The sequence below is a fragment of the Mercenaria mercenaria genome, chromosome 5 (genome assembly GCF_021730395.1).
Source record: "Mercenaria mercenaria strain notata chromosome 5, MADL_Memer_1, whole genome shotgun sequence".
Classification (NCBI taxonomy): domain Eukaryota; kingdom Metazoa; phylum Mollusca; class Bivalvia; order Venerida; family Veneridae; genus Mercenaria; species Mercenaria mercenaria.
In genome coordinates, this window is record NC_069365.1 from 57,463,606 (window position 1) to 57,607,784 (window position 144,179).

General features: G+C 33.1%; 2 protein-coding genes across 3 annotated transcripts; one reads left to right on the top strand and one right to left on the bottom strand.

The window, feature by feature from the left end:
* Positions 1-16,898: 16,898 nt before the first annotated feature.
* LOC123557320 (cholecystokinin receptor type A-like) lies at positions 16,899-81,107 on the bottom strand. Of its 2 annotated transcripts, XM_053543675.1 has the most exons (4): positions 56,954-57,540; positions 56,079-56,670; positions 23,128-23,493; positions 16,899-19,517 (listed from the first exon to the last, which is right to left on the bottom strand). In XM_053543675.1, the coding sequence occupies exons 2-4, from the start codon at positions 56,485-56,487 to the stop codon at positions 18,955-18,957; spliced, it is 1,338 nt and encodes a 445-aa protein (XP_053399650.1). In that variant the 5' UTR covers positions 56,488-56,670; positions 56,954-57,540; the 3' UTR covers positions 16,899-18,954. The 2 variants fall into 2 exon arrangements, with proteins under 2 accessions (XP_053399650.1, XP_053399652.1); XM_053543677.1 differs by lacking the exons at positions 56,079-56,670; positions 56,954-57,540 and adding an exon at positions 80,457-81,107.
* Positions 81,108-111,236: 30,129 nt separating this feature from the next.
* LOC123530925 (uncharacterized) lies at positions 111,237-114,554 on the top strand. Its single transcript, XM_053544618.1, has one exon. The coding sequence runs from the start codon at positions 111,237-111,239 to the stop codon at positions 114,552-114,554; it is 3,318 nt and encodes a 1,105-aa protein (XP_053400593.1).
* Positions 114,555-144,179: the final 29,625 nt, after the last annotated feature.

Sequence of the window (144,179 nt, forward strand, 5' to 3'; positions counted from 1 at the left end):
AACATGTACTTATTGAAGTTTAATACGAGGAGTGATTTATAAGTAATGCAACTCAGACTGCAACTTTTTATTTGCCGCATTTTATACAATTTAAATCGATGCAATTCTTCGAAGTACTCTCCTTTAGCATTCACACAAAGTTTCAGTCATTTAATCCAATTCTGAAAGCACTCTTTATAGTCATCAATAGGTATATCTTCAAGGCACTGACTTATTGCTGTGCCCAATTCATTATGTGAGCTATAACGCTCTCCTAAAAGTACCAATTTAAGCCGCGGAAATAGAAGATAATCACAGGGTGTCAAATCTGGAGAATAGGCTGGGTGATACAAGACTCGGACTTTATGTTTGTCCAAATATTCAGTCGTAATGTGAACCTTATGAGAAGAAGCATTATCATGGAGAAGAGATACGTGCTTTATGCCGCTTTTAGGTCGACGTTTCTTAAAATAATTATCCACTTTCTTCAAATCTACACTGGTATAGTACTTGGTAGTCACACACACTTTTTCCTTTAGAGACAGCAACTTGGATGGTGAGTCCCTGAATGGAAAAGAAAATACAGTACAAAACTTTCCTCACAGTTGCTGTTCTCTTGAAAATTACAGGTCTCCTGGAATGCTTCAATGTCCATACACGGTTGGAACAATTTCGTTTAGGTTAAGTAAAGTGCACCCACTTTTCATCACCAATTAATAAGTTAGAAAATGTTTTACTTTCAAGTTTCGGGTACAACTTAAGTAAACATTTAGCCTTTTTAACACGGTCTCGTTTTTGTCCAGCTGTTAACAAATAGGGTACCCAACGTGCACATATTTTTATTTACTTTCAATATTTCCGCAGAATAAAGTGAACCCGTGCAGCTGATATCCGTAATCTATGGACTAATTCGCGCAAAGTCAATAGAGAATCTTCCTCAATTAATTCCTCAATTTTCATAACATTTAGCCTAGTCGTAACTGATTTCGGTGGTCCACACTTTGGGAGGTCTTGTAACTGTTCGTTTCCAGATTTGAAACGATACCTCTACCTCGTAACTGTGCTATACGATACTTCATTATGTCTATGTATATCACAAATCTCACTGAAAATGTTTCGGCCACTTATTCCTAATTTTTACCTAGCTTTGATACACCCTCGAATTTCATGCCACTTTTCAGAACGTGATCCCACCATTTTACATGCAAGGTTATGACTACACCTAATTCGAAAAGATTGTGTTAAACATTCGCTCAATATTTTTGTGTCAAATTTCATGAATCGCTAAACGAAGGATACACCTTTCAGTGAAACCTGATTTAGCGACAGTTCGAGATTTAACCACAGTTGCATCACATATAAATCACCCATTGTAGTTACAGCAATTGATGTCTAAAAGACAAAAATAGCATTTTTAAAGTCATACTTTTCGTATTTGGACAAATCATACGCACAATGTTGCCGTCTGTGATAAAGGGCTCTTCAGTCATTGAAATTCTGCCATATTAGAAAAGTAGATAAAATAATATTTCAATATTTATTTAGAGTTTGTAATTCCTAATTTCTAATTGTCATTACTTTATAAATGAACTGTTCTCTTAGCGGGACACACTTCCTCTTAAATTTTACTAAAATACTTAAATGTGTATGTTTTCTTTAGATACAGTCCAACAAAATATTTAAATATGAGTGTAATCAGCTGCTTTTACACGCTGATCTGATTTCCTTTCATGACTAAATGAACAAAAAAGAAAATAAGAGTTTAGTTTTTTAGTATCTTAGATTTTAAATGATATATATTAGATATGTATGCAGTCTTGTAAGCTGAGTAGATAATTTTCTTGAATCTTTTATAACCCTAAATTTACGGTTGATAGAACACACATATAAAGAAAATTGCATGTGTAATATATCATTTTATTCTTACCGATTCAACAACGAAAATAACAATTACAGAATAAATAATTTCTGTATTTACGCATCTTATCGCCTGAGTATGACACTGTATTGGCCATAACTGTTCTCGTTTTAGATGTTTACAATTACCAATCTGATGACAATTATTTCCGCTGGATTACGAATACTGATTTATTTGCATTTCAGACGCAATATATTTTGACGCATTTTACAAACATATCCAATGAACGTATTGACATTTCTCTACTATTATTTGCCTATTGTCTCCAATGTAAAGGTTGTTGATTGTGTAAAAACTGGTCGATCTAGACGATTTAAGGCGAACTGATATTCTATTTAAGAAGTGGGTGCTATATTCAGTCATTGAAGAAGTGGTCAATAAACTATTTTCTTTCCGAAATGTGCATCATTCGCGGCATGTAACTTATGATTTGTTTTGTATCAGACGGACATTATTTTGTCCGATTTTGGATTTTAGCCAATCTTTAACATTAAAAAGACTAACATTCATTTTAAGAATAATAACGCTATAATTATCAATGGTATTACAAACTAACGCTTTACTTGTTGGTGTCTTTCCAACTTAGAGATGGAAACCGAAAAAGTTGTAGAAATATTATAATTAATAGTTTTAAAATACATATCAGTTTACATATCTGCTTGTTTTATGTCAGAATCGATCAGTACCACCTCAAATCAGATTACTCAAGTTTTGTTACCGTTTATGTGGTCGACTTCGCAAGTATTTCAAATGTTATAAACCTGTTTTGTCTTTGCGAAAAGTATTGGCATTTAACTAAATGCACGTTTCCTGTATTCCCAGCTTTATTCAATAGTCATTATAGAACAAAATGTAGGATTAAGTCTCAATATTTGCCTCATTTATCCACATTTGTTGCTAGAGACATTTTCAAGGACGGCCATTTCCGTTTAATTACAAAATTTGCTTAATTTGCCTCTCAGATATAATGTTAATAGACATTCAGTGATCCCTGAATGTCTTTAGGGCAAAATGTCTGAGAGGCAAATTAATAATACCGATTATTTCCATTTGCCCTTTTGAAAACAGTATGTGGTTTTATGGAAAGGCTTTGGACGACTTAAAGACAGCTACAATACTGTCACTGCGGCAAATAGAAACATTCACTCTGTCTTTTTTATGAGTTGTGTTTCTTGTCTAGATAGCGGGGAAAGACTAAAATGTCTGGGTAGAATACTGAGTCAGACGTCTTAAATTTACGTCATATTATGAAGCATTAATTTACAATATCTTAATGATATTTACAGTAGGCGAGAAAACTGATGTAACATATCTCTATGAGTAACAAGTGACGTTAGTCTCCAGGTGTTGAATTTGCCAAATATTCTCATATTTACTTCTTGATTATTACGTATGTCTATAAAATACGCGAACTTAAAAGACATAACTCCATGTTAAAATTTGACATTGAACGAGTTCCAAGAAGTTCATTATCAATTTGGTAAATAGCTTTATGTTAAGTTCATCATTTGCGTGTTGCCTGCTTATTTTCGAGTTTGTAATTGTTTTTAATGTACATGTATATATGTATGTTGTAATTCAACTTGAAATAGTCTTGATGCAGTTGTATTAATGATGTTTGATAAAAGTTTGTGTTTGTTTATAAAGGGATAACGTATGTATTTTTTAAATATTATAACATCTGCAGATTCCCGAGGGATTAGTTGGTGCCCGAGCCCGGTAGGACGAGGGTACCATCGTTTCCAGAGGGAGTCTGAAGATGTTACAACACGAAATGATCATGCGTTAACGCTATTCTAGCACAAAACTATTAAGACACTAATAAACGAATGTCTACATTGTTTTTCCACGACGTCATTTCACTTTAAATTATTCGATTTGGGGCCGTAATGCGTTTACGCTTTGCTGCGGAACGCGCATATATAACAAGGTGTTTTAACAGCAGATGAGCGCGAGAATCTCTTTGTTAACACGAGTTTTCTCTCCTGTTTAAACAACCCCGAAAAGTGACAAAAACTGTAGTTTTATGCTAGAATGTGTGTTGATAGTTTTGCACAAACTTCAATTGTCAGTGCGTCAGAATGTCACTTTTCGGGGGTGTTTTAACAGGAGAGAAAATGTGTGTTCCGTGATGAAGCCTAAACATATTACGGCCCCAAAACGGATAATTCGAAAGGAAATGGCGTTAGCATGAAAAATCAACTCGGACATTCAAAATTTAAATGCATTGAGGGACAATGTATTCATTTATTACTTTTTACTCGTTTTCTGCTAGAATAGCATTCTACCGGGCTCGGGCACCAACCTATCACTCCGGATTCTGCAGATGTTATAGTACGAAATAACTTTCGTTATCCCTACATTGATGTTTATATATGTGGAGACTTAATTTCATATTATACAGGTATAAAACATACACGTTTTATAAATTTAAAAAGGCTATACATTTTGTAATCATTCACGGGAAATAATGTTTCCTCCTAAAACCCGATCATGTGGAGAAGGAAAAACAATGCATCAAATTCATCTAACCTATCAGACGATAAAGAGACCGCAAAATCATTAACATGACCAGTTTGATATATTCCGACTTTCTGTGTTATTTTTTTTTTGTACCAGCATACTTTATTATAAGATACGAACAAAGTACCTAATCATATTGCAAGCACTTCTATACATACGATAGAGAAAAACACAGTTTAAACTGTTAAAAAGTTTTGCTAACTTAAATCTGCTTCCGGAATAAAAGAGGTCTTCCGGTCTGTCCCTCTTTTTTGCCGCTATATGGAGTTTTTACTGGTGAAAATCACAGCAAAAATTGAAGAAATCGTAGACCACAGCAACAGAAAATCAAAATTTGTTCGTACGTACGAACAAAATTCCAAATAAAATTTACAAATTCTTGTTCATTTCTCACATTTTCAAATGCAATTTGGAATTTTGTTCGTACGTACGAACAAATCCTGGCTGTTCGTACGTATGAACAATAATCCATATCCCGTATTATTTTTTAGTTCTGACATGCTGTTCAAACAGCTCAAATTTGTTCGTACGTCCGAACAAAATTCCAAAATAGCTTTAAAATTTATTTTTCATTTCTCACAATCATTTGTTCGTACGCATGAACAGCCTGGATTTGTTCGTACGTACGAACAAATGAGAGAACTTAAAAAGAATTTATTCTTAAAAAAAATGCAATTTGGAATTTTGTTCGTACGTACGAACAAATCCTGTCCATATTATTTTTCAATTCTGACATTCTGCTCAAACCGCCCAGATTTGTTCGGACGTACGAACAAAATTCCAAACAGCTTTAATTTTTTTTTTCATTTCTCACTATCATTTGTTCGTACGTACGAACAAATGAGAGAACTGAAAAAGAATTTTTTCTTAAAAAAATGCAATTTGGAATTTTGTTCGTACGTACGAACAAATCCTGTTCATATTATTTTTCAATTCTGATATTCTGTTCGACAAGATTTTTTTCTTTAAAAAATGCAATTTGGAATTTTGTTCGTACGTACGAACAAATCCTGTCCATATTATTTTTCAATTCTGATACTCTGTTCGAACAGCCCAGATTTGTTCGGACGTACGAACAAAATTCCAAACTGCTTTAAAAATTCTTTTTCATTTCTCAATATCATTTGTTCATATGTACGAACAGTCTGGATTTGTTCGTACGTACGAACAAATGAGAGAACTGAAAAAGAATTTATTCTTAAAATAATGCAACTTGGAATTTTGTTCGTACGTACGAACAAATCTTGTCCATATTTTTTTTCAATTCTGATATTCTGTTCAAACAGCCCAGATTTGTTCGGACGTACGAACAAAGTTCCAAGCTGCTTTAAAAATTCTTTTTCATTTCTTACTATCATTTGTTTGTATGTACGAACAGCCTGGATTTGTTCGTACATACGAACAAATGAGAGAACTGAAAAAGAATTTATTCTAAAAAAAAATGCAATTTGGAATTTTGTTCGGACGTACGAACAAATCCTGTCCATATTGTTTTTCAATTTGGATATTCTGTTCGAACAAATCCTGTCCATATTATTTTTTAATTCTGATATTCTGTTTGAACAGCCCAGATTTGTTCGGACGTACGAACAAAATTCCAAACTGCCTTAAAAATTCTTTTTCATTTCTCACTATCATTTGTTCGTACGTACGAACAAATGAGAGAACAGAAAAAAAAAATTATTCTTAAAAAAATGCAATTTGGAATTTTGTTCGTACGTACGAACAAATCCTGTCCATATTATTTTTCAATTCTGATATTCTGTTCGAACAGCCCAGATTTGTTCGGACGTACGAACAAAATTCCAAACTGCTTTAAAAATTCTTTTTCATTCACAATCATTTGTTCGTAATGAGCAGGCTGCATTTGTTCGTACGTACGAACAAATGAGAGAACTGAAAAAGAATTAACTTTAAAAAAAAATCAATTTGGAACTTTGTTCATATGTACGAACAAATTTCCAAATTGTAATAAATTCTTTTTCATTTCTCATAATCATTTGTCGTACGAACAAATGAGAGAAAAGAAAGAAATTTAATTTAAAACAAAAATACAATTTGGAATTTTTCTGTTTGTCTGGATTTGTTTGTACGCATTTGAAAAATATCCAAATATGAACAAATGTGAGAACTGAATAAGAATCTGTATACATTTGGAATATTGTTCATATTTATGTAGCGTAATTAATTGACCTGCGGCGCATAGGTGCGACACTGAATATTATATAATTAACTGGATAATACTTGTATGCTATTTAAATGTTAATCCGTCCATCTAAATCCTGAAATATCTTACAAATAATTTATAAATATATGTATATGATTAATGTCAAAATCCATTATAATTGTATGCATGTCATCTGTATTTTCATGCCATGCAAATATGCTTGTAAATGTATTTATCACGAGGAACTTTTAGTTCAAGTGAAATAAAATTCTGTTCTGTTCTGTTCGTATTTATGGACAAATGCCACTTAATATCATTTTGCAAAAAATACAAATATAACTGAAAATTTCAACACATATTTTAATCTATTTATTTAAAAAAAATACCAAAACAAATACTTATGAACATAATAAATATAACACAAAAGTCTAACATAAATAAACAAGAGTGCCAGAATGTCACAATATACGCCCGTCACAGCAAATTTCTTTACACTAGCACCTGTATTTGCAAATGGAATTTTAATTTTGTGGTAGAGATTATTGTAATTCTTTTGTTTTTCTAAATCAACATAAAAACGTCTTACCAGGTAGAGATACCTTAAAATACACCTAAAATTTGAAAGTAGCATCTATGTTGTACCACAGAAAAGTGGTCTTGGCTTTTCCCTACGGTCAATTATAAACAAGAGTGCCAGAATGTCACAATATACGCCCGTCACAGCAAATTTCTTTACTCTAGCACCTGTATTTGCAAATGGATTTTAATTTTGTGTTTGTTTAGTAATCATTGTAAGTCATTTGTTTTTCTAAGTCCAAAAAAAAAAACTCCTTACCAGGTAGAGATACCTTAAAATACACCTAAAATTTGAAAGTAACATCTATGTTGTACCACAGAAAAGTGGTCTTGTTTTTTGATAAAAGGTGAGCGATATAGGGCCATCATGGACTTATATCGCTCACCTTTGGACTTATTTTATATCAAATTACCTCCCTTTATTTCAAATTAAAATGGGTGTATCTCCGTAACTAATGAAGATACTGATTTCATTTATGTCAACAGATTTATTTGGCAGATCCTTCTTTTGTTCACTTACAATATTTTTTTTCGTAATTACTTCCCTTTTACGTTACTATAAATAGCTTAATTTTAGTAACTTTTTTATTACTGGCCGTAGAGAAAAACCGAGACCACTTTTCTGTGGTACAACATGAATGGTACCTCCAATTTTTAGGTGTATTTTGACATATCTGTACCTTGTAAGAATTTTTTTTCTTTTTGGTTAAATTTCTTCATTTTGTTGTTCCTGTCCTTTGGACTTAGATATTTTTTCTGAGGACCTTCTTGTCCTCAAGTGCAATGATAACAGGTGAGCGATATAGGGCCACCATGGCCCTCTTGTTTTCTTTTTTTTTGTTCATACGACTATAGCATACTTGTGGGGGGAGGGTGTGCATTTGTCACCAACAGCTCTTGTCAATGACAGCTCTTGTTTTACTTATGTTAGACTTTTGTGTTATATTTATTATGTTCATAAGTATTTGTTTTGGTATTTTTTTAAATAAATAGATTAAAATATGTGTTGAAATTTTCAGTGATTGTTGTATTGTTTTCAAAATGGTATTAAGTGGCATTTGTACGAACAAATGATTATGAGAAATGAAAAAGAATTTTTAAATGCAATTTGGAAATTTGTTTGTACGTACGAACAAATCTGGACTGTTCAAACAAAATGTCAGAACTGAAAGTATCTTTTGCATACAGACCCTGGATTTGTTCGTATGTACGAACAAATTCCGAATTGCATTTTTCTTTTTAAAAGTTAATTCTTTTTCAGTTCTCTCATTTGTTCGTATGTACGAACAAATGCAGGCTGCTCATTACGAACAAATGATTGTGAATGAAAAAGAATTTTTAAAGCAGTTCGGAATTTTGTTCGTACGTACAAACAAATCTGGGCTGTTCGAACACAATATCGGAATTGAAAAATAATATGGACAGGATTTGTTCGTACGTACGAACAAAATTCCAAACTGCAGTTTTTTAAGAATAAATTCTTTTTCAGTTCTCTACTTTGTTCGTACGTACGAACAAATGACAGTGAGAAATGAAAAAGAATTTTTAAAGCAGTTTGGAGTTTTGTTCGTACGTCCGAACAAATCTGGGCTGTTTTAACAGAATATCAGAGTTGAAAAAAAATATGGACAGGACTTGTTGGAACAGAATATCAGAATTGAAAAATAATATGGACAGGAATTGTTCGTACGTACGAACAAAATTCCAAATTGCATTTTTTTAAGAATTAATTCTTTTTTGGTTCTCTCATTTGTTCGTACGTACGAACAAATCCAGGCTGTTCATACGTATGAACAAATGATAGTGAGAAATGAAAAAGAAATTTTAAAGCTATTTTGGAATTTTGTTCGGACGTACGAACAAATCTGAGCTGTTTGAACACCATGTCAGAACTGAAAAATAATACGGAATATGGATTATTGTTCATACGTACGAACAGCCAGGATTTGTTCGTACGTACAAACAAAATTCCAAATTGCATTTAAAAATGTGAGAAATGAACAAGAATTTGTAAATTTTATTTGGAATTTTGTTCGTACGTACGAACAAATTTTGATTTTCTGTTGCTGTGGTCTGCGATTTCTTCAATTTTTGCTGTGATTTTCACCAGTAAAAACTCCGTATAGCGGCAAAGAAGAGGGACAGACCGGAAGATCCTCTTTTATTCCGGAAGCAGATTTAAGTAAAGTATTTAAAAAACGAATTTATTTTAAGCATCGGAATAAAATGATAAACTATGGAAAAGGGTAAGACATGCTCATTTGTTTATATTTTACTAAATGTCACACATTTGATTGTTTTTCAAAACCAAATACTTGCTATTGCTATGAATTACAGTTGTGCAAAAATAATTCTACTAAAGACATATTTTAAACAGAACATTTGAAATATAAAGGAAATCATAAATATTGTTACATGGTCTTGCCTTTTTGGTTATTGATGCAGACATTTCCAATTACGATCAGAAGACAGCTATTTCCGCTTAATTGCAAATTCATTTTTTACCCCCTAGACATGATATACTTTGACACTTTCATACAGATATTCAATATCTGAATTTTTGTTTTATAACCATAAGCTGTCATGTTCTTTTGCAAATTGATTACTAAGTCTTATAGTTTTATGGTTCTGCTCCATAGGAGCAGAATAGGAGCAGAAAAGAGAACCTTTGTAAGCGTCACAATTGTAATATGGAAGAAGCTGTTAGTTGATGACATATCATGATCGCCTAGAGGTAAAGTGCATGTCTTGTGATAAGGCTTTACATGTGTAAAATACTTATATCGAGCTATATGCTTAATTTACTGTAAATGTGATTTCCTCGTTTCATTTTGTAAATAACTATGTTCTAATCTTATTGATGGAGTTATACCTATATACTTCGCATTATTATTTGCTTTGTTAAATTGTTTTTTTTTTAAACAAACAAACTCAGATCTGTTAAAACGGAAAGGCAGAGAAGACAGCAGCCATTCATTATATCACTCAACATGTGTACCCAGCGGCTGAACACATGTACAAATTAACACAAAGAATACAATAATAGAACTAACAGACAGATTCAAACTGACGTGAAGAAGAAATACAGCAGTGGATGTCATATAATTGTCTTTGTAAATTTTGTAAGCTAAAAAAACGAACGCATCCAAATAATAAGAAGCTACATACTTATTAGAACCGGAATAAAACCGCAATAGCTCGTATGTATTTTTTACCACAAGGATTGTCTTCCGGACTGTTACGATCTTTCAAGATCTGTTACGATCTTTTCAGAACTGTTACAGATTTATTACGGATTCCTTGCGGATATATATTCCGTGGCAAAATTTTGAGCATGTTCATAACGTCACACCTTTGTCACCGGATGCCCCCGATTTCTGAACGGATACACCGGATGATTTACGAATGAGTTAGGAGTTCTACGGATGCGTTACGAATGCTATCCGCAATTCATCCACAAGCGTGATTCTAGCTAATAAATGCTTTAGAAATAAAGAACACATCCAGGCAAAGTTATATACGACGAAGTTAAACTGAGTTTGTTTATGAGAGGTAATGAAACCCCCTCAAACCCACTAGCACCGACTGGAGTGGGATCCTGTAAAAACTATTGTATGTATAACAGTGTACTAACTTTTTTACTTTCCTTAATTATGAATACCTCTCAGCCAGTAATCCCTTTGTGAGATTCATTGTCATAGTATAAGCTGAGAGGAGACAGCTACGTGCGTTGATTAAATGGCATGATCCGCATACGTCTGCATTTTAATCGTTTAATGCAGATATTTAAAACTCAGTCTGGCATATAAAACTCAGTCTGGCATAATGCAAATAAAATGAATAAATTGACTTAATGTCTCTTAAAAATGATAATTCCATCACATTTAGTGGTTTGCAAGACGTCAATTTGTTTCGTATAGGACAAGAAATTATTAAAAAATATTAAAAATGGTACGTTTGTCTTCTAGATTTAAAATTCAAAAACAATGCACTTTCCATCTACTTCTCTCATTTTAGATGATGTACCAGCTGCACATTGTGTTATAATACAGTACAATTATACTGCTATTACTCGTGTTAAAGTTTGTCAAAGTCAGATATTTCTTTTAACACGGTTCATTTATTCAACTAAAAAATTTCTATTATTTTCATATAATATATGTATAATGCAAATTATGTAAAATATACTGACTTCCTCTCTCTGCTACTCTTCGTCTCTCTCTGCTACTCTTCGTCTATTCTGTGTTTCTCAGATGATGTTCTGACGCAAGTCTCAGAAATGATTATGATACGGAAATTACAGACTATATTATGTTTTTGATAGTGGACTGACACAAGCGGACGTTCGAGCCATTACATAATTTCAATACATACAAATGTCATATAGGAAGTTGTAAATGAAAGCAGAAAAAAGGTGAATGACCTGTAAACTTATTTTGGTTATCTAATAATACATGACGATGAATAAAAGACCAGTTAAGTCATTTTTAGACATTGGTCTTATTTTTTAAAAAAAAAGCTTCAAAAATCACAGGATTAATGACGGTTTAGATAGGCACTAAACTCATAATAAGGAATTTGTCACAAAATTTCAACTTTTGTAAATATTCTTTTATGTTATGTAGTAGTGACAAATGCCAGTCTATTTTAGAGATTTTCTTAGAAAACTGATTGTAATATTAACATTATCATATGATATTGGACGTAGGGTACATGTATAGACTGGCTATATTCACAATTTTAAAAATAAAAAAAAAAAAAAACAAAAAAAAAAAAAAACAACATAGTCTAGGAGCTAGTCTATGGACGATTAAGCTTGTATACAAACGTGGTACATTTGTAAACATGAGATGACGAATTAGATAATCAGTAATGAAGTACATTTTAAAATGTATAATGATACACCTATGATAAAGATGTTAATCACCAAATGCAAAACTGCAAGTCGACGTGCAAGATAAAAAAAAACTTTTATCACAAGCATATTATTTAAAACGCATAATTCCAATCACAACTTTCTCAAAATTTTATCCGTTCCTGTCCACCCAGATAAATAGACCACTATTCCATCTCTGTCTAAAACTATCAGCGATTTACTTTCATATATTCTCGAGATATTTTTAGAAACTGATATTATTACCATTTATACTAAAATCACTGCTGTGAAAAAGTTTGTACATTGGAAATATAAACTGATTTTAAAATTTGACATTATTTTCAGAATATTTCTTAGATAAAACAACCGGTGTATACATATGTATTGTTGTCTAGCAACTTGAGGAGCGATTGGAATAATCAAATCACGACATATCTTTCATAACATTTCCATATCAAGATGAAAAGGCTATAGTCTGTTCATCATCTGAAAAATACATGTTTTCCTTTAAAATGCTTTCATTATAGCAAACTCGGTTTTATTGAGCCTGTACATTTGGCGCTTTCCAAATATTTGTAAAGTATTTATAGTACTGTCCGCCGTCTGTTGACAATATTCTACAATTCTTTACAATAACATCTTGCGTGTTAAACGTAAATGTACTTTATCAAAAAATTCACGATGGTTAAAATTATATATATATCGTCGCACCACGTAATTTTACGCACACCTATTTCGACGCCATTTTTGTTTTGATCTAGTTTTCGATTTACTTGGGGTTTCCGATGACGTAGTTACTCGGTGTAATGATGAAAAACATCATGGTTAATTTTACCGGTAAAAAAGGTGGAAAGTTCGGGATTTGAAAATATTTATCAACTAACATTTACAGTGTACATGTACATGACTTTTAATGTTTTTCTTAATGCAAATTTTCATCCATTATAAAAACATCCTTGTGGAAGCTTACATTTAAAAAAATATTGGAAATTTCGTTGTACGTCTGCAGTCGACTTTGGTGCTATCAAGGTCACATCACTGCCATGTGACATATGTATTCGTACTATTTTATGCACTCTTTTGGAAGTTGTATGCATTATATATCAGTGCAATCATTACTACACACTTCATTTTTTTTCTCTTGTCAAGTAGGCTGCGAACACTGGATCCATCTAAAGTTTTGTATAAAACAAAATGTGCCAAATTCCTCTGTAAACACTGCTGCCAGAAGAATGAAAGAAAAAACATCCAACAGTGTGTATATAAAAAGCAGAGTGACTATTTATGTTCTTGGCCCCTTATGTTCATGAATGTTTAAATGTTTTCAGATTTATTTATATCATTTGTCCTAAATATTGATTAACTACTTGCATCTGCTTTTGTGTCACGTTTTGTTGCAGCATCCCTGACAGTTACGGTGTAGCACATTACCTACAGTAATTGCATAAATATTTAAGCCAATCAAAAGCTTCGTAACAAGTATTATGTGTTTAATGCACATGCAACATCTAATAGAGTCACGTATATTACTGAATGAAAAAGCGCGGCCAAGTTGCCTATTATGTGCGTCGAAACTGGTGAGTCTGGGATACTGGATGTTTGAATACTGTTATCAAAAAGGAGTCAAAACATACCCTACTATAGTGAAAAAGAACGTTTAACTTACAACTATTTACGTTTACGGCGATGCACATTTATGTATACGTTGGCATAAAAACTAATTTGTCAAGATTGAAAGGTTTATCGTGCGTTGTGATCTCTGGCATATTCCACATTGGTATTATCAGACCAGCTTATAGAGATTATCTTGGGAAACGCATTTGGACAGTAAATATTGTCGTATTATAATGAAGCCCGCAACGTGACTTTAAATAGACATTGATTGTGCATTGATCAGACAATAAATAAGACTTATTAGATCTACAGAAAAAGGACAGTGATCATAAAAGACCAAGAACAAATCATTTGAAACAGACATCTTGGTATTCTATTAAAGTAATTGTGAGTTTCATTTCCTTAAGAAATAAGAAGTTTCAATACTTTCTTAAATCACATTTCAAAATGCAATTAATAAAAAAACAATGGTACCTATTTTCCACCGAATTTGTAGTAGTTGTTTAACCGTAAACATAGCCTTAGGTTCCATTTTATAAGGTATGTAAAGTGATTTCAGACCTCAAAACTAGCTTACTGGTGTTCTTACAAATGTTTTATCAGATTCGCTTAGAAAAATTCATTTGCAGGACTGGAACACGTATGGTTGTAAAATATCAGTTTTCTTTAACTATTGTTGTGCGCTGTATCTTCCACTTGTTTAAAAAAGTTAAAATAGACATAGAAAATATTTTACTAGTATGCTAAGTTAACTCTAGGACATAAGGTAATGTATTGTTCGAACTTGTTTCCAAAATGTGGAAGACTTTAATGGAGCTTACAATCTTAATTTCAAGCAATCTGACTAAGTACATCTCCTATTACGCTACGCTTAGGATCTGACAACGAGCTATTGGTGGCCTCGTTCTGACGACCCTTCCGCTGGCCAATCAAAAGCTAACTTACAACATTCTGCAAGATTTAAAAAACCTTGGTTTTTGATATCTACAATTTTTATGTCGAAAGATGTCAGATAGCCGGTTAGCTCAGTCGGTAGGGCACTTGCTCTGTAAGCAAGAGGTCCCGGCTTCGAGCACTGGATTGACTGCAATTTTTTCTTACTCTTTGACATTCGAACAAGTTGTCTGATTGGTTCAAATAAAAATAGATTTGCGAAAATAAAAATAGCAATATTGGAAATCCAAAATATACAGAAGACGAATGTGAATGGGTCGTTCTCAGATCTTCGTTTAGAAGATCAAGTACTTTAGTCGGATTGAATTTCAAGGACACTAATAGATAGCTGTGTCTAAGATGAATATATGTTATATACCTTAATATTTCCAAAGATGGCACTTAGTGCACAACACATGTATAAGAGTAAGGCGGCGATATAAGTCTTCGTATCCATCACTCGAAGAAATGAATTTCTATGAAAAATAATAGACGTGTTAGTACTATTGATAGCCCGCAAACCACTCTGCGAGTACAGTTGTAACTGTATGTAGTTAACCAAAACTGTATTTATTTGTTAAAGGTCATTGTTAGTCATAAAACGTGTCAGTGTCAGAAAAAAATGACATTATTTATGTTGACCAATATTGTATAGAATGTATAAGTTATCTTGATTCTAAATATGTATTTCACAGGATGATCGGAAACCTATTACAACTTAGCTCTCAGATAGAACACGAGGTGTTGATGTCAGTATATCAGCCATTATACGAAGGGGAACACGAAAAATAGCAATTTAATTGCACAAATTCAATATCATTGCTGTTGTTACTTGTTTCTGAATAACTTTAATTACTTAATTAATGGATAATCAATAATTTCTTTATCATAGCGAATTCGAAAATAATAAGGACAGGACAGGGAATTTAGAGAGATTACTGACCTGAGTAATTTTTATTGAGAAATTGTTCCTCATATATATATATTATCATTTTTATGACATAAAATTGGCGTAAAACATTTCGAACATAAAACTAATTAGTTTCAAATTCCGATGCCGAAGTCAGGTAATCAAATGGTTTCATGTTATCCACCTTGATGGGGAAAATGCCTTAATTGCCAAGATTTCCAATATATTAGCATTGGATTGAACATGTGTAATGTAAACTTGGTTCGGAAAGTAAATCGTCTGAGAAGTCGAAAACTATTCACATCTAAGAAATCGAAAGATAAAATCATGTAGCAATATAGTTTTAATCGTAAAACTTTCTTCACAGTTTCCAAAATGTATTCGGATATATATCTACAACAATTTTATAACTTTGATGCCGATTCAATTCCGAGAAGGAACAAAAACAGAAGTATTGATAGACACGCATATGATATGACTAAAACTAAAATGAAATACGACTGACGAGTACAAACCTAACGACCAACCTGTCTGACTTTGAGTAGTAAAATATAAAAAAAACACAGTTTTCTCACAATATTGATATATGGTTCCTTGTATATATTGAATTCAAATATCAACTTAATCCTATAAGTAAACAAAGTATGTGTTCTTCATCTGGCTTACTTTCACATTTTTAAAATTTAATTAATATGTATATTCAACACGGATTGAGGTTATCCTTATAAATGTAAGATTAATATTGTTAAACGGTCTTAGCCTTGATTTTTCATTCAGAAGTTCATATATGTACGACACATAAGGTATGTCACACAAGCTTACTGACTTACTAATCAAAGGTTACCTAAACAATAAACACAACACTCAATTGACTTTCTTAATGCAAATGTTTCGTGTGTGCAATTAAGGTCATACGTCAAATTTCGAGTAGTTTTATAAGATAGATTAGGATCAAAGATGCCCGACTTGAAATCATGAAAGACTGTGAACATCTAATTACCTTTTGCAAGTCAGTTGGATGGTTTTCTCCGATGACAATCCGAACAAAACTGTAGTCCAAAGTGGTAGAGACAGGTGATCAGCCAATATACTAAACCGACCATCAACGGGTGTATGCAATTGAAGAAAGGCGACCATTGAAGTTAGGTTAGATAATTAAAGAGTACGTACGCTTTTGCATGTCATCACTTCAGATTACTTGATAGTGGAACTAATGACTTTTTTTAAGATACCGTAAGTACCTCCGTGGTTTAGCTGGCACGAATGCTAAACATGGTAACATCTTAAAAATAGATGATGCTATTTTAACTGACATAAAGACTTTGGAACGAAATGTATCTTTTATGTATGATATATTTTTATAATATAAAGACATTCATGACTGACAAGAAAAAGTCAAAAGTAGAGATTTCACTTTAATATAAATTCAAGCCTTTAGTTTTACTTAAAGCACAAATATATAATAACTTTGCTTTACACAAATAACTTGCTGCATTTTATAAAATAAAGAAGTGCTCTAATGACGAAATATATAAATTCATTTCCCTAATTTAAAATTAACGTAAATTATTCTTTACCTAATCAGAATTCGATTTGTTACAGTATTTGGGCATTTTATTGTAACTTTTATGTATGAAATACACAATTTTGATAATTAAATCTGTAAAAAGACTATACACATTACATGTAAAACTATCTTCTTTTCGCTATTTATTCATTTTACATATCGTCCGTCTGCAAGTACAAGTACATTAAAATCATGCAACTGCCGACTTTCAATAAAATATTTTATCTTTGAAATTCGATATTAACGCAAAATGTATAAGATCCTCATCAAATGTATTTAAGTGTACTAAATATTTAAAGTAAGTTTGCATAAAGAGCTACACTCAGAACTAAATGTCATGCAGTAACAGATGATTGTTATAAAAACAGCCAGTGTTTTAATGGTAGTACAAAATACTATGTTTATCTATACAGGTATGCAATGCAGTGTGTACTATTTTAAACCAAATTCATAGTACTGTTAATGCACATAAACCTATTAATTTTATGTTTACATAAACTATATGACGGAATTGTTCATGTTTGTATATCTTTAAGCTTATAAATGAATTAAATTCCAAAATGAATACTTTTTCAGACGTTTTGTCGTGTTAAACATTTGCTGATTTACAAAGCTAAGCAATACTTATCTTAATCAATTATTTGCGATTATGTACATTACAATTACATTATAAATAGATCACACACTTGTCAATTATTTTTTTCGAACGCATCTCAACTACGCAACCTGTTTTGTCATATTCGCTGAAGTTCTTAAAAGTTTTTAACTTGTCACCGGGTTTATGGACTGTAAACATACATATTTCCAACACATTCACAAGAGACAATCAGTATCAAGAAATATCTTTTGAAATTAGATTTCATTGTAGTGCATTGACCATAGAGACTGCGCTAAAACATTCGTTCTAAATATCGTCTCATAAACGCATAACAAATTTAGGCTAAGCTAGTTACAGAGCCATTAAAACAGTACGCAATATCGTGCGAGCATCATAAATTGTCCATTGGACCTTTTATCTTCCATACACCATTGTTTTGAACTAACAGTGCTGACAGATATGCTCTTTAAGTCGTTTAATATACCTAACAAAAAGTTATACAAATTTCGGATAATCTGGCAAGATATACTAGACAACTTGTACAATCTTTGCCGTAACCAGTTTGCTTGTTGGTTTCTTATTTAAAAAATCATTTAAGGAATTAAAACGATATGGAATTCTCAATGAATACTTTCTTTTGCCACTTGATTTCTCTAAACAATCTAAAGCTTGAACCTTTGACGTTCGTGTTTTCAGTATTTGTCTAGAATGGCGTTTGCGCATTATAAACGTAACATGCCTCAACTTAATGCAAAAGGCTTTTCAAATAATTTGAAACTGTTTAAAGGAGGTCGCAAATTTTATTTCTTCCAAAAGAATTTTGTTTAGATTGTATAATAACTTTTAAAAAAGACAATTCGATATGCGTCATGGCATTTTATATGAAGCAGATACTGAGTTTCTAAGCTCTATTGTTATATTTGGTGCCAACTCTGTTTTCATCACCACCTGAATTTCAGCATTTGTATTTGTTAAAAGACTTATATTGCGTAACATTTTTCAGCCTTGCTAAATATGTATAATGTAAATATCTGTGCATGTTTGAAAGCTAGCAACATATTTCGTTCCGCTGAAAGAAAATCCAATTAAAGACAAATTTGGTATTTATCATGTGTTGCATAATAAAATTGTTTCATCACGATAAACTTCCTGGAATAACAATTCCATTATTTCACTAAACGGAGAAATTTTAGTTTGACCTTGTTGGAAACACATTTAATTTTTGTCAACGTTTTTACATGATTCAAATTAATTGAGACTTTGGAAAAGAATGCCGAAAAAAAAAACATCTCTTCATAATTCATCCGATTCGTCTTTAGTGTTCACCTTATCGTACGTTAACACATTACTTACTCCAGTATGTTGGATATACGAAGGCATTTCATTTCTTGCCCGTACTCCGTCTCTAAAGTGACAACAACGGAAGGCCGACTTAAATCCATTTCGAAAATTCTTATTCATGAAACAGTACGTAATTGGATTGCAACAAGACGAAATGTATCCTAAGAGAAATGTTGCTGTTAAAATAAACTGTGATAAATTTTCCAACGCATGACCTATGTCTATAGTAATCCAAGTTTGTAAAATGAATAAAGGCGTCCAGCACACAAAAAATTCTAAAACTACAGCAAATAGCATTTTTATAACTCTCTTCTTTGCTGCCCTGCTCCTCTCGTTGTTGATCTGTCTGATGCCAGTACGAGTGGCAAAGCGCGCCTTGTTTGATGCCTTCATAGGTTTACGTACATCTTCCAAGTCGCTCGGACCTATTGTACGGCCGAATCCGTCTTTAACGGTTATATCGTTTTTACGCACGCTATCCAGTTTAAAGATTGCACTGTTGCCATTCTGGGATTCTGAAAGAATAAGAATATAAAAAATAAAAACTATAAGAATAAAGTTGAGCAATAGATAAGGAGCAACATTTAATATAATGCTTTAAATTGCCTGTCACTATTTGCCGTTGTTATATCTAAACAGATGGCTAACACATTTTAAAATGGGTTTTTGAGTGTCTGTTGTAATACTCTGAAAAGATAAACATTTATTTTTACATTTTCATTTGGGACAGTTGTTTTGCCATTTACTGCATTGAACTTATAATAGAATCTGTAAAAGATCCTTTGGAAGCATAGAATGCAACCAAACAGAACTAGACCTGTCAGGCTATCACTGAAGGTGATGAATGTACCCACCGCACGCACTGACACAGTACTTTGCAATTTGACGCACACAAGACTGCATAATTATGTGGACTGTAAGTATTAAGACTCTATGTATATAGTATTGTAACAAAAAACAAAGTCCCATAACTCTGCATAATATTTATCTAAAAGAACGTTACATGCACCAAGCACAAGAAGGGTTAGTACTGATCACTTGTGTGAAGTTTCATTAAATTGTGTGCAAGGGTTCGGGTGATTAGGCGCGCACAAGATTGCATAATTATGCAGACTGTATGTATATAGTATATTAACAAAAAACAAAGTCCCGTAACTGTGCAGAATTACAGAACAACTACAGTTGTTACTGATCACTTTTGTGAAGTTTCAATAATTGTGTCAAGGGGATGAGGAGAGTTGGTGCGCACAAGATTGTGTCTATGTATATAGTATAGTAACAAAAAACAAAGTCCCATAACTCTGCAAATTTTTTTCTGAAATAACCTAACATGCATCATGCACAACTACTGTTGTTACTGATCACTTTTGTGAAGTTTCATTAAATTGTGTCAAGGGGATGAGGAGAGTTGGTGCGCACAAGATTGCATATGCAGACTGTATGTATATAGTATAGTAACAAAAATCAAAGTCCCGTAACTCTGCAATTTTCCCCCCGAAAGAACCTAACATGCACCATGCACAACTACAGTTGTTACTGAACACTTGTGTGAAGTTTCATTAAATTGTGTCAAGGGGATGAGGAGAGTTGGTGCGCACAAGATTGTGTCTACGGACAGACGGACGGACGGACGGACAGACAGACAACCTGAAACCAGTATACACCCCCCTTACAACTTTGTTGTCGGTGGGGTTAACAATAATAGCAGAGTCGGTTTGATTGAGTCTGTTCATGAGTTGTAATGAAATGTGCAACACGTCTCACGCCCCCTAGCACAGGCTAAAGCTTTGATATTGCTATATCGAATTATTTCTCTGTGTTCGATATAGTATATACAGCGAAGAGATTTACACACTGCAGATATATAAAGTGTTCGAACATTACACTAGGTAGCTTTGATGTTGCTATATAAAATCTCCATTGATTTCATGTAAAACATTGAATGCAGTAGCGTTTTTATTGCTCCATTACATAAAATAGGTAAGATACTGCAATTTTATAAAAATTTCCTAGATAACATGTTAAATATTAAGTACAACATCTGATGTACATCTCTCATTTAAATAGTTTCTGTTTTAGATATTGTAATAGCACATATTTTCGCTGGGTCAAAATTTCGCGAATTGAAAATTTTGAGTATGTTCGCGAGGTTTAATATTCGTGAAATTGTAAAAATGATAACATACTGGAATTTGAATTATTCTAATGGTGAATATTTACGCGATGATTAATTTTCGCGAGATGTAGGGCCTTGCGAATATAGCGAAAATTTCTGCTTTTACAGTACTATCTTTAGATGAAGATGAATGTAAATAAAACTTGACTAAATATGTAAACTAACTGTGTGTTAGAGCTACATTCACAATTGATAGAAATGTATAACAGTCTTGTCTTAAAATAGCTTTAAATTCTTTAGTGTTGTACAAGTTTAAACTGTGCACTAGTTTTGTATCACTCTATACCTATCTGAAACTGACTAGTTCAAATGCAGCCACACAGGGCGCATAATTCATCCTCTACTAGTACAGACACAGAGCGATCTGACCAGAGGGACAGAGTGAGACAAAGCCCCCACGACAGAGAGATCAGAAATCAGATACAGGCTTATCCGGCTAACTTAGCCTAGCTCGTTTCGAATAGACAGCCTGGTTCTTTAACGTGCCCAGTGTATAGCACTGATACACGCAAGGATTGCCTGGGTTCCTGACCAGTTCACCTCTAGTTGGGTGGGAAACACTGAAAAGCGTTTCTGAAAATTCCCGAGTAGCTGCCAGGGATCGAACCCCGACCTCAGGATTGGAAGGCCAGTGTGCAAACCACTGAGCTATCCGTCCACCCATCACACAGTTTTGTTTATGCACACAAGTACAGTTAAAAACTCAGTATCTCGAATTTCAGTGGTTCAACCGTTTTACTCCGAGATAACCTAAATTCTAGTTTAAATGATATTTTATGTACGTGTTTTTCGGTTCAGGACTTGAACATGTCTTCGAGATACCCGGAAGTTTGAGATAAGCGAGTTCGAGGCAACGAGTTTCAACTCTATATTAATCTAAGTTAACACAGATCTATACGATGAAGTTATTTCTATATTTTTAAATGCTATTCTGGTCTAACATATCTGTATATAGTGCTTTATTGTTGCTTCTTTACATCTCAAAAATGTTCATAAAGTACAGGTAACACTGATAGTTAAGGTAGTGCAGTTCTAAAACTCCTAGGTTACATATACAGCATTCAGCACAGTATGTTAAATATTGTTGCATAACATTTCGATACAGTCCATGTAATATAAAATGTCCATAACGTCTTAAAAAATATAACATATTCCCACACTTGCCATGTAGCACATTGAATGTAGTAGCTCATACAGTGTAGCTTGATATAAGTTTCATAGATTACACTCAGAAGCTTTATAATTACCCTACATAATTTGCAATAGTCCCATTCACAATGTAATGCTTAAATACTGCATAGGTATAACAGAAACTTCGTTATAAACAAAAGTCACTCTTCTGACTTTGATCTTTGACATTGCACATGACAGAGTGTTTTGAATACCGAGACGGAGTCATTCAAAGGTTTGTCTGCTTGCAGGTATGACGGGCCCAAAGTGCAGTCAAGCGGAACCATTTAAAGTTTTGTCCAAAGATGCAACAACATGAGTTTGGTCAATGTCCATTAAACGCTTAATAAGAAGACGTATAATTGCATTTAGTTTTGCTCTGGTGGCCAGAAAGTAAAGTAAAACGGACAAGTCCTAGCAACAAACAGAAAAAGGTCAATTAAGATTTTTGAACACTTAGTTTAGTGAACAACAGTGGAGTTTTTTTCATTGAAGAAGAATTATATTTCATATTAATAATACAACACACTCGGTAAAACGATTCGATTTCAAGCGTTTTCATAGAAACAAAATGAAACTTTACATTTTACAACACAGAAAGTACAGATAAACTTTCAAAGGACATCGAATCTTCAAATAGATTTGCTTTTTTAATCTAATAATTCTACACATAAATTGCAAAGAATATTTTTTATCAAACACAAAATTATTACTAAGCTGTTTTCGGATACCATGCTTTGCACAAAAAAGTAGTACTGCAAAAAGCAGCATCAGCTTACCCATTTCCTGTTTGTCCATTTGCATTCCACTCCATAATGTATAGGATATTTTACCGTAGGACAGTGCCATTATTAGAACTGGCAACACAAGAAGAATAATGTCCAGAAAAATAGTGTATATTTTGTGCCATAGCGGATTTGGCCACACCTCCCGACATATGGCATTTCCCCTAGGTAGCAAGGTGTATTTATTGTATACGGCAGTGGGAATGCCGACGAAAAAGGCCGCAATCCAGCATACGGCTATTGTTCTGTAAGAATGACTCAATGTCTGCCATTTTCTTGAGCTAAAGGGCCGGCATATTGCAAAATAGCGCTCCATAGAGATTGCAACCAAGGTAAAGCAACTGACGGTCACAGATATAGCTGAAAATAGAATAGAATCAAATGAAAATGAATGCTATAAAACGGTTCTATAAATGCTGTACATTTTACCTGCTACCCGGTAGGATACACATTTGATATGTGCGTTACTGAATGTCATCATCCAATCACAAAGCTCGTAACAATGGCCAGTTAAATCTGAAATTAGCTAATATACAAACTTTAAACACAACTTTTGCTTTTAAGTTATATGTTTACATTCAGAAGACATTACCATTGCAGATACGAACACATCATGTTGAAATCTACAAATAATATGGAAATACGTATCTACTGAAGATCAGCACAGTCTATTGGTTTAAACAGATAAATAAACTAATATTTACTACTTTTCATTAATTTGTTTTCCCATATAATATGCAAAAATACGCAAATGTCACGATTGGATTAGACATTTCGTGTATTTTTGACGCAGCTTATTAATAAATATTTTTATTTTATATATAGTGTTTTATGTGAACATACTACTAGCATACTAACATGTATGTCTTATTATACCCTCTGTATCATAATATATCATCTTTTTGCAACACCACACACTACCGCTGTCAATCTTTGATTATATTACGATCTAATCCTTAAACATGATTGTTCCAGTGAAGAAGTATTAAAATGTCAACCCTGTACAATTTAACTCTTGCAGACATTCACAAAAATAATTTGCCGGGTCTGATACATCTGTATAAGTAAGCCATCATATGACGCATACTTGAAGACCTCAACCTAATTTATGACCTCAAATACATTTGGTTTTATTTGAGACCGTTTCATTGAAGAAATAAGTTATAGCAAACCCGTGTTTTAACACTATTTATACACTACGGGCGGTTATACGTCGGGCGTTATAATTTTACAAGGGCGCAGCCCGAGTGAGAGCATTTCGTATGGCGTATAAACGCCGGAGTGTAAAATAGTGTTCAAACACGGCTTTTGCTCTAAGTAATTTCGATTATAATATCTTTTATTGTAAAATTTAGATCAAATATGATAGAACTGTTTCTTCGCGCATGTATGGTGCCAAATGGTAGGTTGTCACGCTCCTTGGTTTATACACATCAGAACCGGAAATCGTATTACATCCTGCGGAAGAGTTTCATTAGGACGACGCAAATGATTGCGAATTATTCTGCAAAGCGAATAACAAACTCAGTGTGTGTGCAAATTAATCAAGACAGTTTTGCTATGTGTCAGATCAAATTTGAAAGCGCTATTTCTGTATTCATATATGGCGCTAAATATCACGTCGACGTGACGTGAACATAATATCGTTGTGATGATTAAAGCTTTGTTAGTCATATTGGAATTAAAATTTAAATGCACAGACGTCACATAGTGTAAATGTATTGATACTGGTACCTAATACTGCTTAATTAGACGAATGCTCTATGTATACCTTACTGAAATGGACTTGAAGCAAAGTTTGTTTTAAATTTAAAAAAGACTTAATAAATGTTTACAAATTAATTATATAAATTGAGGTGTCTTCATTTTATTCTGCCATTGTTGGATTCAAGTAGCCATAAAATATGTATAGATTTAAGAAGAGAAAACCTTTGTACGGTATTCTTAACTGACATGATTCAAGGTGGTAGCAAATATTTTAAATGTGAATCATTACTACATACAAAATGTAACAGATACCCACAGAATCAACAAAGATTATACAGCTGAAAGCAAGTCATATGACAGTTGTTAAGATTAAAGTGCTACAGTTCTAAGACTATAGCCGCTCAATAAAAAGCCCAAGATTGGGGTTTGACTCTACATTGCTTTGGAGCTTATTCAACAGTCGAATTGTTAAGGAAAAAAAATTGAATAAACTTGTGTGCGTGTATTCAAATTTGTCTTTTCTTGTAAGAAAATGAAATCAAAACTATTCTTTTCTCAAAGAAAAGAAGCCATTTTATTGTTGTGATGTAGGTACTCAAGGGTATACCTATTAATGTGTAATATTGTAATGCAGGTGTTGAAATTTTATTCATATTAAACAAAATACTATTTTGTCAACACTCTCAATTAAACACGACAGTACGCTCCAGAAAATGATGACAAATCCCGTATTGTAGGTAATATATACTTAAATAAAATTTATCAGAAGTTTCTTTTTATATTTTATCTGAATACTGTGAAAATTTAGAAGATGTCATTTTGAAAAGTTATGAATATCTAGTATGTGCATAATATTCAATGTTTGATGAATAGGTATAAAGATACGCCAATCGTTTATTCTGCTGAAATAATATCTTATTTCGTTTTAACATGTAACAATGTAACAATACCAGTGGCCTTGTTGGTGACTTGATCAATGTCTAGACATGCTACAATGTCAGTACTTAATTAAGCGTGGAAAAATAGGGGTTTTTTATCATTTGACTTTTTTTTATTAAAACAAGAAAACATAAAATTAAATTTAATACAAGTTACAGACAATCATTAATTTAGCAAGAATTGCACGTGGTGTCTTTATCTGCCGCCAGCACGTCGGAAATGCCATCTGGAATGACGTGATAACGTTCTTGGCTAACGAAAAATACATATGTGATGATTAAGGCATTTAATATTGAAACTGTTGAATCTATTTCAATTTTGTCTGGCATTGCCATTCATTGTTCCAGTTGAGCCATGTGGTATATTTCGAATTAATATATATGAATGAAAGTATGTCAGATTGTTGTATGGTTACATGAAGTTCTTTTATGTTTATTGCCAATTTTTTGAAATAGCATCTAATACATGCTTTCAGGATAACTGAACGTTTAGTATGAAGAACAGCAATTAGCAGAAGATATAACATTAGTCGTCATTATTTTTGATAAAAAGAAAGTTTAGTTAAATATTATTATCTAATATCCACTGTTGTTATTATGATGTTACTTCCCAAGTACGCCATTAAAATACTAATATGCACTCTAATTTATTCTATGTACAAATAAATAAGTGTAAAACGTGGACAGCTAAAACGATGTATTGTCAATATGTTTAAAAAAATCAAGGGATTAATGTGTATATTTTGCTTGAAACTTGTACGAGGGTATTAACTCAAAATTCTCCTTTTTCTTAGTTATATTTACTTTGAATGGAGTGAAAGCAGCTACATATTTATATAGAGATATTGGATAAAGAGGATTTGATAGCAGAATAATGTTCGTTATTATGTTTAATGAATTCATCATAACATGTTTAATTCATGGTAGTATTCAGCTCGACTATCCGAAGAATAAGGAGAGTTTTCATACTCAGCACGGCGTCGGAGTCGGTGTCGGTGTCGGCGTCGGCGTCACCCCTTGTTTAAGTGTTTCGTACCAGTCCACATTTTGACAAAATCTTTTGACATATAGCTTTGGAACTTTTTACATTTGTGCACAGTTTCAGACAAGAGTACATCACTCAATCAAGACTTTTGTCTGAATTATGGCCCCTTTTAACACGACAAATCTTAGTTAAGTTTTTCGTACCAGTTCATATTTTATGTAAATTGTTTGACATATGACTTTGAAACTTCTATCGCTTGTTTATTACAACATTCTCTTTCAGTAGGCAAGAGTACATAACTCTGGAAATTTGTTCGGTTTTCGTACAAGTTCACGTTTTGTCAAAAACTATTTGACATGTGACTTTGAATCTTTGAAAACTTGTATGTAACTATGTCAAAGATATTTGGCTGAAGTTTGGCCCATTTTGGAGTCCATATTTTGTCTAAACTGTTTGACATATGGCTTTGAAACTTTGACCACTTGTTTTCCATCAGAGTCTTCATATGTAGGCAAGACTACATAACTAGGACAAGGATGTTGGCTCAATTATGACCCTTTTGACATGTAAATTAGTTAAGTTTCGCGTACCATTACATATTTTGTCTCATGGTTTGATATACATAACGCATGGCTTTGCATTTCCATAATATCATTACACATTGCCATATAATGCAAGACTTACCCACTTCCACAAATACAGGTAAATTGCTTGTCTAATCTTTATTCCTTCTGTTAACTGAAAATCTCTGGTAATATTTTGAGCCCATACTTACATCAATTCTTTGAATAGTCGAGCTCGCTGTCAACAGACAGTTCTTGTTTCTATTGCTCTATTGTTTTGATGCGTATATCAACACCATTTGTGCGTGTATCAACATTATTTGTGAATCCCTCTGGTGTTGCGACAATATATCAAGGTTAATGTGATTGATTTCATCTAAAACCAGGTAATGTTAAACTGTCGATGATAGAAAGTTCAAAATCAGGCAAAACATAAAAGAATTATAGACCCAAACTTGTGATAAAAGTCTACGTACTCATGCTTCTGACGAGGAAAGAAGACCCAAGGTGATCGTCCAGGCATTGTTTCAGGCTTAGAACCACCGACTTTCGATCAGACAGCTAGATGGCCTCTACTTATGTAAGAATTCTATACTAAAAGTGATCCACAGCGGTAGGGTGCTAAGTAATTTTTCTTAGTGAATCTAAGCTTTATAACTTTTTAAATATAAAAAAATATGAATGGAAACAAAAAATGGAAAACCCACATGATTTCATGTCATGTTTTGAATATCCTACAGTGAATATTTTTCTTCCATTCTGTTTTATACCCAAATTTTAAATGATTTTTATGAATGAAATAAATATTTACAATACAAATGCATTTCCTAGTTTCATTTACAACATTGTAGAATCGATAACACTCTCGAAATTCGACTAACAAAATGTTAATTTGCAATTCTTAGGCAAATTAAAAGGAGCATAAATATTTTACGATCTTAACTTTGTTGCTTTTGCGCCTTAACGCTAAGCCTGTTAAATTGAATACTGTGGCCTATCCTGAGTGACGTCATTAGGATCAAAATATGATATTCATAAGAACACAATTTTGGATATTATATAAATCCAGTGCATGATGTTTTACTGGAAAATGCATGAAAAACTAATTTTAGTAGAGATTATGATTAAATCCATGAATTGCGTGCTTTGTAGAGAATAAGTAATCTGTTTAACAATGCTGAGGTTTTCAGTATTTTCTTATGCGGTAGAAACCATCTGTTAATATTAACTAAACTTGTTACATGACACACATACATAAAAACATGATATACCTCATCATTAATAAAAACGTTAAGTTACAGGTAGTGTGGTTATAAGTAACTTTATAATATTGGTTCTAATGGCAGATACTAATGTTCCTTTTTGCTGTTCAATATGGGTATAATGTTGTTGCTTATCTATCGATAACCTATGAGCTCTGTAATATTTGTCCTCGTTAACGTCCCTTTTCTGTGGCGGTTGGGAAAATCTACAAAATTTTACTGGATATTTGTGTTTAGATTTGTATCAGAAATTTCATTTTGTTTTTCAAATTCTCTTCCCGTTTTCCTTCCACCTGACTATAAAAGTAACTAACATCAAAATAAGATTGAATATAAGATTGTAACTTTTATTTAGTTTATACTAATTTATTTTAGGTCGATTGTGAAGCAAGTTCTACAACTTCTATTAATCACTCTCGACACCTCATTCCTGATGGAATCCATCGCCACGAGGGTATGAGAGAAGAGAAGCAAGTTCCCTTTTAATGCTGAACGCCAAGCAAGGGAGCTACTGGTACCATATTTCACGTCTTTGGTATGACGCGGCCGGGGACTGAACCCACAACTTCCCGCTCTCGGAGCGGACGCTCTACCGATAGGCTATCGTGATTGTGTGTGTATGTTTCACAACTATCTTGCACCTGTTTATATTACCTCAATATTTGAATTAACATATCATTAGCTGTTCCTTTACACAGTAATTTGTGTCTAATAAGTTAGTAATTAACATTTTCTATTATCTTACAATTTTGATGAACGTGTGATTAAGCTTTTTTCTAGACACACACAAAAAAGACACAAGAAGCTTATACATTATCCAAATAATTCGAAAATTTAGATGATACAATTTTCAGATTCATCAAAAAAGTTTCACGGCGAAAAATGTTGACTGGCCTGCTGAGCACTTAATTGAATACCTCATTTATTCAATTGATGTTAAGTGTAAATGCCACAGTTGCTTATATGTATATTCAATTTGGCAAAATTTTTCCTACAGACAGAATTTCTTTAAACTTTGTGTACTGACGAGAGTCATGTTTAAAACGGAAATATTTATTAAAATGTATTAAAATCATGGGTACCCAGGCCTGATCTTGAATTATCTGTCCTTGAAAATCAGAAAATATTTTTTAAAAATCCAATATTCAAGGGCAGACAATTCAAGATCTATGCAAGGAAACTGTGCATTTTAATTTATATTTCTCTTTCAGACTTTATTTGCAGTCAGTATACAAGGTTTAAAGAAATTCGGCCATTGGGAAAGTCCAGGACTTTGCTGTATTATTTTGTCGTGTTCATAGTTAAGGACATTTGCCACAGTGTCTATATTGACATGGGGCAAAATTTTCTTACAGACAGAATTTCTTCTGTCAACTATGTTTACTGACAGAGAATCAAATAAAAATCAGAAATATGAAATAAAACAAATCATATGTACCCTGCCTTGGTCATGAATTATCTGCCCTTGGAAGTAAAAAAATACTGAACAAAAAATTAATTTCAAGAGGCAGATAATTCAATATCATGCCTGGGTACCTATGATTTTTAATACATATTTCCCTTTTAAACGTGATTCTCAGCCAGTACACAAAGTTTAAAGAAATTCTTGAACTGTGTAAATTGCATGTGTGAACGAATGTTAAAATCAAAGCAATTCTATTTAAGCATTCTTACAAAGACATGGTTTTTACTTTTTGTCTCCAATTATTAGTATATGCGATATTATGTTTTTGTCACTAAAATGAAAAAAAAAATGTTTATTTTAGATATGACTCTTATAGGAGAGATCGCCGTGACGACACGCATTAATACCTGTTTATCTGGTGGTGGGTATAACAAATGTTTTTACATCGTTTTTAAATTAAAAATTAAATAATAAATTGCTTGTTTTATATCCTTTCCAATGATCAAAATATCATTGATATCATTTGCGTTTTAAGAAAGTTTAAGCCGTTAGAACAACATCACTGTTTACAAAAAAACATAGACGCTCGGCGTCTGCCCACCCGACCATTGTCTTATCAGTTCTTAAAAATAGAAAATACAACGGATTTGTATAGAAACACGATCTCCCCTAATAGGAAACCAATTATAGATTTATATTTGTCAAAATCCATTAATATTGCAAATTTGTAAAATTATTATAACCTTCCTTTGCCTATTTTGTAAGAGCAACCAATACAAATTGGAAATAATTAAATTCGGCAGGTACGTTCAATTTTAAAACATGCCATGAGGTTAAGATTGTTGAAATATCCTAATATTGTCAAATGTAAATGTAAAAATAAACATGATATTAAAACATAAGTTTTAAAAACATGATGAAATAGACATTTAAATGGGGATCTAATCGCAAGATGTTTTTTTTTTCTTATATATCTGTAATACATGAAAAATGTAAATCGGTGATAAATGCGTAAATTTAATTACCTCTCATGAACTGGCTCATTCACAGCAAGTCTGCTATTATCTTTCTTGGTTGCATTCTATGCTTTCAAAGGATCCTTTTACAAATTGTATTGGTATATCCATGATTATGATATTACTCATTTGGTTTATCGATGGTTTTGTATGCTTAGATGTCATTCTGTCAAGCTGCACCTAAAATTGCTTCAATGCCCCGACATGAACTTTTACACACACGACTTCAGTAACGTGTCAAATAAAAAGCACTGCAATAAAGAGTATTGACATTAAGAGACTGCCAGTCATGAAGATAGACAAGTTTACTGCCTTGCAATTGATTGTGTCCATCAAATATTTAAAGAACACCATAGACCGTCACCCAAGTATATTAGGTAAGATGACATTGATTGTCTTACGTTGAGTACTGGGTATATATGCAATAATCACCGTTCGAGAAGAAAAAGAGACAATAGCACTTCTCCACATTATTTAATTTCCAGACTAAAAATGTTATTAATATCTAAGTCCAACTAAAATTAGATTATCAAGCGTGATTATTTTGTACTGAGATAGGCAAAATATTTCGCATAGTATTTTAAATGTAACTCGAATCTTTTGGGCATTTTGAGATATTCTTAGATTACTTCGAACTGTCTTTTTGCGATTAATATCATTGTTTAGTCATCTTATGATAACCGGCTTTAAACTAGATCTCAAGGAAAACAAGAGCTCCGCCAAGCGGGGCAATATACGACCGAAGGGTTACATCAGAGGATGGCAGCAAAATTTAAAGAACTTGACTTTTGAAGCCCAAGGGACAGGAACAACAGTGGGAAGAAATTCCAAAAAAAAATCTAAGTCCACAAAAAAATCATTACAAGGTACAGGTATGTCAAAGTATACCTAAAAATTGGAGGTACCATCCATGTTGTACCACAGAAAAGTGGTGTCGGTTGTTTCTTTTCCTACGGCCAATATTAAAAAAGTTTTAAAATAAGCTATTTATAGTATCATAAAAGAGAAGTAATTAAAAAAATATTGTAAGTGAACAAAAAAGGGATCTGCCAAATAAAATCAAGAGCACTGCAATGCAGAGCAATATACACAAAGCAAAGTCATATATGACCTTTGACCCCCAAGTGTGACATTGACCTTGAAGCGAGTCATCCGAAACATGCGCTCTGCACGTCGTCTCGGTGTGGTGAACATTTGTGTCAAGTTTCTTTGAAATCCTTCAAGGGGTTCAAGAGTTACAGAGCGGACACGAAATTGCTAACGGACGGACGGACGGACACCGGGGGTATAATATAATACTTCCTTTCGGGCGTATAAAAATTCCTTTAGAGATATTCTTCATTTGAAACTAAACATGTCGAAGACACCGAAATTCCAGAATCATGATATCTACAGTAATACAGATAATTTGTCACTGAAAACTTATATTTCGCGCGAATGTAATAGCAATAACGAAAATATTGCACCACATCCTTTTAGTAAACGCATCATTCTCCTAACGCTGTTTACAAATGCTTACAGAAGGTTCGGCAATCTTGTGTTCAATTATTACTGCCTTTCGTTTTGCAAGCGAAACAATTGTTTAACTTGTCAAAGACCTGTATTCAAAATTGTATGTTGAGTTGAATCGCATTAAAAATGTAAATTTGTAAAACCTTTTTGTTTTAGTCACACCAATACAATCGTAAGTCATAGGGTAACGTTCCAGCTTTAGATGGTGGAGGAAAGCCCTGGGTACCCATCCATGTATTATTTCAGGCACAAGTGACATTTTGGTAGGTCCACCGACCTTCCATAAGCGAGCTTGATCGCTTCTTCATATGAAAGAATTCTACACCAAAGAGAGATTTCGATCCCACACCCACGAGGGCTAAGTGATTCAAAGCAAGGGACCACGAAGGAACTCTATTACATACCTCTTTCCTATCAAGTTAGATAGGAAATAAAAGAGTTAGGGGCACGCTACATTAATTTTGAAAATTTGGCTTCTCGTTCATGTTCATGAAATGTTCTAATATCTATCAAAAGGAAATGTAAAACTGAAAATATATCGAAATCAAGAGTTTCATATCAAGCGGGGTAACTGCAAACTTGCATGGAAGTCAATAAATTAAATATAATTTCATTGTAACCCTATTTGATGATTTTTTTTGTTCCTTGAATACATCTCTAAAAGAATATATGAAAAGTAAAAAATGCCACAAAATGATTATGAAATGAGATTGACAGATTTTAAGGTAACGCTACAATAACAATTGTTTGCTCGGCTTTTGCTAAAGATGTATCTAAATGGTATTCGATCTAATCAATCAAGAAGTGACAATACCTAATAACGTTTATATGCTCACTAGATAAAAGACATTACAGGAGCTGGCATATTTTTGTACATTTGAGTCCAAGTTAATCATGTAATGCTTTTGATTTGTTCTGATGAAAAGTAGATATCTGTTTCAAGAACATCCTTTAATAAGATAATATTTGGATCTAATATACTGTATTATGATTTGGCCATTTATTGCATAACTAAAGAAACATTGAGGTTCTTGAACAAAATGATATATATTTCAATAGTTTAAAAACAAAGTGTTTAATCATTAAAAAAGACGCAGTAGAAAAGTTCACTTTGAGACATTATTGATACATTTAAAACACAAACTTCAACCAGTTATCTTGATTTATCCAAGTCTGGTTCGGGATAACCTATCAGCTTGTTACGGATATTGCAAAATCTATGTAACATTATTTTATATTTACAAACCATCTTAATTATAACAGTCATGTGGAACTTAATATGTCATAATCTGGATTTCTAAATAAATAAAAAAGGTAAAATTGAACACAAATCAATGTCGATAAAGTAGATAATATATCAAAATCATTTCTAAATTTAGATCAACTTTTGACACTAACCTTTTTACTTTACTTATTTCGATGAAAGCTGTTCGAAATAATCATACGATTTTAGATACCATGTATATAGCGTGACAGCGTATCGTTATATCTTACAAAATTTCTGCTGTATCATTCATGTACTCATTGAACTGTGGTTGAAGAAATTGTGTTGCACGGGTACCTGCGCGGCATATAAATGTTTTCATAATATTTACTATGTTTATAAGCTTATATAATACACAGAAAATGGTATTGAACAATGCTACATTTTTAAATGTTATTTTAATAAATCTTTTTCACTTATAGCATTGTGTATATTGTATTGTGAATTTCTTTCATTTTTTTTTTTAAATCAACTTTGTACCCCGTTTGGGAATGCAGTTTACCGACTGGTAATTAGTAATTGATTTTGTACCACTTTTGCGCGAGGGCCTCCCAGGCTGAGTGGTTAAAGTCTCTGACATCAAATCACTTGCCCCTCATCGATGTGGGTTCGAGCCTCACTCGGGGCGTTGAATTCTTCATGTGAGGAAGCTATCCAGCTGGCTTACGGAACATCGGTGGGTCTACCCAAGTGCCCGCCCGTGATGAAATAATGTGGGGTTTTCCTCAACCATCAAAGCTAAAAAAGTCGCCATATGACCTTAATTGTGTCGGTGCGACGTTAAACCCAGCAAAAACAAAACTTATGCGCGGATAAATGAAATAAGGCTAAGTAATTTAGTAAAATCTACATTGACTGGCTATTGTATCGTAGCAAAAGACACCAGCAAGCAGGATAATAAAAAGCAGACTCGGTTTGATTGCGTTTGTTTGGATGATGAGACTCTCCTTGAGCCATATTTAACGGTTTATTAGACATTTGAATAACTATATTCACTGTTTAATGTTGTTTTATTTCATGTAGAGAAGTCATGTCTGCTATTACGTTATTCCCTTCATTACATCTTATATATTGTATTCGTATAAGAAAGCTTTTGAAGCTTATATAAATGTCTGCGATAGGCGGCAGAAGATGCAGCCTGTTTTATATCTGTAAATATATATATCTAGGTGCTCATTTGACAGATTCACTATCTGATTATCAGTTAAAACGTTAATGATGATATCTCTACTAAATGCTTGTAATGTCTGGCGATAAGCGCGATTAAATACTTAGCCGGTTCATTCCAATAAATGCAAGAATATAACCAAATGTTATCTAGTCTATTACATTAATGCTGAGCATTAAATAGGATTTAAAATGAATTTTGCTTAACCTTTGTACATGTTACGTAATATATCATTTATAACTGTGAATGTTACACCGTGAGAATTTCCCTGAAGATCATTTAACATGAAGATACAGTAAAATATCTTAACTAACTACGAGGTTGAAACAGTCCACCATACTTTACAGCAACAGTATACAGCCACCCCGATATTAGATAATAATACTATATAATACAGGATTGGGAAATTGACACATTAGAAAAGCAGTAGAGGTAATGTATATATTGTATTTTTAAAAGTATTACATTTATCGATAAGATTAATTGTGAAAAATCACATCAGGTTTATCTATTCCAAAAATATACACTTTTGACATTAACAACTAGATAGCGCAGTCCATTTAGTGCCGATTCTGGTATATTTGAAGTTTTAAATAAAGTCATAAACTAACAATTTTCGATGCAATAAAACTGTCAGGAGGCAGTCTGATTATTTCATCATAAAGTTTTATTTTTCACGGTACATTGGAAATAAGTGCATATCGTAATAAATGAAATAAAATGTTACGGATATAGCATTTTTTATTGACGTAAATTAGTTTATATCATAAAAATTTCAACGCTCGACATCTAAAATATGACAAAAAATGTTTCTGATATTCAATATCTGATAAACTGTTCATGCTTTGAAAAAAAGGAATTTCATCAAGATCAAGGAATATTTCTTAGACCATTTTATGAGTTTAGAGTCACACCGATATGATTTATGTCATATGGCGACTATTTCCAGCTGCTGGTAAAGGAAGGCCAAAGGTATCCTTTAGTAATTGTTTCAGACATGGACTGGTACCTGTGTAGAACCACCTTCCATAAGCCAGTTGGACAGCTTCTTCGCCTGAAGAATTCTACATAGCAAGCTAGGTTTCGGACCCATATTTTCAATGAGGGGCATACCATTCGAAGTTAATAACCCAAATAGGTCACTATTTGTTAGAAACAATTATTTGTACTATATTCTTGCATACATAGTTGAATTATAAATCAAAGTTTGAGGAAAAAGGAAAGATAAATCCTATCATTTTTAACAATTTTCGTTATTGTTACCGGTATATTATCAACGGACTATTACAGATACTAAAATCCGTCAATGAATGCTAGCTGTTAATGACATTGGTAAGAATCGCATCATACACAGGAAGTCGTTAATATTAGGAAGATTGTTTAATTAGTGTAGAACATAAAGAGGTCAATTGTGTTCGTTTCAATGCAAGACTGTAATATTTCTTCATATGTGGACATTAGATGTAACAATTTCAACGAACGAACGATGATTTGACGGAAAATGACTTATATGACACCAAGATTAAGCAATAAAATATGCCTATAAAGTTAACCAAACCAGTGTTCCTGGATTCCGTACCAGTTCTTACTGTTCTTGGCAAGTATAAGTGCCAACTTATCCGCATCAATCAGAGGCGGAGAATGAAATAATAAGTCCAGACACAATGTCTTTCTCAAGTCGTCAAAGAGAACTTATGATTCGCACGGGGATCGGACTCATAGCCCCGTAATCCATTGACTTGCGTGTTCCCTGTTGAGTTAAGGGGAGGTGGGGGGAGGGGTGGGAGGGGGGAGGGGCTTCTAGGAAAAGTGCAAAGACTTGTAATCGTTATAAATTTCAAAGTTTGTATATACAGTCAATCCTGTCTATAAAGACCACCCTTGGGAGAGCCAAAATGTGGTCTTTATTGGGAGGTGGTCTTTATTTACAGGTTAAAATACACTGTAAATGTTAAAATAGGAAACAAAATATGTGGTCTTCAGAGCCAGGTGGTCTCTGTTCAGAGGTGGTCTTTAACACAGGTTTGACTGTACAATGAAATATGCTACACCTTTCACACCCCTTAGCACCAAAAACCTTTTTTTGAAACTGCGTATTTAACATTGCTACTGTTTTAGCATGATAATTAGTAGCGATACATTTAAAAAATGAAATACATTCAATAGATATCAAGATATATCAAGATATATAACTGAATGGGTGATTAACGATTAGTGAGCTGCTGGACATTTAGCCTTTAAGTTTTTTTTTTTAGATTGAATGAAACATACTTAATACTACACATAATTAATGTACAAAAACTTATGACATTCTTTTATTTTTATTCAACGTTTGTCTGAAAAAGCAAAGCTGACAAAGCTATTTGATATTATGTAGTGTCCTTAAAACCTAGAAGCGTTATTCTTTATAGTACTTGCATGCAAAATGTAGCACATTTAACCTCTCAATTAAATAGATGTATTATTAAATGATTCAAAATCATTCACGTAAAAGAATTGCTTTATCATTTAATAGGAGTTCCTTTTTAATAGAATTGACGAAAAAAATTTGTAGAAGCTGCTAATCAAAAATGGATAAAGTAGAATTGAAATCAATGCAAGTGTTGTGAATAGAAAACAAAACCAGAGCAATACAACGCAAAACAAACTATCGGCGAGAATCGGCTCTGTAATGCAAAGATACACAATTCTTAAACTCATCCGATCGAATGTTTTTGTTTTGTTAGTCTACATATTTTTTTTTAAAGATCATATCTTTCATTATCGCAAGCGTTACCACCTAGAATGTCTCGCATGCGTTACCACCTAGAATGTCTATCAAATTATTCGTTAAGGATAAAAAGTGATGATATAATCATTGATTCTTTTTTTGAAATTCCGTATGTTTTTAGGTAGTTAAATAAAAAACGAAAATTGATAAATAAGCAGTCTGAAGGCAGTATAATAATTATCTATAAAAAAACATCAACACATCTAAATAATTTATTTGGAAACAGAAATAGCCGCGACTTTCACGGCGAATAATCTTCGCAAAGAAGAAATGTCTGACGTTTCTCTGGCATTTGTTCTAAAAATTTGTACTTAAATCGTTTGATGTAAACGCACTTGTCAATCGAAATCTTAGAAAAGCAAAATGGTAGCAGTGATTCATAGTCATGTTATTACCAACGTGTGTACTGGTCAGTTTTATTCAAAGTAAAGTTAATGTTCACTGGTGATCGAACGATGAAACTATTAAATGAATATATTTATAATAAGATCCTTTGGAAGCATTCGAATGCAACCAAGCTAAATAAAAAAGAAATAATGTACATTTCGTTTAATAGTTTGATTGTTCAATCACAATCATAATCATATTTACTTTGAAAATAACTGATCAGTGATCACGTCGGTATTGAAATGCAACCATTCAAGCTAAATATCAGCAGACTTTACTGATTCTGATCATGCGAGGTTATGAAATGTTTAACACCCCTAATGTCACTCTTGCACTGATGAAAGCGGAATTTAAAATTACAATAGACATAATGTACAGCGACTTCAATTACTTGTTATATCAATGTAAAAAAGTGATTTATATATAAATTTCATGGCAACACCTTAAAATGTATTTTAATTCGTTATTTTATAAATCCACTTTATACTTGTCTTAAAGACCTGACTTCTCATAGAAAAGATTTTATAGTTCACAAGGTGTATTTATCTACCACGTAAATGTACTTACTATAAAGTACATCATTCTATGTCAAAGATAGGCAGCTCACAATATTATCAATTTTGATAATAATGCTTTCACAATCTTGTTAGGAAACGTGATTAGGAAGTTAACTGAAAATACCAAGAAAGGATTATTGAAATGTTCTGTCGGATTTATAGCAAATAAATATTGGCTTTACGAACGATTTCGAAAGATGGCATTTTAAGTCATATTCTATATAATTATGAAATGCATCTGTACTCATTCTGATTACAGGAGGATGAAAAGACATTTCTGGGAAAATCTCTGATAATGCCCCAGTGACAACACGATAACACAGCAAATCAGACACCTTACTTTCGAAAACAGAGAAAAAAGTATTGTTTCTGCATCAAAGACTACGACAGCTGTCCTTTTGTTGCTTTGCCGGTCCTAGTCTAATTGTTAGCAAAAGCTTACTTAATCACTATGATCAGTTTACCTACCCGCAGTTCAATGACTCCTTACAAGTATTAATAGTTTCTTAGAAATAGTTAAAATAAGATATAACTGACCGCCATTGTTCAGACAAATGATACAGTCAGATGATGCTCCAAAAGGGCTTCATAATATTTGTAAGAAAATAGCGAAATATGCTGAACAAACCACTAATTTTGCATACGAGAAGATACATTTATCATCACTCTCTGAACAAAGTGTACCAACTTTTACCAACAAACAACGAAAGTAGAAAACAAACAACATACCTGTGTAGGTCAATTTTGTTGTCAATAATTGTCAATCGCACAACTCGCTTAATCTCTCCGTATACCTGTCATGGGTGCATGAATACACATTTACAGGTTTGGGCCATTGTATATAACTATGACAAATATATATTTCAATATTTCAGTTACTAGGAAAAAAACAGCAATAGACCTCTGAGCTTTTCAAAAATAACTTTAATTTTCAAATTCCAGCTCATTTCACGTTAAGACATTTCTTTTAGATTAAAACATTGTCGTAACTTCATAACAATGAAATACGAGACGTTGTGACAAAACACGGCATGGACGTTAATAATGATTAGATGGAATACTTTACAGAAAAATCCTTCATGCAGGAAAGTCTGGAAAGTAGACAAAAACAGGTACATTTATACACCGACCATGTTTGTTTCAGGAATTAGAGATTTTAAAAACGCTTGTTGATGTTAAGTGAATTTGAACTCCAACGAAAAGGTTATGCTGCTTAAAAAAGGAAAACATACTTTTATTACTTTAGAAAAAAAAAAAACATGCAGTATACTAGTACATCATTATGTAATATAATGAAATGTTTTCACACTTAAGCTGTGCTATCATAACTATTTAGATTGCAAGTTCTTTTATCGATAAAAAATATTTTATTCAATTAACTCAGTAAAGTGAATCAAATGAAAAAACACTGGAATAATTTCTTTGCCTCAATAATTCACAGTACAATAATCCAATTATATCGATTCAACGAAAAGAAACACATAGATATTTTTAAAAGACTTAATTAGGAACACAGTGAGATTATTGAGACCTTAAAGCAAAGTACTACGTGTTAATTATACTATTTATGTGATATGTATTTGATAAACAGCAGGAGATGAAGTCATTTCTTCGTCCCTAATTATATACGTAGATGTAGATTTGACATGTTGTTCCCTATTTGATTATCAGTTGTATCAACTGTGATGGTATCTCTGACACGTTCTTGCAAGTTCTATAAGGAGGCTTACTGAAAATGCCAATAAAGGTTTGTGGAAAAAGATATATTGGGTTGTTTGAGCTTAAGTACTGGTATTACCACTAGCACCAGACCAGAGAGAAAATGTCACTGTTCACCTTATACCCTACCCTCATTTATACTACAGGGACCATGATAACCAACGGGATAAGTCCGTCTCACATACAATGCGCAGTATTATGCATTATTTAACAGCTTCTAATTTATCTTCTTTCGCTCACTAGTCACATTTTCTGAATGTTAAGTATCGCAGAGACAGTGCATGCATTTCGTCAACATTACAGAAGATGTCTGGTCCAGACCACACGGCTGCATAAGCATGCAGATGAAATGCAGAATTACAGTTTTCAGTTTTACAATAAAACTCGAAATGATTAATAAAGGTCTTTTTTAAGAAATGCTTGAGAATGTTAAATCATACATTAGTACATATCTATTTTGTTTATTCAATCTAAAAAGTTCACACATCATATTTACATTGCATATACAAATTTTAGTGAACACGTTATTTAAAACGAGGCTTGTGGCCCATGTGCACATAAACTAATCAGAATAGCTGTTGGTAGCGGCAACATTCGATTTTCAAAAGAATATCTTTGAATACCCGGAGCATAAGTATTGTATAATGCTACAATATTACAACAATATTAACTGTTATTTCTTTTTTGCCGGTTCATGACGCATCAATCGATCTGATAACAATTTATCAAGTTTGTCAAGTCAATATTCTTGCAGTCAAGCATTTCACGCCGTTTAATTGATTGCGAATTGGTCCTTCAGATTAGAATATAGGACTGATGTCAGCTCCGGATCGAAGTAATTGACATTAGTAATTTTACCGGTAAGTTCCGTAAAATGTATATTGGTGACAAGTTTTTCTAATATTTCCGGCTAAATTCAATCTAGCGTCTTGTTATATTAAATTCAGTCCAATTCGACACAACTGAATGCGACACTCGTCATTCGTTGTATACAATGTGTGCACTGAAACTACTACTGTACGTGAACGAATGGACAAAGGCCATGTGACTTATTCGGCACGATTATTCTTATGATGGAAGAATGGACAGCAAGCCAGCAGAATTATAGCAGTTAGGGTTTGGTCAAGTCTGTTAAGATGTATTGCATGTTCTGTGCCGCATCACTAAAACCTAACAATGTAGTTGACTCTGCAATATTTTCCTTTCACTTTCGTCTTTTTTGTCATGTTTGATAGGCTTTAAGTTTCCGCTGTTCCAGCTGAAATACATTTACTCATATTGGAAAGCCTGGGAAGCTTCGGAACAGCTTGTGTCTGTGATAGGCGGCAGATGACGGCTGCAGTCTACCTTGTAGCATGACTGACTTCTCGTTATCTGATAATCAGTCATATCATCTCATTGATTTGTCTGACACATACTTCAAATGTCAAGAGATAAGTAAGATTGCTTTGTTAAACGCAACATTCCAGTAAATATGACTTTTCAGATTCTATTAAATTAAATCGCGCTTACGTGAAGGATTAAATAGAATTTAAAGGGAAGTCTGTTGAACCGTAGTATTTTCGTAATACATTATTCATAACAGTCAATTCTATGTGACTTGAAGACAAAAGCCATATAAAAATTAACATGCCTACCACAAAGAGATTATCATACTGTACAGAGACAGTGTATAGCCGCCCCGATAGTAGATAAGTAAAAGTGTTTTTTTTTAATAGAAGCGAGGTTGCGATTTTTTACCTGTTCTTAGTGTACAAATGCCCTTTCTTAAAAATTCGCGTCTGATGGATCAAAGTTCAGAACATAGAATACACAAAACAAAATCAGAGTTATAAATCGAGCAACCTAAGAATTGACACTGTAATTGACAGATTTTCTCTTATCGGTTTGAGATTGCTCTGTTAGTATACATTTTTCTTATAAGATGTGTCTGTCAATATCTAACTAATTCAGTCTATGTAGCATCTTCGCCTTTTTTGCAAATTCTTTATAAATGCTTTTTTTATCAATTATATATAAAATGGTAACCGATAGCAGTTTGCAGGCAGGTAATCTACTAATGAACTCGAACTCTCAATGCATCGGAATAGAATACCAATTTAATTGCTACGTAGATCTAGTCCTGATGATAATCTCTTCGCAACGCAAGAATGCAATACATTGCTGCTGTCTCTTTGATAGATGTACTGTTATAATTGAACCCAGGCGCAGACTGCTAATCGGAAGATTTAAGACAGCACGAAATATTTTAGATACTGTACTGGTCAATTTTGTTAATAGCAAACAAGATATGTATCGTACTTCAGATGCGACAGGCACAATGGTAAGCAGCGTGTTCTGAAACGATATTGACCACTTAATTAATTTTACTATATGTTTTTCCTGTCATAATTAAAATACTTGTTTTTCTGTCTTTGTCTTTCTTTTTTTATGTATCATTTGCAGTCCGCATTATTATTTTGCAATCCAAGTACGTTAGCGCAAGTATCTAACGAATATCTTTAATAAGTAGGGTCCGTGTTATTCAGTTTACAAATCCTATTTTGATGCAAAAGGGCACTGACTAAGGCGTGTACGAGTATGATTCTCTGAGTTTCTTTTAGTAAACATTTGTATTGATATTACTTATATTACATAACGCACTGTGGCTATGGTTCGATTCCCGACGCGGTCATCTTTTTTTTTCCATAATGTGTCAAGAAAATAGTGGCTAGCCATTATTCATTTCGAGTCTTATGTTTTATAGTACTAATACGCATGCTTAAGGTCATTAAAACTAAGTTCCGTAGTTAGCTCAGTTTTTCTGCTGATAGCTATTGTTAAGTTTGAAGAAATTATAATAACATAGTGGATAAAAAAACCAACAAGAAATTGCAATCAAATTTACTCTATGTTATGTTTAGCATATCTGATTCTGAATGAATGTTACAACTTCAACTGTGTGTTGTGATTTTTATTTTTTCAAAATCCTTTGAAAGCATTTGGGCTAATTTCAAATTTGGTTCAGCTGAGTCTGTTTCCCAGAAGTAGTGAAATGTACAACAACCCACATGTCCCATTATCACATGTTTAAGCAAGGCAACACTGACATGACACCTTGGTCTCAAATGCTCAGAAATAATACAAATAGTGAGTAAAAGTACTCATTAACATCAAACAAAAGTATCCGCTCTTAATCTTGTACGGCAAAATAGAAACTACCCGAATGCATATATGTACCACTCATTCAAAATGTGGACGTCTTCATTCTTACTATGTTTTTACATATTATTAAACTCTTTGAACGTTATCTCTGCCTGTCTGATAGTGGGTGATATCTGTTAACAAACTAGAACTTTAGGTTAATAAGAGGAAATGCGCGTGGTTTACGTTTTCTGATATTGAATTTCATCGCATGCAGAAACAATTGCTCTCAATATAACTTCGAATAACATTTTGAGCAGACCTACTAGGTTTAATGTCAGAAAAGGTTTTTTAATTTACCAAAATACAAATCCAGTATATTAAGTGTTCACTTCGTTGGCAAATGTTGCACTATCATACAAGTATTAATTCGGACTTGCAATTACAATATTGTTATAAAATGCATCAATTTATTCCAGTATTCCAGGAAGACTGAAAACGCGACAAAATGTTATTAGTTATTGAATAGTACCATCTACAAATATTCCTTTGTTTTGTAATGTACATAGGACACTTTCAACCAAAGGCGATAAATACTAACTATCTAAGAGATAACAAACGCAATTACCGCTTCAACATATTTCATTTATAATAACATAAATAATTTATCAAAAACAAATGTTGCCCAGAAATCTTAGCTTTTTATGACAATGACAAATGTTTGCTGAGACTATCTACAGAAAATAGCTTTCGCCTGGTGTAAATCATGCCTTAGATGATCCAGTGGATTTCATACTGATTTTATTGAATAAATGAAGTTATAACAACGTTATGCGTAGCATCAAATATATGAATCAAATTTGTTCTTTTATCGACAGTATGTTTATATAGAATAAACGTAGTTTCACATCTTTGGAGTTAACATGAGCCGACACAACATAGAAAGACAAAGCCAATTAATAATGCAAATATCATACATTTTCACTGATCATTCAAATCAAAGCTACCTAAAACGAATATATACTAAAGTGTACCTAATGATTTCACTTGTATTTGTTTTACACACCAAAATAAAATGATGACGGCTGTGCTAGACGTACACAGAACAAAACAGAAAATGATAATGGCTGCACTAATGGTACACAAAACAAATCAAAACAGAAAATGACCACGGCTGTGTTTGTTGTACACAAAACAAAACTGGAAATGATCACGGCCGTCCTTGTGGTACACAAAACAAAATAGGATATGTTCACGGCTGTGCTTGTTGTACACAAAAAAAACAACAGAAAATGATATTGGTTGTCCTAGTTGTACACAAAACAAAATATAATATGATAATGACTGTGCTAGTTGTACACAAAACAAAATATAATATGATAATGACTGTGCTAGTTGTACACAACATAAAACAGAAAATTATCACAAAACAGAAAATTATCATTGTTGTGCTTGTTGTACACAAAACAAAACGGGAAATGATCACGGCTGTGCTTGTGGTACACAACGCAAAACAGAATATGTTCACGACTGTGCTTGTTGTACACAAAACAAAAAACAAAATGATAATGGCTGTGCTAGTTGTACACCAAACAAAACAGAACATGATAATGGCTGTGCTAGTTGTACACAACATTAAACAGAAAATTATCACGACTGTGCTAGTTGCACAAATAACACGTTCGTCAAGTTACCTACACAGTTTTATCAGTCATTTACATCATTTGCAATTAAAAACGATCTTTAAACCGAAATATATATATGGAGAAATAAATCTCGTATTTAATTTATTTGAATTGAACATGTGAGCTATTGATATATTGCAATGGTAAATACCCATTAAATCCCGCCGTACCGTACAAATGTAATATTGTAAGATATAAGTTTCATATATTTCTAATTAGTTTTGCTAATGGAAGCTTTGACTTAAAACTTAAATGTCGCCACTGAAAGAACATAATGTGAATACTGAGACGCAATAATCTTGTTTAATGGGGTTATGCATAATTGAGGAACATAAGTTTTATTTCCATATTAATGCTTATGTACACTTGTATAAGTATTTAATCGTGCGTAAAACACGGTTTGTAGTTATATATGAAAGCAACCAAGCAGAATAATAGTAGACTTGGTCTGTTATTGAGGGTAACTTTAACAGCAACAATATTAACAATATGAACACACATATGTATCTATTGATTGTTTTTATATTAACAGGGCATTATATTGATTTGTATAATTCTATCACTTTAATTTTCATACTTAGCTGGATTACTATAAAAGATCAGCGTAACTGCTATTTATTTAATTACTTTCTTTTCTTTTCTTTAATTTTCTATTTCATTTACGGATATTCTCTATTTATTCTTCTTCTGAGAACCTTTTACATAGTTCATTTAGGTACTATCTATTTACATTTTATTTTGAAAATTAACCCATTGAATAAAAGGCAGCGCTTTATCAAAATATATTTTGTGCTTTGTTTATTTTTATTCAATAATATCATTTTAGTCCTCAGTTATATATCACTAAGTCTTACAAATCATCATAATAATTCTGTACACTATATACTTCATTTTCCCAACAGCGCTCACATAAAAATATTTTTCTATATCTTGTGAAAAATAGTTGAAGGAATATTCAAACCATACGTTGACGGACAGAATGAAAATTCCGTCAGATATAAGACGTGCGCATTTAATCAAGCCACTTCAGCATTAGCTCCAAACCTGGTTTAATTATACATGTATGGCTTCCCTAATATTAACTCATTCAAATTAAAATTCCCGTTCAATATATAGATTCAGGTGATTATAATTCCGAAACTGTCAGTTGTTCAATATAAGCTTCAGATTTACGACATTTAATTCTTTTTTTGGATTTAACGTCGCACCGACACTTGATAGGTCATATGGCGACTTTCCAGCTTTAATGGTGGAGGAAAACCCCAGGTGCCCCTCCGTGCATTATTTCATCACGAGCGGGCACCTGGGTAAAACCACCGACCTTCCGTAAGCCAGCTGGATGGCTTCCTCACATGAAGAATTCAACGCCCCGAGTGAGGCTCGAACCCACATCGATGAAGGGCAAGTGATTTGAAGTCAGCGACCTTAACCACTCGGCCACGGAGGCCCCAATTTGAATTTATTATAAAAGATTTAAGTATACTTGATGAAAAACACTAACGATTATTGACATTATTTTGCCATATGACAATGTCGATTTTATTATAACAATTAAAAACGTGTCCCATTAGCGATAATTTATAACATTTGAGTTCGAAACTATTTGCTCTGGTACAACACATCATTCAATCCTTCTTAAAGGCACTGGCGTCCAGATCGTTCGACAACAAAAAGAAAAAAAGATGTTTATAGGTATCTGGAAATTAATGCTATATTTCTTAAGAATGCTTTGGAAGTTAATTACTGACATACTATATCGTCTGTTAAAAACCAGAGAGTGGTATCTAGCAAATTTTCTGAAATTTGGGTTTTCGTATTTTCTGTTTTTTACATCGAAAATACGTATTGTGTGAAAATTTGAGCTCTAGATCTTTATTCGTTTTCGAGTTATTGATCAGAGATCAAATGTCGTATCTCAAAATATCGATCTTTTCTTCTGCCAGAACCAAGCATACATAGATACTATGATTTTTTTCAACTTATGTGGCAAACTATCATGCCAGATTGTATCATTCACCCATACAAGGGTTTGGTTTTCATTAACATATGAGTATATGAAACATACATTTAAACCAGAACATATCATTTGGTAGTAGTATCCTATGGCATTTATCAGAATGAATTATAATTATTTTCTCAATATGCCACAACCTAGCATCTGGAAATGCGAACTGTTTACTAGTCAAATATTGCCATATTTTATCTGCCAGACTGTGATACATACGGCTAATTGTTTTTGGTTTTGGGAGATTAAGGACAGTATCTGCAATTTTCAAATGCCAGATTGTCTCAGTTATCAATGATACATTTTAACAGCTCTCTTTTGAACTCTAAAAGGGCAAATTGGTGTTGATAACCTGGTATATCAGATTTCAGGAGTGTATGTTTTGTTTTCAAGAATGACATTTTTTAGTCATTTTGTGATTAATAAGGGAACACAATTATTCCGAGTTGTCAGATTCAAGCAAAAAACGTTACAAAAAGGAAAAACTGGTGAAGAAATCATGGAATGAAACTGTTCAGAAATTAACTTCAAAGAAAATGCCACACACAACCAGAAAACAGCGCAAGGCAGTATCAAGCATTTATGCTCATTCTGATAGAGAAGCAGATGTAGAGCGCTTGAAGACATTGAGCTATAAGGAAGAAATAATGAGACAAACGTTAATAGCAGCAAACGAAGGGCGTTTAGACCGATTCTTAAATGATGAAGGACTTAAACGGGATAAGGTTCCTGCCGATGGGAACTGTTTTTTCCAAGCAGCATGCTATTCAGACCTTATATCAGAATCACATTCTCAACTAAGAAACTCAATGTGTACCCACTTAGAAGAAAATGCAGTGGAATATATGGGGTTCTTAATAAACAAGTATGGTCCCGAAAAAGAGGAGCAATTTGTTGCTGAATATCTCTCTGAAATAGAAAATATTAAGAATGATGGATATTGGTCAAGCAAAGTAGCAGATCTCTTACCATTGGTACTGGCAAACTATGTTCAGTTACGATATACACTAGCAAACCAGATCAACAAAAGATTATTGTTGAACCAACTTTAAAGGCAAATGACGATCATAATGAAATAAAATTAGCATATATTTCAATCCTAGACATTCTAAAACATTATGATGCCTGCATAAGTCTTGCTCATGGTGACTCTGAACAGTTTGTAGCCACACTCTTACCAAGTGCAAGTACTGACATACCTGATTCTAGCGTTAGCAGTGTGTCTGTGCATCAAACCCCGAAAAAGGCTGCAAAATTTGTATCCCCAATGAAAAAGAAACTGTTCAGAAAGAGAAAATCGACACCGGAGAACTGGAAGAAAAATGTTAGGAAAATACTTAGACTCAGTGGTGAAGAATATATATCCAGTTCTGGTAAGAAAATATCAAGAAAGTTAGTTCAAGAATGTGACTGCACAAAATGCAAATACAAATGTAATGACAAAGTTTCATTTGAGAAAAGGTGTGCCATCAGGAACTTCTATTATGGGCTTGCTTCTTATGAAAGGCTAAAGGATTTTATCTGTTCAAATGTACATGAGAAAAACACAAAAACATATTTAGACGATGATGGGAACAAAGTTGAGAAGAAAAAGCAAGTAATGAGGATATATTCTATGGAAGTAAATAATCACAGAGTTCGTGTGTGCAAAAAGTTCTTTTTGAAAACATTAAGCATAAGTGAAGCAACTGTAGTACATGCTCTTACAAAAAAGATGTCTGGACATTTTTAAAGAAGGGACGAACGTGGAAGACATAGAGCTCCGAATAAAACTTGTGAATCAAAACTGCAAGAGATCAGAAATCACATAGAATCATTTCCAACCATTGAAAGTCATTATGTTAGAAAGTCTACCAACAGGCAGTTTCTTGCACCAAACTTAAATATCAAGAAAATGTATGAAGAATATGTTTCAAAATGTAAAGAAAATCAGTCAGAAGCTGCGAATTAGCCAATATATAGAAAAGTTTTTAATAACGAATACAACCTGTCATTTCATGTTCCAAAAAAAGACCAGTGTACTTTGTGTAACAAGTATGAAAATGCAAAAACAGATGGAACATTGGATGGAAAACTAGAAGAAGAGTCCAAACTGCATCAAGAAAGAAAGAAAGTGGCTAGAGAACAAAATCAGAAAGATAACCATATTGCAAGACAGGATAGCAAAGTTAAAACTTGCACATTTGATTTACGGTCAGTCTTGTATACGCCATGTTCCCTTGTCAGCTGGATGTACTATATGAGAAAACTTTGTTGTTATAATCTCTCCATCTATAGTGCAGGTAACAAAAAAGCAACATGTTACCTATGGTCAGAAACAGATGGAAAACAAGGATCAAATGTGATATCAACATGTTTGAATCTGTACCTTTCGCGTTTGGAGTCACCAGTAGAGCATGTAATACTATACTCAGATGCATGTGCTGGGCAAAATAAAAATCAGATAGTTGCAACCTGCCTCCTTAATTCTGTCACAACAATACCAGGATTGAAAATCACTGACCACAAGTTTTTGGAGAGTGGACATAAGCATATGGAATGTGACTCCATGCACTCGGCAATTGAATTTGCTAAGTCCAAGACAAAAATCTTTGTTCCAAGTCAATGGGAAACAGTTATATCAATGGCCAGGAGGACAAGCCCTTACAATGTTTAAGTTTAAAATTCTATGACTTCAAAGATTTCAAATCAGCAAGATCAAAAGCAAATTCTAAGACTGAAAGTGGCAAAAAGCCGAGATGGAAACAAATGAAATGGATGCGTTTTATAAAGTCTGAGACAGAGTTGTGCTATTTCAAGTACAATTTTGATGAAGCTGAAGAATTCGAGAAAGTAAAGCTTCTTGGAACGAAGCGTCCAAATGAGACCATTCAACCTTTATATAAAGGGAAGCTCCCAATATCAAGTGCAAAGAAAAAGGACTTAATGTCTTCGTGCAAGCAAAGTGTAATTTCTATGGAATTCCATGATAACTACAAAGGATTATCTGCTAGCCAGGGTGTTAAGGAACGTCTGCCTGAACCAGATAGACAGGAAACGGATGATGATATTGACATGGATTAAGAACAGTATATGCTTATACTATGACTGGAACCAAGTACAATATACTTTCACAAGTACCTTTATACACTAAGGTACTTCACAGTACTTCATGTCAGTGCAGTCTTAAAATATTTACAAAACAGCAATACAAATATTTACAAAACAGCTCTTGTGTTGTAGATAATTACCTTGTTCTATTAACGGCTACAAACTCTTTTTATAACAGAAATATTTTATAGCAGAAGTATTTTTGTGGGTGCAGAGCCATCCGTGTTTTAATGAACTATGAAAAGGGAGCATGTATTACTTTTGAGGAGATGTATATGTTACAGTTTTTCTACATGGTTACATTGTTAATAACGGGCGATAGCAACAAGTATGATAAAAGATATTTTTGTGTAATGACTACGATTTGCAAGAAGTATGATATAATATAAATTTATATGACTACTGACTGCATAATGTACGAATGCAATAGTGTCTTTTAAATGACTACTTACTGGGTGAATAATAAGGTATTCAATAGATGCCATTTATTATGTAATGCCATATTACTTACCATTTATTATGTAACTCGTATTACTTTTTGACGAGACCTACATGTTTATTATTACTAGTAATGGCACCAAGTATGATAAAAGATATTTCTGTGTAATGACTACAGAGTGCGAGAAGTATGATATAAATGAAATTTATAATGACTACTGACTGCATCATGTACTAATGCGATACTATCTTTTAAATTACTATTTACTGGGTGAATACCATAAGATTTTCAGTATATACCATAGGCGTAAACTACTCGTGTATGTTACTTTATGTTAGATTTAAATTCTGTGACACGTAATAAACAGTAAAAATGCATATTTACCTAATATGATGATTTCAAGTATAATGGTCTGAAATCAGTCGTGAAATATTTACAGATTTGTTTGAAGGATTAAAATAAAGTATCATCAAAGTCTTTTTTTTTTCAAGTAACTATGTTTTAGATCAAACTTTTTTGAATCAAAATAAATATGTATTACAACCAAAACACCGCACGTCAAGTTACTCTGTTCTGTCCGATAATCTGTGATTTTTTTTAAAACAAACTGCATTGCCATATCAGTGTATACATAAATACTATTATATAGCACAATTGAAATGCGTGTTATGTCATCTTTTTATTAAAACCAAACTATGGCTTTGGTATATGCAATAGACTGGCCCCCAGTTTGCAAACAATATTCGCAAAAAATGTAAAGCTATAGTATGTTATGGCCATATACTAGGTTCTGGCATATTATTCTTTATCAGATTTTTAGAAATCATGAATGCCAAAAACACGCATCTTTAGCTGAAACGTTTTGGCTGGAGAGGCGCAGAAAGAAAGTTATATCTGCTTAAAGCCAAAACATATTATCTGAAAATGAGGTGTTTTGCCTGTAAGAAAATGCTGATAAAACTCCAAAGTTATAATGCCAAAACAAAATTGTCCAAATTTGTCCTAAGTTTAAGAGCAAATGAGTAGAAACATTTCCTAATTTCTAAAGAATGTGATTTGTCACTAAAGTACTAATAATGGTACAAAAATAAACATTTTTATACGTTTGAGGAAGTTTTTTCAAGTTCCTGAAAAATTTCCAAAAAGTCAGATACCAGGGTCTGGTTTTCAACAGACGATATGTTACAGAAACACGTGAAAATTGGTTGCTTTTACTACTTTTTACGATGAAAATTTCCTCGAAGTAAACAGCCTCGATTATAAATATCTATATTTAACACGCACTGAACACTAAATCCTCCATAGGCTATTGGTAATGACAGCTGAAAAGTTCTTTATTGTCGCGGTGGTCCGGGTTCCATTCCCGACGCGGTCATCTTTTTTCCATAATATGACTAAACTTCAATCTGAAAGAAAGATAATTTTAGCCAAAATCTGGAAGTTAGTGCCTTTAAGTATCAAAAAAAAAAAAAAAAGAGTTTGGGAACCTTATTTTCTAATATTTGATATATAACAGATAATTCGGTCAAATACAACAGTTGCTAATCTATATTTATTCGTTATGCTTTATGACTTCTGAGATTCAAAATCATATTGTAAAAACATTTTGGGACAGACCTCATTGTTTCGTCATGAAATTAAATGAACATGATATTGAAGAAACTACCTTTTTACGAATTGAGTTGATTCCGAAATAAACACAACAGAAAGGCTGGTACTTACAATATGTTCCTTGTCAAACATTGCATTTAGTTTATACTAATTTGCTTTTGCTCGTTGAAAGCTGCAAGTTTATTGGAACCACTCTCGAGTCCGCTTCCAGGAGAAACCAGTACTGGTGTCATATGAGAAGTCATGGTCGTGACCCCAGTGGGACTCGAACCCACGACCCCTGGATTGAGCGGCCGACACCATATCCACTAAACCACCGCTCCCCTTCTTAACATTGCATTGGTGAAACAATTACATTCTTTGTTTATATCCGTGTGTTATTAAACATACCGACTAATTGCTTTGTGTTAATATTTTAGTCTTTCCGCATTCAGCACGTTTTGTCGAACAGAAATACGACATAGAGCAAAAAACTAACAAAATTTATTACTTTTAATGGAAAACAATACCTTTCATTTTATAAACTAACTGAAAATACATTTGCAAAATAATTATCTCATATTACGATACTTGTAATTACAATGTAAGCGTTCGTTATAATTGCCATTGTTCTCAGCTAATGATGCATTTAAACGTGATTGATACATTTACGTGAGCGTATAATAAATAGGTCATCTCTGATTGTTAAGAAAAATACTTGTGTGTTGGGTTTCAAATTGGTGCATTTCAGATTACAAATATGCATCAACTTCTTAACACGAATAAGAAATGGAAGAAGACTGGTCATTGACACATAGCACAACACAAAGCATTCGCTTCAACCATTATCTTGTTCTCTATTTATCAGTCTTGTGTTCAACTGTACAGGCTATTAGTAATAACAAATTAATTAACCCTTACCCTGCTCAATTTCTATAATAAACTTGTCCATCTTTGCTTTTGGACAGTACCATTAACTGTAAAAAGGGATGTTTACCAAGATGATACTGACTGAATGGCGAACAATGCAGATCTTGATAAGACTGCACAGATATGCAGGCTGATCAAGATCTGCATTGGTCGCAAAGGTAGAATCAATAGTGTCTAGCATGATAAAGGTTAAGTAATCTTTGCCAATACTGTGTTAATTGCCGATTTTATACGAGGATTAAGTCAGCAATAATTTACTCAATCTCGACTTTTAGACCAATATCAAAGTCCTTTAGTTTGATTTGTATATCAAATACAAGTTTTGATTGGCTTAGCCAACTCAACCAACATTGGATACGCTCGTAGCAAAAACACAAACGCAATCTTACATCTTTGAAAAGCACCTTAATAACCTTACTCATTACTGAAAAAGATGATACATCATTTAATGCACTATACATATAGTTAACTGTGATCATCACTCAGTCTTGATGTAAACATTTACGGAAGACGCAAGTGTATATTTAAACTAGGCAGTGTTATTACTTAGTTGTGTACTAGTGTCCAGCTGCAACTTGATTTTGACTGAGTTAGTGGCGATGCTTTTCATCGCATAGAAAGCTTTTAACAATATAGTAATCATGGTTTGAAAGTAATCGTGGGTATAAAACGGGTAGGTATTTGTATTCTGGAAACATTAAAATGAAAAAAAAAAGTCTTCCTGTTGACTTTCATGGTTCACATCACGATGTTATAAGGTAACATGATGAAGTTTTCAAGAAATTCCATAAAGCTGACCAAAAAATAGTATAAATTGGGTGATGTCATAAAAGCATTATTATTTGGACTTTTCAAGTCCTCGGGCAAATGACGAAGCCAATAAATTGGCAACACGAGGAATGGCTTGATGATGCTCCTAGTGTTATGGCTTTCTGATCACCGAAAATGTTTTGTTTTGTTTAGCTGTGAAGATTGTCTTTATTTACGATGCATGTTACCTTTTAATAGTGCCAAAAGTTAACAAAATAAATTTTTTGTGCACCAGCCGTTGTTGTTCGTGATATTAAGCTACTATATTCAAAATAACAGTATTTTTAACTTAATACACGAATTCCATCAGTTGAAAGAATTAAAGTTGCAGTCTTTTATTTAACAACATTTTTTTCTACTGACTCTGTTTTGTCTTAAATAACCTTATTGAAATGTTAAAGTGTACCTTTTGATGACGAGTGTGAAACATTTTTTTTTTCATAACCAGGATTTGAGGCACGGTTTTAACACGAGTTTTTGCCTTAAATATTTCTCGGTTCTAGGTTCATTTAATTGAAAACCAGAAAATTATATTCTCAATCTTCAAATACAATTTCATCTCATGAATATCTCTTAAGAAACTTAGGACCATTTAAAACGATTAATTTGTGTGAAAAATCTCACAGAACTTGCTGCATAAAAACGTAAAGATCTTTACACGTTAGTACAAAATGTAATCATAGTGAAGTATGGAAGAAGCTATATTATTCTCTTGTGTACTAGAAACTGCCTGCAAAAGATGAATTCATGCGAATATCTATCCATTTTAGCAACACATTTTCAGATGCTAGCTTCAGAAAACGATATTTCTTTGAAGTGCTTCTAGGAGTGTATATAGTACACGTAAGTTTTCGACATATGATTTCCTATTGATTCGAAAATGTGTAATGTTATAATGTAAAACTTTAAGCCACAGTTACTTTCTGTCCTAACCATGGGTAGTTCCATACAATAAATTACAGAAACATTATAAAACAGTAAAGGTAAAATTAGTTCGCTGTCTAAAGACTCGTCCCTGCACCTGAAACTCCAAAGGTCTCGTTCCGAAACTCGAACATTCTCGACCTTCAACCAAAACATGAAACTCGTTTGAGACAATATGATGAAATTCATTTCAAGTCGAAAATATTATAAAAGTACAGTAACGTTCTGGTATGGCATGTCAAACGTTGCTAAATTATATATGTATGTTATTATTATTGTATGTTTGTTATTGTTATTCATTGTCGTGACATTCATATTCTAAAATTTTCTATTGTTATTGTATATGTCGTTATTCTTATGGTATGTTCGATATTCTTATGGTAAAAGTCATTATTGTTATTCTATGTTTCGTTATTGTTATTGTATCTTTGATATTGTTATTCAATGTCGTGTCATTCATATTCTAAGTCATACCATTGTTATTGTATATGTCGTTATTCTTATTGTATGTCCGATATTCTTATGGTAAAAGTCATTAATATTATTCTATATTTCGTTATTCTTATTGTATCTTTGATATTGTTATTCAGTGTCGTGTCATTCATATTCTAAGTGTTACCATTGTTATTCTATATGTCGTTATTCTTATTGTATGTTCGATATTCTTATTGTAAAAGACGTTATTGTTGTTGTATTTGTACTGGCAGTAAGCTTGATATTCTTATTGTATGTGCGATTTCCCGCGATATAAATAGCACAGCGACGCTATACAAATACAATCACATAACATAGAATAAGAATGACACGTTTTGTAAATAGAATTGTCAGATATTGAACAACAATGATGACTTTTACCATAAGAATATCGAACATACAATAAGAATAACGACATACAATAACAATGGTAACACTTAGAATCTGAATGACACGACATATAATTTTCGCAAAAATAAATAAAAAATGAAGTAACTTTGAATTATTTACAAATGTGCATAAATGTATCTAAACACGTTAACATTGCATTTCGCTTATATTTGGTCAATATTTCATTTATACGAATTGATAGAATGTACAACTGTTATAACTATTTACTTACTCTGCATGTACCGAATCAATACACACATCGTCGCCCCAAATACGAAGTTCTTCAGCATGATAGGTATGATAGTAAACGGCATACAGAATACGGCCAACAGCAAGTCACTAAGAGACAAGTTGAGAAGAAACACGTTTGTTACGGTCCGCATTCGCTTATTCTGTATCAATGTTATAATCACTAGTAAATTTCCCATAACAGAGAGAATAAAAATCAGGGAATAAAGAGGTAATGTTATGATATCTTCCACCTTCAAAGGTGGTGATTTAAATTTCACTGGTGTGATCTCGTTTTCATCGAATGTACCATTTATCGACATGTTTATCCCCACAGTCGAATCTTCATAAGAAAAGAATCCAGGTGTTGAATTCATTTTAGTTCCTGCTAGATAAGTCGAATTTTCTGCCATTTTCACGTAATTCTTGAAATGATCACAGTTTATAATGTATAATTGCACTATCTATTATAAACAAACATTAAATATTTAAATATCAATTACTTCTATTTTGATATCCATAATATTAAATGATGCGTTTTGATGTTTTTACCTTTCTCCTTACTTTCGAATAAATCTTTTAAGTTCAATCCAATACTACAATAAAAATACAATATATTTAATCCGATTATATAATAAGTATTTATTTATACAACATTAAAATAAAACGTTTGTAAAACAAATACTGCGACAAGACAAGTATTCCATTGTAGAATAAATTGTAAAGAGAAAATCCGCATTGCTTCAAGCAAGTTGAAACTCAGGTCAAAAGTCTAAAATGTAGAAATTAATACCATGTTTTAACTAAATTAATTCACATTTCTGTTTGAATATTGGTATGACTCGGACATTTAATTATATATCTCATGTAGAGAATTACATATTGACTCGTTTTTCCGCTAAAGATTAATGCGCGCCTCGGGCCGATATTTATATATCGGATGCTGTGATGTCTTTTTCCCGCGGAGAAAACAATAGTTATTGTCCTGTTAACAAAATATCTTATACACAGGACAGTGAAAAATCCAATAGAACAAATTATTTAATTCCGTTGACAACAGATTATTCTGAGTTTGTCATCTTTTATTAAGAACTATTTGGCACTGTCCGATATTTTCTCTCTTTTATTCCCACACATGTCGTTGCCATGACCGCCGGCGATTGCGTGAAACACGTTCGGCTATGCATTCTATGTAGCTTATATTAGTATATATATTTCGTATAAAAACATTCCTTCTCTCTGAAAATTAGATAAAAAAAATTCACATTAATTTCACCAAGAAGTTAATAATCCTAGAAATGTTCTTAGATTAAAATCAAGCGTTGATATTCGGTAACTAGGCAAAGTAAAACGATGAGCCTCCGCTAAATCACTATTATCAAACGCTGCGTGTTTTCCAATCAAAGAAAATATTTGATACCGTGATGTTAAACAAGCCACTGCGATTGTTAGAAACAGACGCTTCGTTATAACAAACGTGACCAGTGTTCTGTTTAAATCAATCAGGTTCCGAACCACGAGCGGAAAATGCAAAAAATCAGGTTTGTTAAATGAAACAGAAGCTGTGCTAATGTATGATTTATTTATTTTGAATAAGATGTTAGATTTATACCCATATCGTTTTACAACGTTAACGGTCTATTTCAATTCTTTCTGACTAACTTGTGCGCAAATAACGTACGGTAAAAGAATTTAATTAAAATAAAACATATACGTTTTGTTTTTATTGCAAATTTATGGCAGTTTAATTGGCAAGGCAATTAAATTGGGAAGAAAGCAAAACCGATTACAGATTACAGATTACAGAAAGACGGTAGAGCAATAAGAGAAAAAACAATTTATATTACTGATTAATAGTCTGTGAGATACCTAAATTTAGAGAGGAGGTGCAATTAATTTTTGCACCTGACAGATATTTAATTTTGACGAGATCTTGAAAAAATGATTGAAATCGATCGAAAACTTATAAAAGCATATGGTTTTAATTAAATAAAGCCGTATTCATAGTATGTAATTGACTAACTAGTACAGGTGAAAAGGATGAAAGAATTAATGTATATTGTCCCAAGAGTAATTATTTTCATCAGTGTATTAAAAAATTATACAACTAAAGTCATATAAAAATCCTTCCATTAATTGATGACGTTTGTAAATGCAATGCATTTTAGTGTTGGAAGTCTGAATCCTTTTTGTGCTTCTTGCAAAACAAAACACCGTAACACTACATAGCTACGTTAAGCTAGAATCACACTGCCCCGGATGGGCTTGCAGATGAGTTCCGGATAGCATCCGTAACGCATCCGTAGAACTCCTAACTCATTCGTAAGTCATCCAGTGTATCCGTTCAGAAATCGGGGGCATGAGAAGTTTAGAACATGTTCAAAATTTTGCCACGGATAATATATCCGTAAAGAATCCGTAATAAATCCGTAACAGTTCTAAAAGATCGTAACATATCTTAAAAGATCGTAACAGTCAGGAAGACAATCACTGTGGTAAAAAGATACGAGCTATTACGGTTTTATTCCTGTTCTAATAAGTTTAATTAAGGTTCTGTTACGACTGCATTAGAGATGTATAACGTAACGAAACCCATTTTTTTTACAAATCCGGAGCAATCCGGGGATTGGGAATCCGGAACTCATCCGCAAGCCCATTCAGGGCAGTGTGATTCTAGCTTTCGTTAATTATTAACGGTCACGGTTAACTGATTGGCCAAAATATAACCCCAGGATTAAAACGAAATTTTCAAATCCACCAAATGCAGTTTGAAATAATAAATTTGAAGAATGAAGTAAAGAAATTGGAACTTACAAGTTAGAAATAATTAAAATGGCAGTTAGGTATAACCAACTTGGAAATAAGAAATAATGAATTAAGGAATAAGGAAGTTTGAAGTCAGAAGTTCTGAAGTTTGAAGTCCCTCTAGGGAGCTTCAATAGGATACACCCAGTCATATTAGACTAAAGTTTAAATTCTTTCTGCCATACCTGAAAGTTTATGGGGCAATTATTTTAGTTTTATTTGGGTAGTTCTCTAGTTCGGATAAAAAATGCTCTACGGTGAAATATTTGATTGAACCCTGATTTTTCTAAACTTCAGAGCATACTTAGAAAGTTCAGCAAATTAAAGGGATAGGGTCATGTACTTAATTTGTTGCTTGATTGTACTGAAAAGATGTTGACTTCACAGGTTTTATTGAAACTTCTCATAATCTAAAAAAAATATATTATCCATAATATGGTGAAATTGCTTGTTTTTGAGATATTTGTCTGTGATTAAAAAGATTCGCATGTTTCAAAGTGATTTAAGATTTTATTTTGGAACGATTTAACGTGTCAAACGTTTAAAATCATATTCCATCTTTAGAAAGACTATTGTTGTCGTTGTTTTGAATTAACTCATGAGTTGCCATAAATTTATAAAATGATAATTCGTTTTCCGTCTTTATTCTACTTTATCCGGATAAATGTGTTTACGCCATTACTTCTGGCTTTTTAAACGAACTACCTTATAATAAGATAAAACGGTTTGAAAAATTTGGAAATTCGTTCTTTTAAGGTTGCACATGTTTATGAATTTCTTGTAGGTTTCTTGCTTTAAAGAAGTAAACTCATATCCCGATAATGTAATTAGTACGTAATACGGAAAACTTCTCATTTTTTTTTTGTAAGAAAGTGAACATTATTCTACAAGCGTCATATTTTATCCATGTATGACTTTTTGCTTGTTAAAATGGTCAATACGTACATAAACCATTTTATCTTTTTAATAGAAGTGTGCTACATCCATATATTTTAGATAAAAATGAATAAACAACAGATCAGCTCACGCGGAAACCCCACTTTCCGTTTTTCCTTGGAGGAAAAATATTGCAATGAGAGGAATTCCTCCAAGTACTGCATGATTCTAACTCGGAGTACCGGCAATTGTAGTTTTATTACTTTAGCGTCACTTCAAGTAATTACTTGAAGGAACACCGAGTCGAAATTATAAAGGTAATACAATAATATATATATAGCGGTATGATATGGCTACTCCATGCGTCTCCGAGTCTGTAATAAACAATCAATGTAGGCCATTTAAAGTGCCGCGTCATGATTTCACGCAACTTCGAGACTATTTTTTCCTTACCTGAATATAAGTTTCAGATCAGATAAGTACGATTTTGAAATAGTTTCCACCTGCGTGAATTAAGTGTAAAAAAGGGTTAGGTAATTTGGACTGAATTGAAAATTATGTGAAACGAGATAGAATTTAGAAAAACGGCTCTTAAAGCATAGTGATTTTTATAATGAAATCATAGGAGAACTGATCATTTATCTATATTTATGTTCAATATAAAAACGGTCTTTCTTCGCGTATTTATACGTTTTCGATTTCAAAAAGGATATTCAAATATCTACGTGTAGATTTAAGTTTGGTTTCATCACAAGGACTTGAATTTATACTTACGTAAATTAATTAGACATGCGAGTCTTCTTTAAATACGAAATCAATAAAACGATCATATCTATACTGTATGTTAATAAAATGTAATTTTTACGCAATCAAAGAAAACTTAAATTCATACTTATCTATCAGTGACATTGTGTTTTTTTTTTACATATATCATTACATAAAATATATTTTTAATGCTCCGAGTAATTTGAAATATGCCCTCGAAGTTACTAGAAACACCATTAAAATCGCCAGAGGTAATTATATATTCGTCTTGAAGTCACCCTGAAAAAAAATCCGAGGTACCGCTGCAACAAAGGAAATCAATACAGGTGTGTATTCCGCTAATTGGATTTCATCTCGAGTCACTCCAAGGATCTCCTCTGAATTACTTCACAAAAATTCTCGGAGTCAGTGATGGAAAATAGCTGACTCGATGAATCTTAGTACTCGTTTTGGTCATCCTCCGACGATCGAGTAGAATGGATTTTCCGCTTGAGCTGATCTGTATCTGTATGATCTCTATATTAACCGTTGATTTAAAAAGATGACAGTGTTAGAAATAATCGTGAATACATACTTGCAAATATGACAGAACTTAAAAGTCATTATAATTATCTGGGACAAAAATAGAGAAGTTTTCCGTACTACGTATTCCATTACAAGAACCTTGCAAGCAACATAGAGTTGTAGCAGGTGCAAAGCTATTTGCGTATATTATTAAACGTACAGGTACCGCAATGATTAATTGATTAACATTAAAAAGTTATTTGAATGGCCCACAGAATATTAAAAATTTGTGAAGGCACCTTCCCCGCTGTGCCAGCCTGCCAAAATCTTGTTTCCTGATAATATCGCAACATGACATATCCGGGACAAGTGATGCATAGTTATTGCTCAGTGTATTGTGCAACTCTTGATATGTTTAATCTATACATTTGTCACATTGTGATAGGTAAGGATGTAAAATTAAAAAAAAATATTAAAACTGAAAATGTTTTGATCAGTAATTCATAGTTCATACCAACTTACCACACACTTAAGTTGTGACTATGCAATACTTGAATACACAATGAAAAAAATGGGAGAAACTCTTTTTTCCTTATGAGAATATTACACACATGTAAACATTTACATGTTTTGTACTGACGTAGGTAAGTATCACTGACACTATGATCTGATATGTACTGGTATTATATCATTCTGACCGAGAGGGTGTATGAGTAATGATAAACAAGTTTTTATTATGATTAATTAAGTTGAAATGTGACGACAGCGACGTCAAAAATGTGACGACAGCGACGTCAAATTTGATCATGACGACGGCGATGGTGATGGAAAATGATGATGAATTTACTAGTAATGCACATAGTAATTTCCGTAGGTAAAAAGACAATACACATTGAATAAAATATTCATTTTTTAACAGACAGCAGTTTTGACCGACTGAACTAAGTAACACATAGAAAATATATTTTAATTGAAAGAACGTTTGTATGAAAGAGGTTCCGTTAAGATAACCGAATGTAGTACGGAAAAAATCACTTTATATCTAATAATCTTAAAGTAAGTAGATCCTAGTTTGTTTAGTTTGTTAAAACTTTCGTGTAGAAGGACTGATTTAATCGCACGTTGTCATTGCTGAATGCATTCTGCATGTGATGAGACGGTTTTCTTACATATACTCAACTGTGACAAGTTTTACAAATCAAAAACTAAAGTAGGGGTTAAATCAATCTGACTGAAGTACATCTCCTATTACGCTACGCATAGGATCTGAGAACGACCTATTCATAGCCTCGTTCTGACGACCCTTTCGCTAGCCAATCAGAGCCTAGCTTACAACATCTTGCAAATCTACCTGTAGCCTTGACTTTTGATATTTACAATTCTTATGTCGTAATGTATCAGATAGCCGGCTAGCTCAGTCGGTAGGCCACTTGCTTTGTAAGCGAGCGGTCCCGGGTTCGAGCCCTAGAATGACTGCACATTTTTCTTACTCTTTGACATTCGAACAAGTCGTCTGATTGGAATACTGGAAATCCAAAATATACAGAAGACGAATGTGAATGGGTCGTTCTCAGATCTTCGTTTAGAAGATCAAGTACTTTAGTCAGATTGGGGTTAAATTTGCAGACGTCAATTATTTTACAGCTTACTTGGAGCTATTCAATCCCTATTTTCTTTCTGTTTTTCGTTAGTTTATAGAAGGAGAGTAGGTGTCGGATAAAGTGATGTTTTTGTAATGATACGTAGATAAGATCTGAAATGGTCAAAAGAATATTTTGAATTAGTAACCTTTAACCAAATATCATTCTACTTTTCTTTATTTCAAGGACGGTTTAGTTTCTGAACTTGCACATGATCGTGCCAATAGTCAATTTTGCGTAATGGTTCGCTTGATAAGCCTTCATTGAATTACTGTGAACATGAAGACTGGCTAATACATAAATTCGGCTTAAAGATTCAAGGCTCCTGATTTTTGTCATTTTTGTAGGTACTTTAAATTAAGTCAGTGAGATCTATGCAACATGTATTAAAATAATTAGAAGTTAGATGGTAAGATATGTAGGGAAACTTGAAGTCCCATTTTAATGATGCATTTTATTAATCAGGTTTTATTAGTACAAGAGTGAAAATGAGTGTTTCAGTGAAGCAAAACTTTTTATCAAATGACTAAATATCACCCTAAATCTATCGTGAACTTGCATATTATTATGTGCCAGTGTTGCCTAGTCTCAGTATTTTCTTGGATATATATATATAATGTAATTTGGCAGGCATAACATAGGTTAATAGCTTTAACTTATGATATAACATATGTAAGATCTAGTGAGGCTTGTCGTTTCATCTGTTCATTAGCTGTTATCGGAATCTGCTAGACGTAAACAATATAGTTTAAACTATTTATTGTGGTTTATGTGGATAGCTAAAACACACGTAGCCCGCCCGCTTAGCTCAGTAGGTAGAGCGTTGGTCTACGGATCGCGGGGTCGTGAGTTCGATCCTCGGGCGGGGCGTATGTTCTCCGTGACTATTTGATAAACGACATTGTGTCTGAAATCATTAGTCCTCCACCTCTGATTCATGTGGGGAAGTTGGCAGTTACTTGCGGAGAACAGGTTTGTACTGGTACAGAATCCAGGAGCACTGGTTAGGTTAATTGCCCGCCGTTACATGACTGAAATACTGTTGAAAAACGGCGTTAAACCCCCCCCCCAAAAAAAAAAAAAAAAAAAAAAAAAAAAAACACACGTATCAGTGTTGATCAGTGATGAATATTGTTGCTTTTTTCAGTGAACATGGCTATTCATTATTGTACAAAATAAGAATTAAGATTAAATATCATTCTGATATGCATGATTCTGTTAAAACACGCTTACGCTAAGATGTCACGCCAACGTGTGATACTATATTTTATCCCCTAATTTAGATTAAGGGCATATTAGAAAGAAATCGTGTTTTACCTAAATAAATACACTCAAAATCGATGAAACGTCGCCAGAATAATTCATGCTGGCTACGCCCTCGTGAAATTATTCCGCGGACGTATAACCTCTTTCCGTACATTTACAACGTTAAAACACGGGTTTTCTATACATTATTTCTTAAATACGAACTGAATGATAAACACTGATAAACAGCAAGCTAAATTAAGCTTATTGGTTTATTAAAAAAAAAAACAATAACAAAACTTTGATACTTTTGTTTGAAGAGTGTGAACAACGTATATAATTCGAAACATTTGTGTACAATCTTTTCACTTTTTCTATTTTATGTCTTAAAGTTTTTAATCACATTCGTTTTCCGTTTTCGGAAACTGTATAGAGATTAATAGTTTCATTTTCACTAAATGTAGCTACAAAGTCTAATAACAATACAATTTAAAAAAGAAATTCTGTTGCATTTAACGGTAAATTGAGGCTTCAGAAGATAAATCAGTAACCAAGAGCCAGGACAGAAAAAACAAATCTGGTAGAACTGAACATGTATAGAGTTATGAATCATAAAGTTTCATATCTTCTCCGTGCATTGTATAAATGAAACAGGGTAAGAGTTAATTAGGGGCCTGTTTCGACAGTCAGACAAGATAGCCTGCGATTCTTAAATGAAACGTAAGGGAATAGCTGTTTCATGAAGCGTTTTTTGTGACGAAAAGGATTTTACAAACATCATTTTAAGTAGTGCCATTTTTACTATTAAGATATTCTTAGTATCTAAGCCGTTCGAAAATAAGACAGATTCGTGTGTTTTAAAAAGCTTAGGAAAGAACTTAGGATGTAACTAACTTTTAAGCTTATGTGACACGAGCTGCACATTACATTTAGTCCAAATGTTTTTTTTTGTCGCACCGACGCATGATAGGTCATATGGCGACTTTCCAGCTTTAATGGTGGAGGAAGACCCCAGGTGCCCCTCCGTGCATTATTTCATCACGAGCGGGCACCTGGGTAGAACCACCGACCTTCCGTAAGCCAGCTGGATGGCTTCCTCACATGAAGAATTCAACGCCCCGAGTGAGGCTCGAACCCACATCGATGAGGGGCAAGTGATTTGAAGTCAGCGACCTTAACCACTCGGCCATGGAGGCCCATTGGTCCAAATGGTAATCTGTTATCAACATGGAGACGTAATCTGTGATAATTTTCATAGCTTTTTAGCAAAAAAAAAAAAACCAACAAATCAAAACAACAACAAAAAACGCACACACACAAAATGTGCAGCAACCATACATGTGTTTCAATGCATTTAGGTAAGACATATCCGGAATCTGGAACTGATGCTCTTTGAAATGCAATATTACTGAACAAATAGGTTCAGGTCATGGTTATTGTCTGTTATACATCTTAACTGGAGTATGTAGCATGAAAAGTAATAAAACCGGAAACAAAACACAGATTATTGAAATATTCCAGATGCAAAGTTTTATAATGCGCTTTGTCTTAGATCCTAATGACTTATGGAATTAAAAATAATACCATTTGTGAAATGAAATGTTGAAAGAAACACATTAAAAGAAAACGTCGTAATACCTTAAATTACTTATTACAACAATACTGTTATAGACATTGTATCAAATTGGCGTGAAGAAGTCTAAAGATTCCAACAGTAACATTGTTCAAAACATTTAACTCGGAGGTAAAGCGTTTATTTAATGCACGCAACACATTCTTCGAAATGGTCTTATTGTATTTTAGTTTAAAAGCTAATTTAAAAGAACATTCCTTTCACTTATACGCCAAACAACTGAAGAAGGAAAGAGATATTAACGACTTGTTTAGACTTGCAGCTTTGGGTTATATTTTAATATAGACATTAATTCTTTAGACATTCAGCAATATTGTCATATCATGATACAGATTGCGATCTTCAAATTTTAATTTTGGAAGAAAATAAAAAAGAAAAAGAAAGAGAGTGAAGTATATTCTTTCCAGAAAATGCACGTATCCATAGTCCTGAAAGCGTAAAATGTTGCAATTTGTCCACGTATATAAGGCAGAAATAAAAATATTAAGAGCACAAAATCTGTATAGCAGGTACTCGTATATAGGAAATAATAAGTTTGCAATTACTCTATCAAAACAAAAAGAATACTAAATTGTTAAAATTTGCAGGGCAACATTGGAACCAGTTAGTGAAACTTTCACAATTAATTTAAACAAACCTCTTATTACTTATAAAATGTTCAAACATCTGAACGGTGTTTACTTTTATTGGTGTTACAATGTATGTATTTGTTGGGTTTTCGGTTACATCTACATAGTTCAGGTAAAAAACGACTTGCAAGCTTTTATTACTGAGGAACACCCTCGTTCCACATTTGGTCATTTTTGCAGACACATACGGGTACTTGAGTATAACCATTGGTCAGTTGGGGTGGGGTTGGGGATAATGTTAGCATGACGACATGTGAACCTCGATCCGACATAGGTGAAGTTCAAGCACATCTAACTCACCGACCAGAACCACGCGACTACACTGACACCGTTTCAGCTACATTTTCCAGAGCAAGCATTTGCCTCATTTCCTCACTAAGACAACACCATTACTGTTTCACATCATTCTAGAAAACAACATGATTAGTAATGGCAATCTTTGATTTTTTTTTCAAATTATCTCAAATAGGTTTGATTTAGTTGTCAGAAATGATAGTAATAAGGTATTTTCCTTGTTAAAAAAACAAGGATAAATATCAGACAGGATCGAATGCCATGTTCCAAAGACGCAACCTCCCCAAAACGAAACTCACAGCACGCAGATGTACACACTATCAACACACACAAATACTCGCATACAAAACAAACACATGAGGACAAAACGAACAAATAAAGGAACACAGTTGGGCACCGCCTTGGAACGGTCAGTGGCAACCCCCCCCCCTCCGCCCCCCCCCCTAAAAAAAACACCACTGTTAAAATCATTTCGACACTAATTTTGATTTTTTTTTACGCTTGCACAGCGTTTGAAATCTTATTTATTGTATCATGATATCAAAAATCTCATCTGTGGCACATTAGCTACACCAAAAGTCATATTATGTCTTATTAAATTAAAACTATAAAGCATTTCCCATGGGATACCAGTAGGATTCTTTCATTGTCGAATTTAAATTAAATATGCTACAGTTTAACATAGGAATTAAGTACATACTTCAAGCAATTATCTTATTTTATCTGAGTCTGGTTCAATTTAACCTGTCTGCTTGTAACAGATATTTCACAGTCTACCAACGTAGCACTCTTTAATATAAGCATTTCAAAACTGACAGTCTGAAATATAACAGAAATACCGATACCGTTACATTGAGTATAATGATAACTTGTTTTGCGTTGTAATTGTGTTACATACATAAGTAGGCAAAAATGCCGAAAGAAACTACTGACTGCTATTTATGTTAAATCCATTATTGAAATATATATGACCTTAAAGTCTACTCATGTTAAAGAGTATTCACAACAATAGCAAAGCTTTTTAGTGTTGGGTTGTATTTAGACGAGTACCAATTCGGAGAAACGTATTGGGCGGGCGATATGTGTGTCAAGTTTGTTCTTCGAATTGGTATTCATCTTTTTATTTTATGTTTATTTCTTTCCAGTTAAACTTGGAAACCAGACAGGCCAAAGTCCGTCTTTTCCACGTATACGGAAACACCGAAATAACTATAACTATTTCGTTTTAACGAAATAAGTTTAAACGAAATCATTTCGTTTGAACGAAATAACTATTTCGTTTAAACGAAATAAAAAAAAGTCTCACATTACCTATTATTAGTAAGTGGAAAAAAAAAGTGTGTAACATGTCACTTTAGGGGCACCGTAACTTTGAAACACAAAATGTCGTCCATTTATTGATGTATCGACCGAAAAGTGTCAGAAATGCAGTATTACTTTAAAATTGCACAGAAATTTTCGAACTCTTTTGCAAAGCGTCATTATTTTATCAAGAAGAAATGATCTCTTATGTAAACAACGCGCGGGAGACTGACATTGGAGTGTCACAGTGATTTTATTAAAACTTCACTTTGTTAAAGAGGACAATGCGAGAAAGCATACACAGTATGAATGAATAACTTTATTATATTTCTTCATCTATACTGCAATCTAACATTCTCAGTGCATTAAATCCCTATCAACGCAGAATATGTTTTTAATGATATTTCTTGTTTTATGTACTACCAATGTCAACGGATTTAAAAGACAGTTTAATAGACAGACAATAGCACGGCATTTTACACTGCATTTTAGTGCTATTTTGTCATTTTGTCAATTTGAAATATTGATTATAGGAACAAGCGATGTGATCAACTCTGTAAAATGATCGTTTTTATTGAAGTGTATGACGCAGACAAGCAGGGTAAATCAAGTTTGATTTGACTGAGTTGTTCATGAGGTGCAATGAAAATATTCCGCATTCGTTACAAAAGGTAAAAGGTAAGCGTTAATTTCCCGGAAGCACAGAGCACCCAAAACACAGCCATAGAGCCGAGCATTGCAAAGTAGGCCCACAACAAGAAGAATTGTAACGGAAAAGATATGGTAGACGGTTTGCTTCAAAATTCGAACAAGTACATTTTAACTATATTGAGGGTAAGGGGTAAATGAAAGGGCTGAGTGTTGGGGAAAAGTAGAAAATACAAGAATGGATATTCAACAGGGAAAGCCACCATCACCATAATCCACAGCAGCTTATATATATTCTATCGTAAGAGCTTCCAATGATTATAGGGCACATCTAATCTGTCTAAAATGGCGGCAGAAGATAAAGCCTGTTTTCTATCTGTTTGCACAATCGACTGTCTGTTCGCTATCAGATCAATTATATCATCGGTGATGATATCTCTGCCACAAACTTGTAATGTCAGTAGATAAATACGATTATTTTGTAAAACGCAAAATTCCAATAAATACAGGAATGTTAAGATATCTTATCTAGTCTATTGCAGTAATGCTTAACATTAAATGCGATTTAGAAAGATTTTCTGTTTAACCCAAGTAATTTTCACCATGAATTATTTAAAACTGCGCATGTAATACATTCATTATGGTCCTGAATATCGTCTCACACGAAGCAATATTTTTTTTCTAAACTACCATGCCTACCACAGATTTAACCTCAACATTATTTTTTAAATAGCAAGAGAGGTTGTGATTTCATATTCCGTACGTGTCAGATAGCATTTGAGATGCCAAAATTGAGAACATTGCAAGCGATTTACACAATCAACAATAGGACGTATCAAATTAGAAGATTCACTTGTAAGGAGCGATTCAGTTAAGTTAACGGACAATGTTACAAACGCTGCTTGTACAAGAACACGTTCGTACGAAATGGCTACTGCCATTAATTCTGTAGTTGACACATTAGAAAATCAGAAGTAGCAGCTATCAATGCTGTAATAAGTCTTTTAGCTATGAAATAGTTAATATATTGGCGTTTTAGCAGAAACTAAAACGTTGCGGTGCCACGAATTCCGGGATTTCAAACTTTTCAGAAACTGTCTTCATTTGGTCGATTTAATTTGATTTAGTTGACTGATGGCAATATCAATATTTTGTCATCCCCAAACACAGTCAGTGCCAACAGTGCTTAAAATAATGGGACAAAATGGTGTTTTCCTCCGTCGTTAGATAAGAGCATGCAGCTTAGCGACATTTATTTAGCAGTTGTTTTACATATTTTATGCGACATTACTTCAAATAGATATAATATTTTCAGGCTGTTATAATTAGAAAATATGATTAGTACATGTGGCATTATAAATACTTTCATGTTTAACGTTTGTACTAAGATTGCGCTGTCAACTACTCTGAAACAATTTTGTTACAATTATATATCATTTCGACTGGAATTACTGAGTATATAGTACATAGAAATGGTCAGATGTTCTTTGACACATTTCATGTGTTCGAAATCAAGTCATAACGTAAAATTCTCTAATGTAATAAAACAGTCAGATAGCAGACTGTTTATTTTATCATTATCAAGTTTGTTAAATGCTACATTGAAGATTTGAAGATAAGTGCACAACGTAATAAAGTTTTTTTTTCTGATTCCGTTCCAGTTTTATCTGTAAACGCGTTTCGGATGTTGCACTTTTATTTAGTTACATTTGTTAATATCATAAACATTTCAACATTTGACATAAAAAATATTGTCTGGCATCAAGAAATTGATAACTTGTATTGAATATACGCAATACATATGGAATTAAAATTCCGACCACATCAATAACTGTTGATAATCATTTCAACATTTGACATAAAAAATATTGACTGACATCAAGAAATTGATAACCTGTATTGAATAGACGCAAGACATATGGAATTAAAATTCCGACCACATCAATGACTATTGATTAGGTACAAGAATGTGCTTGAATGACTTTTAGTAACATAAAGACTATGTACAAGACTTTTAAGTGTTACAATTTTTTTAGTAGAAATGTAATTTCCTATCACCATCAATTATTTTTGATATACAACAGCTTTAATGACCCGCTATCAAACAAAGTTACATGTAAATACTGTAAAATTATTTAATTTCGTGGGCATAAAATTTCGTTGTTTGGGTCAAAACGGCAATTTCATGAGGATATGAATTCGTGGATTTCAACTTTTGAACATAAAATGAATGGGAATGTTACTTGTTCGTTGGGATTAAATTTTGTAGATTGACTGAACCATGAAATCAACGAAAATTAGTCCCCACGAATATTAATGATTTCACAGTAGGTGAAATCTTCACCTGTTGTTACCCGATCATGAATTTATTACGAATATATTAATGGAGTGATTATCTTTTAAAATAGTTTGACCCAAGGACATTTGTAATTTATGCAAAAGTAAAAAAACATCCTCTCTGTGTTATAGACTAAATGACAATCATTGCTATAATGAACTTTTGATCAAACTTATCTTTAAACATTTCACGATAATTAAAACGATAGAGAAATATAGACTTTTAAATGTACGAGAATAATAAGATTTCATAAGAAAACTACTATCTATCTTTAAAATAGTGTTGTGTTATCATTTATTTCATAGAACTGTATTGTTGTAAGATCACTGTTTTACGAAATCTTAGACTAACTGTATTGGTTTTTGCGCATTGGAGACTTGCTGGAAACTGCGTGTTTGGTGAATAAAAATTAAATGATTTTATACATTGTTGTCGAATGATTGTCAGAATTTCTGTACAAGACAAAACCACGATAAATACAAAAATGCAGCAGACTGAAACAAAACCTGTGTTATTTTGATTGATGTCATGTAATGCATAGCCTGAATCCTTGACTTGCGCATTGACGTATTGCTGTTCCTTAGTTTAGTGCCTGTATTTGAAAAATAAGTATTTTAATCTTACGTTTATTTCATGGATTTATAAAGGATTCAAAGTATTACAAGTAATAGCATTACTGGGATAGACACAAGGCAGCATTCCTTACAAAAAAAACTGCTAATCAACATAAAAATTAACAGTCTTTGAAGCACTGAGGATATCAAACACAACCAGGATTATAAAATGCAAACACATGTAAGCCTACGCATTAACACAATGTTGGAGGCATAAATATTTGTAAAACGCCCCTTTGTGAATGATTTTGTTAGAAACGTCTAAATTTCAAAGTTTGCATCGTAAGTGTTACCACCTAAATTGTCTTTCATATCCAACTATGACAATATCTGTTCAAAATTCATGAGCTTTTATAGATGTGTCTGAATATGATGTTATACTATCATTCTGCTATGCAATATTGGATACAATATTTATTTTAGATGATTTGTGCATATGATATCGAACACATACTCGATTAAGTCAGTATGAGAGAATCAGGGGTAAAATGAAAACAAAAGGGACAGAACAAGAAAGCTAGCCCAACACGGGATTCAAGAAATTTTACTGTTTGATGAGTTGAAGGATTAAATTATCGTTGATCCAGTGATTTCGCTTTGGTCCCATTTTTGTCTTCTGACAGTCATGATGCAAATACACCCACCCTGAGATATCTCAAAGCCTATATGAATTCATTTCATTAATAACCCTATAGTATAGAAAGAAAGCTGCATTTAGTTTCGACTTGAACGTTTCAGTTATAAAGTGAAGTTTGTAGATAAAAATAATTTCTAAAAGAAACACGTACTGAACAACAGTTGCTTTCATTATATTTATTTGGCATGTCATAGATAAAGTCCATCTTTCGAAGCCTATATCTTTCGATAATTCATATTATTTATCACTCATATTTGACTTAACAATTGTTATATAGAACTGCACGTTATCAAAGTCATTCAGTGCTATTGTCCAATTTGTCTTTGTGTAAATGTTTTAAATGTTTCTAGTCTGTGTGGATCTTTGTGTCAATTAAATATTAATGTAGAGTGTTCTGCTCAAGTCAGGCACTTAAAGCAGAGCTTGTAGACGGACCAGTAAATGAAAAGCACATAAGTGCTGCTATTCACAGCAAAGAAGTTAGCCTTGCTCAATACATTTTTGCAATTATTTGCATAATGTTGTCCAGATGAAAATACTCAAAATACTCAAATAGAACAGCAGTTCGCTTGATGCCATAGTGACAGCAATGAGTCATCAAAACAATTTAAAATAATCTGAATAGGACGTTTTAACACTTCAATTACGCATGGCACGAAAATTACAAATATTTTAAAAGAATAAAGTTCTATCCGAATTCCTAATTGCAACATTACACGTTACAGAATTATAGCTCATTTCTAAGATCGAGAGATTTTTTTCTTGAAAATGGCAATGTGATACAAGTGAAATGATCAAATTGATTTAGTGCGAAAGTAAAAGGAATCTTAAGGCATGTGATGGAAATGTGATGATTTCAGACAATAGCTTTCATGATTTTACTAGTAATTAACAAGGTTGGTCGCGATATGTCGGTCGTAATATTTCATTTATATCTGGTTATTGAGCTGAAGTTTACTTATATAATTTTATAACTTAAAAGTATAAATTTCTATTACAAACAATATGTAAAGACCTAAGCAATATGACCGGAACTTGTCTTGCAGGGAATTATTTCCTCGAAGAAGCTAGAAATCTATACAAAATTGTATAAAGATACTGCTAACCGATATGTCTCTGAATGTTGTGTCATTCAGAAGGAAGGACCGATAATGCCAAACCAATGGGTGACTATAATTATGCTTGTTGAGTCTATATGCGCACTTGTACACGAAGAAGAATGTATTTTCAAATGTTTGCGTAACTATATTGGTTTCCATACAGTACTTTTACATTTTTTCTTTATTCGCATTCAAAACTGTGCAATATTAAACATCTAAACATTAGAAGCATATTTCAGAATGAGAAAAACATTGTCAAAGCAGATTATGGTTATAAAGTTCCTTTTTAATCAACAAAATAATATGTCGTGTTACTTTTAAAGCGACTCGTTATAGGTGCGCCGATAGGTTGTATTGCTGTAAATTATCAACATAATTATTATTTACTGCAGTAAGTCCAAAATGTAGCGAAAGTAGTCAATAAATTCCAAAACAGCGGGCAAACATATCATTCTGAGTATCACTCGATAACAATGTTCATGTGAAGAAGAAAAAAAGCTACTTAATTAACATGTATGATAAATGTGAAGATCTTTCGTCAGTCTTATACGTCTGGTACTTTTACACACTTTTATATAACGCTATTTTGTACAGTTATCTGTCATATGTAGTCAACTTTTCGGGCTGACGCCTAAAACATTGCACAGCGATACCATATCATTTTAGATTTCAACAAAATAAAATACTTCGACATTATTCTGAAATTGTTACAAAACACAATCTATGATCGCCATCTGAACTACATTATTTACAAAGGCGATCACTTTGTAGGAGCAGAGGAGTGGATGGAGTCCAGTTCCTGTCTGTGAAAACTCAGAGCAAATAATGCCGTTACTTAAATTACTTAAATACAAAAACACCGTATTTATTAGATAGTCATAGCAATGAAATATCCCGCGAAATATTTGAGGGTTATTAATTTTGTATCGAGAAATATGCACGAGTTCTTATTTAGCGGAAATATTGCACGACTTTACTGCACAGATGTGCTGGCTGATCATGATCTTCACTGGCCGCAAAAGCAGAATCAATCGTGCCAAGCATGGTAAGGGCTAATATAGAAGATCTTCCTAAAGATTTTAACATTTACCTTTATATTACAAGGAGCGTTCTATTGTCGACTTTAAAATATTGTAAAATATACAATACTACTGTATGTCTGATAAAAGTGGAAAGCAACTGTTTGTACGACCCATTTTGAAGCTTGGACTAGTGTTTGCGTCTCTGTTATTACATAAAGATGTACACACGTAAACCTACACAGGCGTTCTAAAAGGTATGATACATTTGCTATAAATAGTGTGAAAGGTACAACAATAAAAAAACAAAACAATTTTAACCTTTGATATCATACGCAGGTTTACAGCTCTATGCTGTACAACTTTATGAGGAAAGTCCTGGTACAGTCAAATGCACCATTGTACAGCTGTAAAAAAACATTTGTTGCTTTAGTTCAAAAAGTTCCATGTAGACCATCACTAAACTATATTAACCACACAGTTACACCAGCATTTAAAGTATGGCTTAAGCTTTAATTTTAAGTAAGACAAATTTCGAGTTTATAAATTATATACATCAAGCATGCGATAAAAATCATGCAATAGATCTCGGAAATTTGATATTTCATGTGGCACTTTAATCTAGCATTGTTCATGTGCTGATAATCATTTTTATCAAAAGCTATGTAGTATTCCTTGTCGAAAACATATTTAATACTCGCAATGTATTTGACAGTACCACGTTTGTACCTCAATATGTTTATACAGCAATAATTCTTAAAGATTGAAAGCACACCTCTTCATTGATGTACACTATTCATATCAGTTTTAATAAGTTAGGAGCCCTTTTTAACAGCTTGTGAATCTCAAAACTGATTATAGTCCGATTGGGCTACAATTTGACGTGACCTCATGTCAGACATGTTGATATGTGTCTACAATTTAAATCTGATTTATAATGTACCCTCACGTGCGCAGTGACAAAGTGTGATCATCCTATTAACTATATAGAAAAGGTCACAAAATGATAACAAATCGTTTTTTTACACACAAAAAAATGTGACACGTCAAGAAATGATAAAGTAAAACTTCTGAGTGCAGTGTAAGCTTCTTCAAAAAGTGTTATTTAAGAAATCATATTCGTTTTCGTGTTTTGCATAATCTCTATGATGAATTTTTATACGTTAAAGAGACTTTAAAGACCTGTCAAAACTGTACGGATTTATAATATACCCGTTGTTTTAAGCCTCCTTTAGTTACAATTAACTCCAGAATAAGAAAGTTTGATATATCTTCTTAGTAAATATCTTCACGAATGACAGCTAAAATGATTTCTATTTCTAAAAAGTAGACAGTTTCTTTGAAAATGATTGTCTCAGCAAACATCTGTCATTTCCGGTTTAACTGTTAGATCGCATCTCTTGCAAGTTTGACTTTACTTCTAAACTCGAAACCTGTCAGATATGATACCAACTGCTCGATCAGAACAATTGCTTTTGGTATTAAAGACTGATATTCCCCTTCTGTAAAAATGTGTTGAGATCATCGTTGAAGAAAAGTTAAATTTTGATCATTATAACTCTTATGTATATTTGAAGCATTTGGTGTCATACTTACAAAATCCAATGCAAATTTATTTGTGTGTAAAATAAGACATAAATTGAATTAATATTATTTTGCTTAAATTTCGAAAGGTCACTGAAAGAAAAATGTGAAAGAAAAATGTGTTATAGAATCTATATGTCCTAATTAAAACAAAAATGTTGTATGACTAAAACATTGTCAAAATATCACGACATAGTTGATATATCAAGTGTTCCTTTAGAAAATAGTATTATATAGATATTTATGCCGGCTAAATGTAAAGGTAAATGTTACCTATTCAATTCGCTTGTCTATATTTGTAATATTTTAATGCTATAACTTTAAAGCAATTCTGTAAATATCAGACTAATATAAGTAGCCTTTTTGTTTTATTTACAGATCAAACAACCATAAAGGGTATTTTCTATTTACTTTTGTTTTTATGACATTGTAGATAGTTCAATTAGATAACTTCTAATTTACATTTTGACTTTAAAACTGTACCCTACGGACAAATGGTAGCGCTTAATTAAAGAAAAACATATTTTGTTTTCTTATGTTTTCATTTAACAATATTTTTTTAACTTCCAAATATATAAACAATAACTAACAAATCGACAAAATGTTGTTTTATGCTTTGAAATTAATCTTTACAAATGGGATCACTTACGACATTCTGTTGAATAATTTGGAATTAAGTTAAAAACTAAAATTTCCTAACCGAATGAAAAATTCGTAAAACATAACAGGTACACATGCACTTCAATCCTTTGTACACAAAGAAAAACAGTGGCTAAATGTTTGTTTGTTTGTTTGTTTTGGGTTTAACGCCGTTTTTCAACAGTATTTCAGTCATGTAACGGCGGGCAGTTAACCTAACCAGTGTTCCTGGGTTCTGTACCAGTACAAACCTGTTCTCCGCAAGTAACTGCCAACTTCCCCGCATGAATTATCAGAGGTGGAGGACTAATGATTTCAGACACAATGTCGTTTATCAAATAGTCACGGAGAACATACGCCCCGCCCGAGGATCGAACTCGCGACCCCGCGATCCGTAGACCAAGTGGCTAAATGACACAGGTTCCTGAAAATTACAAAATATGGCTTTACCAGCCGCCTGAAAGGTTCTTGTTCTGCATATAGATTCAAGGATTAAAATTAATGTCCTTTATTTAGTTAGATAAAGACACCATTAAAACGAATGTTAAATTTGAACTTTTCATTTACTTAAGCTTAAGTCATAATCATATTTGATGTATGATATTAAAGATTTTAAGAAAAAAGTTTATTGTACTTACATTTTTTATTTGAGGTATGACAATCTCGATTTTATTACAGTTAAAGACTTTTCATCTTGTAATATTTGAGTAACGGTAACAGTATATTTTTGTTTTGATAAAATTAACCCTTCAGTCAATTTTAGGTATAACAAGAAGTATCTCTAAAAACGATACACGGGTGCATTGGCCAAAGCACACATATTTTACATCATAATTATATTAATCATAACCTAGGAAACTTTGACAAAAATGATACTAAAAGGAGGGGCCCGAAAATGGGGGACGAAAGCGTAAAGGGATACCAAATGACAAAAATGGAGACGTGTTGACTGGGGGACGAGGGTTTGTAGTAGAACTCTGCCGCAGTTTTACTACCAAGGGACGTAAGCTATTTCCACAGGAGTCTTGCAACGGATTATACTGTCTAACAATACAACTCAGAGCACCTGCACATCCCTTAAGAAACTATTATCTATTCCATCCGAATGTTTCATCCACCTATCAAAATGTACAGTTTTATTAGCTGTTAAATGACCTTCATTCCAGACATTTACAGGAAGTAAAAGTGAATTCAATACCGGCCTGCGGCCGGAAAAATGAAAACTTTAGGACATTTTCGGGAGAAAAGTTTATTCTGTCTTATTAGATAATTTAAGACAGTGAAAATATTTGCCAACTAAGACAAAAACACGAAAAAGTGATAAACATTTCTATATCTAATCAAAATAACAGCCTTTCTGTTTTCATGGACGTGTAAAACAAACTGACCATTTTAATATTTTATAGATATTTATCTTTAATTGATGAATTAATTAAGTTTCTATGTTTTCCCAGCTAGAACAAAACGAATTGTTACCTTTACATACACTAGCGATAGTAAGCTATTTAAAAAGGTATTTGCTTAAAAACAATTTACCGGTGTATTAATGACTTCATAACATTAAAATGGCTGCCTTTATTTATTTATGCCTTTATGTCTTAAATTTCAAAATGCCATATTTTTGCAATATTGGTTCGACTTTAAAAAATGTGTATGCGTTGCATGTGATAAGATGGTGGGTTTCATATAAACTTGAGATAAGGCATTCTTTCCGGTATAAAAACTGATAACGCATAACTTAGCTGTTTCTTTTTCAGGAGATGAAATGGCTGTCAATCTTCATGTTTTCTTATGCTTTATGACTTGTTAGATTCAATTGTAAATAAACATTTTTTTCTATCTTCATGAAAATTGAATGAAAAGCAAAAAATTCATAATTCATTTATTGTATGTGAAACAATCATAGTGTGCGTTTCTGTATATACGTATAATTTATCTGTATAAATATGCATTTGAAAAGAAAGTCTTCAAAGCATTTTAGTCAGTAAGCCTAATCCACCGGTAAAAGCTATGCACTGATCTTTGTAGAGACCGTACCATAGCTCTTTGCATACTTTGATTTTTCAAACTAAAGTGATTTTTACAAGTGCACCGGTTACGATAAAAAATGTAAACAACAGACTCTGTCTATGAAACTTTGAAATGAAAGAATGACAGTCGATCTTAGTCATAATACTGATTGACAGTGAATGCTAATGACTCAATGTGTTGCAGAAAGGTATTTAGTTTGTAACTGTAATTTCCCATCAATTGAAATCCTCTCAAAACTGGTAAAATAATTACTTATATTTGGCCAAAACTCACCGTCTTTGCCGTTCGACAGCTGCAAAAAGGGCAAATATAAAAGATTCAGTGTAAGTAATATTTCGCTGGTACTACCAGTTAGTAAGTTCATACTCTGAACAAGACGTCAGAGAAATTTGGGCAGATTTGACCGATTATGGCGTTGGCAGCATTAGATTATATTTTTTCTTTACACAAAAATTGCCGTTAGGTAACAAAGCGAATACGCCGATAATCCGGAGTTCACCGATCATTGTTCCAGTTCACGCAATGTAATCCAGCAATTAAACTGCATAGCTATTAGCTACTGCTGTTATAGGGAAGTGGTAGAGTGTCTGCCTTAGGTGTGAGAGGTCCTGGGTTCGAGTCCCAGTTAGAGCTTAACTATTTAGATTCTGCTAAAGCATTGTTTTGCTGTTAATAGGCTGTTCCAGATGTTCTAAATTTTTAGCACACAGTATCATGGATCATTATTTAGCAATCCAGATCAAAGTTGAATGTTAAATCAAATGCACCCAATTAGAAAATATTGACTATATTATGCCCCTTTGATGTTTATGCTCTCCATGTTCAAGAAGAGTTACATTTCCTTGATCACAAAATTTTCGTTAACATGAAAATATTAAATGCTCATAACTCCACACTTCTGGTTAAAATATTGTCTATATTTCTGTTTTTGAGAAATATATGGACCTTTGTCTTCATTTCAAAGCTTTTTAACTTCAAACTTGTGATTTGAAAAACTTAGGTACTATCTCTAATCTTTGTATTAATCTCTGTATTTTTCAACCTTTTTCACATGTAGCAGACATAATTATGAAGGACGCTTGAGCAGCATTCTCAGTTTGATTTCAACTTATTTTTTTCTATTATCCTACATAATGCATACACTATTTCATATGTGCTAAAAATGATTGATTCTATTTCCGTCCTGGTTTTACTCAAATTAAACAGTTTAAAAGGATTTTTCACATTTATCGTTATAATTTTTCATAAGAATAAAAAACCTAAAGCACAATTAAATTCTAAGTTTTCATTCATCAAAAGCTATTGCTATATCAAACTGCGTGCAACAGTTTGCAATTTATTCATCTTCCGTTCGGAGAAAATGATCTTGAAAAATATTGTCAGTGCTGAATAGAAATCAAAAGAAAAGTGGGGGATCATGTTTGATGCAAGAAAATATTTTCAGTCAAACATACAAACTGCAAAATCAGCTAAAAAATAAGACCCCAAATTGTAGTGGTGGTGTATGATCTAAGTTTCCATGACAAATTGTGTCATGTTATCATTTCATTATGAAAATGCTACCTACATGTCAAGCACAGATCTGTCATGTGATTTCAGCAAATGAATGCAAAGAAAATAGGGAAAATAGCTCTACAGAGCAAATAACTACCATTTTTGCGCCATTTTCCTATTTAGTGTATGTATGCCTAAACGTAAGTTTCGTTGTGTGCGAAGCTGTCAACCACCGCAAAACTGACCATACATTCTCGGACAGAAGCTTGACGTATAATCATATTTTTTAATGGTAAATGCCTTTACTTAGTACTAACCTTCCCCATATGACCTAATATTGCAAAAATACATACTTTTTTTTTTTTTTAAATGTCGTGATTTGCCACAATACTCAGAGACATTTTGTGAACAAAATGATAATTCTTCTTTTTTACTCAAGCTAAATAAAAATTAAAACATTCCAGTTCAAAAAAAAAAAAAATAATAAAAAAAAATAATGAGTTCAGTTTTCCAAATCGTGTGGGCTATATCAGTTTTGTGTGAACCTTGACGGTTAGTAGCATGAAAATTGCAGTATTTACTTACTCTGCATGTACCGAATCAATACACACATCGTCGCCCCAAATACGAAGTTCTTCAGCATGATAGGTATGATGGTAAACGGCATACAGAATACGGCCAACAGCAAGTCACTAAGAGACAAGTTCAGTAGAAACACGTTTGTTACGGTCCGCATTCGCTTATTCTGTATCAATGTTATAATCACTAGTAAATTTCCAACAACGGAGAGAATAAAAATCAGGGAATAAAGCGGTAATGTTATGATATCTTCCACCTTCAAAGGAGGTGATTTAAACTCCATTGGTGTGATCGCACTTTCATCGATGGTATTATTTATCGAAATATTCAATCCAATGTTCGAATCTCCATGAGAAAAGTATTCAGATGTTGAATTCATTTTAGTTCCTCCAACATAACTCAAATTCTCCGCCATTTTCACGTATTTCCTATAATTGTGCGCAATGTCCGATCCAACTTCAATTTTTTCATGTGGTTACTAGCTGTTATTCCACATGCATCGAAAAAGACTTCGAGAAGATTTTATACAGCATCACTTCTGAAAATTATCTTCAATCAAAATAGTTCATTATTTCATTTAAAATATAACCCGTGATTACAGTTTGCAACCTATACATTCACTTTTGATAATAAACATACAGTAATTGTTTAAATATCTCTAAAGACTTTTATTTACAAATCATCGTTGCTACATGTAGGTGGCACTTTTTTTCCTTCCTTATGACAGTAGAATATATAATATAGTTTAACTTCATACTACATTTAAATAACATTTATTTAATCCGATTTAATATTATGTATTTATCGTAATTTGTTTTTGAAACAAGTACTTCCGACAAGACAAATACACCGTTAAAGAATGATTTGCTAAAACAAAATCGCTGCAAGCAAGTTGAATCTCCGGTCAAAAGTCTAAAATGTAGGAATTAATACCATGTTTTTAATTAGACACATTCACAATATTTCTTGTATAGTCGTATGAAAGCTTTGTCTCTTTCGGACGTTTAATCATATATTTCATGTAAGGAATTACAAATTGACTTGTTATTCCGCTATGGATTAATGAATGCCTCGGGCCGATATTTATATTTATCAAACTCTGAAATGTCTTCCCCCCCGCGGATAAAACAATAGTTATTGTCTTGTTAACAAGATATCTTATATAAAAAAATCTAACAAATGATTTAATTCCGTTCTCAACAAATTCGTCTGTGATTTTATTCATTATTTGTCAATGACAGTTACAAATGTAGTTGCACTTACCATTTTATTACGCACATGAAATTGTCCTGAGCGCCCATGTCCATGTATTTTCATATATTTTATACCAGTGCATTTTTGTCGTAAAAGACAGACACCTTCCGTCCCTTTACTATTAGATAACATTTAATAACCTTTAGCCTGCTGGCGGCAAGTGATTCTGCCTTTGCGACCACCAGTGCAGACCAAGATCATGGTCTGCACTGTTTGCTATTCAATCAGTAAATTTTCAGTGAACATCCCTTGGAATAATAAATGGTATTGCCCAAATTGAATGATGGACCAGTCCATTTTAGAAATTTAGCAGGTTAAGGGTTAAAAACATCCTCATTGTGATCAAATAAAATCAAATCATTCATATTCTTATAAGAATTTTGTTTTGTTTTCTAATTTTCTTAGATTAATGATAGAGTTGATTTTCGCAGAAGCAAGGCAAAATAAAACCAAAACCTCCATTAACTCACCACTATCAAGTGCTGCGTGTTTTCCAGTCAAAGAAAAAATTTGATACTGCAATGTAAAAAGAGCCACAGTGATTTTAGGAAACAGACGCTTCGATATTTAACAAAAGCGACCAGTGTTCTGTTTAGATACCACGAGAGGCAAATGCAAAAGTTCATGTTTGTTAAATGAATCAGAAGCTGTGATTCTGCATGAAGTATTTACTTTCAGTAAAATATTAGATTTATACCCATATCGTTTTACAAAGTTAACGGTCTATTTCAATACTTCCTGATTAGCTTGTGGGCAAATAACGCTTTGTCAAAGAACTTACTTAAAAATAAATCATACATGTTTTGTTTCTACTGCATATTTATGTCACTTAAACTGGTAAGGCAATTAAGTTAACAGATTGTAGATTACAGAATGAATATTAGAGCAATCAGAGAGAAAAAAAATATCATCGATTAATGTTATGTAAGATAACTAGATATAAAAAGGATGAGATATGGTTTAATGGAAGGTCTTAAAACTTGATGAGATCTTGAAAACTATTTTAAAAATCTAATGAAAAGTTATAAAACATATGGTTTCAATTCGAGGTTTGCCATTGTGTAACTGGTACAGGTGTCGAGACAGAATCAATAATATATTTCTGAAGGGCACTTACTAACTACTACAAAAATCTTTCATTAATTAACTCTTAGTAACGACATGTAAATTGACTTATCTATTTATACCGATAGGTTAAGGTAATAACATTATTTGCTTATGGTCAAATATGCTAATCATGATAAATAACGTTATCATTTGTATTATCATTACTGTTATCATTATTAATCATACAATTCATATTTTTATCACGATCATGCACTGGATATAATTAGGTGTATTTTTCATTTCCCTCATCTATAGTTTACATAATTAAAATGCCGTATAAAATCTAAGATCATGTCAAATGTTAACTACTAGTGAAAGGCCTAAAGATAAAAACAGTTTCTACCATTATTTCAACGCACTGGCTTCTATTTGTTGAATTTGTGTTAAGGTAGATAGGGGCAAACTTCAGAGCTATATCAGCTAGGATCTGACTAGAGTCTGGCAAGCGTTAGACCCAAAAGATTTTGATTTGACATTCATCTTGCTAAGAAGCTTAGAATTTGTTTAGCCGTAGAATCCATTTACGTTGAAATGCCCGGATATACAGATATTCAACCACCGGTAAAGAAGTGTCGAATATCTGTCGTTGAATGAAAATAAACTGACGAGGATTCATAACTATAATTACTATTGTATGAAATTGAGTTGATTGCTTCGTTGCATAACGTTTTCCTAGGAAAAGTTGACATAACTAAAATTGTTGACGTGTTGATACCAAACGAGTTTTCCTATATCACAGACTGCCTGGTATACTCTGGGTTACTCCCCATCTTCTAGTTATTGGACTAGCGCTTCAAAAACGATTTTTGAAAATATCCAACCTTTGAGAAGAATAAATGACTTTAATAATTTGCAATAAGCGCTAAATTTTAGAAAAAAAGTCTGGCAATTTTCAGAAATCTTGGTCTGTGGTTTTGTAATCGGCTTCTTTCTGTAAATGCATGCTATGGACTTTGTAGGGCATGTATTACCACACGAGCTCCACGTGTACAGGTGACAATGGTCAGTTTCCATGTATCACAAATCAGACCCTATTTCTATAGATCATATCTATTGAATACGATAAATATATTTCATAATATCTGCCCACAAGTCGCTAGAATGAAATATATGCTATAAATGAATGTTGCATTTTTATTGTTCTCGAGTTTTTTGAATGAAATATTGCATTTAATCTTATTGATGAATATAAAGTTTAAGTATACGGCTTGTTAATGATTCTATATCGATGTAAAACATGCGATTCCCGAGGTAGTCAAGGGTTGCACTTATTGGGGGTGCCCGTATTTGTAAAATGAAAACCAAGTGCATTGTTACTTAATTTATGTTAGTTTTGCGCTTGCTGTGTATTAAATAACTTCTAATTATCAGATTTATGTTAACATTATGCATCATTAAAACTCTCTGTTTTTAAAACAAATTTCATAAGATTTAATTTAACTCTTAGCCTGCTGCAGGCGAATTTAACAGCCTTTGCAAACAGCTTGGAACCAGATCAGACGCCGATTAAATCGGCGTCTGATCAGGTTCCAAGCTGTTTGCTACTCTGACAATATTTCTTCCAATTTTGGAGCAAATTGAATGAACTTTACTATTTTAGCAGATGACATTTCCAGCAGACGACAATTTATCAAGCATGCTAAGGGTTAATGGTAATAAAGATTATGTTAGCAATATTTGGTACTGCGTCTGCCGGTGCAGCATTGCAGTTATGAATCGCTGTCCTTGTCAAAGACGCTTCATGCGTCTTTTTATATAAAAGTGCAATTTTGTAGTATACATAGATATTCTCATTTTTTTTGAATTACGATTCCTATACAACTATAGAAGTATATGCGGCCTTTGTCTATAAAGTAAAATTCTCGTAGATTTCGAAAGTAAAGTGCTTTTAGCAATTGTAAACATTTCTTCGAGCTTCGAGCGTCATTAATATTAAGTTGTGAGAACGTCACCTACAGCCTACATGATCAATATATTTTGATGACTTTTGGCTTTATAGCCACTTCGACACAATATGAATCATATGGTGAATTTTCCAGTCGATGGTGCCACTCCGAGCATTGTTTCAGGCATAGGTTAGTACCTAGGAAGAACCACCGACCTTTCGAAAGTCAGCTGGATAGCTTCCTCACATTACAGGTTATACACCAAAAGCGCGGTCTCAGAAACACATCGGTGAGGGGCAAGTGATTCGAAGCCAGCGGCCTTAACCACTCTGCCTCAGAGGTCCCAATAAATATGTCAATTTAGACCGAAATATTTTTCTACATTTTCTTGCCACATTGGCTCAAATTGGGTCGAAAATCTTTCAGATAATATAAATGGTTAAAATTAATATAACTTTTATGGAAGAACACTGCATATCATCTAATATGACCCTCGAGGGTTACCCGAGGGCTACACAAGGTATATTAGCCAGGATCTATACATCTTTATGTAGTATGGTAGTAAGTAACTTTGAATACTACATCAATTTTGCGAGATAATACATAACATATAGGTGACATTTACCCTCTGCCTTATTAGTCAACATACTATTTTGCCATTAGAACTGCAAACGATCATGCATATTTTGCCATGATATTTTTTACAAGCTTTGCTTGAATTCTAGACTGATACATGCCTTCTCTTTAGCTGTAACAAAACACTAAAACAAAAATGATTACCACTCCGAACTTATGTATAAAAATTAAAAATGTATGCATGGGTAAATAATTCGCTGTCAAAAATTAGATGAGTTCTGTATTTCATTTTCCGTTTCGAACAACAGAGGCTGCAGCTGCAAGAGGTGCAATTCAATTTGGGTATATTAAGGAGGTAGGTTACCTTTATATTTGTATGTGCGCATGTCCAACCGGAAGCTAACGTGACGATTTACGACGATGTTTACGACAAACTAAATGTGTTTGTATATTCATTCTTCTGAAAACAAATCATAGACCTGTCTTCGATCTGACGCTTTTTGGTTTAATAATGCAGAAATAATGAATAAATTGCCGCAGAAACGCTTCAAAACAATGTTGCCTTAAAATGACGTCATTGACGTCATGACGTTACGTGTCAGTTACCGCGCAAAATTAATAGCTTTTATCTTGAAAGAAGGTAATTTTGTGCATTTTCTTTATTCAAACTAGTTTCAAATAACCATTATTTGCTGAAATATTTTTATGAATCTTTTGCTCTGAATAATAATCAATATTTTACTTCTTTTATGTAGTTATATTGAAATGTTATGCGGAATGTAAGAAAATGGATGATGGTAACCAATGTTATTTGGAATATAGTTGGGTGAGAGGTTACTTGTTACGGCCATTTTCAAATAAAAAATCTTGCAGTTTGATTTGTAAAACCTATTTTACAGGTTCCGTTGATAATTTGTTACTTATATACTAAAACTAAGGTCTAAAATTGTTCAAATTACAGTAGAAAATTGTGGTTTCTTGAATTGAATGGATGTTACCATGGAAACGAAGCCCGTGACCTATGTATCTAAATGTAAAATTCAAAAGCGTTGACACTGGTCTATTTAAGAAACACAGCTTCGGCTTTTTATTTTCATTTCAACAATATCCATGAGAATAAAAGTAGCATGCTGAACGATTTTTTCTATAAAAAATGACAGACGAGGGGTACTGCTGTAAGTATTCTAAGCTTAGAAATTTGTTTGAATAAATGCAGATAACACGAAAATATAACTTACGTTAGAAATAATATGTTTTAAAGCTACATCAACTAGAAAGATAATCTTATTCAATATTATTTTATAAGAAATTACGACAAAAAGCAAGATATAAGCCATTTTAAACATCTCTGTTGCCATGGTTACTTTAAACTTTAAGAAAAATAGGGTACCATGTATAGTGCTTGGTATTTTGCTAATCCTATTACCCAAATATTCCATGTTGGTCATTAACAGAATGGCACTGAAGCCGTCGAAAACCCCTATTTTTATACATAGTTGTTTAAAAATGAGAGAAAATGCGTTACCATGGAAACACGAGCCCCGCGACATATACATTTTAAGCTTGTATTAGAAAGCTAACGTGCATACTAGTAAAAGTATATAGATTATGCTGACTTCTACGGATATCAGTGAAACTAAAATACACTGAAATGTGTTAAATATCCGTATTTTCCTTCTTCTTTCAATATGAAATACCTTTGGAGGGTCATGTTCTTCAAACCTAGATAAAAAATGAACTTGAAGGGACAGAGACAAACGAAACTGAGATTTTAGCAGTTAAAACTTCATATTACACGAAATACAAAAAGATGCTGCGGTTCAACTAATTTGAATTTACCCTTGTAACAAGGTAACCTACCTCCTTAATATCTCTGCAGGCATTGAGATGATCAATTAGTTTACATTAGAAAGTTGTTATTAAAATAGCCCACAGAATATTAAATATTTACTAAGGCACCTGACCTGCTGTGCCAGACTTTCAAAACCTTGTTTCGTAATTACATCGCAGCATGACGCATCAGAGACGACCAGGCTGATAAATGTGATACATGGTTAATGCTCAGTTTATTACGCATTACTGACATGTTAAACGCTTTTGATTTTATATTACATTAATAATATTGAAAAAGGCGAGGAGGTAAAATTTCACAAATTATTTGCAACGTTTTGATCAACATTCCACTACAGTAAAGTAAGCAAACCGTTTATTTTCGAAAAGAAAAATATATTTAAGTCGAATCAATGCACATAACTTTCGAAAAATATTAACCAATGCATTTTTATCTTTTACGTCGGCTTACAATTTAGACTTTTTAATAGGATGAATGTCCTTACGTAATATGTGTTTAAGGGAGACATAATAAAAGCTTGCGTAAGTGTTTAAAAAGGAAGATATCTGTTTTCCTTAAAAGGTGTGCACTTTAGTAATAGCTTCTCCAAACGTTAATGAACTAGCTCATTCGCTTTGAATGATGTAAAGGAAATACGTATTTGCGTTCACATCGACTGATTCCTTATGCCGGCTTGTCCAGAGTGATCTGTATTACATTATTATTTTTTATTTAAAAACAACAAAAGACCAACACTTTAGAATGCAGTGTAAATTTTGTTTTCATTGCTGTCTGTGCAAACAACGGACAAGCCTAAGAACTAACCAACATTTTACAACTGACCCAACAAGACTTCCCAAATGAAAGATGTTGCTATTTGCGGAATGGGCCAATGGTTTTCCTGCATATGTAATAATAATATTACGTTTGACATAGATTGCAGTTACTTGTTATCCAAATTGAATGCAAATTTCAAACCTGAATCAGGATAGATCTCATCAAAAGTACTTTACGCTTCGGGAGTTTCGAGGAGTACAGTATCAACTTTACCATTTATCACAGTATGCTGCGAATTATGGGACAGTTGTGCTATATTCGCTAATATGTTGGGAAATATAGCTTTGATTCTGTTATCTCAAATGGTCAAGTCTAAACGTAAGCAAATCGAAAATTGGTGTGGACTGCTGGCCAGATGTAGTTCTGCTAGAAGAGACACGGTTCCAGATTTTTTTCTTCATGGCTTAAACATTGAGTTTTATGTATTATTTATTTTAATATTCTTGTTTCTGTTAAAACACGCTAACGCAAAACTTACGTCAAGTTAACAGGCGATAACGTCAATGTTTTTGTTGCGACCAGGACAGAGCGCTACTACATTTTAACAGGGACATATAAGAATCGAAATAATGTATAGTAAAATCGCGTTTATCTTCTTATAATATCATAAATGAATACACTCTAAATCGGTAATAAGTCGCCAGAATAATTCACGCGGGATACATTATTTCTTAATTATGACCAAACACTTGAAGAAAAACCACTTTATACTACGTTTCGGTAACAATGATTTATTAGTTGAGCAAAAACAAGCAGTTTTTGAAAATGAACGTGCAAACTACTTTACCAAAGTTATCACTAATTTGCATATAATTAATAAGAAATGCGGCATTTTTGTTGACTTGCATCAAATATATTTTATTATTTGCATAATGTTAAATGGTAAATTTGGCATAATGGGCGTCTGGTTTCCCTAGTTATGAAATAACATATGTAGATTTTAGTGAAGCTTATCTTATTATCGCCAGTTCATTAACTGTTCTCTGGTTTTACCAGGTCTAAAGTACGTCATACTGTACTTGCGGATAGTTTATCAGAATCATGTGTTCAAACATGCAAGCAACACGTCCTTTTACGTTCTTTTTTTTTCTTTTTGTAAAGGACACATGCGAATGTTAAATTATTATAGCAGAAGTCGTTTTCAAGCAAAGGTCTTAACGATCAGTCTGGATGTCTTCAAATGGCAATAAGCAAAAGACCAAAGATATATTTGCAGTGTGATATCGAATAAAAGCAAGTTTGCAAAGTATAGTTTTAGTAGAAAGCCATTATATCATTAGTTTACAAACATGCGATATTGCTAGTGTGCACATTTGCTTGCTGTGTGTTTCGTTTTGTGGAGGTTGCGCTTTTGGAACGAGGCATTCTCTGTCGGGTATTTATCCTTGTTACTTTTCCCCTAACTTTTACCGTTAATTCTTATATGAATGAAGGAGTCTTGGCGTGTACCTGTATCTTGTAGCATCTCTCTGTAAACCTTGTGGAATACAATGTCACTGCGTAAACGACTGAAGGGCGTTGTGGCCGAGATTATACGGAGTATGTAACATGAAAAGTAATTAACTTTAAGACAGTGTTTTGAAATATGCCTTTCATTGGCATTTAATTTTAAAAGTATAATTTTATAAAAAGATAATAGAATATCACTATACATTCCATATTTAAAGTTAAATCAACTTGACAGTCCGATTTTTATGCCATTTTAAAAGTAATCGTAAATCGAAAGTCAACCACAGAAAATAAGTGATTAATTAGTAAACATACCACTGTTTAATATTTCGTGAATCTGCATGTTTATCTTGATGTCTCAATTGTATGTTTTATCGTCTAGGTATATTCTTTTGTTGTTTACATGTTTTATATGTATATTGTCTTTGCTTTATTCCGTGTATATCTTATGTAAATGACCAAAGGCAAAGTTTTGCCGATATTTATGCCAATAAACTTTGAAACTTGTTAAAAAGTTAAACTAAGGGATTTTACATATTATACACGTACCTCAAACAAGGAGAAGACCAAAGAGTGTTTTAGCATAAAAGTTGTGTTGCTTGCGTATTTACCATTAAAACACGTGATTGTGAGTCACATTATTTATCTACATTTACAAATTGTCACGCTTTTAATGTCTATTTCATTCCGCTTTCCCAAAATATGACAACCACTTAGGTTGTATCGTCTTTGAGCACCTATAAAACAACCACTGAAAGGGTATAAAATACATTTATACTTCCGTAAGAACACTTATATTTAGGCCTCTGTATTATAACTGTTCAAATGTAGGGAAACAGAGATTTTTGTTTCAAATGTGTTGAATTAAGGTTCTTCCGCAAATTGAAATTAGAAATTCATGTGAAAAATCAGAATCCTCGAAACAGCTTTCGAAATGCAATGACACAAAAAATATATGATAAAAGTTGAAAAGATATATCTGTACGTAAACTTGCGAGCATGAAAGCTACGTTGAACCCTGTCTCCACAGTGCTTTGGAAGAAAATGAGTGAACATTTTTGGTGCAAAATTTCGGTATCGTATGCAACCTAAATTGCTATAAAATATTTACTTTCAAATCAAAGAAATGCCAAAATAGTGCACACGAGCGTTACTTTTTCAAGAAAATGTCGTTAAACATTCTAATGCGCAAAACACGTGCACAGTTTTTCTAAAATATTTCGCCGCCATGTTTATTTCAAGGAATTAAATATATGATTGTTCTTTTACCTCAGATTTCCTTACTGAAATATATATGCCCCCTTATTCATTGTTAGAGATATCCATTTATTATAGTTTAGCACTGCCCGATCTCCTTGATCTGTTACCGATCCTTTACATTTAAAGAATAAACGCAATGTGTAATGATAGTTTTTCGCTTTACACACCACCTTTGGACAAGAAAGGCGTTTCACTTAAAATGTGTAAGCATCCGCTGGCAAAATATTATTGAAAGATCGGAACTTTTTCTAAAATAAAGTTCAATTTCAATCATTTTCAAAAACTGGAAATATTGCACATTGTGTTGAATACATAAATAAAACAAAAATCCCCAAAATTAACCATTTTATAACTTTTCCGGGAACTATAAGTTTCAGCCGAACAACGCATTTCAGGATGACACAAAACTGGTTTCTCTTTTTAAAGTTTGTAAACAGTGTCAAAGTTCACCTGAGGAACATTGCTGAAAAAGTAAAAGTGCTTACTTGTTTCAGTTTTACATCCTGTAGAAAACGATCAACTTTCAGCTTTAAATGCATAGATGTTCTAAAATTATTCCAATATCAAAAACCGTCCGATCTTTTCCGTGATAAATAAAACGAAGCAAATTTAACTATTTGTTTACACTTTAACCATGTGAAATTAAAGGCATGTACTATCACGAGACTCCCGTGCATTTTGAACCTCGTGGTGAATAAACTGAATTTACTTTAAAGTATGGTGTCTCATTTGAGCCAGTTATTTGTTAATTTCAGAGAAGATACATTAAAGAAGTGTTTATGAGATTATGCATTTGTACAAATATTTACTAGTCTGCTTTATATTAACGACGATAGAAAACAAGTGTGCACTCGGCAAATAGCAAGTATAATACTAGTATACAGAAACTGATCCCAATGTTCGTAATTTTCAGAATGATAAAGAGCTCGTTATCCTTGGTTTCGTAGGCAGTCTTAGTACTGGACCGCTGCTTCTGCTGTCAACACCGCAGTAATCACTAATGTAAAGTCAGTGTCCATTTCTATGCCTGAATTTCAATACACATTTATTATCAGTTTAAATCTATGAAAGTGTGAAAAAATATCGTTGTTTAACGAAGAACCAAGAAACAGAAAGGTTACTTTAGAGATACTGCTGATTTTAATCATCAGGTTTTTGCGTGAGAAGTTCAACTGATTGCATTTTGTAAAATGTTTCGTAGTTATCTACAGTTGTATACAAATGGTATTACCTCCTAACATATTTGGCTGTACATTTTTTCTGCGATTTATTGTCACTGTGTTTTTAAAAACATGCTGCATAAATTATCATATTGTATAAAAAGTCGATAGATCAAAATTGGTTAGTTTACGACGCATGAAACATCTAATAAGGAATCACTATACACATCGAACTTGTCCCGGACCAGTATGCGGAAATACTGTGGCCAAATGTTTCAAGAGTGTCTAAAATATTTGCATATATCATGATAAAGCAAATATTTTTATTGTTTTTTTATAATTTATATATATACAAACACGTATGTGTGAGAAAGTTACGTTAAGTAATTTCGGTAGTTACAGAGGGGGTGCCGAAAATTCTATTTCCACCACATTTTCCGTGAGATAAGCAGCGCGTAAGTACATAAATTCCGCTATAATAAATTAAACCTTTATGATACTTGCACAATCCTTGAAAAGAATTTTGGATCGTTGCTAAATCTTGTTAACATTAAGTCTGAGACTTGTCTTACAATTTTAGGCAGTCTGGTACACCATACGTAAAAAAATCATTGCCCGCACATTGCACTACTTTTATGTATGCTGAAAATAGCAATATGTACAGATTTATTTTCGTTTTAATACATGAGGTGGTCAGATTTGAAAACAGATTTTGTACTAAGTTTAGTTCTATTCAGTAAGACAATTCTCCTATGCACTAATTGAAACTTTGAACTAACTTTTGCCATTCATGAATTTTTAAAAAAGTATTTTGAAAGGATTTATAAATCTAACCAAAAATTTGGAAAAATACAGGTAAAATATCTTCTTTGTTTATTTCCAAATTTTAGTTTTACTTTTTATACACCTTCTTTTAGTTCAAGTCTTGCGAACTGAGCTGTTTTTGTACTCTGGAACAGCTGCATTTGAAAGCTTTTGTTCACTATATTTTCACACCTCAAATGAAGGTCACTCTAAATTCAAGATGGCGGAAGTACCTTAATGAATGCAATTAATGTCCGTGAAGTTGTAATCCGATACAAATGAACACAAGACATGAAGAGCGACAAATCTTACTTGTCTCTTGCCGTTTTTGCCAGATGTTCATCAGATATCAAACGTAACTTAACAGTTCAAAGTTAATTGGTTCTACTTGCGAAAATCGTAAGCCCGTGTTCACAGTTACAAAGAAAATGAAAATATATCGTAGGTAGAGAACAAAGAAGCCAATACGACAGAAATACTTTAGTTACTACCGGTTGTGCTATGTATTATGTTACTAACTTTAAAGCTAAACCGAACCTTGAAACTTACCTCACACACAAGAAAATTTTTCTGAGATGCGTACATTGTTATGGTCATACAGTTATTATGTACGTTGTACGTCATTTTCGAGGGGTATTTTTAATTTATAGTCCGGATAAGACAAAATTCTTATTCGTCCACATTCAAGTCATAGTTTTGTCCGTTTTGTCCTTCCGTTTGCCTTGAGTATGAGTGTGTGTGTTGGTCACGGCACGTCCGCGTGCCGGCTTGCGGTTTGGAGAGGCTGCCTAATTAGAGCTGGAAATTTATCATTGTTTTTTTTATGTAGTTCAATAAGAAATATATCACTCTGAAAACACTAGGTTACGTTTCACGATAATATTTCAAAAACATGAGAAAATTGTAAAAATTGTAATTCGCCTTGTATCCATTTCATGAACCTTTTAAGAATCTTTAAACAGAAACAAATATTACCATTTACATGTATATATATCTAAATGAGTCCGTATTCAACACATCAATTTACAATTTCGTTATTGTAAGTGATCGTGTTTTCTTCCAAACACTACAATTTGCTAAAATGTTTGGTCTTACCTTGACCTATACTATTAAAGAGGCGGGGCAGCCAGCATTGTCTTAAGCATATTTTATTTAAAAATGAAAAAATACATCGCAACTATGTGGTTTTCATTATCAGGTCATTACAATCATGGCAGTTGGTAACCTTGTCAAGTGCATTTGTCTGCTTCCATCTTTCAGATATTTCTATGGAATACAATACCACTTTTTATTATAATGTTAGATGCAACAATTTAGAAATGCTTTCTGATCTGCCAAAAACAATATTATGTCAGGTTAAAAATAGTACTTTGTTGTTGAAAACCGCATCCTTCAAATTTTGGAAAGATGCTAAATATCTTAAATCTTCAAAGCAATAGCTGTCAAATGCTATACTTGATGTTGACTTTAATCCTGATTATGTAAGCATATAATGTTTATATATTTTTAAGATTAAATTGCTACTGTTGAAAGAAAACATAAACAAATCGACAAAATGGACCGATGCCGGATACAATAACTAATTATCATTTCCCTTGTCAGATTATTATTATCATTTTAAATATTATAGCAATGTAAACAAATCTCATTAATTGCATAATAAGTCTTACGGTCATCTTTGTACATATTCATGTTTGTATTTATGCCTTTTCGTCCAACCCGCTCGCTTAGCTCAGTAGGTAAGAGCGTTGGTCTACGGATCGCGGGGTCATGAGTTCGATCCTCGGGCGGGGCGTATGTTCTCCGTGACTATTTGATAAACGACATTGTGTCTGAAATCATTAGTCCTCCGCCTCTGATTGACGTGGGGAAGTTGGCTGTTACTTGCGGAGAACAGATTTGTACTGGTACAGAATCCAGGAACACTGGTTAGGTTAACTGCCCGCAGTTACATGACTGAAATACTGTTGAAAAACGGCCTTAAACCCAAAACAAACAAACAAACCTTTTCGTCAATAAAAATAGTTTTTAAAATGTTGGGCAAATACCGTCTAGAAGCATTCTTGGAATCATTTTCACGAACATCATAGGTGGTCTCCGCTGCAATTATTAATGTTTACTTGGAAAAGTAAAAACAGAAGAAAACACATTGTATCAAAATAACATCTCCTCAAACCTTCTTGAATTAATATGCCGTGCAGTTAATTAAAATGTATTCATGTAACCGAGATAACTATCTCTGATTGTATAAAAATGTTTAATCACACACCAGCTGTAATTCTGTGCAAAATTGTTTGTTAATGTTGTTTTTCTCGTTTCGTAAAAAGAAAAAGTTTTTAATATTTTTTGTACGTTTTAAAATATATTTAATAATGTTTGTTCATGACTGAGATGTGTCTTTAGAAGAAGAAAACTTTTTATTTTGCTTGTGGAGCAGAATAGCAAAACAGATATCAAAGCGACGGCCTTTACATTATGACGACAAAAGCTGTTATTGACGTTTTTTTGTTTTCACATCATTCTGCATAACACAAGCTGCCAAACAAAAGCTTTACTTAAATATCGTTTAAATTGGTAAAATGCTGAAACATGTAGTAGAGTGTACGCAGAGGTCCAGAGGTAACATTTCTGACTAATATTACAGAGGCTCCATTTGGTTACACTTAGATAAGAGTTCCCTGATCGTGTGCGTTGGTCTTTCTGCAATTGGAGCGTTCTGCGTATCTTACAATATACTCAAACTGAAAATTATTACATTTTGGAGGAATATCCAGTTCGGATTTCCGGTGGTAACTATAAATAATAATTAATATAATGATAGTAGCAATAATGTTATAATGTTATATCTATTTAAAGTAGGAATTACATTAAGAAATATATAAGTAATCATATGCATTTTATTTCTGATATTGCCTTGTGAAAGCAAAGAAAAAAGAGAAAAAAGAAATAAACAACAACATATATAAGTAACAATCAATAATGAAACTCCTATTACCAGAACGCAACCAAGCAGCATAATAGCAATAGTTTGTTCATATCGGTGTTATGGCATGCAAACTAGAACCGTCCTGACGACGTCATTAGATTATGAGAGCAGTTCATCCAGTAGATTCTGAGAATCACCCTTAATTTTGCTAAGACCAGCTGGAGCTTTGTTCTGACAACATGTTAACTAGTATAATTTAACAATCCCTGTGAAGTATCCTTTAGATGTCTGAGTTGAAAAACATTGTCTTTTGATAGCTAAGAATCGTTCTTATTGTGAATTCTACGTTGAAAATATTCAATCTAGTGGTATCTGAGAAGCATGTTCCAAAGGTCGTTCTAGATATAAAAAGGGACATTATTTTGACAAAATAAAAGCCAGAGATAGGCAGCCTTTCCGTGAGATCATCTTGTGATGCAGAAAATATAGTTTGAATTTGAACATATTGATTTTTGAGAACCTGTCTTCAAATTGATCTTAACATTATTTGAATTTATCATCTTGGTATCGGAAGTATGTACAATTATTTTGTTTAGTCTAATGTTCCAAGTGTGGTTTATGAGAACAGAACTGTAAGTCTTAATAAAACATAGTTTGAACAAAGAAATTCATTTCTAGCCGCTGACTCAATTAACGTTTTATACAATCCAAACGTCCGACTACGAAAATACGGAAAATATGTTTGAAGTTATCAAGCCCAAAAGAAAGCGTGCGAGCGTGTAATGTACTAATATGCCAGTACCTAGAGTAAAACACATATTTTGGTCATAAAAGCGGAAACAAGAACATAAACTTGTTTCACTTCTTTATAATGATAATAATTTAAAAAAAAAATAACGTAAATAATCATATTAATTAATTCGAAAGTATTCAAAATATATGGAATGTGTCTAAGACAAAATGCGACCACTTTATTGCTTTATAACGGTCTTTTATTATTTTGTCTTTGTTTAAACAAATCTTCTCTGATTCACAAAAATCCATGGCAGTCATTTTCAGACGAAAACGTGCATATGTAAGCATGGTCTATTTATAATCCATGTTTAGTTTGTTGTCATTTACCAAAGTCGTCAATACTGTCTATGTGTCTCAAGTCAATGTCTTAAGTCATTCTTGGCACGAACTAAATCTTTGGCAAAACCACGTAAACATTTATTGTATTCAAAGAGGCAAATATGCTGTAATGCACACTTGGAAACGGAAATTCCAGTCTACTGCGCCATAACAACAATTGCTTTGGCGAGAATGATAAATTCAGACTCTTGTCAAAAGTGCAATAATAGGTCTGGAGGTGCGAAAGAATAATTATCTTTGTAATGAAACAATGGATAATATAATCCTTTTTAGCTCATTGTTTTGCATTAAAAGTCTTATATAGAATTATGGTCAAAGTCCTTTAAGAGTAATAAAAAGTATTTGATGTAGTATTATCTGAATATTAGTTTTCTTCTTCTCAATGCCAAAGCTTCTGTAATAAGGCACTGTTGGATATCATCTAATTTATCTTTTCTACGTAACCACTTCTTTCCGCGTAGTTGTAACACATTATGTTTGAGAAATGTATAATAAAATGATAATAACAGCAATGTAGGATGTTCATCAAAAAAATGGCATCATCACCTTTTGTAATGTCTTTATCATTCATTTCAACTGATATAGACATTTGCCCCCAAACGAATCGCGAAAAAGAGTTTCTTTTTATTACAGTCGTGCAAATTTGTAAAGATAAAAAATACATGGGCACTATTGGTGCAATAAAACAGAATCGTCGACATTTGGTTATAAAACGAAAAATGATTTCGTAGGCTTTATTTATTAACAGTGAAACTCTATTCACGGCTAATAAATATTCACTTATGTAAACTGTTGCCATGGTTATAAATTTTGGTTGAATATCGACAGTTCTTTGAATGTCAATGCAAGATTGCTGTCTTGACTAGCCTGAACGTTTGACTAAATGAACACAATTGTTGGATAAGAAAATACATGGATGAAATAAACTGCAGAACTTTTATTATCTCATCATGGATGTATGGAATAACTGGAGAATATTATAGAGTCGCACAAACGGGATAGAACACATAGGAAACTAATCTGCTGCTTAGGAAACTAACATGTTAGAAAATGATGAAAAGTCGAAAATGCTAGCATATAACGAAAGCTTATCATGAGCTGTTGTCTTGTGTATATGAATTAAACTAAGAAAACAACCAGTTTAATATGTTATCGATAGTTAAAGCTACAAAACAATAGTAAACAGCTGAATAAGCAATGGCTGTCAGTTCACACAGTTGGTTGGCGCAAGTTCAAGCTATTAAGGCAACATTTGTTTAGCATTGATACTATTTTTCTAAAGTCTATAGTTACTGTACCTCTAGCCTGTCAATTACAAGATTTTCGTTTTCGCATACTGCCTGATTTCGGCATAGGTTTATGGTGCCAACGCATTTCTGAAAAAAATGTATTCTTAATTAGATGAAGATACATGGAAATGTACATTAAGTTTGTTAATATTATGTTTGTACCGTAGAAGCCGAACATTCAAAGGCAAAAAACGTATAATTTCCATTATTTCAACATTCCCACAAAACAAATTAAATCATTTTTTCTTGTATGCGGAATGCCAATAGCGCTGGTATTTTTTTTCAGAAAAAGATTAAAATTATTATACTCCAAATCTCATCTTAAAGATTGAAGCTGATGACTTAAGCTAAGACGTATTAGAGTTATATGCATCTGTTTCATGTTTTACATTATGCAATATAAATGGAAACACGTGTAGCATAAATATATTGCAAGAACGTACTTTGCACTGTAGTTAGCAAATACTAAATTGGTTATTTTGTTAAATATGATACTTGCACTTTTTATGGGTGGTTAAAATCAAGTCGATACTATTCTTCTCGTAAGGTCAACATTTTAATGTGCATTACTTTAGATCGAGTAGGCACCGACCATGGTAATTATCAACATTACAACCCAAGCAACGCTCCTTTCAAAAAAGTAAAGGTCACGTACTTGGAAAAAAAAAACGATTTTATATCTATTTCTTGGAAGCTCGAAACCTAGAATAGGGCATGAATTATGAGTCTTGCAATATAGCACATATTCCTAATTATCGTAAAATGGTTTACGTCAATCGGGATAAACAGAAATTGCAGTAAATAGATGTACACAACGCTTTTCAGGTTATATGGTCAAACCACTTGGTCTTGGTCTATGCAAACTTTTTATCCATATTGAGTCTTGCTTTGAAAGCAAATGTGTAGTTTATGTTTTAAAAAAACTAAAATAGGAAAATATTTTGACAAATTAACTGTCGTAATCTTTCAAATGCCAGATTCATGTTACCTCGTTAATACTTCTGAGCATTTGCTGTCAAGAAATTCATTTGATGTTACTGAATATTCGAATATGTCATTGATGAAACATATTCAATATTAAGTTTCCACTATGAAATGGAATAGTAAATAAACATACAGGAATATTTCAACAAATATAAGAGACTTCTCTGTCCGGTTTCAGAAATCATCAAATAAAATCTGACAGCTGCTGTTGGATCAACCTCAGCAAGCGGTTAAATTGAATTCTCTTATAAAACATGTTTTATGAATGGGCCTGAATGAACGATCATGGCAATATTTCAAATATTTTCCGCATATATTTTTTCGTTCTCAGTGGCTCAACTCCAAAGATAGACATAAACAGATATACATTTATTCTGTTGTTTTCAAACGAAAGGGCAAATAGGGACTAAGAAATAATATCCTTTGTTGCGTAATATTATCATATATTTCGCTAAGTTTAGAAAACATTTTTTCCTTTAGTGGCATGAGGTTTTCAAATTTAATCATACTTAGCCAGTGGCAATAATATTTCTTTAAATATTTTCTTCACGCTGCATCTGGCATTCTATTAAAAAGTGGTTTTCACTTTCAATGGTATTTATATAGCATGAAGTCTCTTTTCTTCCGAAGTACCATTGCTTCTTCTAGTTGCTATAAAATGATTATGTGATGAAGGTCTAAATCTTGATAAAGTAAATGTTGAGCGATACATTTCGGGGTGCGATACCAGTTACCAGATTTGAAGAATTTCATACGCCAACATATAAAATGTACGCACGTATTAGGTGTACAATATACTGACTAAAGGTTAGGGTTAGGTTTAACATAGCTTTAACAGTTTACACTCAATGCGTGCGTACACTCAATATAGGAGAATTAATGCTGACCGAATGTCTTACTTAGATATTTAAAAGAGGTCATTGTTTCTATTACATAACGGTAATTTACCGAAAATCATGAAATTGTACCAACTGTGCTTTCCTTTTTATTTGTTTTTTAAGGTATTAATTTTCAAACCCCATAAATTACTGTATACACAATATATCAGTTAACAAATACATCTTTGTTAAATGTGGCTATTTTAGATTTTGAGTCTTGTATATAGATTTATATATGAAAAGAAAGCATTAAAGACATAATATTTTATTCCAAAATTACATTTAAAGTCTTCTTAGCTTGTACATTATACACAAACCAAATGATTTCTGAACAACATCAATTATATCTTACGTCATTTGCTTGTTATTGAGAAAAGATTTCGCACGCAATCCTGCAAAAAGCTGCAATGTTACCATCTGTTATATCTGAACATGACAATTTTCGTCTACCGGCGATGCAGTTTTTGTATTGTCATACGAAAAATGTTCTTGTATGAATTCAACTTTGCGTGCTACAAGCAATAAGGATGGATTGTGTTGGTTCCATTGCAATGTCCACCCAATAAGCACGCACAGGTTCAGTCTCCTTATGCACACCTCGCATGTTTTTCAATATTCTTTTTCAGTTTGCGGACATTGAAGTTATGAAATTTTGAGAACGGTTTTTCCTGTATCTAAGGAATAAAAAGAAATACCTAGGACACACGTCAATGGCCTTTATTAGGTGGGTCAACATACGTCCTTTTACTATTTCAAATAGTTTGATATGATAATCCTGTCGTTGTGTTATGATTAGTTGCCAAACAGCAAGCTCAAATTTCATTAGTTTTTCTTTAATTTTGTTATCAGGGTTCACATTAACAGATCTGGCTCTAGGTAATGACTATATGTTATCGTATGCAAAAGTCCTTAAATTAATTACCCTTACCGCCTCGGTAGCCTAGAGGTAGAGCGTCCGCTTCGAGTGCGGGACGTCGTGGGTTCGATCCCCGACTCTATATTTCTTTTTTGCCGAATTTTCTAAGTATATTCTAAAGTTTTGAAAAATCATGGTTTAGTGAAACCCTACACTGTAGTGCAAAACTACCTTAAATCAACAGTATCACAAGTATTATTGCTAAGAACAATTGACATCCTTGAAATCTCTGTTATAGTATAACAGTATGAAAAGAACAGACATGTACAGACATTACTCTAAGATTCTCCATTTCTATATCAAGGCTTGTCGGGAATTGTTCCATTTGTACAAGACCACATTACAATTACGTACATGTACAATCTGACTGAAAGGTGACGTTTAGGTATAAATAATGGACGTAGATAAAATGGAGGGTTTAAAACATATTTCCAATGGAAAGCAATGGAATGTTAATAGGTTTAATTCTTAATACTAAAACAGTTTTTCATATTGCTACGTCAGGTGAATCTTATTCTTAAGTCTATAGAGGCAGTAGTAGAAACTTTATTAAGCTTAAATAAATTATGTAACCAATTGTTATATAAGTCAACGATTAATGGGAAAATACTTTCACTGAGGTAAATACAAACACTTTTCAAGTTTGTGCTATAACAATTGAAAGGGCAATGGCACATCTTAAATTTGAAAAAAAAAAAAAACAAAAAAAAAAAAACACATGTTTTGAAGGAGGGAATACAAAGTATGTATAAATATTTACTAAAGTCCAAATAATATTTATTATATTCTACGAGCTATTTCTTTGTCACGATGTTTTTTTATGTGATAGTTGGAAAACAATACAAATTATATCAATAATTATGTTTTGCTTAGTTTGAAAAAGCATTTTTTTTTATTTTGAACTAAAAAGGTTTTATTTTGTACTAAAATGTTTTTCTACCATCATCAACAACTATTTTGATTCGAACCGTCTTTATAAATTAATAAGCTTGTTTGATAATAATTGATAATTAAATTTACATTACGTTAGCAACAAGCAGAAAGGTTGGCAACGGAATTTTCTCTGTAGACTAATGTAACGAGAAATACATCTTATCACTGGGTGTAATAAAATTATTTCAAGTTAACAATTTTCCAGATAATGACTGTTGCACAAAATTAATGATATAAGGAGGCTAAAAGTGCCAACTGATTAATTTTAATGACATAAACGGGGCTTTAGAATTCATTCGGGAAACCGTCTATTGGAAAGAAGACAGGGCGGAGATGTCTAGATAAACCTTTCCGTGAAGAAGTACTATCTCATAAACATTAAATAGATTTCAAGCACAGGCAAAAGCACACTTTGTTGGCCCTAGAACAGAAAAAAAAGATGTTAAAACAATCTTGTTCTTTGGTAGCATTCATCAGAAGTAAATAGTTGGAACTTAAACCATTCTCGCGGCGGATTAAAGAGACAGATCTATATAAGTGTTACCTTGGAGTAAACGAATTTACCATAAGTGACGGTTGATCAGACAACTTTCGTCGTTAGTTTTTTTGCTTATATTTTATTTTGTCAAGGAAAATGTAAAAATAGTCTGAGACATTCACTTAAAAACTTTGAAAATATAAACAAACTACACCACATAAAGCAATAACAACAACAATATTTAAATCTGAATTTCATATCATTTTGAACCATTTACATGTACTTCTTTCTGCGTTTACTGTGTAATATTGATACATGTATATGTAGTAGTGCATTCAATGCTCTACCATTCCCTACATTTTGTTCTTCATTACCCAATGAATCTGATTTGGGAGGGACAATATTTCATACACAATTGTAAATCACCGTTCTGTTCACTATACACTATTTCGGTAACATGTCAATTTAAATGTTTATTCTAGAATGACAACTGAACATACACATAATTTTATAAGTAAGAGATGATTTTGTTCATGTGTTTTGTAATTTATATATTATTTTGTATAGCACTGCGAAACAAACTTGAATTCAACTTCGAATGAACTTCTATTTCTGATAAACCATTGTTGCGAGCTCAAAATGTATTTTTAAGATAATCGCTAGTATTTGTAAAAATATTTTATATTGTGAAGTACAGCATGTAAAGTAGGATTCACTGTGATCTATCCAGTAAATTATAAGGTAGATATATCTTCATAACTAAAGTGTGTACCGTCAAGCTTTCTGTTAAAATGCAGACCGCCTGAATTCAAAAGATATTGTCCTTTAGCATTGCAGGAAACACCATTGTACATATGACTATGGTATAAAGCAGGTTGATTATGACTTTTACAAATGTTTTTTTTTCATATTTTCCCGCATCGTTTAACATCATGGAAATAAACGCATAACATAAATTTGGTACTATGCTTGTGTTTAAAGTATAAGAGACATTGGTCGCATTTATGTTTCCAATAGTGGGTGACAAAAAAAATATTTTTACATAATTCAGTATGCAAAGCTAACATTTGTTAAGAACATTACATTTGTGTCTTTCCACATAGAATTTATCAAATTCGAATTAAAGGTCAGAAGAGCCTCGCATACTATTATTTCAGTTAACTCGTACAATGAACTTAGTATGAAAAGATACTCATGTATTATCCTCTACGTCCGATATATATCGTACTGCCATTGAAATAAATAACTTAATTAATATATAAGTAACATCTCTTATAGTGTAAGGCAATAATACGAAATAAGGCACTGCCTCAATCAGGAATCGATCCGACTTCAATTCATCCCATAACATTTGAAAAGAACTGTCTAATGACATCACGGATAGAACACATTTTTTTAACTCGATAGTAAACATCTCCTTCGGTATATCGCATGTTACCGTAGAGGGATCGATCCCGATTTTCGTCGCTTCGCGTAGGATCGATTTAAAGTTAAATTTTGGAATAAAAACAACACTGCACATATTTGTACTGATGTACAAGATGTTACCGTTCGGACAAGTTATGTGGACGCTTATTAGGCACAAGGAAAAAGCATATTCTTTCAAAAACTCGGAAGTCAGACGCTCTGTGCACGTGCCGGAAGGACACATTTTTTAATTTGATAGTATTTATCTCATTCCCCTAATAACTACATTTCTTCCACATGTTTTGCAAGTTAGTGATTTTCATGGACACAAAAAATAAAGTTTAGATAGATCTTGTGAATCATAGACCATTTCGATCATATTAATCAGCGTCTCTTTTTATCAACTATTTCATCTACATAAAGGCGACTAATTGAAAAGACTGTCTTGTTTTATGGCCATATTCACTTTACAGATACCAGTATATGTCAAAACAACATATTTTATTTTGTATTCCTCTGCGGTCAGTCATTTACGTAATCAGCTACGAAGCAATTTTAAGTTCGTATTTTCTATTCAAAGAAATTGTGTTTACTGCTCATGACAGTCAATATAAATTTGAAATACATTATATAAAATGTGGTCTTTATTGGGAGGTGGTCTTTATTCACAGGTTAAAATACACTGTAAATGTTAGAATGAGAAACAAAACGTTTGGTCTTTAGAGCCAAGTGGTCTCTGTTCAGAGGTGGTCTTTAACACAGGTTTGACTGTACATTTATAAACGAAATTTAAATTTTATTGGTTTAATATTCCACTGCCAGCAACGTATTATATCAGTTCAGTGATGATTAGTTTCCTTGGCCAGATTCTAGTAAAAGCGAACAAATTCATCTTACTCTGTTATCTGAAATATCACAGTTCTTTGGTAATACATTATTTTAACTTTTCATTTGTTGTTGTGGTGTGTGCTGGTTTTCTGGTTGAAAACAATTGCATGATACATTTTAAATAGCTAGCCAAGCGCTCATACGATTTTCCCATGTTTTTGCCCGTGCTAGAAAAATTCGTCTTACATGCCATGGTGTAAGATGCCTCACGTGCTGCAATTTAAAAATGAATGCGTAAATTCATACGCTAATATTATAAAATAGTGCTCTAAGAAAAACGCGCGTTTTACTTCATTTCATCTGTTAATTAAAAAATACGACATGCAAGAAAAAGAATATATCACTGATTTAAGGCGCGGCTGGAAATATCTTGCTCTCGGGTAACTGTTTTGTGGTAACACGACAGAGCCTCGTTACCGCCTAAACAGTTACCCTCGAGCCAGATATTTCCATCCGCACTTTCAACCAGTGAACTATTTTTATATTCTTACATATCTTGTAAAAGCAAGGAAGAACGGATTTTGCCCTTTACTTGTTCTATCTGAAATGTACATAATAAATCAAAATGTTTACTTCTTGTAAAGTGTCAGAAGTACAAATTGTCCCTTGCGCATTTCTGGCAAAATAATGCATTATCATATTTTTATTCGATATAAAACATTTAACTGACTAGGTACAGCGCCTAGATGATACGCCGAGATGACCAAGAAAAAAGATACCTTGTCATAAACTAAAGTGGTTTTCCCAGATTTTGTTTATTTTATCATTAATCTTTCACCTGCTCATACATTTATTTAGGCCTATGCATTACAAACTCTGCTTGACTAATTTATTTTAGTTATTTACGTGTAGACATTCCGGCGTCTTGCTTACAATACTACACTGTTGTAACTGGACTTGATTCTTATCATTGGGAAACGAGTAAATGTGTTATTCAGTCCTTTTATGGTATTCTTGTTCAGCCAAACCGAAATGCATATCACATCTAAAGGTCTTACAATTTACGTCGAGTTATCGTATTTGCTATCAACTGATTTGATTAATATTAATAAATTATTACGTCATTTATGATGAAATAAAATTGCCATTTATATGGTAAGTTATTTACCTCATACGAACTGTGCTAAAAATATAAACTAATTATTTGCACTTTTAAAATTAAATAATTTTATGACATTAATACAGAGATGTCATGAAATGGTAGCCTTTCGTTGAGATAATGGCTATGAAAAACATAGCTTAGTAGGTATATAAGCAAAATCTATGCTAACAACTATAACCCTACAAGTACGCATAAATGTTGAAAGGAAAAATATGTTCTCGATAGGTATTGAAAAGAAATTGAAAAATGCAATACTTTACCCCCCCCCCCCCCCCCATTAAATTTGTGTTAAGATCCAATCACTATGAAATGCGAAATGTTAGCCGTAATAGGACGAGGAATTATTGTGTAAAATAAATAAATGCTTGAATCGGTGTAGACGGTCGGGTCTGAAATCTTCCCTGAATTAACGGAAGTCAGACAAAATGAAAACGGTCATACATCCATCCATACATCCATCAATCCAGATTCAGCTCAAATTTGCAGAAAACGGTTATGAGACATGTTTCTTCCCACCATTATTATTTTTTTTCTGGTCACATGCTTTAAAAATATACGCATGTTTCGAGCAAGGTGTGCATTTGTGGTCATTTATGCCTTAAAATTTAGTGTCCTGAAAACGGTTTTTTACTCGTTTTTTATCATTATAACAACGGAATAGGCAGGCCGAAAATGTCACATGATGAAGTACTGAGTATATGCAATATATCCGCTCTACACTTCTTGGGAAATCGGATTTTTATGATTTTCTTCGCACTGGTATCAACGCAGATTTGTGGAATTTTCAACTTTACTGTCCCTTGCCCCCATAAGTGAAATCGGCAAGAATTTCGAAAGAACTCTTAATTTTACGCGGTTTTACATAGTTTAGGACCTCTTATTTGATATTTTAAACTTTCAGGGGATTTAAAACACTAATTGACGGCACAGCAGCTCAAAAATATTACGCCGAGGACACATCAAGGCATGAAAGTCAATATACACACATACAATTTTTTAAAATTATACCATCATTAACAGTGTTTTAGTACCGTAAAATCATCATTCGTATTATTTTTAACCCACGTAACGCATATTCAGCCCACCAGCTGTGCATTTTGTCAATCTGGGGGATGTTGCGAGGGTAGGTCCCCATGAAATAGGCAAATAGAGGGTAGGGGCATTTTATTTTCACAAAATGATGTAAAATTGCCCTTATATCATTCCTAATGACGGATTACGTTAAATTATGCCAAAAAATGATGAAAACGGATGTGTTTTACATTTATTTGTCTCGTAGCGACAAATTGTAAATATTGGCTCATTTTGTGCGTAAGGGGTGGGCAAGTTTAGACGCTCACATACAGATTTCTTTTCATGCTATTGAAAATCTTTTTATCTGGTTTAACTTGCCAAAGATATAATAAAAGTTTAGAACAAGTGAAACCCGCTTTTGTTCATACATTTGTAAATTGAAAAAATCTTAATTTTCTGAATAAAATAGGTAGCTGTATTTATGATGTTTATAGAACTAATGATTCCAGCGGACGAGTAATTATTGTGTTAGATAAATAAATGCTTGAATCGAGTTTCCTAGCTCTGTGTAGACGGCCGGGTCTAAAATCTTACCTGAGGTAACGAAAGTCAGACGAAATCGAAACGGTCATCCATCCATCCAGGTTCAGCTCAAGTTTGCGGGAAAAGTAAAGGGTTATGAGATACTTTTCTTCTCGCCATTATTTTTGTCTGGTCACATGCTTTAAAAATAAACATATGTTTTAGGTCAGTCATTTGCAGATAATACGGTACAGGTCGCACAAGGTGTGCATTTTTGGCCATTTTTGCCTCAAAATTTAGTGTCCTGAAACCGGAGTTTTACTCGTTTTTATCATTATAACAACGGAATAGGCAGGCTGCCTGCTGAAAATGTCACACGAAGAAGTACTGAGTATATGCAATATATCCGCTCTACACTTCCTGGGAAATTGGTTGTTTTGTGATTTTCTTCGCACTGGTATGTGGATTTTTCAAATTTACTGTCTATTGTAAATAATTTGAAATTTTGTGAGACTGTTGCTTTCAACCAAAAGGTACTGTATGAAATGAATGTTAGTTTAATGTTTATACAAATCAGAAAATGTGTTCATTACGAGATTGTTATTTAAGAAATAATAAGTTCCCAAACATGGTTTATCGTAGAATAACCCGAATTTTGAGTTCTTATGCGTAAAAATATATCACGAAGGCCGTAGGCCTGAGTGATATATTGTTTCGCATAAGAACCAAAAACTCGGGTTATTCTACGATAAATCACACTTGGGAACTTATTATTTCGATTCTAACACGACATGCTAGTATCAACAGTGTTAGATGGTAACTACTTTTACGATCGTGCTACGCACCTGGATCGGATGACGTCGTTGAACGCAAAATAACCCGAGATGAATTTTGTATGTACGTTATTTGCTTGTCGTGTTAGAATAAGATATGAGAAATGTAATAAATGCCGATGAGCACTCTTGACAATTGATTACCTGCCAACATAATCATTTATATATTGTCACCAAGTACAGTTATACACACGAATTGATCGCCTATTATTAACAGTACTGTAAGAATCATTTAAATGTTGATTCTTAAATTAATTTGTTATTTAACATCGCTTGTTAAAACTAGTAAAGTTAATAGTTAATCCAGCAGACGTCATTTTTGGCGCTTTTTGTTAACGTCGCGTCGTGCGCATTTTTGCGCGACGCCCGTTACGTCAGTTGTTTATACCGTATGTCAACGTTGAATTACTTCCGTTAAGAAGCGGCGCATTGCCATGAAAAATAATATTAAAGGTTTCGACGCTTAAGACATCATAGTCGTGTATGCAACTTATATTTAATTGTTATAAATACATTTGTGCTATTTCCTAAAATAATTAAGTAATTATTTCACAGCAATGTTGTCATTGCATTGTGCGTTTATGATATTGTACATTATTATAATTTCGTACATGTATATGTTTTTTATGTTCGAGCGTATAATAAATAATGTCACATACATTGTTTCAGAGAATCGCTCGCTCACATGTGTTGGAATTTCATGCTATGAGCATAGAAAATAAATAATAGAAGAGCGCATCTACTCGCTAGTTCTGTTTATCCGAAACCCTAACAATTCTCGACTTGGCTGTCATCATGATGGATGGACTAGAAGTTACAGATTCGTCACTGTGAAGTTACAGATTCGTTACTTTGAAGTTACTATTCGTGTCTGTGAAGATTAGGTCTCGGGAAGTTATATTAAGAGGTTAGTGAGTGTATTATAGAACTGCATTATAGCAATATTGAAATTACAATGGAACAGACAAATTTCACAGCAGCTGAAAGTCGCGTACTGCGCATCTTTCACAGTTAACTAGACTTTACAAGAACTTGAAAAACAAATGGTATCTTATGAAAATGCAGAAAAGGTGATAGAATCTACGACCGTTTATGTGAAAGATACAACTATTTAAATGACACATAATCCAGTGTCTAGATCTGTGTGAAGATACAGATCGGTGGGTACTTTAGAAAGTACTTTCACAAGCCAAAGAATAATTTATGAATGCAAGGAACATTATACGGAATGGCTTAAACAGTTGCAGACGACAACGGCAGACGACAACAGATCTGTGCGCTCTAGTGCCAGTTCTGTACGGTCGGCACGTTCAATGTTACAGAGTGCTAGAGCTAAGAGGCTTGTTGCAGAACATCGTTTAAAACTTTCGAGAAAAAACAGAATTTAGAGCATAAACAAAAGGAACTTGAGAACCAACGCGAACTGTTAGAACAGGACAGCGAGTTGGAAGAGGCTAAAATCGAGAGTCAGTATTAACGGACGTTCTGATTGAAACTTCGGAAATGCCTTGCTACTAAACAGACGCATATAATGAGCGGATGTGACACGAATATTCCGACTTCCGGCGGCGCAACGGAATCAAATGAGAATATCTTGGATGGCGAAAATTCTACTTCCGGTTCAGGTGTTGATCCGATTGTTATGGCGACGGTTCAAGGAAATTCTTCCAGAGTAAATGGTAAGACGGGCATTCCTATACAATCAGGTTCCAGTCACAGCAATGGTTCAGAGTTTGAGAGACTGGCATCCATTTTACAAGAAGGGTTTAACTTACTAAGCCTGAGTTACTAACATTTAATGTTCGGTAATAGATTATACAAAGTTTATAAAGATTTCGAGACAAATGTGGAGTCAAAAGTAAGTGACAATAGACTTAATTGAGTTTCTTGATACAATATTGTTCTGGTGACAGAGGCTAAATCCTGTATTGAGATTGGTATTGTTAAGTTCTGATGATGGATACAAACGAGCTAAAGAATTTTACAATCTCGTTATGTAGGCCGCATGTTATCGCAAGAAATTACATTGATAAACTATATACGGCACAGGTAAGGCCTCTGATGTTGACGCACTGTCTATGTTAGCGTTAGATATGCAAAGATGTCATATGACTCTATCCCAAATAGGTTTTGTCTCTGATATAGATAACTCAGAAAATTTGAGGCGACATGTCCGTCGTATGTCTATGCATTTCAGAACCAAATGGGCTGATATCGCTCACTCCATCTATGAGTCTGGGAGAGAACCAAGTTTCTCTGATTTGACAAGGTTCATTGACGAGAGGTCACGTGTGGCTAGTTCAGTGTACGGTATTGATATTGTTAAAGAAAATGTGCAGTATAAGGTACTAAGCAGCCACATATTCTGCCTGTAAATGTTGTAAAAGATAGAGTGACTACTTTGTCCACATGTACTGAAAATGAAAGCCAAGTTCGAAAGAAATGTTCTGGTTGTATTGGTTCTGTATAGACCTAGCATCATGTCATAAGTTTATAAATATGTCTTTATTGGATAGAAAGAAACATGTTATGAGTATAAACTGTGTTTTAATTGCCTTAACGCATCATATGCCTAGCAAATGTAGGAAACAGAAATTATGTACTGTACCTGGTTGTACAAAGAAACATCATACATTGTTACATATTTGGGTTCCAGTAAGTAATGAAACGCCTGTTACGCAACAATCAGTAAATTGCGCAGCCACAAATGGCTCCTTTCTTAAAACATGTCTGGGGATTATACCAGTGTCTGTTAAGGGTGGGGACGGTAACTTCTGTCATACCTACGCCCTGCTCGATGATGGTGCTGACAAGACTCTGTGTGATGAAAGACTAATCCGGAAGTTGAATGTACCTAGCAAACCCGTCACATTCAAGATATCGACTGTCAACTCCGCTGATAGTACTACACAGGGACAGGAAGTTGATTTAACCGTGAGTCCTATTCCCGGCGGCGACGAAGTTAAGCTCAACAATGTTTGGACGATGAAGCAGTTGCCTATATCAACGCGTTCTGCTGCCACCGCTAGCGATATTCGACATATACCCTACTTGTCGGACATAAAGATTCCAGACGTTAACATCAATGAAGTCATGTTACTGATTGGTACGGATACACCGGAAGCCCATATTCCATTGGAGGTGCGCACCGGAAGTGATTGTGAGCCGTACGCAGTGAGAACGCGACTTGGGTGGGCAGTGCGTGGACCAATCCCTCGGACCAGCACTGAACAGAAAAAAGCAGCAAATGTAAGAGAACCGGTGAACATTCATTTTGGCCAGTCCAGTGACGTAATATAACAACAACAACTTGAGCGTATGTGGACGTCCGACTTCAGCGACACATCCCATTACAAGAAAGATTCCATGTCAGTAGAAGACAAGAGGGCACTGGGTCTAAAGGATTCTACACTATCATTTGTTAATGGTCACTACGAGATGGGACTTCCGTGGCGGAAGGATGACGCTAGTTTGCCGAATAATTTAACACTTGCGCATGCGCGCCTTCATCAACTGAAAAGGAAACTCTCTCGTGACAACGTGCTACATGAGATGTACACCAAGACAGTAACAGACTACATAGACAAAGGCTATGCCAAAGAAGTGACTAATGAAGGCTCAAACACGAAAAGAATATGGTACTTGCCTCACCATCCTGTGACGAACGTGAATAAACCCGGAAAGGTTCGTGTTGTATTTGATTGTGCCGCGAAATTTAAGGATATTTCACTTAATAGCCAGCTTCTACAAGGTCCCGATATGATGAACAGCCTCGTAGGCGTACTAACCCGATTTCGACAGGAACAAATAGCTATCTTCACTGATATAGAGGCGATGTTTCACCAGGTTCGTGTGTGCGAGAAGGACTGTGACGCACTTCGCTTTCTATGGTGGCCTGGCGGGAACATGTCCAAGACACCTAAGACGTACTGTATGCGGGTTCATTTGTTTGGCGCTACTTCCTCCCCTAGCTGTGCGGCGTATGCACTGAAGAAAACAACCAGTGATAACGCAGATAAATTTGAAGCCGAGGTTATATCGACAGTTGACAGGAACTGCTACGTTGATGATTGTTTGAAGTCTGTCCCATCTGTGAAGGAAGCAGTGAACCTTGCAGCAGATTTACAGTCTCTGATGCGTTTGGGTTGTTTCCGACTCACAAAATGGATAAGTAACAGTCGGACGGTACTAAACACGATTCCGGATTCCGAACGTGCACCGACGGTTGTTAGTCTCGACCCTAGGGACGTACTACCCTGTGACCGTGCATTGGGCGTCAAATGGAATGTTAACGACGATACTATTACATTTAAAATCAAAGTTGCAGATAAACCCTTGACGAGACGTGGTATACTTTCCATAGTTAGTGCGATATTTGATCCACTAGGATTTGTATCACCAGTAACATTACGCGCGAAGGCGATTGTGCAAAACCTGTGCAGACAGAAGATAGGCTGGGATGAAGAAGTTCCACAGAAAGAACGTGACGAGTGGCAACGATGGATAGCCAACCTACCTCATTTGGAACACTTGAGTATTAATCGTTGTTTCCGTCCTAGTCACTTCGGCGAATTGAAGAACGTACAGCTGCAGGTGTTTAGTGATGGTTCTGAGACAGGCTACGGCGCATGCGCATACTTACGATTGACTGATCAACACAATAAAATTGCCTGCAAGCTGGTAGTTGGGAAGTCAAGATTAGCACCGATAAAGCAAGCATCTATTCCACGGTTAGAGTTATGTGGCGCTGTTGTGGCCTGCCGTCTTTATGCCATGATGTCAGTGGAATTGGACCTAAAGGTCGATCAAGCCATCTTTTGGACGGATTCCATGATACTTCTTGGATACATTAACAACACTACTCGAAGGTTCAAGACATTTGTTGGTAACAGAATAAGTTACATTCACGAAACGACACGTCCAGAACAGTGGCGGTATGTAGACTCGGGTTCGAACCCGGCCGATATAGCTTCTAGGGGAATTGACCCGAGTGATATGGATGGCATCAGCACTTGGCTAAACGGACCAGAATTCATTCTTCACGACGAATCGAGTTGGCCTCGATTACCTAATGAGCCAGAATTAGTATACGGCGATTCTGAAATCAAGAATGATGTTGCAGTTAACGTGACGGCTTTGAATACAGAACATGATTTACATGTAAATAATTTCATCAGGCACTACTCTGATTGGACTAGACTACGGAGAGCGGTTGCGCGGTTACTGAGGTTCATGAAGTACTGCAGACGACATCACCTGACTCCAGACGAACAACAAGAACAACGCGATCTAAGTGCATCCGAGTTACTAAACGCCTCTCATGCCATACTGCAACATATACATAATACCTATTTTAAACAGGAAATAGAAGATATACGTAAAGGACAGCCTGTTAAGAAGGACAGTCGATTAGTAACGTTAAACCCCGTATTAGTAAACGGACTCATCCGAATGTATGGAAGACAGAACAACACCGATTATAACACGTGTCCAGTTATGCTCCCGCACGATGATCACGTGACACAGCTTATTATCCGTTATTTCCATCAGAACAACGGTCATGTGGGAAGTCAGCAAGTACTTGCAGAAACAAGGGCATATTACTGGATACTACGTGGTCCCAGCGCTGTAAAGAAAGTTATTGGAAGTTGTTTCGTCTGTAAACGACAACACAGTCCTCCACTTACCCAGCAGATGGCGCCATTGATCAAAGGACAGACGACACCTGACAAGCTGCCATTTACGTTTGTGGGTGTAGATTACTTCGGTCCCTTGATGGTGAAGTATGGACGATCATGCTCGAAGAGATATGGTTGTCTGTTTACTTGTTTAAACACCAGAGCAGTCCACATCGAGGTGACACACAGTCTGACAACAGATTCATTTATGGCGGCCTATCAAAGATTCTCAAGCCGGCGAGGATATCCAGAGAAGATCTATAGCGACAATGGGACAAATTTAGTGAGCGGAGACAAAGAACTAAAGAAGTCTATAGATGAGTGGAACCAGTCCAAGATTGGACGAATCATGGTGCAGCATGCTGTAGAATGGCACTTCAACCCACCGCATGCCAGTCACACTGGGGGTGCTTGGGAAAGAATGATTAGGTCTACGAGCACCATACTCAAAGCTCTTGCGAGAGAACAACTACTTACAGACGAGAAATTATTGACCCTGATAGCTGAGACAGAAAGAATACTCAACGACAGACCGATAACTCCTGTAAGCAGCGACCCAAGAGATCCGCCTGCATTGACACCAAATATGCTTCTTTTAATGAAGTCTAATACTAGTATTCCGAGTGGAATTTTCAAGAAGGAAGACGGTTACAGCAAGAGGTGGTGGAGACAGATCCAATACCTAGCAGACACATTCTGGAAGAGGTGGATTAAAGAGTATTTGCCTACACTGCAAACTCGACAGAAGTGGCAGAGAGAAACACGTGACGTACAAGTCAATGACGTGGTGCTCCTGGTGGAAGACAAAGTACCGAGAGGGCAGTGGCCGCTTGGCAGAGTTACCGAAATCATTGAGGGTAGGGATGGGCATATACGTAAATGTAAGGTTCAATCTAGGAACTCGAGCTGCGTGAGACCAATTACGAAGTTATGTCTGTTAGAAGCTCAGAGTGATTAATGTATATATGTATAAACGTGAATTCTAATTCATTGAATGAACATTATACAGGTACTTTAATTATTGTTTGTAATTTATACAAGCTGTTAAGCTTTAAAATATTGAATATTATGAACACATTGTTGAAGGGTATACAAGTATCTTTAATACACGTGAAAAGTGATGATATTAAGACATTTCATGGAGGGCACTGTAAGAATCATTTAAATGTTGATTCTTAAATTAATTTGTTATTTAACATCGCTTGTTAAAACTAGTAAAGTTAATAGTTAATCCAGCAGACGTCATTTTTGGCGCTTTTTGTTAACGTCGCGTCGTGCGCATTTTTGCGCGACGCCCGTTACGTCAGTTGTTTATACCGTATGTCAACGTTTGAATTACTTCCGTTAAGAAGCGGCGCATTGCCATGAAAAATAATATTAAAGGTTTCGACGCTTTAGACATCATAGTCGGTATGCAACTTATATTTAATTGTTATAAATACATTTGTGCTATTTCCTAAAATAATTAAGTAATTATTTCAAGCAATGTTGTCATTGCATTGTGCGTTTATGATATAGTACATTATTATAATTTCGTACATGTATATGTTTTTTATGTTTCGAGCGTATAATAAATAATGTCACATTCATTGTTTCAGAGAATCGCTCGCTCACATGTGTTGGAATTTCATGCTATGAGCATAGAAAATAAATATATAGAAGAGCGCATCTACTCGTCTAGTTCTGTTTATCCGAAACCCTTAACAAGTACATTCCATGTTTGGCAAATGCTGAAATTTGGCATATGCACAATGTGCTTTAATTGCTATCTACAGAACAACATTGATCTAGAAACTCTCGCTAGATATATCAGTAGGTTAACGAACATTGAGGAAAACATCTAATGACGTACTGATTAATTAAACGCTTTAATAATGCACATAGATAAATCTAGTTTTTTTCTCTCTAAAAAGGTTAACGAGTACATTGCCATATATCTATATAAATTGTTTTCCAAGATATAAAACGAAAATATTACTAAACGTGAGTCCTGATTTGGCGAAAATAGGAGAAATGTAGAAACCCCGAAAAAGGTATTTATTTATAATCATTTTACCAATTAAATAACTTTATTGAAGCATTGAAATTACTTTTCGGACGTGTGATAACTCGTTTTACCGAGGCATTTCTTGACTAATCAAAATGCAATTTGGAATCACTGATGATAAAAATAGAAGGATGCCTGCAAGACTACATAAAATTAGTTTAGGCTGACATGTCGTCTGTCTGAGTAGATATAACGCAGTTTCGAATCAGTTATCTTAGCATATTAGCATAGCGATTTCCATGATTCGTATTAAGGGTCTTTAAATAATTCCTCAGTGTCTGAGTCTAGATTACCAATGGGCAAATACCGCAATATTTCTCAACAATTATACATAATGCTTTTGGTTTTTCGTAATTTTCCGTAGATGAGTTTAAGTAGCACGACTGATTAATGCCTTGGATATGGTTTATGTTATGCTTTAAAATTAACTAAGAAATGTATTTTAATTCAACCATTTAACTATTATATGCAACCGTCCAACTAATGTACATTGTACTTTTATAGAAAAAGACGTAATGTTTAAATCGAAACACTTTGGTTAAATGGATGTGTTTGCGTGTTCTGGTCAACTTAAATGAAATGCAAAGTGCTATGTGAAATAAAAACATACTGTTCTACCAGTTTATCACGTAAAAGCGTGAAGCATACTATTTTTTTATCAATAATTGGTACACAAATACGAACATTTTCATAAGATAATTAAGCCTAGATGTTTAATGAGCTTGAAAAGTTCCCCTACTAATGCGTTTAATCAATCAATATTTTACAAGATTTTCTTCCTCAAGGCAGCAAACATGTAATTTTATTCCATTGTAACATGCTTTAACGGCACACACGATTACTTGAATATGGCATATCATTTAATGTTTAAACATGTAATGCAACGAAAATTGTATCGGTTGACTCTTTCTAAATAATAGATAGATAAATAAATAAATCACCACACGCATTTGTGAATATGAAATGAGATGAAATATTCAAAATTTGTTTTCGTCCAATCTGAAACGTTTGTATTCCTGGATAAAGAAAGAGCAATATCGTTTTAAAAACTTGATAAATTAAACCTGAAGCAAAAATCTCAGTCAGAATCTACTTTATTGGGACACAAAAACTTTTCCCAGACAGGTCGTTCTACACGTCGAAAAAGTTTTAAAAAGTTGTTCAAACACATGTTCATAAAAAATTGTTTCACTAATTAATATATTTTTGATGGGTTAAGAGTTTGGTTCACATGTTTACCAGCATTTAATGGCGGAAGAAGACCCAACGAGGTGCCCTTGTCGGTATTGTGTAATGCACCTAGGTAGACCAATCAGCAGCCTGTAAGCCAGATAGATGATTTTATCAAATGGAGTCACATCGTTCAAATGCAAATGATTCGGTATCGGCGACCATAACCACACAACAGCGGAGGCACTGTCTAAAGTAATCTTAAGAAGCTATTAAATCTAATAATTTGTTTACTCTGAAAGAATCAATGTTATTATAGATTATATAAAATTAAGGACATAATGGCAAGAATAATTACATTTTCTTAATGTGCAAGCCGTACATCAGTGTCGTAATACGCTATTAAATAAGGCTTAACATATGCATTAAATTTTCCCAGTTTAATCTTTTTAATGCCTACATAATTCATATAGTTACATAAATGTTATTCAAATTAAATGAAGAGTCAGTTATCTTATCAGCATAAATAAAATTGGATTCAGACAAAAGGCACTATGAAGTACATAAATATTGAACAGTATTGATAAAGTCCATTTAATCTTTGGTCAAATGTTTCCAAAATATATACCTAATATACACTTTATTTTGATTTTTTAAATAATTTTTCTTACTTTCTGACATTGTTTTGAAAAGGAGATTTACTAAAGTTTTCTATAGATAAATATATCTGTTTAGTAAATCTATTACAGGAATTCCTAAATTTATTTGGTTCTTAGAGTTTGTAAACAACCATGTCTGTTAAAACAAATTACAAAATATAATTTCACACAGCCATGTGCATTAGATTGTTATCAGATTTGTATGTAGAAATATACACCCCTTGTGCACGGGAGATATTGCCTGAATTAAGGGACGCAGTATTAATCCGCGAAGTGCATATATTTCGATGCAAATCATATCATTTTATCATTTAAATAGATGCACATTTTTCCTTGTTTCACTGAGACGAAAATATAACCTTTAACACCACGGCATCCTTTAATATGGTGTCATTAGTGACGTCACACATTTGATATAAAAAATTACACGTTAATATTGAGAATATTGACGGATGTGCCATTACAACTAAAATAAGTTGAAGACTGAGTACATAATACAATGAATTATACCAGTTACGCACGTTTTCTCATTTTAAGATTAACGTGTTTATATTGTTTCAGATTAATCAATTGTTACAATTATCATACTAATTACTGAATATCTTTTCGTAGGACACAGAATATTTAAATGACGTTTTACATCGCCAGGACAACATGAAACAAACAGTAAAAACTTTGGAAAACGAAAGTAGGTTTCATATATTTTGTTTTATATTGTCATCCGCCTTTCTTCTGCAAATGGATGTACATTGTGCTTTTCGTATATTGCCTTCATTCAATGTATAAAAAACGTCTATAACATTATTTAGTTTTATGTCCGGTGACAAGTCGTTAGTCATACAATTGGTGTTTATAATAACGTTTGACAGTTTCGAGTATTATACTATTGCAACACGACAAGCACTCCTGCATTTATAAGGGAATGAAAAAAAAATTTACAAGTGTAATTCAACTATTCAACAGTATTTGGAAAATTATACAACTTACATCTGTTTTCCTGTATTTACAAAATGATGTGGACAAACTTATTAATAATCGAACCTGTTACCTGTATGTTTCAAGTTCTTAGTTGCGTTCTATGCTTCGTACAGGTTTTATCAGTTATTCTCCGTATTTGGTTCGTTTCCCATATAGACATTGAACTTCATACGACCCGTTGAAATCCTTGAGTTCCTTCCGACATTTGTTCGGTCCTACACCAATTGTAAAGTTAGGATGGTGTTGTTGATAATATGCCTTTGCAACTGATTTGTCTAAAAAAAGGCACATATTGCAACAACAAGTATTGTTTAAATAATTTAAAAATAAATGCCTTTTTGCTCATGACGTTTAGAAATTAGTTTAAATTTAAAACTCATTTTTGAGAAAAGTTTTTTACGATTAATAAAAGCCAACCTTAGATTCCATTTGTTGGGTATATTACTTGCTCTAATTGACTGGAATTAAATTATCTTACGTCAAAAAGTACTAAAAGGAAAATGTTTAAAATAGCAAAATTTGTCAAAGAAGCTAAAGTCTGACTGTTTCTTGATAGTGTGTACCTTAGTTTTTTGTATTACTTAATTATGCGAATGCATATTATTTGTTTCTGTTATATCTTCTTTTGTATTACCTGCATTACAGTTTGTTTTTGCATATAAATAGCCAAGATAGATTTACACTGTCTGTATGCCAAACAATATGAAACCTTGAAACGTTGTTGTTAAATGTTCTCCTCTTTTACTATCTACAGCTTTCGATATGTGCTTTATCAATTATTACGTTATTTATAACACAAAAATGCTAATTACATGATAAGTATTACGTAATGCTATTTGTGTTTACAAAATACGCTGGTTTTACCTTTTATATTTATTTAATAAAAAAAAAAGATTAATGAAATTAGTAACAAATCTCATATATAAAATGCCGTTACATGCTAGTTTTTTTTTCTAAAGTTTTCTGACTGGTATCAAACATATCATAATTTGTAAGCCAAATTGAGGTTAAAAATCATTTCAGGCAAACCTGCAATTTACCAGTCCACAAAAATAAAGAAAGGACAAATTTGTTCTCGATCAATAAGATATGGCATTGAAAGGAACTTTCAAAAGGCAATATTTCATGTAAGAATTCCTTTCCTATTAAATCAAATGTGCAGGAAGTTCATTTATATGTATAGAACCCAGTTAAGCAAAAACTAGTTGATTTTTTTTTAAACAAATTAAATGAGGACTGGTTCGTTTAAATATAACTGAGATCAAAACATTTAAAACAGCATCGAACAGGCGTATCTCTCATTTTTGTATCCTTTTATATTTTTCAAAACCTTCAAAAACTTGGAAAGGTCTTACATATCTCCTAACTGTCCACACAGCAAGTAACCACTCAATAATGTCGTCTTAACTAATTAATAACTTAATCAACTCAATCATCAGTCATGTATCAAAGATTATTGGCAAGGGCGACCTCCTGGACCAAAACGTTTCACTGCATTTCTCACCGCCTGAGAGAACAGTGTTCAAAATGTTTGTTTTAAATTTTTGACCTTTTGTGTATGGTTTATAGCTTTGGTACCTTGTTACTGCACATTTACCGATATAAAATTAATTTTGTGACAAGGTTCTCTCGATTAGGGAATAATATATAAATTACAGTAAAACATTATTGTATTGTGTGAAATATATTTCTTTTATAGTGTTTGATAAGATGATCGATATATGAGGTTACCCGGTTAATGTCTCCACGCACAATATTATACGTGGAATGATTGCTTTTTATTAGAAGTTATTATCCATGCTGGTGGCTTATGTACAATATGCTGTAATTGCTATCTAAAGTGCAAAATTGATCTAGAAAGGTCTCGTTACATCCTGGTTGAACTGTCAATGACATTAAATTACGTCAGCTCCTCACCCATGAGGAAAACATTTAATGGCGTATTGATTAATAAAACGTTTTAACAATGACTCTTGAAAACAAAAGACAGTAAAAGTGGCTACATAGAAGGAGAATAACGCAAACTTATTTTTTGTTCTGTTCCTTTTATGTCAACAGTATATTCGTTCATGTCAAACCTACAATAATTTTGTATCGTACTTTGTAACGGACCTTTGAATTACGCATGTCTTATTGTAACACACGAGTATCTCCTGTGTCCTGTTGCAAAACTATCTAATCAGCTGTTGTCCAGAAAAGCAATTGTTAATTAGGTGATTATATTCTAATGTGATTATGACCGAGTGATAAAAGGAAAGTACGGAAAACATCATTTATTAATTTATATGTCGTATTTGTATCTTTCATTAAGGGCGCCGTTATTGATGAGTAGCATGTGACATTATTTGACGATCTTAAACGTAACCCGCTACGATAAAGACATCATCGTCATTTCGTTATTTTGTCTTTTTGTTGTTTCTCCCAGTGACAGGAAAACACAACAGTACAAACAATTTAAGGCGCATATATCAACGAAAGCAAAGCGAACGAACGAAATGACTACACATGCTACGCGTCAAACACAGCGTTAAATATCATCATGGGACATAAATGTACGTATCTCTATTTTCAGATTCATCTGTGAATATGGCACATTTTATTTGTACATTAAATATGTTACATGTATAAATAATGCACATTGTACACGTCTGACCTTAATTGAAAAATAAATGCTGTTTAAACTTAATCGTTTAATTGCCGTCTTTTCGCAGACAAAACGACACAAAGAAACGACAAAATACTGAAAGGATCCAGTCACAATAGCTACGTTATTTTACAATTGAAGGAATGAACGCGTCAAATATTCAAGTTCCGATGTTTGCTTGATGGTATTTGTTTTATTTCTTTGAACAAACACTAACTTATATAATAAAGTTTAGTGTTTTTGGACGAAACATCAAATATCAATAGAAAAATTTTACGAAAGATTCACCAATGAAATGACATAACTACTCATTTTCAGTATATTTACAATCGGTGTCAATTTAACAGAGGTCAAAAGCAATTGGCATAGAAGTTAGACGGAAAAGTACTCGCTTTGCGCCTTAGCATTCACTACTGGATGCACATGCCATTAAAAGGCTCATGAAATTGGCCTTAAATTTTTTCAAACATTTTTAACAGAGTTTTAACAGGTCACCATTAAAATTCACCTCTTACTTTTTACTGTTTAATGGCATTTTCATGACCATAGCTTTAATGCCATATGTTAAAAAGCCATGAAATAAGTACATTAAAACCCTGGTAATATATACCTTGTTAAAATGACTTTGCGGGCCACGAAAAGGTGCTTAAAATAAACCATTACAATAATTTAATTGGTTCCTTAAAACCCCATGAAAATTTCTCAATTGGCATTAAATTAATGAGCCATTAAAAAGGTTCCCCTTAATTTCACATTAATTTGTAAATACTAAGAGGGCCATTAATTTTTTTAATACTCTATTATTGGTTGTTAATTATTAAGAATTAGTTAATGGTCTCATTAAATATGTCAGATTCAATTTTAATGAGTTTGTAATAGTTTAATGGTATATCAAATTAAGGGCCATGAATATTTACCACCAGAATTAGACATCAACTTCATATTGAGATTTTCCTTATTGATTTAAACTACGTATTACTGAACATGTCATAGTATCTATACATATGTACTGTTTTGTAAAATGCTAGAAGAATATTAATTTTGATCCTTTTTTTCTCATTATATTGTTATGTAAACAAATGTAACAGCCTTGTACAAACATTTGTCATATTGTATCTTCATTCTGTCATTTGTTCATATGAAACGAGAAAAATAAATGGATATTGTATTGTATTGTGTTGTACTGAGAAGGGTTTACAGGTACCGGTTTTACTATTAAGATCAAGTGACCATGTGGTTAGTTTTAACTAAGCAACATTTTTATACTGACAAACATTCTGACCAAGTTTTTATTGGTACAGACATTAGGCGTCGTGTGTATTCAAAAAGCCACTGTTGATGACAATGTCAGCACACAATGGGCGATCACAATTTAGCTCTCCTTCAGTACTTTGTGCTCAGGTTCATGCACTTAAACAGCTAAGAGCAAATGTTTGAGGGATTGCATTACAAGTAGCTCCCCCAATCAAGCGTACCACACTCTTTGATTCATTGAAACGAAGAAGCCATCGGTCTGCCTATTCCCCAAGTGAATTTAAATCAGACTGTAAATCTTCACAATCCTGTGTACTGTTCACCTCTCTATAAACCTTAGTTACTACTCGAGGATTGGAAAATTTGAAAATCTAAACTGGCCTGAATACAACTCATAATGTAAATTCTTTACCCCACCCACTTTCGTATACAAATGCTGATTATTTGGACAGGAAAAACAGAAAACAGAAAAGTGGCATGCATCAATACGTATTTACCCTTACCAAAATAATGTAGATTGATGTTGTCAAATAAATTAGTATGTTTTAATCAGCTGGTTGAAGATGGCTAAACAAACGACATACGACATTCGAAAATTTTGAATGTCGTTCAGTTCGCGACATACGACAGTCGAACATTTTGAATGTCGTCCTGTGCTCGACATACGACGTACGACATTCAAAACATTTGAATGTCGTCCAGGGTGCAACATTCGAAAATTTTGAATGTCGTCCAGAGCGCGACATACGACATTCGAAAAAAGGTGAATGTCGTGTAAAAAACGACATTGGACATACGACATTCGAACTTTGACATACAAAATTTGAATGTCGTTCAGTGTGCGACATACGACATTCGAAAATAGTGAATGTCGTGCAAAAAACGACATTGGACAAACGACATTCGAACTTCACATACAAAATTTGAATGTCGTTCAGTGTGCGACACACGACATACGACATTCGAAAAAAGTTGAACGTCGTGCAAAAAACGACATTGGACATACGACATTCGGACTTTCACAAAAAAATTTTAATGTCGTTTAGTGCATGACATACGACATTCAAAAAAGTTGAATGTCGTGCAAAAAACGACATTGGACATACGACATTCGAACTTTGACCAAATAATTTGAATGTCGTTCAGTGCGCCACATACGACATACGACATTCGAAAACAGTTGAATGTCGTATGTCCAATGTCGTTTATTGCACGACATTCAACTTTTTTCGAATGTTGTATGTCGTATGTCGCGCACTGAACGACATTCAAACTTTGCATCTCAAAGTTTGAATGTCGTATGTCCAATGTCGTTTTTTTTCACGACATTCAACTTTTTTCGGATGTTGTATGTCGTATGTCGCGCACTGTACGACAAATCAAACTTTTCAAATATCGTATGTCGTATGTCGCACCCTGAACGACATTCAAAGTTTGCTTGTCAAAGTTCGAATGTCGTATGCCCGATGTCGCTTTTTGTACGACATTCAATTTTTGTCGAATGTCGTATGTCGCACACTAAACGACATTCAAATTTTGCATGTCAGAAATCGAATGTCGTATGTCCAATGTCGATTTTTCACGACATTCAACTTTTTTCGAATGTCGTATGTCGTATGTTGCACCCTGGACGACATTCAAATGTTTTGAATGTCGTATGTCGAGCACAGGACGACATTTAGAATTTTCGAATGACGTATGTCGTATGTCGCGAAATGGACGACATTCAAAATTTTCGAATGTTGTATGTCGTATGTCGCGCACTGAACGACATTCAATTTTTTTGTCAAAGTTCGAATGTCGTATGTCCAATGTCGCTTTTTGCACGAGTTCAACTTGTTTCGAATGTCCTATGTCGTATGTCGCACACTGAACGACATTCAAATTTTGCATGTCAAAGTTCGAATGTCGTATGTCCAATGTCGTTTTTTTTGCACGACATTCAACTATTTTCGAATGTCGTATGTCGTATGTCGCACACTGAATGACATTCAAATTTTGCATGTCAAAGTTCGAATGTCGTATGTCCAATGTCGTTTTTTGCACGACATTCAACTTTTTTCGAATGCCGTATGTCGTATGTCGCACCCTGGACGACATTCAAATTTTTTGAATGTCGTATGTCGAGCACAGGACGACATTCAAAATTTTCGAATGTCGTATGTTGTATGTCGCGCAATGGACGACATTCAAAATTTTCGAATGTCGTATGTCGCACACTGGACGACATTCAAATGTTCTGAATGTCGTATGTCGTATGTCGCGTACTGAACGACATTCAAAATTTTCGAATGTCGTATGTCGTTTGTTTAGCCAACTTCACACAGCTTCTCATTGAAACAAATCCGATTTTTTGTAGGAACACAATTTGGCAAACATTTGAAGAAAATGGCGTAACTGCATCAATGGGAAATAACTTTATTGCAACTAAATATAACATCATGATATATTATAGACGATGTGTGCGTGGTATGTATTTCTTGTGATTAAAGTCCATTGTAGAACAATATGGGACTGGAATTATAAGCATTCAATGGGGCGAGCGGAAGCCAAACACAAAAAAAATAAATATTTTTTTTGTGTTTCTGAAAATATACGAATCACGTTCTACAGAATGTAGGATTTAATGGGCATCACATTGCTGTTAAGGGCCATTAATTTTACTCTTAAATGAAATTGTACAGAACCTAAACATTTAATGGGCATTAAATCAAAATTAAGGGCCATGAATAATCCTGTTAAATTCAAATTATACAGAATTTCATTATTTTTTCAAAGCCATTAACTTTTGTAGCTACTAAACCAAATTTTTAACGGCATAATTCATGGTCAAAATGGGTGTTTTAATGGTATTTTAACATGTAACCCATTAATATTGTGAAACCTGTTAAATAAAGTGATGCAAGAATTAATGGGGTTAATTAAAAAAATTCTATTTTAATGGATATTTTACAGGATTTTAAACCATATATAATGGTATGTGCATCCAGTAGTGATTGCTAAATTGAATAAAATAGGATTTCGTACAGGTGATAATAATAAAATATTCCCTTTAGTACAATTTTAAATTTGTTTCTCCAAGTTGAAATTTACGTGTAATCAAATTAGTTTTGCAATGAAATTTGTCTTTACATTTATCATAGAAATTTACAAGAAATTCCATCAATATTGCTGAGGTTTTATTCTCAAAAATAAAAATCATGTCTAGTTCGCATTTTAGGGAAGAATTTTAATTTCAACTCTGAAACGTTATCATTCTACAGTTGTCCAACACATTTATGCACTTTTTATAAGATAAAATAAAATACATTAAATTTTATGAAGTAATTTTACTGGAAAAATATGGCGCAATAGATTTATTTGTTTATTCTTAAAAGAAATGCAGAGCATAAGTTAGAGTCATGAATAAAAGGCCGTTTTACCAGTAAACTTCGTGAAGGTTCTAGAAGCTCTGCGTGATTCGACCGAATAACTTCGACCATTTTTATGCTCTAATTAAGCAAAGACTATTCATGAATGTGCCGGAATCAGGTTAGAAAGGTTAACGGTTGTCCGCGGATAAACGAGAAATTACAGCTTTTCTGATGAAGTCCACGCTGGAAAATAGTAGACTGTATAATTGAAAGTATTACGTCACCTGTAGTAGCTTTTACTGAATTAACAAAACAGATATATAGTTTGATTGTATACATTTAAACACCCTTTCAGTGGAATTTAGTGGCTTTTTATCACTTTCTTTCATAGATTCAATACCATCTTTCTGACGGCAGTAAGCAGGACTGGTACTTCTATTAATATACATTTTATTAATATTCTGTGACATTACAATAAACGTTACGAGTAACATGAAGCTATACATCAGATACCTAAATAACGAAAATGACTGCATGAGTGCACTATAAATCATCGGTAAAATAGTTTATATTTTACAACAGATGCGTTAACTTAATACATCATTTTTACAGACATTATATATTTTTCTCACTTTCTGACATTGTTTACGAAGAATGTTCTGTTGAAGTAGTTGCTCTATAACGTTAAGGTCTTTTTCGCATGGCCTTGCACATAACATAACACATAAAAGCTGTACTTTTATCACTGTCTTACTAAGTACATTGGAATTTATGAATATAAATTGTCACATAAAAGTTTATAATAAACAGGAAATAGCAATTTTAAAAGCATTCAAGTGACAACTCAATTTGGACGGTTCTTGGAGTTTGTAAATATCAACATGATCAATGGACATTATTACAAAAGAGATCTATTTATCTTTAATTAATTTTCTTTATTATTGTTGATATGAGCGAACAGATATGGAATGTTTTATATGATCAAAAAGGTCACGTGATTTACAGATATGATAGTTTTACAAAATGCTTTTGATTGATGAACTTTAATGTTGGAAAATAATTCATTAAAACAGAAATAAGCCGTTTCCATCTGAAGGAGCTTAAAATTAATTTGGAAACCAATTACGAGTTTTGTTTAACCGTATGTTTTGTATTTATGGGATTCATGCAATTTCTCCAACCTTAATGATTCGACAGTTTGCATTTTAAGTTAGAATATCTCGTGTTTCATTGGAAAGGGAACAACGTTTCCATTATATGTACAACTTGGTACAAATAAACAAGGGATGATAACTGAAAAGTAAATCAGATATTGTTTTGTTTTGATAATAAGAAGCATTCGTACATGTCATTCGTCCTTGATCTCTGCCGATGTGAAGATGTATAGAACATGTAGGTATTGGTACAGAATCCATGAACAATACTCGCCATTACATACAAACTTTTGTTTGATTCTTTCCTTGTTTTATGTCTCACAAATGCCATTAGTTCATGTAAAACAGCATTATATGATATGTACTGCTCGGTTGGCGGTCCCAAGATGTGAAATGAACTCCACTGCGATAAGAAAAACACTTCATGTATAAACTGCATGGAATTGTCTGCAATATGAACATTTTGATTCAATCTATATTATGTATGAACATGCGGGCATTGTCAAGAAGTAAAGTGACTGTAAGATAGTCAGTGCTAAAATTGTATACACTGTAATACCTGGAACTCGAATATGTCTGAAATAAGTACCTGCATGCCGCAGCTCATAAATGTTTAGTGGTAAATTATCAAAATTATGTACGACGAGTGTTCCACTGAACATTGTTTTCAAATATAAATGTGCACATTGGCATGGACATAAATATTTGCAATCAATTGTATTAAATTGACTATTACAATATTTGACATAATATGATATAAAAGGTCCATATGATATGAATTAATCCACATCGGTATGACGACACTACTCGGCAAATATAAGAAGACTATGATATTAAGAGAACAGCTTGTGTCTTGTTGGACACCACTTTGAATGAAGTAATACAAGCAGGCAGGCGACAGGACACAATCAATAAAAAAAAATCTCGTTAGACCGCAATTTTGGAAGTCAAAATGAATAGGCGTGAAAGAAGTATAGAAAAAAATAGTTGATGACAGTAAATTTAGACCAAACTGCATAGTGTGATTGGAAAGGTACTCGACGAATAAATATATGTTCAGTTATTAGGCTTTTTATTTGCATTAAATCAATATGATTATCTTGTGCTTTATAAATCATTTAAAGATATTTATGTAGTCTCTCTTGCATTTTGTCAGAATTATGGCCCTTTTTACTCTTGTTTGCAATTATTATTAGACAAGAACAAAGGCAATAACAATTACTCTTTTATAAATTTTATCAGAATTATGTCCCATTGTGAACTTAGAAAATCGGAATTTCTAAGTTAATATTTTTAGTTTCAGGTCCTCATTTCTTATATACTATAAGTGCTATATCTCTTAAACTTTGTACAATTGCTTTTACTGTTATGTTGTCAAGTAGGCTAAGGACAAAAGCTCTCTTGTTTATTCAGTCAAAGTTATGGTCATTTCTAAACTTAAAAAATGTTGTTTATTACCACATTTAGCGGATAGTTTTCTTCAGTTGTAAAATTAAAATCAACAGTAACATTTTATTTCAATTCAACGGAAGCACAGTTTTGAATTTGTTACGTAAGTCATTCTTAAGACACGTAATCCTTATGCCTATGAAGCACACGTTTGTAATAATGATAAACTCCTTGATAAATTTGGAAATAAACTATAATCTTTTTGTAGAGAGAATAATCTTTGTGTAGCCAATGGCCGCCTGGAAGAAGGCAGTTTCATTTTAACTCCATATAAATATATATAAACATGACGACTTGTAGTACTATTGCTTTTATGTTTACTAGCTATAAACCTTTGTTTCGTGCGTGTACTTAATCCAACGTAATTTTCTTATCACTCCAAAGTTGCATTTTTCTATGTACAATTCATACAACCGGGTACTAAGTCCGTGCCTTGAAGCAAAAACGAAAATACAATACGGTAAACATAATTTTACAAGCAATCAACTTGAAAGAACAAATATGTCGGTCAAATGTTGCCAAAATCAAGAGTCTCATAATAGCTCAATTCTCTTATTACGAAACAGAAAATTGTCTCATCTTAGTAGACAGTCTCCCAAAAGTTTCTGGAACTATATAACAATAATTCGAGAAAAAGGTCAGTTCCACATGAAATCACTACAGATGATATTTGTGCAACATTTTGCAAAATTTCTGTTCATACTTAAAATTTTATTTTACCATATCGTTCAATGTATATGTCTAGTGTTTATCCATAAGCGTGGTCCAAGGGGTATAATTGTTCCGATACATAAAACATGATCTCAGTAATCCCTCCAGTTACAGGGGAATTACTGTAGATAATGTCAAAGCGAAACTATTGTCTTTACTGCTTAGAAATATAATAAAAAAATGTATTGAGAAACTAATAGCATTTAATTCTTGGCTGAAATTACTCCTACATTCGATGCAAATGTCTTCGGTCAACAGTCCGTTTTTACCAAATATTTTGTTAATTTATTAATATCTAAAATTAAATCTTTCTTGATTACACTAACTAGAATTTTAAAAGAAGGATCTGAGAAACGATCAAACACCCTTGCTGACTGACTGTTTCTTAGATTTATTATGCTATATATGCACACATGGTATCATATTGATTTACTTTTTAATGTTCACGTGCATTTGTGTCTTTGCAATTTTCGATGTTATTGTTAGTATGTCACAGGCAAGTATTTCGCCAAGCTGCTATAAATAAATCTGAAGCTGAAACTTTAAAGATTAATACAATAGCCAAAAAATATACATATATGACAATGGTTTTAGATTAACATAGATTTAAAATAATAATCACAATTTCTTTGTTCAAAAATTATTGTTAGTCAGTTAAAGTGTGAACATGCATGTAATGCCTGCTTTAATTTTAGTCAGATTTAAAAGACCCTTTCCAACAATTAATTATTAATCTATTGTTTATATAAACGAGGAATGCTCTTGGGAAATGAAATTCTCATAATGCGACAACGAACGCAATAAGAAACGTGTCCAGTTGATTAATTGATAGAATTGTATATTGATATAAACATTCAAAGAAATTTAAAATATGAAAATATATAACTGAGTATTTCTATATTTTAACTTTAAGTCTCGTGCCATAGATATCTGCAGTTATAACTCAATTACCTCGATCGTCCATAAAACTAAAGTGACTGTGTTTAGAAACTAACAGTTACTTGTAAGTATCGATTTCACGATAAAACGCATATATGTATAACTTCAATGTTACTTAAGAGTCTATTCGTGTTTATGACATGATATAAGACAAATTTAATATTCATTCCGTTGGTCTTAAAGTCAGAAAGAAATCGGTAGATGTATAAATGCATAAGGCGAGTACAAATGCGCAATATTATTGCACATGGCAATTTCTATTCGTGTGCTAAGAATGTCTACGTGACAGCACATCAGACTAGGCAGAAAATGGTTTTATTGAAAAAAAGGGTAAAAACTTCTCTATTTGAGGAATGTGATATGATTTCTGACATTTCTTGTTAAAAAAGATTCTAAAATATCATAAATAAACCTAAGGAATTTCAGAAAAGTCATCATAGAGCATATGAATTAAATACTTACGAAAGGAACATACTACTTGCTTATAATGTGTTGTATTTGTTTGAAAAACAAACTGACATTAGTATAGGCTAAACAAACTATGCCTATAGGACATGAAATTAAGCGAAAGGGACATTTTTCCACTGTATGAGGTATTTCGAAATAAGATACATTTGAATATTGTTATAACAGAAGTGTAGGAATAAGGCGGACAAGTACGACCAGTAAACCTGTTGAATAGATAGACAAGCTTTCTATATTGCGGCAAAGATCTCGACAGCAGACTTAACTTCACCTTAGGTATAATAAATGAATGATGACAATGATCTTAACAGTTCTGTTTTTATATTTTATAGAGTTTGCTTTCTGTTTCAGTTTTGATAATACACTATGCTCATACATGCATACCTTGCTGTTTTCAGCCATAGAAAGCAAACATAAAGGGCAAAATCATAGACAAAAGCATTTATATCTTACAAAAATAAAGACAGAGATTACATGATATACTTTGTTCATTTGGTCTGTAAACAAATATGTCCATAAATCAATATCATGAATAAAATATATCTTAAGGAAAACAATGATATATTCGATAACAATGGCCTGATGTCTATTTGATAAATATCTAATCCTTATTTCTTTGTTTTCGTAAAGATTTTTCATTTACAAACGTTTAAAGAATTGGTAGAAACACTTTTGATACATAGAATTTATGAAAAATAGAATAAGGGAAAGGGCTTAACTTTTCCACTGCGGTGTTTTCATGTTCGAAGAAACACTGCAAATAAATTGTATGTTATCAAATGAGCATTGATTTTGCAACGAAAGATAGAGTGCATATTTCTAAAATCAAAGCTAATACTTTTATTACATACACAAAATTACATTATGAATTATAAATTACGGTAATTGTTATTTCATAAATAGTGTAAAGATGTTCTTCATGCCTGTGTTGACTAGAAAATATCGCCGAGAAACACTAAACTGACGTCATAAGCGACCTCTCGCACCCTACCTTGAGGTCCAACTTGAAGAAAATGACTTGTCAGGTTTTATTGTTCATTCACGAAGATTAGAAAAATACGTATGTAATAAATATATATCGAGGGCTGAGCGCGAAACTATTGTATCTTGTTCTTTATTTATAATCAGATAAAATAGTTTCGCGCTCAGCCCACGATATATACGATAATATGCTTGCCAGCCTGCCTGCCTGTTATACGGATAACAAGTTAAGACAAATGTAGAATATAATATAATTATGCAACATGCATGATTTTTGATGACCCAAACGTCGATAGAATTGTTACAAATTTTAATGACGTCACTACATACCCCGTTATAGGTCATCACAAATGCTGTTCCTGTCTATTCATTGTTCGTGAGTGTTTCAAAAATAAACAGTAGGATAAAAAATGCTGAGTATCTCCGATGTTCTTACTTACAAAGCGGCACTGACGCATTTAACACAGCAAGCGCAACCAGGATATACATCAAAAGACAGAAGACCAACTACAGATAGATATGCAAAAATGCTTTTCTAATTATCATGTCTTTTGAAAAACTGGAGAGTTTAATCATCTGCATGTCGGCACAATATAAACAAAAAGTTACAAAATTATAGACAGATCTTCAACAAAGTTAAAATGCTACAGTAACTGTACAAAAACACTGGCGATAACTTTTCATGCGTGTGCACTCTAAATATCTTCATTTTAAAAAATGACAATAACTTGTACTTTAAAAAAAATAATGGACACTTAAATTTGACAGGAATATATATATTTCTGACATTTGTTGCTGAAATGAAGCGGTTCCGATGTTTTATTTATAAATAAATGTTTAAAACCGATAAAACGAAGTGCACAAATGTGTTTGCCTCTTTACAAGAACTGTGAGGAATTCGCAAAAGTGTCATTAATGGTTTTATTTGTAAAGTTGTTATTTGTACGTCTACCTTAAAAGAATATCAATTCAATTATTGGACAGTTGTGTTCAAGGTGAATCCTACCTGTTAATGACTTGTCTTTGAAACCAAAAGTTGGCATTAGAAAATTTACATTTGTTTTTTTAATAAAGCTGTTAAAAGTTACAAAAATATGTACAAATGCAACAACATCCTGGAATAAATAAGAATTTTACTTGCAGAAAAGTAGAAAAGTGTTGCATCCCCAACTTTGAGCGTGAAATATACGAGAACCGCAACTCTTGTCAGTATTGATTTTCTGCCTTGTGTGCCGTTGTAGTTGTTTCCCTTTACACTAAAATATCGATAAACCTGCTGTTTGGCATAATTATATAGGTAAATTCGGCTCTACATTTTTGAGCAACACATCTCGGTTAGATAGACTTATTGGAGTATGCAAATTAAAGCAGAATATAACACATCTTTAAGCTACTGTAATTAATCGTATTTGATACGGACATTGTTCCATGAGTTATAAATAATTATATTTTAAACAATAAGTAAAATGTACGATTTTACAATTAAAATACTTGTTCATCATGCGTATGTAATGTGTATTGTTTGTCATGTATATGCTTGGTGAAGTTATAAGTTTCGTTGGATGCATGGACCGAAAATATAAAAATAGAAAATGCCACTTTTTAGTGGTAAAGGATAAAACATCACACAAAACAATTCTTTTTGTTTCAATTTTCCTTTTGAAATCTTTAGAGATGTTCTGCCATATATATCATCTTATAGCTTAAACGATAAAACAGATATTTATTTATTAAAGTATCTATCGGCGAACTGATCTTACTTATTATACTTTTTTGTATAAAATTTTATAAAAGAAATTTAGGTGACGGTTAAACAGTTTGTTTCAGAATAGTTTCAAACATCTGGACAATTCAACCCAAACTGATTAAACACATATATAAATGTTGGCAATTTCTAATGCCATGTGTGTTTTTAAATGCCAAGATCCACTACTATATAAGTTCAACATTTCATTTGAGTCATCTTTGTGCACATTTATATTATATACATTTGTAAAAAAAACAACACATTTTATAATTGTCTGAAACACATACTATCTTACATTTTACAATTAACCTAAAATATCTATTTGCTATTAAAAATTATTGTATTACAATAAAACTTCACTGTTTCACAATATTCGCAATAAAACCATAAAACATTTGTGAAGAGATGTCCACCACGATAATCCAATCTCAAACTCCCGTCTTATCTGCTGCTTATCAGCGATTATGTAATAGTCGCTAATTGATGGGCAATTTTGCACAACAGGGGTCCCCATTGGAACATGAAGATTTGTGGAGTAGGAATTAATTTTCCTTTATGGAATGTAGAATAATAATATAGTTATAAAAATGTCTTTGTTTTCATAAAAGATATTTGCCAATATCATAATAATGAAAAAGGTCATATACCGGTGAAAGTGATTATTGTATTTGATAAATATATACTTATTTTTTTTTAATTTGAATAATAAGTTTCGTAAAGTGTACCTTTTTTCTACTGAAATGCACGCACGGGTAAATAAATCAAATTATCACCACAGTTAATATGTCCATCATTCATTAATTTGTAATTTTTACTTTTATGTTCACGCAGTGAAGAAGCCATGGTTGGGTGTAATATTTTAGGGTCATATATAAAAAAAATTCTCGAAATGTTTCAATTATTGAACAGTTTATTGTAATATCGTCAAAAATTATACCGGCACACAGTTTGTAAAGCAATTACATAGAATTAATTCTAATTGCCTTTTTAATTTAATGCGGACCAATTTTCCAATTAAAGATGTGACTTAAAGATTGCTAATTCAAAAAAGTTTTACCTTTAATCATAATATAATTATTAATGTCATTTTATAATGTCATTTTATGCCAAATAAAGTATATGTTATGTATATATGTTACAATATATAAACAAATAAATAAAACGCTCAAACAGATATGCAACACATTGATAAGCATTGCGTAGTGCCGTCCTACCGTCCAGTAAATATTTGTGAAAAGCGTGCTCAAGATTGCGATTACTTCATTTTCAAATTAAAATGGAAGCAATTTGTCATTATTCAATTTTAAAATAAAAACTACCCTGACAATGTTCAGACAATGGAGAATACTTCACGAGGTTATAAAATAATGTCATTTTGATAGAAAATACTTTTATAGCCTTTTAAAACCTGACATAACCGATCTTTTCAAAATTTCTATATAGAAATACATAGAAACCATAGTCATCAACTTCAAACAAAAATGGAAGCAATAAGTTTTTGTATCACATCGATAAAAAATATATTGAAATAAAGGGCAAAAAATGAAGATTACTTCACGAGGTTATAAAATTTTGTTAAATAACGATAAAAATACGTTTTTAATGTTTGAAATATATTTTTCTATACAAATCTATAGTAAAACTGTTTATCGATAAACGTTATCAGGTCCGCGATCCGTGTATATTCAAGGGAGACTACTTTTGCCGGAACTACTGGTCAATGTATTGGAATGTTGGCCATGACATTTGTTTTTTAATAAAGCTGTTAAAAGTTACAAAAATATGTACAAATGCAACAACATCCTGGAATAAATAAGAATTTTATTTACAGAAAAGTAGAAAAGTGTTGAAACTTGCGGAAAATGCGCAAATTAGTTGATTACTACCATGGGTAATTTGGTTAGTTTTCATTCTTGTACTTTCAACATAGTCAATCTAGTAATAGCCATTCTCAAAATGGTCACATTAAAAGTAGAAAGATGGGACTTGCTTAGAGATGTTCCTAAATGTGACAGTCCAGCTGGCTTACGGAAGGTCGATGGTTCTACCCAGGAGCAATTGTGATGAAATATCGCACGGAGAGGCATCTGGGGGTCTTCTTCCACCATCAAAGCAGGAAAGTCGCCATATGACCTATAATTGTGTCGGTGCGGCGTTATACCCAACACAAATTATGACAGCATTTTACTTTGCGAGTATCAGAAGATTCAAACACAAAGCGATTAAGCACTTGTTTACAGTTTGTGTTGTTTAAGAACAGAACAGAACAGAAGTTTATTTCATAGACGTGTACATGGTACATAGTCATTATAAATTCAAATAAATAAACGAATAGGTGACAGTCATAGCGAGATAATCATATATGGTACAAATACTTCATCATTATACATAACATTAATAGTTAAACAGAGGATGAACATATTACATATTAAGAATAGAATTCCTAATTGTTAACATTTCTTTAACAAATTTCGATAAGTTTACTAGAATGCGTTTATCTGTTGAGTTTAATAATTCAAAAAATTTATACATAGAAGGTCTATTTCTAAAATATCGTGTAATATATTTACTTCTCAAATCATTATAACATGGGCATATGAAAATAACATGAAACTCGTCTTCAGTGTCGACATCAGAATTACAACATAAACATTTCCTTTGGTCTCTAGGAGTATTATTTCTTGCATATCGGCCAGTTTGGATTCTTAACGGTAAGACAGAAATTCTTAATTTACAAAAATAATAGCGGAGATTGTATGGCAAAATGTTTAAGTAAATCTCATAACCAAAATTAGTTTTCAAATACTTGTAATTTAAGAGAACTTGGTTTCTATCTAAACTACTATGCCACTCTTGAATAAAACAATCCATAACTCTTTGTTTAAATAAATTTGGTAAAGTTTAAGTTGTGTTATCATGTCATCGCGGTTGGGCACCCAGGTAGAACGATCGACCTTTCGTAAGCAAGCTGAACGGCTTCCTAACAGAAAGCGCATCTCGAACGCAAATCAGTGAAGGAAAAGTAATTCTAAGTCAGCGACCATAACCATCTGGCCACGGAGGTCCCTCATTTATTTACAGAACAGTTTCAGTAGCCTCTGAAATATGAGCTTTCTTTGAACTGTAACGATATTAGAATGATGCATTACTTTACAACTAACTCTTTATCAGTTCAAATTATATTTTATTGTTTCTTCTTGCAGTGCACTGTACATCTTAAAAGTGTCGCATTTATTTACCAAACCTTTGGTTGATCAACTATTTCATTCCTACCCGACATGTTAATTTCAATATTTACAGAGATTAGTAAACAAACTAAACACAAACCTATTTCTTTCCTTCACACACTTATCTCAGAATAAGATAAGTATTTCTTTAAAGGGGTTTTTCACATTAAAGTAACTTTTTATTACATCCTTTCGTACAAACATTGTCTTAAGGATTTATTTAACAGAAAGATCCATTGTATGGACTTAGAATCCTATAATGAATGTATGCTTAATTATTTTTGAAAGTTTGTAATCACCTCCCTTAAGTATAAAAGCATTTATAAAGCCGACTATTTCACTTGATTTCAAATACAGTAAGGAATATTGAAAACCAAGATAGGCTGAGAGAGGTAATAATAGTTTCACAAACTTGCATTTGTAATGAATTCAGGCTGGATATTATTTTAATGTCAATGAAAAGTTTTCAAAAATATATTACAATAGTTCTTAATATGTATTAGCATTTCAGTCAATTTCTTAGGCAAATTATGTGTTCTACATTTTACTTAATATTATTAGGTCTAAGGGTATCAACTGCTTGTTACTTAAAATACTTATAGTTACAGAAAAACAAGCCATCAGCTATTGAAAATAACAATGTTTATTCTGAAATGTAACAATTGAAATACCTTTGAGAATGTTAACTATCAGTAAAAAGTCCGACTATATTATACAAGAGTAGTCCAAATCCTGTCCTGGTCAATATTAAATCAAATTAGTATTTATTCCAAATTTCTGATACAATTCATACTGAATTTAGTACATTCAAAGAATAGAAATTCTCTCTTTAAAGATCCACAATACCAATGCAAGTCCATCAAATGTTAAATGTCAAATTGGCAATACTTAGAACTGGTAGTATTTAGAAATCCAGTAATGTTTTAGATAGCTTTCTATTTAAAGCATCATGGAAGGTTCCGGTACTTTCGTGTATCACCAGGAATAAAAAGAATAGTCTAGAAAAATCCAGAATAGCCCCGACTTTAAAATGTTGTAAACACCCTGTTCTGTGAGGAAACCTTCTGGAAAACCATAAAATATAAATAACGTATTGACATACATGATGTCACAAAACTAGCACAGGCTTTACGGTAAATAATGAGTCATCAAAAAAAGTTAATATAATGGGGAATACAATGTAAATAACAACATATAAAATACTTTATCTCCGTTTGGCAACCAGAAAAGGCATCTCAAATTTTACAAATGTTTAACAGTTGAAATCTTAAACACTTAGTGAATACAAAGTATCTGTAATTAATCGACTACAACCTTTGAACAAATCCATCACCTGACCAAACTGTTATTAACCAGCTCTAATTTATTTGATTCATTTTGTAGACAAGTATGTTCATTGATACTTTAAGTTAATATATTTGATTACTTTATCGAATTATTTAAATCATAGATAAAATAAATGTCAAGAAAGACAGTGATATATGTGATTGCAATGGCCTTTTTGGTTCTATGATCTAATCATCGTTTCTTTGTTTTCGTGAAAATTGCATTTTCATTAAGTTAAAATGATACATGGGACATATAGACCATAGAGAAAAAATGAAATAAAAGTTTATAACTTTGACTATATTTTTATGATGTATATCCTTTAATATCGATAATTTAAACCAGAACTCTGTTCCTACAAAGTTCAGTATTTAATGTTAAATAGAAGTTGATCAATTTTTACTGACATACAATTCCTTAATTTACCAATTTACCAACTTGCAATTTGTTCTAAATTGTTATAAAGAATAAGAAACATATAAAAATTTAAATTCTGTGAAAAATGTCTACAACTCAGTTACATGTATATGTATAAAAGAACCAACTAGTATTTGAATACCAAGTACTGAAAAATATTAAATTGCATTTCTGATAATATCTATTTGTAATTCCATTGTATGGATATATTTTATTGTGTTGTAATATAATTTAAAAAACAAGCAGTGAAAATATAGGCAGTCAGGTTTATGTCATTGTATAAACAGAAAAATACATTGAGTTTGGATGTTATCTTTCGTTAGACTAATCCCCAAGGTTTACTTTCAAGATCATCTAAAAGTCATCTACTTTACTTTATAAGAACTACCTAATAACAAAATATAAGTAAAATATGGAGCAAGCAACATTAAATTGTTAAAACTTTAGTGAAAGAGAGACACGAACACGATATTTAAACATGATTTTTTATAGTTACTAATCTTTCAGACGAAAGTTATACCTTGGTAACCTTATTAGTTTTGCAAACCTCGCCATTTGTAAAATGAAAGGACTATCCATCCTACACAAGAATCAACAAGCGGAGGAATGACTAAAGTTAAACGTTTTCGGTGAAAAAGTCCCCGTCTACTTCGACATGATGATGTTCTATTATGCTAGTACTTTATTGTCCAGACTTCTGTGTATAAACTGTTTTAAAGACATGTTGTTTTTATCAGGATCAGTTTTATGTATTGGACATCGAAGCAGTCGACATGACTGATAAATTAGTAGTGAAAAGTTGACTATAGTTTTACATTTCAAATCAAAAGAAACTTTAACATGTTACAAAATACTAACAGAAACAGTAAATTAAATATGTTAACGAGTCTTCGGAGATGTACAACATCTCTACAAACACACAGAACTTGCTTGATCACTAGAATACTGTGAAGATTATCAACTCTCCAGAGCAACAACCATTGTATGCATTTCTCGAGCCTTCATGAATTGTAACGAGAGCATTATTCATTATTGTTTCATACAGTACTGATGCAATTAATCATTATAAAATTCAGTATCTTAACATTGCAGGGTCATGATGTTTTTCAAGTTCTTGAATGCAGTCGGATAACACTTCTGTATATGGCACAGTGTGGGCCAAAGCTGTACATTTGTTTATTCTTGCATTTCTAAAAGTCTAGGACTTAGTTATTGTTAAATGATCAGACCGACGCTGATACCATGTTAAACGGATTATGTGTGACGTAAAACGGACAGTATAATCGTACTTATGCCCAAAAAGTGCTGCAGATATAGACAATTTATTGTCATTCAAGTACTATATCAGATAAAGATAAACGATCAGAAAAGAACATCCTAGTCAAATATTGACATTGATTTATGTATTGGAAAACGACCGTAATACTTCAACGAATAGATTTAGATTTTCCGACGAAATGATTTCAAATCCCTTTATCAAATCCCCTTGGCGTTTGGGATTAGCTACTATTACCATTTTTCACATCTTTGGTATGACACTGTCAGGGAGCGAACCCTCGGCCTCCCGCACTCAAAACTAGCGCTCTACCATTAACCATTAGCCTGCTAAATTTCTGAAATGGACTGGTCCATCATTCAATTTGGGCAATACCATTTACTATTCGAAGTGGTGTTCACTGAAAATTTACCGACTGAACAGCGAACAGTGCAGACAATGATCAGACTGCACGGATGTGCAGGTTGATCTTGGTCTGTACTGGTCGCAAAGGCAGAATAAGCAACTGAGGCGATTATAAAATCTTTATAAAATATACGATAAGCATTGTTTTGGCAAAACATTGTACATAATTATTTGCATCTATTGCATTCCTATTAAAAAAACAGAGAAACTGCTAACACATATTTTCATCATGCTGTGTTTTATGTGCGTGGTACACTTTGCGTTAAGTAGATGTAAAAGTGAACATATACCTTATAAGTATCCATTGGGTAGAAAGCAGACGTTTTCCAAAACGACAAATGAACACATTTAATAACGGAGTATTTCATCTGACATACTGGTTATGCCTGTTACTTAGTACGTTGAGTAAACATCCGTTATCGTGTACATGAAACTCTCATCTGTTTTATAGTGTTTTAATGGACGACCATTAGTGACAAGATTTCTTGAATAACCCTAGTAGTAACATTTTGGTTTATGTTTATCAGTCTGAGAGTTGCGCAGACTGGAAAGTTCTTGAAACTTACATTTAGATTAGTATAGATATACAAAAAATAGGTTTAACATTCACACCCGTTAACCGGTTCCGAGCAAAACAGGCCGTGGCGGACAAAACAGTTCACCAATATTTTTGCCGGTATCTGCATTGGGGTAAGTATTCTTCATCCAAGAATTGGCTGGTGCAAAATATGTTAAAGATTTTTATTTCTGTAAAAAGTAGCATGAACGAAGAACATGCCATGTGCTTCCCGTTTAAAACTAACCTATATTTAATAAGTTATGACGAGTTAAAAGTGTGATTTTGTTGAAAAAAAAATGTGAAAACGAAAGTTTATCGCGGTATATTTAATTCATTTTTTAACTTTGGTCTGTTGTATTTACGCCAACCTTTAAAATATTGTTTGCCCTGAATATTGTCCAATTTTTAAGCGACAAAACGCGATATTCATCAAGTTATAGACATTCAAACATGACATGGCCGAAAAAAAGTGTAGCGGCATTGCACAGCTCAAAATTATTTGTGTGGCGAGCAAGAGCAGTCGTGTGTCCTTTTATTTATTTTACTTTAATAAATGGTCTAAATAGTGATATAAAGCGTGTTACTCGTTGTAATCTGACAAAAACAAGTGGTAATAGCACAGCAATGTTCAGAAAATACAGCGGGGATGACATGATGCAATTCGTATGCATATAGTGATGTAAAATACCCCAGTCCATAGTTGGCACTATTAAACCAGCACATGTATTTTGTAAAAAGAACACATTTTTGCACTTTAATCAGGCTTTTCTGTCAGTCAGTGTTGGATCAGGCTCCAAGCACCAGCAATCTATATTTCCCATTGTTTTGCCTTTACCCCTTGCAATTTTCTTTCCGTCTATGCCAGTTTTGATAGGGATTTCCCCTACATAGTTTGCAAACATCTTCACAGTGTCTACAAAAATACCTAGTAGTATTGGTTTCAATGCGTCTTGGCTATGATTGGTTTAGAAGGCACTGCAAAGTTTATACTTGAGTTTTGTGTAGAACAATCACCAAGAACTTGCTGCCAACTTACAACTTGACCTGTATTTCGGGGACCAGCCATGAAATGCAACAATTCCCATGGAACAGTTTGTAACCAACTTTCCAAAACTTTTTTTAAAAATTCGTGCATATATCTCATCCGGTATGAAGAGGATTTCGAAGACCATTCTACAAAATCGAGGAACAACAAATAACATATGTTTTCCATTGGGAACTGTTTACTAGCGACTAGTGATAGCCATTTTTTATATATATAATTCTAACTGACCATGTTCATGTAATGTTTCTATTACCTTGTCATTGTCATTAATATCAGTTAAATTTACTTCAGGTGGGTCTGTTTCTAAAAGACAGGGAGAGGATTCTAACTTGAATGTTGAAGTGTTTCCTAATTCCTTGTTTTCGTTAACGTTTAGTGAAAGATTGTCTTCTGCTACTTCAGATAAAAAAGAATTTTCAGTGTTGTTTTCTTCAAGAAGAGATATGTGTAACTGATATTTTCCATCAACGGATAATATATGTGACACAGGTTTAATACATTCAAAAATTTGTTCGATATCTAGTTTTTCCTTTACGACAGTCAAGCTCAAGTTGTTTGTACTTGAACGTGTCAAACCTATGGCTATTACAGAGGTGCTGAATTAAGTGCCTATAAACGTCAGCTGTTGTATTGCAGTAGTAGCACAGGTACATATGCATTGTGATCCTGAAAGAAATATCACAAATGATATAATAAAGTAAGTGGAACGTTCCTAAATGGGAAGGCATCAAATCAAACTACCGTACCACTGTAAACATAATTTAAAAATGTATGAAGAAGTGTTGATGATATATTACATTGTTAGATGGTTGTATGACTAATATATGCTTTGAGTTACATCTGTTTGTTAATAAAAATTAGTGTAAATTGATGTTGTCTGATTACACACGTTATTTTTCAAGACTTACGAGCTGGATATCACTATTTAGACCATTTATTAGGGTAAAATAAAAAAAATACACAGGACTGCTCTTGCTCGCCACACAAATAACCTCAAGCTGTGCAATGCCGCCACACTTTTTTTTCGACCATGTCATGTTTGAATGTCTATAACTCGTTGAATATTGCGTTTTGTCGCTTAAAAATTGGACAATATTCAGGGCAAACATTATTTTAAAGGTTGACGTTAATACCATAGACCGAAGTTGAAAAGCGAATTAAATATACCGCGGTAAACTTTCGTTTTCACATTTTTTCAACAAAATCACACTTTTAACTTGTGATAATTTACTAAATATAGGTTAGTTTTAAACGGGAACCACATGACATGTTCTTCGTATATGCCACTTTTTACAGAAATAAAAATCTTTAACATATTTTGCACCAACCGATTCTTGGATATAGAATATTTACCCCAATGCAGATACCGGCAAAAATATCGGTGAACTGTTTTGTCCGCCACGAACTGTTTTGCTCGGAACCGGTTAACGGGTGTGACATTCATCATCTGTTGTAGCGGAAATGATGACTTGTTTAAAGACATTTAAGATAATATATTGCGAAGTTTAGGAGGAAACAAGAGCGAAATTTTCTTTTTGTGATGCAAGTAAAATTAAATTTTGACAGTTTTTATAAAACATTACAGAATAAAAATCATCTCAGTGGTGAATTGACAGAAAAAGCTCAGGTGGATGACATTTTGATTTCCTCAAATATGACAAGCTTAAAAGTCCGCATGTCATTTATTGTTGTGTCGATATGACGTTCAATTAAACAATGCAATAATAATTACATTCACTTTTCAAAAGTACAAAAACATGTCCTGAAGCAATTCCTACTGCTGTCATGGTTACGTAGTTTGACATTTTAGTTTTAGAACTAAAACTATTTTAACAGAAAAGTTATAGTATGTTACTTTTAAATCCATGATTTGAGTTTAACATACTGATAGAGAATACAAGAAATCACCAGAGGGAAATTAAAGCTTAGTTTGACGAATATATAAGATGTTTCAAAAAGTGTATATTTTCCGTTCATGAAATGATTATTTTAAACAAAAATTGAAATGGAACTCTGTGTTATATCAATTCAGCTTTTACTGACCTATATATGGGAGATAACTGGTGGAAACCGTTCAATACTCTTATCATAACAGCTTTCACATTATTTAACAGGTTTGTAAGGACAGAGGAAATCACTCGTTTTGTTTTCTTATTTCTCACTACGTGTACCTTCTATGGCACCGAAGACATGTTTCCATGTAAACGATATTATTTCATTTACATATGGGCCATTCCATGAGAAAACATGTATTAGTGATATGGTATAATTATTGCGTAAAAAAGATTAAAATTCTAGAAAATCATTGATTTTCTTATGTTCATGCAGACACTAGAAACTTGTAAGTCAGTTAACTAAGGCAAATTTAGTTCTAACATATTTTACAAATAAATGTTATTTTTGTTGTCATGACAACCGAATTTTAAAGAACCCATACATCATGTGAATATAGAGGTCAGTGATGAAACCAAAAATACACAAGTTATATTTCAGAGTAATCACTTTAGACTGTTTCTAAATATTCAAATGTATGAAGACTGTTTCTAAATATTCAAATGTATGAAGTAAGGTTAGTGATATGCATAATGTGTCGTATAAATGAAATGAAAAATACACCCCAAGCACGAAGACATAGATCTAATACTGCTTTCATGACGTTTTTAACGTCAGGTCTCTAGATGCCTTCGGTGACTTACTTAAATACATTGTAAGTCTTAAAACAATAAAGATAACTTCTACAAATTTTCAGATTTGAAAGGTAAAAAATATGTTCTTAA

What these genes read in the sequence shown, in the direction of transcription:
- LOC123557320 (XM_053543677.1), bottom strand. Translation starts at nt 80,865, where the DNA reads ATGGCGGAGAATTTGAGTTATGTTGGAGGAACTAAAATGAATTCAACA. An exon ending in ATTGATTCGGTACATGCAGA is followed by an intron (nt 23,494 to 80,456) that starts GTAAGTAAATAC and finishes TTCTATTTTCAG; the next exon opens with CTATATCTGTGACCGTCAGT. An exon ending in AATGGACAAACAGGAAATGG is followed by an intron (nt 19,518 to 23,127) that starts GTAAGCTGATGC and finishes TTATTCTTTCAG; the next exon opens with AATCCCAGAATGGCAACAGT.
- LOC123530925 (XM_053544618.1), top strand. Translation starts at nt 111,237, where the DNA reads ATGTGGACGTCCGACTTCAGCGACACATCCCATTACAAGAAAGATTCC.